The sequence below is a fragment of the Pinus tabuliformis genome, chromosome 8 (assembly GCF_031772625.1).
Source record: "Pinus tabuliformis cultivar Carrire ecotype Pingquan chromosome 8, CPIR1, whole genome shotgun sequence".
NCBI lineage: Eukaryota > Viridiplantae > Streptophyta > Pinopsida > Pinales > Pinaceae > Pinus > Pinus tabuliformis.
Window position 1 is genome coordinate 2,064,310,773 of NC_142294.1, and position 144,179 is coordinate 2,064,454,951.

The 144,179-nt window shown below is 39.1% G+C and overlaps 1 protein-coding gene across 1 annotated transcript; it reads left to right on the plus strand.

Moving 5' to 3' along the window:
* The first annotated feature begins 4,771 nt into the window (after positions 1-4,771).
* Positions 4,772-6,803, plus strand: LOC149244756 (bifunctional pinoresinol-lariciresinol reductase 2-like). The gene is made up of 5 exons (XM_089368066.1): positions 4,772-5,146; positions 5,228-5,374; positions 5,771-6,011; positions 6,130-6,333; positions 6,420-6,803. Exons 1-5 carry the CDS (start codon positions 4,967-4,969, stop codon positions 6,581-6,583), a joined length of 936 nt encoding a protein of 311 aa, XP_089224192.1. The 5' UTR covers positions 4,772-4,966; the 3' UTR covers positions 6,584-6,803.
* Positions 6,804-144,179: the final 137,376 nt, after the last annotated feature.

The window sequence follows — 144,179 nt, forward strand, 5'->3', positions numbered from 1 at the left end:
ATTTCCATAGTTAATTTGTGTTAAGTGGATATTTTGGTCATTGGAGCAACCATTAGTGCATATGATTGGTACAAAGAACAACCATGAGAGAGAGTTCATCTTGGCATTGGTGCACAAGTTTGTGGAAAGCGCATATTAAGAAGATGTGCAACCATATCACCAATTTCTATATGGAATTGCAACCATAGCCCTTTGTTAGTGGTGTCAAAGGGTGAGAGATTAAGCATTGACCACATTGGCCACTAGTGCAGAGATCATGTGAATAACTTAGATGAGATTGGGCATTATCCACATTGGCCACTGGTACAATGCGTGGATACTGGTGCCAAGCTTGGAGAGATTGGAATAATGGAAATTATAAAAGTTGAAATTAGTGAAAAATTTAGAATTTAATGCAGAGCTTGAAAATTAGTTCAAAATTGCAATTGAAAAAATTGAAGAGGTTGATAGAGCAATGTCCAGGTACGCTAGGCATTACCAGTGCCCCAACTGCTAAAGGTTGTCATCAATGCCAAAGTGGGGGGATTCTTGGAAATATTGGCACTAATGTCAACGCAAAAAGGATGAAAGCATGCATATGGGTTTGAATGAGAAAAAAGGGGTAGTACCCATGTAGTCCCCATGGAAGCCCACTATTGTTATTATTGTGCCCTTACATTATTATTGTTATGTCGGCTCTGATTATATTATGACCCCTTAGACTCCTATATATAGAAATGAGGTCTTATCATTTGTATCATCCAAGAATTGTTCATTTGTGTAATGTAAAGGAGGTTGCCCCCTCGAAGAGGCTGATTTCTAAGGCGTTCATCTATCTTTTCTATCTTTTTATGAGCTAGTTTCATAACATTTGGTATCAGAGCTTTGAATTCTAGAGTTTCGCTGCTCCAAACAGGTCATCGTGGCATTTGCGCTATAAATTTTTTTTCTGCGATGTTTTAGACACTAATAAAAAAACCCATTTGGGTTGAAATTAGTTTGAAGCTTGGGTTCACATTTCAAAGCTTTTGGTGCTATATTTGCGGAGATATGATCTGAGGAAGTTGGCCTTTTTGCAGACTCCCGAATTACATTCCAAATAGGTGACCTAGGGAAAATAGTCATAACTTTTGTTTTGAGCATCAGATTGAAATTTCGTAAGAAGTTACAAAACGAGGACAGACTGTAGTTTCTTGTATACATTTTTCAGATCCAAAGGTTGAAACAGTGACACGTGGCACGTCGCACAAGTTCGCTCTACTGAACTAGTCTATAATCAGGTCACCGTGGGAGATTTGGCATAACTCTTCCTTGGAGAATCCAATTTGGATCAGACTGGTGGCATTGGAAAGAGGACACAGAGAGCTACTACAAGTCGCAATTTCAGAACTAGAAGAATTAGAATTACAGAGTTATAGTCATTTCAAGATCGAGCTCCTAAAATCAAGAAAAGGCGATATGAGGAAGTTTGATGGCAAGGATCCGGTAAATTGGATACTTTAGATGGAGCAATATTTTGATCTACATGGTGTACCACTGTTACAAAAGGTATGTATTGCATCTTCATATTTAGAACCGGATCAATTTTTATGGTATAAAGGGCTTTGTTCTCGTAAACAACTTGTTACGTGGTCAATTCTCACGGAGGAAATGATAGAACATTATGAGGATACAAAGAGAAACACCTTCTTTAGAGCAACACTACAACAATTGGAAAGAGTAAAAGGGCTTTGAAAATTATGGCAACAAGGAAGTCTACCCCTCACAACTATAATAATGGAAGTGTTGTTTCTCCTAGCCTTCCACAACCTACAAGGGTTACACCACAACAATTGGAAGAGAAAAGAGAAAAAGGGCTTTGTTACAATTGTGATAGCAAATGCACTAAAGGTCATAAGTGTGCTGAGAAGAAATTATTTTACATAGATTATGAAGAGGAGGAAGAAAAGGATCAAGAAACATCAAAAGAAGAGTATATACACCAGGAACCAACCCCAGAGAAAGAAGAAATGAATCCGACCATATCTTGTAAAGCATTGGCAAGAATTACCACTCCTCAAACTCTCAAGATAGAAGGACATATCAAGAAGAAAAAGATTCAAGAAGTGAAAGATCACATCGAAAAAGAAGAAATGAATCCAACCATATCTTGTAATGCATTGGCCGGAATTACCACTCCTCAAATTATCAAGATAGAAGGACATATCAAGAAGAAAAATGTTCAAGAAGTGAAAGATCACATCGAGCATTAAGAAATGAATCCGACCATATCTTGTAAAGCATTGGAAGAAATTACCACTCCTCAAACTCTAAAGATAGAAGGACATATCAAGAAGAAAAAGGTTCAAGCAGTGAAAGATCACATCGAGCATCAACGACGAGTTCTCCAACTTTTAAAAGATAACACCACTTTGGTGCAAAATTGAATGCAACAATAGGTAGATCAACATCGTAGTGAAAAATGTTTTGATGTAGGTGATTGGTTATTTTTACTGTTGCATCTCAGGCAAGCTATTTATGAGAAGGAAATGTTGGCAATACTACATGCACTTAAAAAATGGCGACCTTACTGAATGGGAAGACACTTCAAGGTAAAAATGGATCATGATAGTCTTAAATACTTTTTAGAACAACTATTATCTTTAGAAGAATAGAGAAAATGTGTCACAAATATGTTGGGTTATGAATTTGACATCATCTATAGAAAATGGAAGAAAAATTTTGTTGCAGATGCACTCTCAAGAAAGGACGAGGATGTGGAAGCATTGTTTTGTGCTATTTCTATTATCTAACCAGACTAGATAAACAAAGCAAGGGATGAATGGAAGAAGGACGAAGAAGTATGGCCACTTATTCAAAAGTTGCAAAAGATCCCAATTCAAACAATATTGCCAGAAATTGAAGAGGAAGGAAAAATCATATTGGAACCTGGAGCAGTCACAGAAACAAGAACCCGACAGCTATGAAATTGATCAATTTCAAAACATCTCATCAAGTGGAAGAACTTCCCTGTTGAAGATTTCACATGGAAGGACAAGAATTTTATACAAAAGCATCAAGAACTACTCAAGCGTTGAGGACAACACTTTTTGAAGGAGAGGGGCATGTTAGGCCCCTGTACTACTAGTGTAACCCCTTATTGTTATTAGTACAACCCCCTTATGATATTGTTGTATCCATGTAGTCCCCATAGAAGCCCACTATTGTTATTATTGTGCCCTTACATTATTATTGTTATGTCGGCTCTGATTATATTATGAGCCCTTAGACTCCAATATATAGAAAGGAGGTCTTATCATTTTTATCATCCAAGAATTGTTCATTTGTGTAATGTAAAGGAGGTTGCCCCCTCAAAGAGGCTGATTTCTAAGGCGTTCATCTATCTTTTCTATCTTTTTGTGAGCTGGTTTCATAACACCATCGGATCTCGAGAAAATCAACTTTTTTCAAAGCCAATAAGACTCATCGATATCCCAAGATGACGTACTAGGATAGGTAGTCTGAATGACATGGATGGCAGGTGGTAGGACTGATGACGTGGAAGCATGAGTAGATGACACGTGGCACTCATTTTTTGGTGGCCAATTAGATAGGTGGAAGGTCACCTGTGGAAGGTATCCAAACATGTCGTAGTAGCTTGGAACACCATGTGGTAGTGTGTTGATTTGGAAGATGACATGGTAGTGATGGGGCAAAGATGACTTGGCAAGAGGACCAAAGAACAGATCTTGATTTGTCCACAAAGTATTGATGGGACAGTCTCTAAAGTCTCGTGATTTGAGACGGGGTAACATTTTGGTGAAGGTTTTCATTGTATTTTGGTTTTTCCAAAATATTCGATGAAGAAGGGAATTGCGCCAAAATTAGTACACCAACTTGAGTGTGGCCCTCACTGGGCTATCTGGCCTTGTGAGAGTAGATAAAGTCATCCAATCATTCAATGATCTAGAAGAGAACCAAAGCATGGTCATGAGAAAATGACCAAGATCTGAATTCAAACAAAGGCAGTGAAGTCAAGGTTTTGGCGGCGAGGCTCCTTGTGGAGGAAACAAATTCATCTAAGGATATGACCACCCAACTGTGAAGCAAGTGTGATCGTCGGAAAATGAACTGGATATTAGATTCAAGTTAGGCAAAGAAGATCGTTCAAGGTTCCATTTGGGTCGAGGTTTCGTGTAGAGAAAACAATATTCATGCATTCAATGATTCGTCCATGTACATAGTTTGGTCGTTTAAAAAATATTTGAATTGTTGATACATTAGAAAGGTGACTTAAGATTGTGGTCCTTGCCCCAAGTCACGAAAGATTAGGTGCTCAACACTTGGAGCTAGGGGCCAATAAGAGGGAAATCTAGGCATCGAATTATTTTCTTAGTTTGAAAAGTATTCACCATTACAAAGTTTCAGATACTAGATTCATTGCAATAAGTGAATTAAATCCATGGTAAAAACGCTGGAGCAACGCTCAAAATCCGCACGATTGTGTTTGAATCATCTTTACCGCCAAGTCTTTATCTTTTGCCTTCCTGCCTGTCTTCTCTGTCATTGTCTTTATCCTTCACTTCCGACTTTACCTTCTTTCTGTCACTGCCCTCCTTTCTTAACTTCTGTCTTTACCTTCTGAAGTAGTTGGCTGTCAAGTTTGTCATTGTCTTCCTCAAATTCTTCCAAATAACGCCAGGAAAGCCGTTGTCTATATATTAGAAGTTTTTGGAGTTTACGACTGCAACTTGGCTAAAAAATAAAAAATTCAATTCTATGAAAAACTTTTGGAATGCTTAGATTCGAGTGTTTACTAACTCATACTTGTGCTTCCAACCAAATTCTAAGCGACTTCTGGGCCCAAAAAAAAACAACCCTTCAAAACATCTAACCGATGGAATACTGCCCAACAAAGAGGCAGACTTCCATTTGTATCCCTTTTTACCTCCCTGGCAACACAGAGTAGTAGTTCCAGAGACAGAATAGTCGTTCCAGAGATTAGGAGATGGCTAGGAGCAGAGTTCTAATAGTGGGTGGCACTGGATACATAGGTAGAAGGTTTGTAAAAGCCAGCTTAGCGTTAGGCCACCCAACTTTCGTTCTGTGCAGACCAGAGGTGGGGTTTGACATTGAGAAGGTGAATATGTTGCTCTCCTTCAAAGAGGCAGGTGCCAAGCTTTTGGAGGTATAAGCTCTGCAATCTATATAATGGTTACATACACTCAGGAGGAAAAAAAATTGCAGTCTGATGTAGGTTTCTGTGCAGGGTTCATTTGAGGATCCCCAAAGCCTTGTGGCCGCATTGAAGCAGGTTGATGTTGTGATAAGTGCAATGGCTGGAAACCACTTCAACCAGCAAATACTTCAACAGCTTAAACTTGTGGAAGCCATTAAAGAGGCTGGGAACATTAAGGTCAGTAGATATCTGGTATTGTCGGATAATTTCTGTAACTGTGTTTGAGTTTGCAAATTATACGAGTTCAGATGAAGAAAACATGTTTTTGGTAGTTTTAATTATATCAATAAAAAAAAATGCTCTCTTAAATTGTCTATCTTAGGTACAAATTTCATATAATTTTCAAAATATTTTGCACACTACAAGTATCCCTTCTTATCCTTAAACTTCTATTAATTCTTTTCTAGCCTTGTTATCCCTTCTTATCCCTAAGCTTCTATTAATTCTTTTCCAGCACCCGAATAAAATGTTAAAGAGATTTAAACTAGAAATTAATCATCATCAACAGTTGGGGCTTCTCCAGGTGCAATTGCATTGTGAAAATTTTCTGCCTTTCATAAAAACATATTGCAGAGGTTTTTCCCTTCTGAATTTGGAATGGACCCAGACCGCATGGACAACGCTGTGGAGCCGGGTAACGTTGTGTTTATTGATAAGAGGAAGGTTCGGCGGGCCATTGAAGCAGCAGGGATTCCTTACACATATGTCTCTTCAAACATATTTGCTGGGTATGTAGCAGAAGGTTTGGCTCAGCTTGGCCGCCTTATGCCTCCTCATGACAGTGTAGTTATGTATGGAGATGGTAACATTAAAGGTCTGTAATTACAACATCTCAGGTGTTTCCATCTAAGTATTACTTCAAGATTTTCAAACTTTGTTGTGGTTTATGCAACATCTGGTTATTTATGTCAGAATATTGTTTTCTTCTTCAGCTGTTTGGGTGGAGGAAGATGATACTGGAATGTACACACTGAAAATGATAGATGACCCACGCACTGTGAACAAGACTGTATATATCAGGCCACCCCAAAATATACTTTCTCAGAAGGAGCTTGTGGAAAAGTGGGAACAACTCTCAGGGAATACTTTGAAGAAAACATACATCTCTGCAGAGGATTTTCTTGCAGGCATGGAAGGTATAAACACATTTATCTATATATTATTGGTCTTAACATGTTCAGATTATTCATTAACTGATATGATAAGAGGGATTTGTAAGCAGATAAACCCCGCGAACATCAGATTGGAATGTCCCACTTCTATCACATGTTTTACAGAGGAGATCTCTATAACTTTGAGATTGGGCCAGAGGCTAGAGAAGCAACAGAGCTGTACCCAGAAGTGAAATACACCACCATGGATTCGTATTTGAAGCGGTACCTATAAAAGCTTGATGAAGGTTTATTAAGGAAACAGGATCACAAATCAGACTTCTATCAAATTGGAATAATGGATATAAATTCTTCTTTATTTACATATTTGATAGCAAATGTTACTTCCTTTCCGTGAAATTCAAGGAACTTCGGCTGGAATTTGCTGCAGGAATACTATGGCCGAAATTTAGGATTCCGGGTTTTAAGATGTGTGTAATATTCAATACTGAATATATATTTATATATGCATTTTTTAATCTATATTTGTATTTAGGAATATATTTAAGCGTGTTTACATGGAAAAGTATTGATTTAACATGAACACGAAGGAAATGATATTACAAGATTCATTTTTTTAAGATAAACTTTATCTATTTATTTTATTTATTTTATTTTATTTTATTTTTGCTACGGTGAACGGGTAATTTGTTGGAGTAATTTAGGCTAGGCCTAAGATCAAATTTTTAAAACCAGGTGGAGGGGATAAATCTCATTGTGCCAACCACTAAATCCTCCCACTAGGAGATCTTTCTCCTTTAATACATTAATAATAATAATAATTTTGATTTTTTTGGTGTTTTCATAGTGAGGAGCAAATGGATTCCACAAGGAGCGCTAGGGTTTCGATTCTCGTAATATTTTTTCCATGTGCTGCCATCGATTTGGATTGCATGTTATGTTGGATGGCTTGGAATTGAAGGTGTGGAGCTATGTTTTTCTCAAGGCAATAGTCGAAGGTTCGTTGTGATGTGGCCGGATGCGGAGGGAAGGTGGAATAAATGGAGTTTGATCACAAATCTGTCATCCGCCTAGTGTAGAACGACTATGGATCCCATGTTTTTGGATGGCTTTGTTTGGAGGTGACCATTGCTTGGTGATGGGTTACCATTGTTATGGATCTATGATTATGGAACACTCTCTAAATCTGCAACAACGGTAGGGGATTTCCAAGACTGGGAAAGCGGTGGTGGACTTGGTCTGCATACCCAAATACACATGTTTGCTCATTTTGTCGTTAAGGGGATCCACTCCTTGTAGAATTTCCCACCGTACATCAACAAATTATGCAATATACTAAAGCAAAATACAAGATCTACTTCTACAACAAACTCGCAGAAGCTTAATCGAATTTGAGCAAGATCAAATAGAACACATATAGCTGAGAATGAAAAAGCAATCACACATGAACACAAAAGAATACTCTGTGGAAAGCCTCAGATAAAAACCCCAATCTTTGTATTATCATACAAGTGGAAATATGTTCAGATTACACAGAATCAGCTCACAAGCTATCCTGCTCTCAGTACAATCGAACAATACAACTCACAAACTGAATAGACACAAGATATGCCTTCCCTCAGCCCTCCAAGCCTCCTATTTCCTTGCGCAGTTTTCCTTGGGGTCCAATGTTGCCACCTGTGTGAATTGGCCTCATCACACACTCACCAAACCCAAAAGTAGTTGCGCAATCTCCAAGGAATGAATTCCTTTTGCATGCAAGAGATATCCTCCATGGAATATTCTTGCAACTGATAGTACATTGTCCCATCATCTGATCTCAACTAGGTCTCTGTCTGAACTGACATGCATGAGTTATTTATGAGAGAATATTCAGTTATCTGAAGTGCAGCAGTTACATGCATGCATGCATTAACTAACTGAACTCACAATTAGTTCAATAAACTATTTGAACTAATCTAACTGGACTTAACTCAGTTAACTAAGCTGACTAATTACAACTCAAATTACAACTCATCCTTATCTCTTTAACTAAGGGATAAATTCCTTAATCAATGGAGAAACTGTTGCATGTCTTCACATAGACTTCATGTTTGATTTTCTACAATTAATTAACTCAAAATGAATTAATTAATTATTTTACAAACAGCTGCTAAGATCAAATTCAAATTTTACTTCTCAATTTTAGTTCAAGGACTAACTAAAATAGGAAGGTATCCCGAAATGCTATTTATAGCAATGTTAATTTTAGCACTTCTATTTTTAGCATTTCTTGTTTCTATTTTCAACACTCCCTCTCAATAAGAAAGGGATTATCAGTAACCCCAATCCTGTCTCTGTGGAACTTGAAATACAACAACATGATCCCCTTGACCACACAGTCTCGAAGATGGTGATACCGGATATCAATGTTCTTGGACCTGTCATGAAAAACTGGATTCTCAGAGAGTTTGATACAACTCTGATTATCGAAGTAGATCACAGTTGGATCCATCCTCTGACCAAACAATCCCACTAGAATCTTCCGCATCCAAATGGCCCTGCATGCTGCCTAACTGACAGCCATGTATTCAGCCTCTGCTGAGCTAAGTGCAACTGACCTCTGTTTCCTGTTGTACTAGGAAACTGTCGCTGAACTAAGGTTGAAGATTCCTCCAGAAGTGCTCTTCCGATCTGATGGAATCCCTGCTCAATCTGCCTCTGTGAAGCCCTGAAGCTTCACTCCCTCTGTCCGTTTGTGCCAAAATCCATACTGAGATGTGCCTCTAAGGTATCTCATCACATGCTTCGCTACCTTCCAAAACATCTTGGTAGGCTGAACCATAGCTTGACTCAGCTGGTTCACCGCAAAGCATAAGTCTGGTTATGTGTTTACTAGATACATAAGTGAATCCACAAGCTGCCCATAAACAGTAGCAACTACTACCTCACTTGAAGTAGCATCCTCCTTCCTCCAGTTCCTAGCTAGAGGAGTCTGCATGGGCTTGCACTTCTCCATGTGGTAGCGTCTGAGTATCTCATCGGCATACTTCCCTTTAGACACAAACACTCCCCCATCTTTCTGCCACGCCTCCATGCCTAGAAAGTAGTGCATAAGACCCATGTCTTTCATCTCGAACTCTCTTGCAAGGTCCTCCTTGCAAGACTTGATCAACTAATCATCACCTGTCAAAATCAGATCATCCACATAAAGAACAATGATCAATGGCTTACCTTCTACCATGATGTGGTAAAGGTTTGCATCTGCTTCACTCTTGGTGAAGCCCAACCCAGTGAAATAACTTTCGATCTTAAGGTACTAAGCATGGGGTGCTTGCTTCAGCCCATACAAAGTCCTCTTGAGTCAGTACACATGTGACTCACAATCGAAGATTTCAAAACCTTCTGACTGCTCAATGTAAACCTCTTCCTCAATCTTCCCATTGAGGAACACGATCTTCACATCCATCTGTTATGGGGGAAATTAGTGTCCATTCAGAGCTACTAGTCCCACTAACACGGGTAGCTATCTTAAAAACAAACATATTAAAGTTACTTGTGTTTTCCTTTATGAAATATGGATGAGAGAGAAGCAGAGGGCACCAACCTTAGTCTTTCGCTAGTCTCCTTGCTTGTTTCCTCTCTCCTTTGATGGAGCTTTCGCCATTCCTTTCTCACTTGTTCCACTTCAAAGAACACCTGTAGAGCAAAGGCAACAAAATACCAGCAAAGCATAGAGATCTATAACCATAAATAATGTAGGATCAGATGTACATTAACCATATAAATGCATACATAAACAAGATTCAGAGATATAAAAGCATATGGAGGAAAACTCAAATAGCTTTATTGATAGAAGTAGTAGAAGAGAGAATTACAACTAGGCTGTTTGATCCAGCATCATCCTCCCAGCATGATCCTTCAAAGAGAAACCAACAGCACTTCCTTGCAAATTACAAAATTCCAGCCTCTGGATCTCTTGGATGAGGGATCCATATATAGATGTTTTTAGGAGAGTGAGTCAGCTTCTGGGATTTTTATTAGTGTCATTTCACTGATAGTTCTTGTTCCACTTGGAGATTTCAGATCTCTTACTCATCCCTAGGCGAATTCAGAGAGGCAAGTGTCATATGAGCAGTTTCTAGAAGATTCTCTGGGTTTCCACCTAGCACACTGCTTCTGCCATTTGTCTGCTCTCGCTCATCGCACCCTATAGAAGGGCTTTCCAGTATGCATCGCACCCCCCATGTGTAATAGGTGAGATGCATCGCACCCTATGCATGGAGCAGTCTGTATGGTCCTGTTTTGACCAGTTCTGAGTAGCTTTTCATGGATAACTTCTAGGAGATGATGTAATCAGCTGACCTTGTTCCTTCATGGTACAAAACAACACTTTTAGGGGTTTAGAAGCCCTTGGTTTATGGACATATGTGATTGGGGTTGTAATGCCCAGATATGTCTGTAACAGTTGCCCCCTAAAGCATGAGGTCGTAAATCCTTTTGATGTCGGGTGAAATGCTTTATAATGAGGATCCCAGGTTTTTCGAACTGGAAGGTGACCTGTAATAAGATACAATACAATACATTATCTTCACAATATTTTCATGATCTAGCTGAGGCGGGCATTCCCATGCCCATCTTTATAAATTCATATTCATGTACATAAGATAGACAATCATCTATGTGGCAGACTGATGATTCTGGTAGAGCCATCATCCTTTAGTTTGGTTGATTATCTGTGCAACAATGATGTACATTTGATGTCTTTATTTTCCTGAATATATCGCAGCTCGAATGGATGAAACTAGATCCGGGGTCTTCAAACTCATTCAATCTTTGCCCGATGTATAAGTCGATACATGTGAAAATATGTTCTGATATCGAATATGGAAAGACATCGCCTGATTACCAGCCAATGATGTAAGCTGTTAACAGGCACGAGAGGAATCACCGATAATGATGATGGCGCTCAGGGTATTGCAGTACAATTCACATGGTGCGAATACATGAGTTGATGTTGAACACCATGTAAAATATTTTGGTCGAAGGTCATTGATGTAAACCTGTCACCGAAAGTGAGAAACTTGCCATTGAGGCATGCAAGCTTCAAAGTACTGAAAGGGTTGTTCCTAAGTCAACTTTTTGGATAATGAGCTGATGTCGACAAGAAGTGACCCGTCATAGGAGGGCCTTAATGAATCCCACATCTATGACACGGAACGGAGCAAATGATTTTGTGGAGGTAAAAATGATCTGATGATACAAGGTTCAGGGTGGCGGTCATGAAAAATGGAGAGTGAAGGTATTGCAGTGGATGAGACGTTAGCTAGGTTGGTGAATTCTCTGAGCAACTTCTCTTGAACATATCGACGACACTGAGATGGATTGGTAGCATTAACCCCAAGGTGGATGGTATGGTGGACCAATGGTGATGTGATCGGTCAACGAAATAACCCACCTGACTCAATCATGGTGATGGACTGAAAGTGTCATGTTCAAGAGTGACCTGCTATCAATGAAGCTATTCAAGTTTTCTTCCCTTTTTCCCCAGTCATTGCTGACCAGTACCTCTTTATTTTTGTCAAGCTTGAGGAGGATAACATATGCTTGTTCTATAATTTGCCCTTCGGGCAAACCCGTCACTATGTTTTAACGAGCCTAACGATAGTGAAACTCGCTCTTGTCTACATGGACAAGTTTGTCGCTATTGTTTTAACGAGTTTAACGACAAAGATAACTCAGTCCTTTTCAATTTTAGAGAGTCTAAAAAGGGATGTAAAGGAAACTCTAGTGGTCCTTTTTCGTAATGTAATCCCTTAAGTCCGAAAAAGTGTAAAATAATACAAAAGGGATGACTTTTCGATAGTTTTAACGAGCCGAACAAGACAAGCGCTCGATATTTTTGTGTAATAATCCCTCAGGTCCAAAAAGATTAAAATCTAGAGGAGGGATGGCACTTCCGGTCGCTTTAACGAGCTGGAGAGGCCAATTTCTCGGCAATCTTTTCATATTTTACGAGTCAGATGAAAAGAGCTTAAAGGAGACTCATTTTTTGAGGAACAAATGATGTTTTGGATAGCAGCTAGTTCCAGGTAAGGTTTGGAACATATTAATCATGGCAGTGGAAAGAGGGTGGCTAATATAATCACTTGTCGCAACTGTTCCTCAAAAGGGTAAACAATCAAATGGAGGCGTATGATCGGCTAAAAAAGAGTGGATGTGATGGTAAGAACACGACCAAGGTTCAAAAGCTGATAGTCATGCGATCAAAATGGTTATTTACTGGAGGTGGGGTTCATTTTTTAATGAGCTTGAACTCTATGGAAACATTTGCTCGTTGCTAGGCAGGGAAAATTTTAAGAACCCCCCCTAAATTTATAAATATAATAAATAGGCGAATCTCCATGGTATATAGGAAAAATGGAAGGCGATTTTATCAATAATATAATATGTATATATAATTTTTTGGCGAATCTCTCACCAGGCATGGCGAATATTTTACTCAATTATAAAATCTTGTAAGATCTTGGCGAGTCTTTCACTAAATAATAAAACTTTGTAAAGTCCTAGTGAATCTTAGCATAGGCTACATGATGGTTTAATTCCCCCATTTAAATAGGCTACATTCCAGGTGAATACCATGGGTCAATACCATCTCCCATTTTGGTGAATACCATGGGTCAATACCATGTGCCATTTTTATTTTTATTAATTCTAATATTAGGGTTAATAATGGTTTTTTGCATGGTATTAATAACAATCTAGTCCATGGTATTTGTCCCATAGTATTTTGGCCATAGGTTTCACCTAAATATAACCCATTTTTTGAGTGTTCCTAAATATAAGGTGACTTATGGAGTAAATATAAAAAATGTTTTATTTGTTTACCATACCTCTCGTTTATTTATATTTTTATTAATTTACCATACCTCTTTTACAAATATGGTATTTGGCTCATAAGATTCATTTAAATAAAACCTCTTTCTTGAGCCTTCATAAATAGAGCGAGGGTTATGGACTAAATATAAAAAGAGGTTTTATTTATTTACGATACGTCTAGTTTATTTATATTTTTATTTATTTACCATACCTTTTGAGTAAGTATAAAAAGACGTTTCATTTATTTACCATACCTCCACTTTACTTATATTTTTATTTGTTTACACCCTTACATGTATATAAGGTGACTTATGGAGTAAATATAAAAAATGTTTTATTTATTTACCATACCTCTCATTTATTTATATTTTTATTAATTTAACATACCTCTTTTATAAATATGGTATTTGGCCCATAGGATTCACTTAAATAAAACCTATTCTTGAAAATGGGCGAATGGATTCACTTAAATAAAACCTATTCTTGAAAATGGGCGAATGGAAGGTTGTAAGTCCTAATTTCAAGGGCTAAATTTACCTTTTTTACCCTCTCCCTTAAAATAAGGTGGCCTATTTGAGGTGATTTGTAAAAATGTACTATGATACAAAATATTCGCCCACTAAAAATTTAAAACCCCTTAATTTCGCCAAAGGGCGAACATTCGCCCCTAAAATTATCCTTGTTGCTAGGTTTATTTTTTGACGAGCTTGAACTTCGCGTAAAACTGCTCATGGCGAGGTTTATTTTTTAATGAGCTTGAACTTTGCATAAAACTGCTCGTGGTGAGGTTTATTTTTTAACGAGCTTGAACTTTGCGTAAAACTGCTCGTGATAACAGTTAGAGACGTTGATTTCACCATTAACACTATGTTCTTTTGATGGTCGTGCTGCCTATTCGATTACTCCATCAAATTGATTAGAAATGTGAATACATGCTTGAAAAATGAGTTAAACAACCATATTTTACTCGAACTACGTGAATAGTAACATAAAAATAGTTTTTACCTCTCATTTTTACCATTTCATTCAAATTTGGGATTTTTGGAGCTCTGGAGGAGTTTTCCCCTTTGATTTTCACCAGCTGATTCCAGGAGATTCTGTGGACTATTTTCAGTGCCGTCTGGACTAGGTAGGAGCTAACCCTAAGCTCTTCAATTGCATTCTTTCCTTTTCTGATTTTGAGCATGCTTTCTTGTTCTTCTGGGCCTCTGGGGTTTGAACAATTCGTTCTCTCCCCATCACACCCAATGTATATCGAAAGGTGTGATGCATACTGGGCTGGCCATTGGCCAGTTAGGATGCATCTTACCTAGTACATAGCTGGGGTGCAATGGGCGCAAAAGGGCAAGTTTATGTATTGTTTTTCATAGAAATTTTTGCTTGTTTTTGCCTGAATCAGGATCCTAATTCTTCTCTTGTTTGTTTTTCAGAGATTCATTGGATCAAGATGGTCGTTACATGGCATGAACACGAGCATGAAGAAGAGGACATGGTTGCTTTACATGATCCGGGTACGGTGACTGCTTTGCGGAACTGTGGTTTTCTCAAATTCTTCCGCATATCTAGCATGAGGCAACAAATCAATTTGTTGCAATATTTTCTCGATGCATGGGATCCTACCAACCAAGTGTTCCAGATTCAAGGTAAATCCATCCCTTTGATAGTTGAGGATATCTACTTCTTGACCAGTTTATCGAGGTGTGGTGCCCGTTTCTCACAATAAGGATCCGCTGGTGGAGGTGAATTTGTGAGGGATTATATTCACCGATTCTGTAGAGATGGATCTCAGCCGAGCAGGGATGGCAAGATCAGTATTCGTGATGTCACTGACCGGTCCTTGAGGACTATCTTATTCACCTTTGCTAGATTGGCTGGTAGCGTGGCTCTTCATTTGGCCAACAGGTCTTATATGCAGTATGCTCTGGAATGCCTTGAACCAAAGGTATTCAACTGGTGTGATGCAGTACTTCCGGTTATAAAAGAACAGCTCACCAAGGTGAAGAATGGAAGATCTAAGAACTTTGGTTATGGTTCTATTCTCACTGCCTTTGCCTTGGAGAAGATCCCACTGATGCAGCCACAATACATTTCACTCGGACCATCAGTACCAACGGAACCACGGATGCAGAGATGGGTCGATCTTATGGCTAGACATGCTGGTCAGTCACAAATTTCATTCTCTGATGCCTTATTTGAGTGGTTCGACCATCAGGAGATGGTCTTTGCTGAGTATCCATATGCTGGGATGGATTTCTGGGGTGACCCAGATTTGGTGCTGCCGACTGGCGAGCAGTGGGGTGTTATAGGTAAAAGATCTGACCATATCTTTGTTTATTGTTTTTATAATGTTCTTATGTCTTTTAAATGCTATCAAGACTAATAAAAATCATACATTCATGCAGACATTGGACCAGTGCGACCAGTAGTACACCCAATGGTAGCAGCTATCGTTCTAGCAGGAGAGGCTGTAGGGAGGTCTATCCTTCGAGACCTGGACGTAGCTGAGACCCTTGCAGTATTACAGGATCGTGTCGAGGGTCTCATCCTTGGTATCCAGGATGTGAGGACCGACTGGTTACCTCTGAGATTACAGCGGCATAATATTGGCATGCCGAGTCGATGGACTAGGCTATTACGTATGATCACACAGGTGGTGACTTTTTATCACCAGCACCATTAGTTTAGGGTGTTTTTCTGCATTTTTGAGTTTTTGGGTCATGTGACCGATTTTGTCTTGGACATAGAACATTTTGACAAACTATAAACAATTATATATATTTTTTATTTTTGGAGCTTTATTTTGGTTAAGTTATATGATCATGATGCAAATGTTGATTGAAATGCTTTCTTTTATAAATGCTGCAAATGTCTATCTAACACATAATTTGCTAGTGAATCAGTTAATGTGTTTAAGTTTTTGGAAATGTGTTGATATTGAATAGAATCAAACTGCCTTTCCAAAATCCTGACCCTTAGGAACATACGATAGATAGCTGGATTCCAAATAGAATATATGCCAGTAAACTGTAGGATGACAAGTTTTGAGTCTAGCCTGACAAAAAGTCGGCGTATGCCACGTGCGATGGCATCAGAGGGAACTTCTACCAACGTGCTATACTCAGCGATGTTGTTCATTAATCGACCAATACATACTCCTCTGAAACTCACTAACTCACCGCTTAGATAAAAAATGGCCCAGGGCGCAGAAGATAGGTTCCGCGTACTACGACTAGCTCCGTCAGCATATCCAAAGAATGATTCCAATAGGTTCGACATCTGCAACAAATGCAAGAATGGATTGCCTAACCAAAAATATCACTCTTGACGAAAACAAAAATGTAACAAAATCATATAAAGATGTTACTACACCTAGTCAAGCATAGTAACACTTAAGGTATAACCCCTTTCGGGGTTGTGCCAGTGGAATTCCATCATAATCTACTAGCTCATAGGCTCCTTTTGCTAACACTCATTTAACAATGTAGGGACCCATCCACAAAGATTGGAACTTACCTGCTCCCAATTTATCGGATTCCTAATCGTAAAGCAAGACCAGGTCACCTTCTGAGAAGACACGGGGTTTGACATTTTTGTCAAATTGCGCCTTAACTCGTTTCTTCCAAGAAATGAGCTTCTTCCTCTGAAGTTCTGGGGAGAAGGTCGATTGCAAGCTTGAGAGATGAAATCTCACATTGAATTGGTAAGATGACTTCCAGGCCATACACCAGCTGAAAGGGTGTAAACCCAGTCGCATTTCTTACCGACATTCTGTATGCCCACAAGGCTGAGTACAGGATTAGGTGCCAACTCCGTTTGTGGACTCTGATCATCCTTTGTAGCATGTGCTTTAGGAATTTGTTGATGGCCTCAACATGTCTGTTAGCTTGCGAATAATACGGAGTAGAACTGTCATGGGGCAATCCTATTTTGGTAGCCAATTCGACCATCATGTGATTGCGAAAATGCGATCCATGATTTGTGACTATAGCATGTGGAACATCGAACCTAGAGACTACATGATTAAAAAATAAAAGAGCAATTGTTTCGCTGCTGTTGTTTAATGTAGGCATCGCCTCAGCCCATTTCGTAAAATAGTCAACTGCGACTATGATATACCCATGCCCCCTAGCCGAGGTGGGGTTACATGTCATGAAATCTATGCCCCATTTGGTGAATGGCCCAACAACAACTACTGGTTGCAAAGGTGTGGGTGGTATTCTGGTTTTGCGGTCGAAGATTTGACAAGCATGGCAACTTCTGACTGCGGTTATGCAATCTTTGAACATTGTTGGCCAGAAGTAACCTGCTTGTAAAATCTTTTGTGCCATAGCGTAACCAGATTGATGCCCCCACACGCACCTAAATGACAATCATTCAGGACTTTTTCGGCCTCCTCATGGGTGAGGCACCTCTGTAGAACTGTATCGATACCGCGACGGTAAAGCGTATCATCGACGATCATGTAGTCTTTTGCTTGGTATCGAGTACGTCGTTGTTCAGAGTGAGAGGTATTATGCTTGTATGTTTGGATTTGGAGATAGATGATTATATCTCCATACCATGGATTTCTTGATGATGTCAGAAATGAAGATTCATCCACGATTGTTGCTTTGGATGTTGAATCGTTGGACGATGATGGGAAATCACATAATAACTCCGTGAAAACTAGAGATTTCTTTGATTTGGATTTTACGAATTCCAGATCAAACTCTTGCAAAATAGCTATCCATTTTGAATATTTGCCCCCAAGTAACTGACGCGACAGAATGTAAGTCATTGGGTTGCAATCTGATAAAATGATAGTTTTGCGAAAGAGGATATAGTGTCGAAATATCTGTACTGCTTGAACAGCTGCGAGAGCCAGCTTTTCAACATAGGAGTATTTTCTTTCTGTATCATTTAAGTTTCAGCTTAAAAAATAGATAGGATGTTCGATTCCATTTTATTCTTGAACTAAAACCATTGTGATGGTTGTATCTGCTGCAGCTAGATACATGTTAAAGTCTTTTTGATAATTAGGAGTGTACATTAATGATGCTTTTATTAGGGTTTCCTTTAGAGCATCAAAGGAAGCTTGCGCTACCTGATCCCAGTTGAAGGGTACTTCTTTTTTCAAAAGACACGTATAATCTTTAGCAAGTTCAGCATAATTTGGAATGAATCTCCTCAGAAAGTTCACTTTCCCTTGGAGTTTCTGAATCTGAAGCAAATTTGAAGGTGGAGGCATATCGATGATTGCCTGAACCTTACATGGGTCGAGTCGAATTCCATCCTTAGAAACTATGAAGCCAAGTAAACGAACAGAACCGACACAAAACACACACTTGTGTGGATTGAGTCATATCTTGTAGTTTCGGAAACGTAGAAATATAGCTCTCAAATGCCGCGGATGATCAGTTTGCTTTCGAAAATGAGCCGAAAGATCGTCGGGATATGGTTGAACGATGTTCTTGATGTCATGGAAGGCACAATTCATAGCCCTTTGAAAGTTGCCCCTGCGTTCTTTAAACAGAAAGGTAATTTGCGGTACGCAAATGTGCCCCATGGACATATAAATACAGTCTTCAAGTGGTCCTGTGGGCGGATATTTATTTGATTATACCTAGAAAATCCATCCATAAATGAAAAGATTTCGCATTTGGCGCATTCATCAATTATCTGGTCGATGAAGGGTGTAGGGTAGTTGTCCTTTGGACAAGCTTGATTTACATCCCTGTAATCAATGCACACTCTAATCGTTCCCTGCTTTTTCATCATAGGAACAATATTCGATACCCAATCAGTTAGAGGAACTGGGTAAATGAAACCAGCATGTAAAAGTTTTTCAACTTCTGCCTTAATGGCAGCGACTTTCTTCGGGTGCACCTGCTAAAGCCGTTGTCGTACTAGTTTGACATCTGGATACATCTTGATTTCGTGTTCAACTATGCTCGAGTCAATGCCTGACATTTCTTCGTATGACCATGCAAAGACATCTTTGAATTCGTGAAAGAGAGCGCAATATATTTCTAGTTCTGAAGAAGAACAAGATTTGCCGACATGAATATTCTCTACAACATTAGGTTTGATCGAGATATTTATGGCGGTAGTTTCTTCAATATTGGACAGATTTAGCTCTGAATCCACCGTATTTACAGCATTTGATAGAAAATCAAAAACTGAAGGATGATCAAGGTTGCTAGAATAATCTTCGTTGTAATCTGGAAGATGGGAACGATGGTGGTAATATTCCCATGGTGTCTCTCCTATCATCATTGACTGAATAATTCCTTCGTCTGTAGAATGTACATGCGACCAAGGATCTGAAGAGGTGCCATATTCTTTTGACCTATCTACCCAAACACTCGATGAGCGTTGTTTTGGGTTTGCCGCCCAGGTTGAGAAAATTGATTGCTACAAAATCCCTATTGGGCTTGGAGGCAAAACTTGTTGATGATCCATTGTAACAAAATGTTCAAAAATCTTCTGAATGGAAGATAGCATATTGCAGGTTCCTACTGTTGCCACTTCCGCCAAATTACTCGGAGGCAGTAGGGAAAAAGTACCCATCAAGGTAGGGTCTTTCAGTAGGCCTACTCCGACATTTTGAAGCAAATGAGAGCTTCCATGGATCATTGGAATGCTTCTTGTAACTTGTGAACTGTTGGGGAGAAAGGTTTGTTGATCAACGATTGTAATTCCTCCTTGGAAAGGAAATGCAATCTTCCTAAAGTAAGTTGATACAACAGCAGCCATGGCATAAATCCAGGGCCTTCCCAGTAAGATATTGTAATCGAGGTTTCAACTTCGACGTCAATTTCTACTGTTTTGGCTCTAGTTCAACTTGTAAGTTACTTAAAATCGTGTACAGGGTGTATGTTTGTCCATCGAATGCTTTTAATGTTGTTGATGATCTTGAGAAGGTTGGTGATCCTAAAGTTTTCCAGCAACTCATTGACATAATGTAGGTAGATGCCCCCTCATCAATAATTGTTCGATGAACAGTTTTGTTGAGGGCTTTCACTTGGATGAGGAAAGCGAGTTGAGCTGGTAACTGAGGTTCAAATCATTTATGATTAAAGGCCACAAGATTGGAATCCGTTGGGTCAATCCCACCTATTGCTGATAATAGAGCCTGATTTTGGGAGGGGCAATTTTGTAGTACTTCAAGTGTCGACATAGTAGACGGTGATTGGGCCAGATCCTCTACTATATTATAATTTTGTGCTGCTCAGGCACGAGGATTAAATGTCGATTTGTGTACTACTCCCTTTGGTGGATTTATTATTAGCTCAGGAATGATGGGTGGTACAACTTCGGTTGAAGTTGTTGTCGAACTACTAGGTTGATCTACAGCCTTGTTGTTCGACAGTTGTGGGTTCCCGTAATATTTATTCCTTGTCAATATCAAAGCATCGTTTTGTTGTTTCAAAATGGACAAAATAAGCACTTAGGATGGGGAAGAGTTGTCACTAGCAACCAGATTGATTTCTGGGTTTGGAAATGGGTCAGTCAATACTGCTGAAGTTCTTGAATTCTTAAAGATTTTCTTAACTTCAGCTTTATATGGACAATCTCTCGTCCAATGGTCCTCATCGCATATGAGGCATGACTGATTAGGTTTCTTTTGCCGAGAAGGGTTTGCAGAAGATTTTTCAGGAGACGAATCGTCCTGTTTCTTCTTTTTGCTTTTCCCTTTTTTCCTTGCTCCCTGGTTGCTTCAGTTCTTTTCCTTTGTCGGTCGACATGGCATTAACCTTCGAGGCAAGAAGTTCTTCATTTGCATGTTGACTAGAAACTGTACGTGCTTTCTTAGATGTAGCCTTTGCAGTTTTTGTGCTGGTTTTACCTATCATGCTATTGCCAGCATGAGAGTCTTTGTTTGATTTAGGAGGAGGAGGAACAGAAAACTTTGGTCTAGGAGCATCAAGGATTTTGTCGTAGAGCGTGCCAAACTGAGTATAAATCAAGTCTAGATATTGCGCACGAGCAATGAATTGCTTTTTAGTGAAAACTCCTCCCTTAACCACTTCTTCTGTAATAGAAGGTAACAAAGACTTAATAAACCATTCAGCTAGTAGTTGATCAGGAACATATGTTTTTACCATTCGGCAACGACGTCGCCACTCATGAATATGATCAGATATGTGAATCGCTATCATCTTCTTAAAATTGGTAAGAAGCTCTGTTCCTGTTTCGTACCTTATGGGTAATTGAAAATGGGTTAAAAAGGTTGTGGCAAGGGCACTGAAGTTATCGAATGAAGCTCTAGGAAATTCAATGTACCATTTTGCTGCCGGACCAGTTAACGTTCGCTGAAAAAGGCGAAGCCTAATCGAATCATCATTGAGAGTGTTGGACGAACACCACAAATGAAAGGTCATCACATGATTCGACAGATCTTCACCTGGATTTCCATTGAATTTAGGGATATCTGACGGAAGTTTATGAGGAATCGCCAGCCACCAAGGGGTGTAAGCAATTGGATCATTTGTTAGCCGGTTCAAATCTAGTAATTCCAACGTCGCGACAAAAGGCAACATTTGATTCAGGTTTGGCGAAGCATACCCAGGATAAGATGGGATCACCTGAGTAGTGGGTCTTTGCATACCAGCATAATGTATTTGATGCTGATAACTTTGATCAGGTGTTGATGGGCATAACCACTATGATATGATTGATGGTGACTGTTTTGAATATACCGCTGCCCATTACCTGCAAAGCTTTGTTGCTCAAGTCCTCGGTAAGCTTGCTCGAATTGTGGTTGTTGATATTGCACTATACATGGTTGTGAAACCATTTGCTGTTGTCCAATACTGGATGTTTGACCAAGATGAGGGGTGATAGTACCCATTTGAGCCTGAGTCACTTCAGTTAAGGAGCCACTAATTGGTGATTGTGGTTGAGTCGTTTAGACAAGAGGTTGTTGCATTATGACCTGAGAGACTTGATGTTGACATACAACAGGCAGTGCTTGTACTTGCGACATGGTTACAATAGCTGTTGTAGTGGAAATATTCGACATAGGTAGATTTGGTTGCATTGAATATACAACTCTTGGATGTTGAGGCAGTATTGGCACCCAACCACTGGATGTAATTCCAGCTTGACCCAAATTTTGTTGTGAACTCTCATATGGTTGTTCTCCTGAAGGGAACAATGAAAAAGCATACTGCACCCCATATGGCGGCAATGCAGTGTTTGAAGGAAAAATTGGTCCTTGTAGACTGGACTGCCCAAATTGATACCATTGTGGAGGATCAATTTGTTGAGACTCAACATAAGAAATTCTAGATATTACTCCGGACGAACAAACGGGAATAGACCACACTATTGAAACAGTCCCTGGGTGGACTCCATCTAGCGGTTGAGAGATATTTGGGACAGATGGTACACCAGCGAACATTGTCGGAGTAGTGGCAGGAAGTTCTGCTACTGTTGTATCAGATGACACAGTCCTAGATGTCAATGGTTGTTCAGACATATTGAGTCTATCCAAAAGACTCCCTAGTGATTCTACAGGAACTTGTGATGAAGGTTGACTATCTTCTGAATTAGAAGGATATAGGTGGATCCCAGTTCCAAAATGTAGTGGGGTATTGGATGGAAGATCCTCCACAATCTCTTCTATCACAATCAGTCCAAGTGGAAGAGGCAGACCGTCAGGTCCATAAAATATTTTTGGTGCCGAAGAAGGTGCACACTACGCAGTGACAGATTTTGGAGGGTTAACCCTTTCTGAATTAGTCCTATATGGAACTGGTTCAGGAATATATGCATTTACCGTTATAGTAGGATCAGTTCTAGTGTCCTCTTGTAACTGTGGAACTTCTTCTGTAGAGGCAGGGATACCAGAAATAGTTGGAGTAACTGGAGTTTTTGAGGATGTTGAAACACAAGTTTCAAACAAACCAGGAGACTTTGATCCAGTTAAACAAGATTGCTTGGCCCGGAATGGTTTCGTTTCCGGAGTCAAAGATGGTTGACTCGTTAGTCTCCGCGAATGACAGGGTTTTGATTGACTTTCTTCCACGATTGCGGATTACTTGATCAACTCAAAATAAAAAAGGGCAAAATGTTATTCCGAATTAAATGAATTTTATGACGCTTTGACACAACTTGCTTTTTCAATTTTTAAGAGTCGAGAAAAAGCTAAATATGACTCTAGTCACCTTCGATTTTTAATGAGCCTGAAGTGACAAGTGCTCAGATGGACCTTTTCTTTTAAGGATTTTGAAAAGGAATGAAAGTGACTACTCTAGAAATCTAGACAGAGGGATTACCAAACCAATCGCAAAACTGTAGAATACTTTTTACGGTACGGTAGTCAATCTTCTCGAATGCTGTGTTCAGTGCATTGCGATTGATAGGGTGGTAGACACGGCTTCCTAAGAATAAAGGGTGTAGCCTATTGTGGTCTCCCAATATATACTCGACAGTACGTGGGAGCACAAGTCTGTACTGGCACTTGTTTTCTCAAAGAGGAGGAATCACCCAACCTATGATGAAAGCGATAGTTACCAGGCTTTACGACGCCGGAATACATCTCTAGCCTAGACTTCTAAATGTTGTGCGTTAGGTTCCAAAGTGTTTTTATGTTCATTGAGGTTTATTTTACAATTGATCTTTCTTAAGAAGTTTGCCTTTAAGGTTCACCACATGATGTAGATATACAATTCCTAAATATGCAATCTACGATGATAAACAGTCGTTTATTTTCTTTTTGCAATGAACATCCTAGCTACTAAGGAAGATAAATGAAATTATTTCAACATAGAGCAGAGAGTACACACTAGACGCACTTTTCCTAAATCAACTTTAGCATGCAGTCTTAATGCAAATGCACATGTATGTATTTGTTTTTCAGTTTCCTTAATGTGAGAATGACAAAAAGGAAACAAAGTATAGATCTGAACTATCTTCTTTGAAAGCGATAGTACTAACAATTTTCTTTTCAAAAAACGAAAGTAAAGCCAAGATGACACTTTGCGATTTTGAATTCAAAGTTTCTTTCGACACTTGAAATACTAATGATTCAAATAAAATACAATGGTAAAAGTGTAATCAACTATCAAAAAGAGGAAGGCTCTTTTCTTTTACTGAAAACGACACTTGCGACACTTTCAAATAAGAAGACGACAGTTCGATTAAGCTATTGTTTGCACGAGAGAATTGTAAATGACCAAAAATACGTAAAAACATTCACAATTCTTTGTAGATGGAGGCTGAATAATGAAAAAGAAGATGGTTTCAATAGAGATATACTGATCACAGATAGCAAAACTACTGAATAAAGCTAAAGACAATGAAGAAAAAACCAAAATTTGGAGGCAGAAACAGTCTCATCTAATCATCGCACCTGTAACACAGGGAAACAGGGATGCATCTCACCTACAACACACGGGAGGTGCGATGCATCCAGACTGCCAAGAAGAGATAGTGCGATGGTCCAGGGACAAGACTGAGCTTGGTTTTTGCTCACAGTTTGCAGCTAAGTTCAAGGATTTAGGCTAAGCTAATGATTGTCAGTAAACACAAAGTATAGGGGCTGATCTAATGAGGTTATTTGAGCTACCACCAGGGCACTTAGGATGTTTGCAAGCTAGATGTTCAGTTCATAAACCAACCCGGAGATTGACTAAAGCAGCGTTGATCTACTTTGCAGTTGCATAGCAAAATCAGTTCGAAGGCTAGCTGGCTTGACTTCAGGCTCTGTCTGTGGTTTATAAAGCAAACAACAGTAACAAAACAAACAAACTATTCGCTCCCCAGTGGAGTCGCCATTTTGTTATCGGGAAAACTAGTTTCCATTCAAAGCTACTAGTCCCACTAAGATAGGTAGCTATCTTAGAAACAAACAGGTTAAAGTTACTTGTGTTTTCCTTTATGAGAGATGGATGAGAGAGAAGCAGAGAGCACCAACCTTAGTCTTTCGCTAGTCTCCTTGCTTGTTTCCTCTCTCCTTTGATGGAACTTTCGCCACTCCTTTCTCACTTGTTCCACTTCAAAGAACACCTGTAGAGCCAAGGCAACAAAATACCATCAAAGCATAGAGATCTATAACCATAAATAATGTAGGATCAAATGTACATTAACCATATAAATGCATACATAAACAAGATTCAGAGATATACAAGCATATGGAGGAAAAATCAAATAGCTTTATTGAGAGAAGTAGTAGAAGAGAGGATTACAACCAAGCTATCTGATCCAGCATCATCCTCCTAGCATGAAAGCCCTCTTCGCCTCATACAAAGCAAGATCACCCAACAATTTCTTCAAAAAGAAACCAACAACACTTCCTTGCAAATTAAAAAATTCCAGCCTTTGGATCTCTTGGATGAGGGATCCATATATAGATGTTTTCAGGAGAGTGAGTCAGCTTCTAGGATTTTGATTAGTGTCATTTCACTGATAGTTCTTGGTTCCACTTGGAGATTTCAGATCTCTTACTCATCCCTGGGCGAATTCAGAGAGGAAAGTGTCATATGAGCAGTTTCTAGAAGATTCTCTAGGTTTCCACCTAGCACACTACTTCTGCCATTTGTCTGCTCTCGCTCATCGCACCCTACAGAAGGGCTTTCCAATATGCATCGCACCCCCCGTATGTAATAGGTGAGATGCATCGCACCTTATGCATGGAGCAATCTATATGGTCCTGTTTTGACCAGTTTCGAGTAGTTTTTCATGGAGAACTTCTGGGAGATGATGTAATCAGCTGACCTTGCTCCTTTAGGGTATGAAACAACACTTTTAGGGGTTTAGAAGCCCTTGGTTTATGGACATATGTGATTGGGGTTGCAGTGCCCAGATATGTCTATAACACCATTTGATGGATCTTCCAACCCATCTGAGCTGATAGTGCCAACACCGATATGATAGATGAGTACCTTGCTACAAGAGCAAAAGTCTCATCATAGTCGATCCCCTTGACCTGTGAGAAACCATGGGAAACAAACCTTGCCTTATGTTTCTCAACACTACCATCAGCTACCTGCTTTACCTTGTAAAGCCATCTGGAACTCACCACTGGCTTTTCTTGAGGTCTTAGTAAAACATCCCACACACTGTTATGAATGATAGAGTCATACTCCTCTACCATTGCATCAACCCAGACTAGTTGCTGCACTTCCTCCTTGAATGAAGAAGGTTCGGACTCTACACACTCCCCAACCAGGGCCACATAACCAGTGTACCGCTCGAGTGACCTCCTCTATCTACACTGAGAATATGGCTATCCCACATTCTCTTGCGCATCCATCATCAACTTGTCAGCTTCCCTTGAGCGTTTCCACCCATCTCTGGAAGACTTAGCATGAGTGGATGTCTCCACTCCCGGATCCTCTGCATGCGGCTGCTCCACATCAATTTGAGGTTCCTCCTCCTTAGGAACTGAAAGTTCCTCCTCTGCATGCAACTTGAGCTCCCTCTCAAGTGATACTCGCATGGATTTCTGCTCATCGAACTTCAGATCTTTGCGTACCACTGTCCTCTGACTAGTAGGTAGGTACACCCGATAGTTGTGGGGTGTATCAGTGTACCCCACAAGTATCCCCAATTCAGCTATTGAATCTAGCTTCCTCCTGGGCATCTTTGGTCACATGGCATTAAACCGATGATCCAAAGATCCTGAAGTGACTCACATCTGGTCGCTTCCTGGAAAAGGCCTCCATAGGTGTCTTCATCCCCAGTATACGGTGCGGGCTTTTGTTCTGCAAGTATACTGTTGTATTGCATGCCTCAGCCCACAAATGAAGTGGTAGGCTTTGGTCATGCAACATTTCTCGAGTTGCTCCCACGATCGATCTGTTCTTCCTTTCGACCACCCCATTTTGCTGTGGGTTATGGGGTTCCATCAACTCCCATTTAATTCCTTCTGCAACGCAGAAGTCCTTAAATTGTTTGGAGACATACTCTCCACCATTGTCACTACACAAGGCTTTTATTTTCTTTCCAGATTCTTTCTCTGCCAAGGCTTTAAACTCACAAAACCTCAAGAAGGTCTAATCCTTCTTTTGCGTGAAGTAGATCCAGCATCTACGAGAAAAATCATCAATAAAAATAACATAATACCTTTGTTTAGCGGCGGAGGCTATAGAGAATGGTCCACAAACATCTGTGTGAACTAGCTCCAGGATTTCTCCAACTCTACTATCTTGATCCTGAAAGGAATATTTCACATAATTACCCAAGGTACAACCTTTGCATGTATCCGTCTGCTCCAGTTTTCTCTTGGGAAGTCAGGTAGAAATCTGCTGCATGATCTTCAGGGCTCCATGGTGCAAATGGCCCAATCTTCTATGCCATAGCTTGCCAACATCTTGGCTCTGCACCATCTCATCTTTGGAACTCAATCCAACACATTCATCTACCTCCAGCTTGTAGAGATTCTTTACTCGAATCCTGATCCTCTTGGTCTGTCCCGTACCGATATGCCTCAGGAATAACTTTCCTTTACTAAAGGCTACATCATAGCCTTTATCTTCTAGCATAGCGACAGACACAAGATTCTTCCCTAGACTCGGTACATACTTTACATTAGTCAGGGTGAGAGGAGCTCCATGCTCCCTCCGAAACACAACGATACCTTCACCTGAAACACGGTACTTTCCATCATCGCCCATCTCGATCCGCATCTAGAGATCCTTCTCCTCTAGGTTACTAAAAAGATTCTTGTCACTACACATGTGGAAAGAGGCTCCGCTATCCAGGTACCAAGCACATCCCACCGTGGATGAAACCATGCATGTGATGAGAGAGAAATCCAACTCGAATTGTGAGGCCAGTGCATCACCGTTTGACCCCTTCGAGGATCCCTTCTTAGATTTCTTCTGTGGACAATTTGGAGCATAATGGTCCACTTCATGACAATGAAAGCATCGCAATTTCGATTTGTAAAACTTCTTCCCACCATGGGAAGAAATGGATTTGGGATGGGACGCCTTCCCTTTCGCTTTCCTCGCCTTACTCGCTAAGGCTAGATTTTCTTCATCATCTTGTTTTGATGAAGATCCATCTCTGGTGCTTATTCTTATCTCCTCCTGCATAAGATCTGACCAAAGTCATTCCCAATTTGGTAGTTTCTCTCTTCCATTAACTGAGTCTTGGTAAGTATGCCAGCTTTTAGGAAGACTGAGGAGTGCAAGACTCACCATGTCATCATCGGCTGTCGTGATCCATACATTTCCAAGCTCATCCCTACAGGTGGTGAGCTTGTTCAGATATGTAGAGGTTGTGTCGCCCTTTTCACACTTGATTTTTTGAAGCTTGTCTTTCAATGCCAGCTTCCTCTGATTGCTGCTATTCTGATATAGATGTTTCAATGTTTTCCACATTGAAAATGGTGTCTCCTTCCCATTGAGGCTCGAGACAATGTGGTCTTGAACTCCTTCCATGAGGATTCTCCTTGCTCTAGCCACACATTTCTTCGATTCTTCCAATTCTGTAGCATTAGCTACTGCCGGCTTGGGGACTTCTTGATCAATGAAGTCCTTTAGATCATTGTCCTCTAATAATGCTTCCATGCAATCCTTCCAGGATATATAATTAAAACTGCCATCAAGGGCATACTAGAGTCTTAAACCGCTGAATGCCATTGGTGAAATTGAGATGTGATAAAAACTCGATTTCTATAATTAGGAACTTGAAACTTGAAACTTCTCCCTTCTTTGTATATTGTTCTTCACTTTGATCACCTTTGCTCCGATACCATGTAGAATTTCCCACTGTAGATCAACATATTATGCAATATACTAAAGCAAAATACAAGATCTACTTCTACAACAAACTTGTGGAAGCTTAATCGAATTTGAGCAAGATCAAATAGAACACATATAACTGAGAATGAGAAAGCAAGCACACATGAACACAGAAGAATACTCTGGGGAAAGCCTCAACTAAAAACCCTGATCTCTGTATTATCATACAAGTGGAAATATGTTCAGATTACACAAAGAATTAGCTCACAAGCTATCCTGCTTTCAGTGCAATCGAACAGTACAACTCACAGCCTGAATGGACACAAGACATGCCTTCCCTCAGCCCTCCAAGCCTCCTATTTGCTTGTGCATTTTTCCTTGGGGTCCAATGCTGCCACCTGTGTGAATTGGCCTCATCACACACTCACCAAACCAAAAGTAACTGCGCAATATCCAAGGAATGAATTCCTTCTGCATGCAATAGATACCCTCCATGGAATATTCCTGCAACTGATAGTACATTGTCCCATCATCTGATCTCAACTGGGTCTTTGTCTGAACTAACATGCGTGAGTTATTTATGAGAGAATATTCAATTATCTGAAGTGCAGCAATTACATGCATGCATGCATTAACTAACTGAACTCACAATTATTTCAACAAACTATTTGAACTAATCTAACTGGACTTAACTCAGTTAACTGAGACAACTAATTACAACTCATCCTTATCTCTTTAACTAAGGGATAAATGCCTCAATCAATGGAGAAACTGTTGCATGTCTTCACATAGACTTCATGTTTGATTTTCTACAACTAATTAACTCAAGATGAATTAATTAATTAATTTAGAAACAACTACTAAGATCAAATTCGAATTTTACTTCTCAATTTTAGTTCAGGGACTAACTAAAATAGGAAGGTATCCCGAAATGCTATTTATAGCAGTGCTAATTTTAGCATTTCTTGTTGCTATTTTCAACACTCCTCTAGTGGAAAACTCGCAGCCCCTTTCTTCCAAATCTAATCAAGACAAAGGTAGCAAAGGAAAAACTACATATTTTTCCAAGAAATCTCAATGGGAATACCTCTATCTTTTGGATTCGGGGCTCAGATATAGCGGAAACATGAAGTAAAGTATCTAAAAAAATTAGATATCCTTGTGATATTTCAATGTTTGTTATATGAAGGGAAAATTTTATAGGATTCCTAACAGATGAAAGAATACGACATTGAAAGGAACTCCACCACAGTATTAAATATGAGGCTACAAGGCAGAGCTTCAGGCTCTCGAAGCCCTAGTGGATCAATTTCATTCAAGGATGAGGTAAAAGGGAAGGCTCCCATTCCTACACACAAAATCCAAAATATGCTAGAACCCTACATTATTGAACAAATGGAATAATCTCTAGCCATGGAAGTTAAAAACACAAAGGTAAACTTGTTTTTTATATCTTCAATCGATGGCTATAATATGCAGGTTTAATGGTTGATGGTCAAGATCTGAAGATTTAAACCAGTGAGTTTTTTCTTCCTAGACACCCAACTGTAACATTAACTTACATTCAAAAGTCTTCTTCATAGTTTAATTTGAAATAGAGAGATATCTAGAGAAAGTCCTAAATGAAAGGCCATATTTCTAGGGCAAGGTAGGGATCTTTATTACCCCAGGGTTTCTAGGTTTCAATGCCACAAGCATGGTGGTCACAACAATGTCGGTTTGGGTGAGATTACCAAACCTCCCTCTTCCCTTCTGGCACCATCAATTTCAAGAATATATTGGAAATATTATGGGAAAATTCAAAAGGATGGATCTTGATAGAACAATAAAATTTATCTTCACTTTTGCCAAAATCTGTGTAGAGATAGACTTGTAAAGGTCTACCTAGTTGCATCCATTTGAAACAAAAAAATTTCAATGGACTCACGTATTAAATTATGAGAACAAGACATTTAGATATCGAATGTGCTTTCAAATAGGACACCTATAGAACACTTTTATGTGAGAAACAAATATCCGAAAAAAAGAAAAGAAAAAAGAGGTAGGCCCAATTGCCAAAGGGATGGAAAGTATTTGATCCTCTTCTTTATGAAGAATAATAAGAAGAGAATGTGGAGGAGAATCCAACTAAGGAACCACAAGCTCAACATGGTAATCAAGTAGACAAAGGGGGTGAAGACTACTCAGGAACCACAACCCACATTTAGAAAGATGTTGAATTGATAGAGATCAAAGTAAATGAGAAACATAAAGAGGAAACACTCAAAAAAATGGGTAAGGGGGTCTAAAGAGAACTCGTGTATCTAAGAGCTATGACTCAGAAAACGAAGTCCCTTTGCAAGCAACTAGAAATGAATTGGCCATGGTAATAGTTGAATCCGACCAAGGGGTCTACCAACATGTTAAGAAAAAGAGGGAAGTTAAGTGATTTTTATCACTTAACCCAACCAAACTTTATATATTTTTTACTATTTTCTTTTTACTGCTCATCAACCGCTAGGCTAACATGACTAGATGCTTAATAGCATCTGCATAAGCTTATTTTTTTCCTTGTTTTACATGTTGAATAATAATTCTTTCTTCGAAAATTTTTTAAGTCATGGCTAGAAACCAAAATGATGTATGAGACCTCTTTATTTGTGGGACAAAGGACCCACCTCTATGCAATGATTTCACATATAAAATATACGAAGGCGTATATACTCTACCCCTCTAGATAATTAATAATAAAAAATTTATTTAAAATAAATATTGAAATATTTTTTTTCAATTTAAGATTTATGCCTTTCAAGATTAGTCAACTCCATGTTGAATATAGAAAGAATCAAATGTCTTCCTCCTTTAACACAATAATTAAATAAATATATATATATATATATATATATATATATATATATATGATTTTACTGAAAATGAAAATTGAAATGTTTTATTTATGGTTGGTATTGATTTTTTTTTGTTATTAATATTTTTTAAATTCCATGTTTCAAATCCATATTTTTTATAATCCTTTCTTCCACTTCATTTCAGTAGGTGGAGCCTTATCTCAACCCTCGTCAGTTGTTTTCCTAAATGCACCCTTCACCACCCTTAAATGTGTTACTTAAGCAGTTTATCGTTTCCATGCCAATTGTCTCCTTGTATACCACCACTCCCTTGCTAGTATATAGCATGTCACTCAATATACAACTTGCCTCAAGCTTGAGAGCAATGAAGCCTAGATTTTTTAGAGAAATTCCTTCCTAATACGATTAACTCAACTTAGATTGTCATGAGTTGGATTGGGGCCAATAATTGTGGAACTTTCCTAACTTTTTGTGGCCCTAAGTGTACAGATACATCCTCCTAGATCTAGAAAATACCTTTATAATGAGATCCTCTTAGGGGTAGAAGGAGGAAAACATAGTGAAAGAACTTTATGCTGTAGAAATACCACTAGACTAGTCCCACATTTACTTCATGAATGAGGGAAGTTTATGAGTTAATCAAAGGAGTCTAAGGAGCAAAGGATCATAGGAGGATTCAAAACTTGATCTGGACTTATGTAGGAATGCAACAAAATACAGATATACACATAAAAAAAGAAATGCAGTAGAAACAAAACGTCATTTCATTAATATCAAAGAAATAAAATATGCTTACATACATAAATGGAAATAAACTAGCTCGGGCGATGGTAGATTATCTCTAAGAAGAGATGTGGCAGCTACATGCCTCTAAACTGTGTTACAATAAGGCTAAAGGGGAATTTTATTATTGAACAACAAGGGAAAACTCTAAACAACCAAAACCCTAACCCCAGGAGATGGAACACCAAAAATTTGTGGGCCCCGATGGGATTAGTTGGCTAACCAACTTCCTGACATCGTAACTTGGCCATATTATCTCCGTTTTGCATGTAAGATACCTTGTTGAAAATACATCTTTGAGTAATATGGCTACAGGCTTGATGTAGACCTCAAAAAAATGTTGTTTAGGGCATCAAAACTACATCAGAAGTTTAGGACCCAAAAAACTGCTAAAAATAGTAAATGTCGCTATAAACAAGGAAACTAATGAAAACAACTAGAGTTCTAGGTGGAATAGGCGGGTGGCCACCAATATCCACCTAGATCAGTCCTCCCTCCTTAGGAAGCAATGATCCCCATTGCATGTAGGGCCTTCATGAGGTGAGGAAATTTTTGTTGAACCTGGTCCTTGGTGAACCACTTGCCCTCATGAAGGAGTTGTCTCGCTTTGACAACTTGATATAGATAGATTGTTTATTGTTGAGTGTTCTTGACTTGCATGTCCATGATTTGATCAGTTGTGTCATGTTCCATGCAATCTGGGTTTAACTTTGTTTGTGTGAGTTGTTCTGCAATGTCAGATGTGTCTAGCAATGGTGGAAAGTATGGCCAAAGGTGGTCCACATTGAATATTGGGTGCAAGCCAAGGAACGGTGGAATGTTGATCTCGAAGGCATTGTCCCCTACAACCTTAGTGATAGTGTATGGCTCATATTAGAGCAGGCAAAGCTTGCAGTGGGGCCTAGCAAGGTTTTCCTTCTGCAAATGTAGCCAAACTTTGTCACCCACTTGGAACTTGTGTGGCACCCGATGCTGATCATGTCGCTGCTTGTACTTAACATTGGCTTTGTCCAATATATCATGGACCTGCAGGAAAATGTGCTGAATGCACTCAATGAAGTTGTTAGCCTTGTCATCTTCGGACTGAACATGAGTAAGATTTGCCTGTGTAGCTGAAAATGCTATGGCCACATTAATGGGACATATTGGTTGGAACCCCAATCCCACCTGAAAGGGGTTGTGGCCAGTTGAGCTATGGAGAGCTATTTTGTAGTTGTGTTGTACATAAGGGAGAATTTCATCCCATGTGTGTGGATTCTTCAAGTTGTACATGCACATAATGTGTACGATCATCCTGTTGATGACATCTGTTTGGTCATCAGTTTGGGGGTGGAAAGTCATGGACTTAGTGAGCTTGGTATCCAACATCGACCAGAGAATTGACCAAAATGTACATAGGAATCTGTTATCCTGATCTGAGATAATAGACTATGGGATTCCAAAGTGTGCCCACATTCATTCAAAGAAGATCTTAGCAATGGCTTCTATTGTGATACTCTTCTTAGAGGCCGCTAAAATGGCTATCTTAGAGAATCTTGCAACGATCATGAAAACACAGTCGTTTCCATGCTTAGTAGAAGGAAGGCCCAACATACAATCCATGGAGATGGATTACGAAGGTCAAATAGGAGTAGACAAAGGAGGATATAGGCCTTGCTTCTTGGTGGTTAGTTTGGAAATGGCACATGCAGTGCAAGATATGATGTACTTCCCAGCATCTCGTTGAAGCTTTGACCAATAAAAATACTTCTGCAACACTGCCACTATTTTCTCTACCCCAAAATTTCCAATGAACTGGTTGTAGTGCGCCTCCCAAATCATCTTGGCATGCTTGATTAAAGGAACACAAAGGTATCCTAGGTGGCATAATAGTGCATCCTAGAGGTGAAAATTTGGAACTTGCTTTCCTTCTAGGAGCATCTCATATGTGTTGCCTAATTTAGGATCACTCTTGTAAAGATTTGGCCACCTCGCAGTCTCGTGCCCACAAGAGTCGAGCACAGTGGTTAGCGCCATGACCAACGGTTGGTTGAGGCAGCCTACAACATTGTTGGCACTTCCCTTCTCGTACTTAATGTTCAAATGGAATTGTTGCATGTATGTGGACCATTTATGATGGAAATCATTATGTAACTTCCCATGTGTTTGTATGAGCTGCAGGGGTCAGTGGTCTGTGTGGATGACAATTTCCTTCCCCATAATGTAGTGTTTCCATTATCGACAATGGAATAAATCTCTTTTTCATAGGTGGGATACTTTCAGACTGTGCCTGAAAGTGTCTCATTTTGATGTGCCATTGGATGCCCCTGCTGAGTAAGAATTGCACCAATAGCATAGTCATAGGCATTTGTCTGGATCTCAAATGGTTGTTGCAGGTATGGTAATGTGAGCACTAGTGTAGAGTAGAGGTGAAGCTTCAACTTGGCAATGCCTTCCATTGGGATTCATAGCAAGATAACTTTTCTTTCTCTCCTCCCTTGGTGACTTGAATCAAAGGCCAAGTGATATGGGAGAACCCCAACATGAACCTGCAATAGAAGTTGGCAAGACCCAGAAAGCTATGGAGTTCCATTAGAGTGGTTGGGGCTAGCCAATCACTTGTATCTTGGTTGGGTCCGCATGCACACCCCGCTCATCAATGATGGACCCCAAATATTGAACTTGGGTCATACCAAAAGTGAATTTCTCCAAATTGGACACAACTTGTGTTGCCTAGGGTTTGGAGGACCTGTCAAATATGGTGGAGGTGCTCTTCCTAACTCCAGCTAAAGATTAGAATTTCATCCAAATACACCACCATGAGGGAGTTGGTGAAGTGTCGTAATATGACTTCCATCATCCTCATGAAGGTTGCGGCATCATTCATCAATCCAAAAGGCATGACCAACCATTCGAAAATACCCTCCTTGGATTTGAAGGTGGAATTCTACACATCGGAGGGTTCGATCGATACCTAGTGATATCCGGAGTTCAAGTCAATATTGGTGAAATATTTGTCCCCCTTGAGTTGGCACAGAAGGCCATCCGTCTATGGGATTGGATACATTTTCTAGACAGGGATCTTGTTCAATGCTCGATAGTCAATACAAAGTCTCTAGGTCTCATCCTTCTTCTGTACCAACATGATTGGGTTCCCATAGGGTGAGGAACTTCGCCTGATGTGAAATTTTTGCAATAGCTCTTAAATCTACCTCTTCATTTCATCGTTATTAGAACATAGTGTTGATATATCAATCCATTGGGTAGCGGCACACTCGGGGTATGATCAATGGAGTGCTTGACCTGACAGTGTAGAGGTACCCTGTGGGTGAGGTGAATATGTCCTTGTAATCCTCCACAACCTTTTCCATCTATTGCTGCCATGTGGAGGATCCCTTTCTGGAGGCCATGGCCACAGTCTTCTTCTTTCCCTAAGGGTGAATCATAAGGAAAACAAATTTCCTAGTTTGGAAAATGATCTTTCTTTATTGCTTAGCAGTGATCAAAGAAATGGTGGTAGGCGGTGCTATCTTTGGTATCCTGTACAACTTATTACCCAAAGTAATAATAACATTGTAAGGCCTAGACTTATACACAACATGTCACTTCCAAAACTACGGCTGGCCTAATAATACATCTTAAACTTCAAGAGGAGCAATATCACACAGTACCTCATCTGTGAATAGCTTGATGTTGTAGGGAACGTGACATTGTTGGCTGACATGAATATCTCACCCTTAGTGAAGCCACCTGATGGTGTACGACTTCGGGTGTGGTGTTGTTGGTAGGCCAAACCGCTTCACAACCTCTACTTAAATAAGGTTCTTTTGTCTCTCGTTGTCAATGAACTATAGAAAAGAATTCTTCACCCACATCTATGAGTGGAAGAGCTTCTCCCCCTCTTATGGATCTTCGAGCTCATCCTTCTGAATCTTGGTGGTGGCAATGGTGGCACTAGGCTCCGCATCAATAATCTGCTTCCCTTTTTCATTCCCCTTGTCAGTTTCTGACTTAGAGTCAGAACATGCATCTGATTCAGAAGCCTTCAACTCAACCACCAGTGACTTCTTGGCTCAACACTCACTTGTGTTGTGAGTGGGGCTCTTATGGAATTCACACCATTTCCCTGTGTCCCTTTTCTTCGTGGTGTTTTTCTTTGCTTGTGTCTTCATCGGGTTGTCTTGGGTCACCCCACCTTGGCTTGTTGTTTGTTCTGCAGTTTGGGGGTGCCTTTCCCTTGCTTTAGAGTCACAGTTCCAAAGTCTCACTTATTCTCTTTAAATGTCTGCTTGATCTTGATAGTGTATCGATAGGTGGCGCCAAGAGAGGAGATGTCCAGGAACTCCATCTCATCTTGGATGTACTTGTGTAGACAACCGTAATACTTGAGTACAAAATTCCACTTAGAATCCTTGATACCCATATTTGTATGAAGGGTGTGGAAAACATTTGTGAACTCTGACACATCTTGGTCCCTTCCCAGCTGAAGTGTGGTCCAATATATATATTTATCTTTGTAGCTCCCGACAGGGTAATATTTTTCCTTTATGGCATCTAAGAAATAATTCCAAGTGGGCGCGGCTGAAAATATTGAGGATTCCCTCTCATCATTTTGTTCACAGTGGGTTACCCACTAATATTTGACATGTAGGGTGGCTTTGAGGAGTGCAAAAGTAATATTTTCCCGATTGGAAAAGTCATGAACTGAAAAATATCCTTCCAATAGATTTAACCATCTATCTACGGTGTGTGCATCTATCTAGACTTCAAATATGGGAATGTCAAAATTAACTTTTACCTTAAAAGGAGTGGCTCCTCTAGAGTGGTTGCTGAATGAAGATGCGTCATCCATGGGTAGTTTTCAAAGGATCTCAACAGTCATCCATGGGTAGTTTTCAAAGTATCTCAACAAATTTATCCATCACCACATTAATATTTTGCTTGAGGGCTTCCTTGAGCAATATTTTGAAAGGATATTTTTTCCCCTCGTCTTTCTTTTCTTCCTCCATGGGAGGCCAGCGGGGTTTGTGAGGATGGTCTTGTAAAGGTTCAACCAGTTTGAGCCCTACCTTCTTATACCCTGAACTCATTGGGGACATGCAAACAAATAAAGACCAGACCGCTCTGATACCATTTATCTGAACTTATGTAGGAATGCAAAAAAATACATATATCCACATAAACACAGAGATGCAATGGAAACAAAACTTCATTTCATTACTATCAAAGAACTAAAATATGCTTACATACAAAAATGGAAATAATCTAGCTTGGGTGATGGTAGCTTATCTTTGAGGCTTAAGGGAATTTTTATTATTGAACAACAAGGGAAAACCATAAACAACCAAAACGCTAACCCCAAGAGATGGAACACCAAGAATTTGTGGGCCTCGTTGGGGTTAATTTGGCAGCTAACTTGTCGGGGTCATAACTTGGTCATGTTATCTTTGTTTGGCGCATATGATACCTCATTGGAAAGATCTCTACAAGTACTACATGATTTTCCACAGGACCCTACCTATGGTTGTTGGGTGTGGAGCATGATTATCTTCTTTATTCATAGGTATTGTCGCATTGGATCCCAATTCTTAATGGAGCGGTAACACCACCAGGGGGTCCAGGGGGGTGCAACGACCATTTTTATGATCCCCCCTGCCCTCGAAGCTAAAAATGGATGTAAAATTTCCTGGTAAAGTATTGTAATTTCGTAGTCAATTTTATCCATTCATTAGGTAGATGATCTCATGGTAGAAGTTATGTTTAATTTAGGTTTTTTTTCCCTAGAAGGCAACCCTTCACTATATATGAGGGAATTGTATTGTGGTTATGAATATGTCTATTTTGAGTGAGAAAGAGAGAGGATATTGTGTGAGAGCAAAGAGGAAATTATAATGGATTTGTTGTAGGTTTTATCTCTTCATTTTTCTCGATAATATAAATGAAGGACTAGCTATTTCTCTGTGGATGTAGCCCAAATTGGGTGAACCATGTATATCTGTGTCTCTCTTGTTTTATGTGTTTTCTGTCTTTGTGTTTCTGTAATATTTTATGTGTTTCATTGCTATGTAATATATAATTTTCTAACAATTGGTATAAGAGTTAAAGGCCTATTTGGATGATAAACTCGTAGGAGAGAAGGGCTCCTGGTTCGAGTGGGAAAAATGGTGAAATATGGTAGGTTTAGGGTCGAAAAATTTAATGGCCAAAACTACCAACCGTGAAGTTGTAGATGGAAGATTATATGTATCAGAAATATTTTTACCTATCACTGAGTGATCTGAAATTATCATAAACTAAATATTGATGTAGAATTGATTAGCCATTAATGAGTTGAATGTTAACTGAAAGCACGGAAATTGAGGAAAATTGTTGGAGCAAAACACTTTATGACAGTTGATAAACCATAAGTAAGATGCAAAATAGAAGTGAAAGAAAAAAATACACAGATATACCAGAGAACAAGATTGATTACAGAGTTCATCCCTGATCGACTACGTCTCCAGGTCCGCTTTCAAGATCGGTGACCGTTTTATTAGGAATGAGAAGAAAGGAGTCAATTACACAGTGATTTATTTAGAATGAAATTGCACACAGGAAATTATGACCTCTGTCATCCGATAGCTCTTTGAACAAGCTTTCCAATGCCGCTTATGGTTTTCAATTCTGACTCTCGATGCTCCCAAAACCTTGAAAACAAAATTAGCCTCTAACCTCCAGAACCTGCATACAAAAGTTGAAATCCACTCTATTTTCCTCCATGGGAAAAACTGCCTCTTATAAGCCTGCAAGTACATTGAAACCTCCTATTGTCCACCTTTATAATGAATGAGCTGACTTGAAGGTACAATTTAGGTTTTTAGGATAAGTTTTAGGTGTGTCACATAGTGACATTATAAGTTTGTTTTAACAAATATGAATAAAAACATGAAAATAACCATATTATAAAAATAATCCACTGGTGGCCATCTTAAATGTGCGTGTTGGCTAACTATTTGCATATGAACAGGTCCTATCTCCTGACGGTCGACTATTGGACTGACAAAAAATGGCTTATCCACTCGGCGGTTACGGCTACCCTCATGGTGACGGTTGCATGTGTCCAGCCTGTTGCGGTTCTGAAGTCCTGGCGGTTACCTCCTAACCCTGTTGTTAAACTCCGATGGTCTACATAACGTGTTCACACGTTGTGTTTTGAAAACCCACCCAGTTAAGGCCCGCGATTGGGACCTCTGAACACCGTGACATCCTCCAGCAGTTAGCTTGCAACGCTCACATGATGAACAGTCCCACTGTGGTTTAAGAACATGGTTAGGGACTATTTATGTGTTTTGTAATTTTTTTTTTAAACACATATTCAAAGGCCGAGGGTTAGAGTTAGGGTTTTAGACTAGGTTTTGAATGCATGGTCTAATGCAATAGGTTTATAAAAAGGTGTTTAGAGCTTAGGTAATGGTGTTTAGCATAGGTTTAGGTTTTTATACATTTGAATGCATGTTTTAGACTTTAGGATTAATGCATTAGGGTTTTAGGTCTAGAACTTTAAAAACCCTTTTACAATCTTTCATCACAATGTGACATAAAACTCCACATAACGACAAAACCCACACACATCGTCGACTCCAATTATCTTTGCAACAACAACATTGACGATGAAAATATGCCACAGATGACACCCTGACGACATACTAATCCTCTATGATGGATGATAAAACCATGTCGACACCATTCTTGTTTGTCAAACAACAAAACACATGTCGTCGACCAAACCCTGGGGAACTGCCAATGAACTCAAGTCGACAACCAAGTTCAACCCATATCAACTGAATGCCATGAACATCATGAACATTACCTTATCATAACCAACACTGTCAAAACTAAATGACACCCATAAACTGAGGCGACACTTTGAACATCTGTGCAATTGGATCGACGAATCCTCCTGGATCATTCATCTCCACTTGAAAGCTTTTGGACCACAAAAGTTTGACTAAAAAAATAGTCGATGAGGGTAGAACTCCCTCTCTTTCCACCTTGACCCGACGATGTACCAATGCATTCAATTAATCACTTGCAAGTGATGACCCTGATGATGCTGACCATGATACCTTTCGAGTTGCTGATCTGTTTCTTCCATCCATAGTATGAACAACTTGCCATGATGGGCAGACAACTTTTTATCAACATGGAAATTGAATTCTTTCCATGAAGAATCATGAGTTAGTGATTCAAACACATCTTTGAAAACAATATTTGTAGAACTTTGTTCAATACATCTTATGGGTATTAACAATCTACTTTCTGGAATAACTGAAATATTCAAAGACTCTTTTTATTTTGACTTCATATCAATTACTTGACTTGATTTACTTTCCTGTTCACTGATTACTAAGTGCACTTGCTGCACATAACTCATCCAGCTGTGATGTAAATACTGCTGCAACTTAGTTTGACTTTGAAAGTATCTAAGTAATTGTTGATTTACTTGAATCACTACTTCTTTGTCTATTAACTGATATCTCCACTAACTTACGCATTCACTTAATGCATTAGTTTTCAAACTATGATAAGGAAACTTTAGATCTGATTTTCAAAATTATTTGTCATGAAAACTTATAAACTTCCTCAAAGAGGCTTCATCACTTTTTAAATCATGATATGATGATGTAATACCAAAGAAATGTAACACTGACTTTCCCCAATACTGACCTGCACCCTTGAAACTAAAAATAAACATACCATCTGAAACCAGTCTCTGATTAGACTCACATGTACCATTCCCTACAATACACTGCTAATGATGATAGTTTCTAGAATTCAGTTGAATGAATGAATTGAGATTCATTCTGTCTTTAAGAAGATGTTCATAGGGCATTAAATGTATCTCATGTTTCTTATCTTGTTTATGAATAAGATTTCTTGGAAAAGAATTAACCACCTTGACCAATTGATCTATAAACTGAATCTCGCATCTCAAAAAATCATCCTTATGTTGTTCTTTAATAAACATGAGTACATATTTACTTGAACTTATTAACTGCTTAACTTGATTTGTAACAATTAAATCCAAGTTTGATTTGACTTTATGTGCCCTAACAATAAATTCAACCCCTTCTTTCTTTAGGTGATATTTATGTTCTCTTCTGTAAAACACTGCATCTCTATCATAAAGATAAGGACTTCCTAAGACAACTCCACATATGTCTACTGGGATCACATCTAACTCCACTTCATCAATGTACTTAGATGTAATTGAAAATTTTAACTAACACTATTTTGTGACATGTATCTGAGTTGATTTATTAATCCAACCTAATGGGTATGGTCTTGGATGATTTTGTGTCTCCAATCCCAATTGATTAACTATATGTTCAGATATTAAATTTGCTTGTGATCCACTGTCAAACATTGTGTCAATATTTATATGCTTAGAAGTTATCCTTATGTGGAAGAGTTCAACTCTTTTATCCTCATGTGAAGGATTTATGTTTGAAGAAGATACATTAGTTTTCGAACTTGAACCAATATCAAAAGTTTTACCTGTCGTAACCATGGCGGTTATCCTCCTTTCATCACCTGAATCTGAACCTAGAACCTGTTGGACTGCTGCAATGGCCATCTTTTCATCCTTTTCTTTAAGGAACTTTTTGGGCTTAAGTTCTGGATGAAGTTTCCAACACTTCGATTCATCATGACTGGTTCTCTGCCAATGAGAACAAGTAGGTTTTTCCTTTTGAATGATCGCTGATTTCTGTCTCTTTGAAATGTTCTTCCCCTTACTGTCACTGGAATCTTTGGTTTCCAACTCTTTGGATGACTAAGATGAAAATTTGAATGGTTTGCCACCTGATTCAATATGTATGGTCTAAACACACATCTCATCAAAATCATCAGGATTAAACATCAATAAAGTATGCTGCAAATATGAATGTAAACTGTCGATGTATTTTAACAAAATTTCATGTGTATCCAATGAAATACCAAGTGCCAATGCTTTCTTTCTGAACTCCTGAGTAAACTCCTAAACACTCTGCCCTTTACCTTGCCTCAGATGCTGCCAATCAATAACAACTTGTTGCATGTATCCTAAAGGATAAAACTGTTTCCTAAGAGCTTTTAAAAAGTTAGACCATGGTGAGATGACCTTTCCTTTACAATTTACGTCTATCTGAGTTTTACTTTCCCACTAGATTAAAGCTATTCCCCCTATTCTAAGTGTAGATAATTGAATTTTAGTTTTATCTCTAGAAATGTTCTGAATGTGACAATACACTTCTATCTGCTTTATCCAATTATCTAACTTTTTAGGATTCATTTCACCATCATAAATAGGCAACTCAAATTTAACATCAAGTTTCAAAAGAGATGTTTAATTAGGTTTCTTTTCTGTTTCACATTCTGCACTGGAAGAATAAGAAGAAGAAGACAATGATGGAGATGATGGAGGTGAAGGAGGTTTATCAGCCTTCCCTTTACCTTTTTCCTTCTTCGATGCCTTTGAAGAAGAAGCTGCATATCTCACCTTCTTGTCTTCGTACAATTCTCCCAACATCTGCTACATAGGTAAGAATTCCTATTGAAGTTGTTACTCACTCATCTTAGTCTCAATGTTCTCACCTGCATTAGGTCCTGACATGGTCGATTTCTAAATGACTCATCACTTTCCGATATCTGGATCGAACTGCTCAAGGATTCCTTCTCCTCGTTGCAACTTAGACCTAATTAATATTCAATGCCACATTCTACAAATGAAACCTTCTCTGATACCAAATTATATGATCTGAAATGATCATAAACTAAATACTGATGTAGAATTGATTAGCCATTAATGAGTTGAATGTTAACTGAAAGCATAGAAATCGAGGAAAACTGCTAGAGCAGAACACTTTACGACAGTTGATAAACCATAAGTAAGATGCAAAATAGAAGTGAAAATAGCAAATACACAGATATACCAGACAACAAGATTTATTATGGAGTTCTTCCATGATGGACTACGTCTCTAGGACTGCTTTCAAGATGGGCGGCTGTCTTATTAGGAATGAGAAGAAAGGAGTCGATTACACAGTGATTTAGTTAGACTGAACTTGCACACATGCAATTCTGACCTCTGTCATCACATATCTCTCTGAACTAGCTTTATGTTGAGCCATGGAAAAGGTATGAATTTGCCATGTATTTCTTTATCTTTTTCTTTAATCATAACTCCTTTATATTCTAAGATGGTAATATATCAAAGAATTGTAGTAGAATTAAGGAGATTTGTGATTGTTACAAATTAATGAATTATTGTCTTTTCTTCTATACAGAAAATAGAAGAAATGGAAAGCCACCATTCAGGAGGAAAAGACAAAGCAAAAGTAACTGTTGTCCCTTCGCCAAGAAGCCATATCCAGACAAGAAGATCGAGATTGGAGTGCACAGTCAAGGAAAAGAAAGGGAAAGCATGGCATCAGTGCAAGAAGACAAAAAGATAACTGGAGATAAAAGATAGAGCGAATCCCTCAAGATCCTTTGATCCTGAGGGATTGCTACTTCAAAGCTCATCTATATTCTTGTTTTGTCTGCCTGGCTATTATAAAAGGATAGTGCTTGTAGAAATCAGGGGGCATGTATTATCATTTTGCAGAACTTACTGTTGTATTGCTACTTTGATCATCGACTCTCATTAATCAAAACAGAGTACGATTGCCTGTAAAAATTTTCACATGATTAATATATAAGTCGGTTGTTGTTCCATTCCTTCCTACTGAATTAGTTCGCAGTGCTTCACTAGCGGCTAAGGGCCCAGACCTGGTGGATCCACTTGCTATTTGTACCATTACTTTACAATTCCAGTCGTGTGATGGTTTGATTTACTTTTCATTTCCTTGAATCGCATTGCTCTACAGTTTCCTGTTTTTACAGTTTACTGTTCTAACATTTTATGGAATCGTTTTATTTCATAAGTTGTGATTGAATCGCATTTTTGTTCATTTTGATCATAAAAATATTATTATCCTTTACAACTTATATTGTTATTCATTTCAGTTAGAAAGCCTCGCTGTTCATTACAAATTTTTGTTCATTTCCATTAAAATAACTTTGTTGTTCATTTGGATTAAGATAGCTTTGTTGTTCATTTTGACTAAGATAGCTTTGCTGTTCATTTTGATTAAGATAGCTTTGTTGTCCATTTCTATTCAAATAGCTTTGTTGTTCATTTCTTTCCTACAAGTATTTGGTTATGCTTTTAAGTGTTATTGCCGTGAGCGTATTTTCCATTTTCTCTAGCAGCATTATTGAGTTAATTTAGTTCTCATTTCCAATCAGTGTGGAGTGTAAGATCAACAACTATAAAGGACATTGGCTATTATTGTCTAAGTTCTCAGATTGAGGATCTTGTTTATGGTTAATTTCATTTACATCAGTTGATAGAGGAAAGAGTTACTACTACTGCATCCTTGACTGATGATTGTTGTAGTTTTCTGAGTGAATGATTTAGTTTTAGAGCATTAAGTTTCTTGTAATTGCACTTAGATTTGTTTCAAGCATCTATTTACTTTTGTATTTGAAACACTGTACTGCAAAACATTACTCTTGGAATAAATTGCCCGCCTCAGACTGAGTACACTCTTGAAATAAAAAATCGTACCTAGATTGATAATTAATGTAGGATAAATAGGAGTTAAAAAGACACCTCTTTATCGCTCAACATTTTGGCGCCGTTGCCAGGGAGAGTGTAGCCATTTATTTTCTTTCAGAGAGTAGTGTGATGAGTGTCTGCTAGGAGAGAATTGGGTATTAAAAATGGAAGGTAAGAACCTGCGTACGGAGCATGTAACAACCCTGCTCCCCCGCCCACTTTCTGGCAGATTTGTTAATTTTTTTTTGGGTAGAAATAAACATTTGTGTTGTGTGCATGACTAAGCAGAAAAAACCTGAAAAGAATCCAAAACCATTACCCAAGCCTGACAAAGCTAAGGGGCCAGTGACCCTTGGTCGATCTACCTTTATAGACGATATCATTAAGAAAGCTGAATCTCAACATCAGTAGGTCCTAGGAAAATTGCTTCTAGACAACCTACTAGCTCCCTTCGGGCCACAGAATCACCATCTGTAGCCTTTGCTGAGGTGCATAGCCAAACAGAAGAGATTGAGCAAGATTTTCAAGAAATTGAGAATTCTCGCCCAATTTCTTTACAAGAAGGGAACTCTAGTAACCTCTGCGAAGGAGGAGGAGAAACAGGAGAAATAGAAGAACCAAGATCCCCTCTTGGAGTAGTTCAAACACTAAGCAGCCCAGATAAGGGAAGTGCTATCAAGATCATCCAAAACAAAGCTAAAGAACCAAAATCCCCCTAGATAATAGTTCAGCAAGGAACACTCATTATCCCAGACCAAGGAAGTTATGTTAAGGTCATCCCTACTATTATCGGGAAAACTAGTGTCTATACAGAGCTGCTAGTCCCACTAAGGCTAGTAGCTACCTTAGAAACAAACACACTAAAAACTACTTTCATTTTCCTTTATGAGAAATAGATAAGAGAAGAATAAGGAGACCAACCTTTGTCTTGCGCTTGGTTCCATGCTCGATTCCTCTCTCTTCTGGTAGGTCTTTGCCACTCGCCTCCTTGTCTACCCAGCTTCAAAGAGTACCTGTAGAATCAAAGCAGCATAACACTATCCAAGAACATAGATCTATTATCATAAACAATATAGGATCAGATGTACATTGACCACACAAATGCATAAATCATCAATCATACAGGAATGTGGAGGAAAACTTGAATAGCTTTATTGATAATCAAGAAAGCGCAAAGAGGATTACAACCAATTGTTCCGACCCAACATCATCCTCTCAGCAAGAAAGCCCTTCTTCACCTCATGAAAAGCTTAGATCACCCAACAGTATGATATCGCACCAAGAAACCAACAGCACTTCCTTACAAGACACAAAATTCCAGCCTCTAGATCTCTGGGATGAGGGATCCATATATAGATGTCTGCAAGGGAGGTGAGTCAGCTTTTGAGATTTGATTAGTGTCTTCTCTCTGATAGTTCTTGATTCCACTTGGAGATTGATGATCTCTTACTCATCCCTGGTCGAATTTAGAGAGGCAAGTGTCACAAGAGAGGTTTCTGGAAGATTCCATGCTCCTCCACCTTGCGGATTGACCCTGCCATTTGTCCCTTCTCGCCCATCGCACCCCATAGAAGGGTTTTTTGACATGCATCACACCTACTGTGTGTATTCAGGTGGGATGCAACGCACTTTGCCTATGGAGCAGGTGAAATGGTCCAGTTTTGACCAGTTCTGAGTAGTTTTTCATGGAGAACTTCTGGGAGATGCTGTAATCAATTGACCTTGTTCTTTTAGGGGTTGGAACAACACCTTTAGGGACTTAGGAGCCCTTGGTTTATGAACATTTATGCTTGGGGTTGCAGTGCCCAAAAATGTCTATAACTGTTGCCCCCTAAAGCATGAGGTCATTAATCTTTTGATGTCGGGTGAAATGCTTTATCATGAGGATCCGAAGTTTTTTTCGAGCTGGAAGGTGACCTGTAATAAGATACAATACAATACATTATCTTCATATTATTTTCATGATCTAGCTGAGGTGGGCATTCCCATGCTCAGCTTTATAAATTCATTTTCATGTACATAGGACAGACAATCGTCTGAGTGTAGATTGATGATTCTGGTAGAGCCATCATCCCTTAGATTGGATGATTATCTGTGCAGCAATGATGTAAATTTGATGTCTTTATTTTCCTGAATATATATCGCAGCCCGGATGGATGAAACTAGATCTGGGGTCTTCAATATCGTTCGATCTTCACTCAAAGTACAAGTCGATCCATGTGAGAGATGTTCTGGAGTCGAACATGGAAAGACATCGCTTGATTACCAGCCAATGATGTAAGCTATTAATAGGCACGAGAGGAATCATCGATAATGATAATGATCCTCAAGGTACTGTAGTACAATTCACATGGTGTGAATAAGGGACTTGGCGTCGAACACCACGCAAAATCTTTCGGTCGAAGGCCATTGATGTAAACCTGTCACCGGAAGTGAGAAACTTGCCATTGAGGCATGCAAGCTTCAAAGTACTGAAATGGTTGTTCCTAGATCGACTTCTTGGATAATGAGCTGATGTCGACAAGAAGCGATCTGTCATAGGAGGGCCTTAGTGAATCCCACATCAATGACACGGAACGGAGCAAATTATTTTAATGGAGGTGAAAACGATCTGGTGATATATGGTTCAGGGTGGCAGTCGTGAAAGAATGGAGTGATAATTTATTATAGTGGGTGAGACAAAGGTGAATTCTCTGAGCAACTTCTCTTGAACATATCGATGACACTGACATGATGGATTGGTAGCATTAACCCCAAATGTGGATGGTGTGATGGAACCATGGTGATGTGACCAGTGAATGGAACAACCCAACGCGACTCGGATGCGGAGTGAAAGTGTCATGTTCAAGAGTGACTTGCTACCAACAAAGTTTCTTCAAGTTTTCTTCTCAATTTTTCCCCAGTCATTGCTGACCAGTAACTCTTTATTTTTGTCAAGCTTGAGGAGGATAACATATGCTTGTTCTATAATTTTCCCTTGAGGAAAACGCATCGCTATGTTTTAACGAGCCTAGCAATAGTGAAACTCGTTCTTGTCTGTTATGGACAAGTTTGTCGCTATTAGGTTTTAACGAGTTTAACGACAAAGATAACTTGGTCCTTTTCAATTTTAGAGAGTCTAAAAAGGGACGTAAAGGAGACTCCAAAAATCATTTTTCGTCATCTAATCCCTTAAGTCCGAAAAAGTATAAAATAATACAAAAGGGATGAATTTTCAGTACTTTTAACGAGCCGAACAAAACAAGCGCTCGATCTTTTTGTGTAATAATCCCTCAGGTCCAAAAAGATTAAAATCTAAAGGAGGGATAGCACCTCCAGTCACTTTAACGAGCTGGGGAGGCCAATGACTCGGCAATCTTTTCATATTTTATGAGTTAGTTGAAAAGAGCTTAAAGGAGACTCATTTTTTGAGGAACGAGTGATAGATTCGGGTAGCAGCTGATTCCAGGTAAGGTTTGGAATTTTCCAATTATGGCAGTGTCACAATGATGGCTAACAAGATCACTCTTCGCAGTTGTTCCTCAAAAGGGGTAAACAATCAAGTGGAGGTGAATAATCGGCCAATACAGAGTGGAGGTGATGATGAGAACACAACCAAGGCTTCAAAGGCTGAAGTAATACATTCACGATGGTTATTTACCGGAAATTGGTTCATTTTTTATTTTAAAATGAGCTTAAACTCTGGAGGAACATTTTCTCATTGCTTATGTTTATTTTTTAATGGGCTTGAATTCCGCGTTAAAACTACTCGATTAATCCAGTCACATAATAAGGATGTCTCATCTAAGATGCCATTTTTAAGAAGCTTGCACCTTACAAAGCTTTGGTTCTTATCCTTTCTTTATGCAAGTTAGGAAACGACCAATCCTATGAGTTTAAAGGGTTAGAGGACCTACAAATTTAAAAAATAAATGGTCACTCTTTGCTTGCATGCCAAAAGGTTTGCATGCCCCCAGGTATAGTGAAATAGAGTTTCGAGGTTACCCCTCAATTTGTAGACAAAACATTTGTTTTATTGGGAAAGGCCTACCTTTTTTAGGTTACCAAAGATTGTTCTATTTGTACCACAAACAAAACACTTCTTCGGCGATGTCTACTGAAATAGAAAAAGGTGAGTGGCGCAGACGCCTCCACTCACATAACTTTGACGAGGGAATCTTATTCCAGCCTAATCCCATTTTCCTAAACTGATGGGTGTGTTAGACTAGTCATATATCCTCCGCGGAAACCTACACTATACCCAAGGTTTTCCTGCTAAAGCAAACCAGGGTGCATGCCCCCTGGGTTTCAGTCATGCCCTCCAAATCACTCGCGCTCATCAAGAGGACGGACTGGGGAGTGATGAGACATTCCTTGCGTGAAAAGACCATTCAGGGATGGTATATGACTATTTGCTATGTGTGAACCGGGTAATGAAAGCTGGTCTACGAGCTTGACCACTCTTCCTTCGTGCGAAAACACATTACTCTAAAGAGTGAGGAGACAATGGCTCCCATGCAATAAATATAGTCTCGTCTAAGGAGTAGATTATAATCCAGGGGTCCCTGGACTACCATTATGTTCATGTGAACAGTTTTCCTTCTCAATGTTATCGGCACATCAGGAAGTATCCCTAATGGTCGACTGGTTCCTTTATCAAAGCCTGTTAGATTTCTCATCTCAGGCAAAAGCGATGGTGAACCAAGCACTTTCCATGCAGTTGAGGAAAGGATACTCACAGAAGCCCCTTCATCTATGATGATACTGGCCATAACCATTCTATATACTTGAGCAATGATTCGAAATGGTACACTGGCCGGTAAACGAGGTCTGCCTAGTAGATTCTAGTCAAAGGAAACAACCAGGTTGCTTGGAGGTGGGACCGAATAGACGGCCAGGTATGACTCTGACGAGCTTCCTTCCTGTGGTAAAGGAACGGGTAGACTACCCCCATGTTCATCGGAGTCCATGCTTATGAAGAGAATTTGAACAGTGACGTTCTTGTTCTCTTCGGTGATTGTATCATCTGAAGATGGACCTTCTGAAGGCAAGACCAGGTCAACTGCCGCCTCAACCTTTTGACTTTCATTTGGTATGGATTCAGATGGTTTATCTTCAATGATAGACGCTTCAGCCGAACACAAGGGCGTGTCAGCTGGATTTTCAACTAGTGACGGACTCAGCAAGAGTTTCTTGTATCTAGGAGGAAGCCGTAATGGTGAAACCGGACGGTCGTCCAAAACTCTTTTAGCTTCGTCTAAGAAGGGACAACGGTGGACAGTGTGATCGCCTTCACACAATTTACAAGGAAATTTATATTTTCCTTTTTGTCCAGGGGCTTCACTTTCACTAGTTGACGGTGTATGCTCAACATGATCGTCAGAGGTTGATGACACCGGATTGTGCAAATGAGGAGACCAGTCCCTTAAGACCCGAGGGATGCAAGGAAAATCTTGATGATAGTGGTCTCCTTTGCAAATGAAACATGGCGATTTAGGCCTGGTCGGTGCAGTGTGTGGATTTTCGCTAGACGATGCTTGGTTGCCCATTTTCGCCTTTGGCTCCTTCTTCTTCTTCTCTTTCTTCTTCTCAGTTACTTGATTTTGGGCTTTACCAGCTACATCAAGTGAAGAGGAAGGAGGAGAGGAAGAATTGGATGAAGTAGAGGGTTGGGGGGTAACTCTAATATCGTTTAGTTGTTGACTTGATTGTTCAGGAATTACGGTGTTCTGAACGACAGAAGTTGAGAAGAGCCATACGGGCAAGCCAATTTTCAATCCTGGAAGAGACAATGTGGCCATATGGGGTGCACCAACATCTCCCAAGAGGAGAAGGGACTAGGATTTCCTCCAAGGGGAACTCCTTGGTTGGTGGACACCATTTTTCTCAACTTAAGATCAACGTAGGAAAGGTGATGATTATTCTGTTTAAAATAAATTTTAGACGCTTTGACACAACTTGTTTTTTCAATTTTAAAGAGTCGAGAAAAAACAAAAGATGACTCTAGTCACCTTCAATTTTTAATGAGCCTAAAGTGACAACTGCTCAGATGGACCTTTTTTGTTAAGGAGTCTGAAAAGGAACGAAAGGGAGTGCTCTGGAAATCTAGACAGAGGGATTACCAAACCAATCGCAAAACTGCAGAATACTTTTTACGGTACGGCAGTCAATCTTCCCGAATGTTGTGTTCAGTGCATTGCAATCGATAGGGCGGCAGGCACGACTTCTTATGGATAAAGGATAAAGCCTATTGTGGTCTCCCAAAATATACTCGACGGTACATGGGAGCACAAGTCCGTACTGGCACTTATCGTCTCAAAGTGAAGGAGTCACCCAACCAACAGTGAAAACAACAGTTACCAGGCTTTACAACGCCGGAATACGTCTCTAGCCTAGACTTCTAGACGTTGTGCGTTAGGTTCCAAAATGTTTTTAGATTCATTAAATTTATTTTATGGTTGATCTTGCTTAAGAAATTTTCCTTTCAGGTTCACCACGTGATGTAGATGTACAATTCCTAAAATGCAATCTAAGATGATAAACAGTCGTTTAATCTTCTTTTTGCAATGAAAATCCTAACTACTAAGGAAAGAGAGATGGCGTTCTTTCAACAAAGAGCATAGAGCACACACTATATGCACTGTCCTAAATCAAACCAACAAATAGTCTAAATGCAAATGCACATGCATGTATTTGTTTTCAGCCTTCTTAATGTATGAATGATAAAAAGAAAGCTAAGCGCAAATATGAATTATTTTCCAAAGCGACAATTACTAACAAGTTTCTTTTCAAAACAAAATGAGGACAATTACGACACTTTGTTATTTGGAATTGAAAACTTGCTTTCAACACTTGAAAAACTACTAACTCAGATCAAATACAAGAGTAACAGTGTAATCGACTATCAAGAAGAATCAGATTCTCTTCTATGGCTGAAAACGACACTTGCGACACTTTCAAATCAAGAAATGACAGTACAATTACACTACTTCTTTGTAAAGGAGAACTGAAAATGACTTAAAAATACATAAAAACATTTACAGTTCTTTGCACAATGGAGGCATAATAACAGCAAGGGAAGGGGTTTCAAACAGAGGTGTACTGACTACAAGCAGCAAAACTCCTGAATAGAGCTGAAAAGAGTGAACACAGAAACCAAAATTTAGGAACAAGGCCTTGTCTGATCAGCGCACTTGTAACACAATGAAACTGAAATGCAACGCACCTACTACACTCAGGAAGTGCGATGCATTTGAAGTTCACAGAACAGACAGTGCGCTGGACCAGGGACAAGACTTTGATTGGGTTCCAGGTCACAGTTTGCAGTTCAGTTCAGGGATTTAGGCCGAGCAAGTGGTAATCAGTAAATCAATCATAGGGGTAGATCTAAGGAGGTTACTAGAGCCACCACGAGGGCAATTAGAGAGCTTGTAAATCAATCGTTTAATTCATAAACAAAACCTGGAGATAGACTGAAGCAGCGTTGATCTACTTTTCACTTGCATAGAAAATGCAGTTCGAAGGCTAGCTAGCTTGACTTCAGGCTCCGTCTGTAAGTTTATAAAGTAAAAAAATGTAGATGAACAAAAAATCTATTCGCTCCCTAGCGGAGTCGCCTTTTTGTTATCGGGAAAACTAGTGTCTATACAGAGCTGCTAGTCCCACTAAGGCTCGTAGCTACCTTAGAAACAAACACACTAAAAACTACTTGCCTCCTTGCTCGATTCCTCTCTCTTTTGGTAGGTCTTTGCCACTCGCTTCCTTGTCTACCCAGCTTCAAAGAGTACCTGTAGAATCAAAGCAGTATAACACTATCCAAGAACATAGATCTATTATCATAAACAATATAGGATCAGATATACATTGACCACACAAATGCATAAATCATCAATCATACAAGAATGTGGAGGAAAACTTGAATAGCTTTATTGATAATCAAGAAAGCGCAAAGAGGATTACAACCAATTGTTCTGACCTAGCATCATCCTCTCAGCAAGAAAGCCCTTCTTCACCTCATGAAAAGCTTAGATCACCCAACACTATGATATTGCACCAAGAAACCAACAACACTTCCTTACAACATACAAAATTCCAGCCTCTGGATCTCTGGGATGAGGGATCCATATATAGATGTCTGCAAGGGAGGTGAGTCAGCTTTTGAGATTTGATTAGTGTCTTCTCTCTGATAGTTCTTGATTCCACTTGGAGATTGATGATCTCTTACTCATCCCTGGTCGAATTCAGAGAGGCAAGTGTCACAGGAGAGGTTTCTGGAAGATTCCATGCTGCTCCACCTTGCGGATTGACTCTGCCATTTTTCCCTTCTCACCCATCGCACCCCATAGAAGGGCTTTTTGACATGCATCACACCTACTGTGTGTATTCAGGTGGGATGCAACGCACTTTGCCTATGGAGCAGGTGAAATGGTCCAGTTTTGACCAGTTCTGAGTAGTTTTTCATGGAGAACTTCTAGGAGATGCTGTAATCAGTTGACCTTGTTATTTTAGGGGTTGGAACAACACCTTTAGGGACTTAGGAGCCCTTGGTTTATGGACATTTATGCTTGGGGTTGCAGTGCCCAAAAATGTCTATAACACCTACTCCTTCTAGTTAGCCTAGGAATAACTGCCTAGAAATCCCAGAAGGATATTGGCACATATTTGATCAAATGGCCGAGAACCAGCAAACACCCCAAAATTCCACACTGCAATATCCCATTGTGGACACTGTAGTTAATGCACCTATGAAGGCCATTCCTCTCCAGCATATTCCTACATTCCATGGCTTAACATCAGAAGATCCAGATGCATTTCTGTTTGAATTCGATGTATTATGCCGAGGGTATGACTATACCACTGATCCCCAAAAGCTAAAACTATTTCCCTCCACATTAAAAGGAGTAGCTTTACGATGGTTTATGGGGTTAGGTGGGGGTGTTATAAATGACTGGGATCAGATGAAAGGTGCTTTTCTAAAGAAATATCAGGATTATTGTAGGTCGAGAGAATTAAAGGATGAAATATTTCAAATGATAGCAAGACCTAATGAAACACTAGAAGAATATGTAGAACGCTTTCAATACAACCTCCAGAGATCACCTTATGCATCTTTACCCTTACCTGATAATGTGTTAAAAACTACATTAATTAAAGGAATGAAGGAACAATGGGTTGAAACATTAAACATTATGGGCAAAGGTGACATATATCAAGAAAATTTTGCTGACATTATTGATTTATGTATTAAGAGTTCGAGAGGCAGCAAAAGGCTAAAACCACCAGAGCGGGACATGATCACAAGGGATAACAAGATCTTCGATGGAGGGGTAACCTGTGTAGAAATCGGCAATCTATTAGAAGATTTCAAAACCAGTATTCTAGGGACTCCAACAACGCAGCTCAATATTATGCAATCTAAACAAAAGAAAGCATAAGAAGAGCAAAATTTGGCAATATTCTACCCAAGATGCAGAAAGAAGCACAACCATAAAGAGCTCCCACTGGATACAGTCCAAGTCTACACCATCTACACGAAAGATCACTCCACAGAAAGCTGCCCCTCGCTCCTAGGATTAAAAGCAATCTACAAGGAAGCGGAAGAAGAAACAGAACCAGTGTACCTACTCAATCAGCGCTGCCAATGGTAGCCACAACAAACAGGTATGCCTGTTGATCCATCCTCTTCTTTTCAATCTCCTCAATATAATGCTTAGCAATATAATGGAATGTGGAAAAATCAGCCACCTTTCCCCAACTGGTCACAGCAGCCATCTTCCACATCACCATGGCCAAATCAAACAAATCAAACCAATTAGCTGAACTTTCCTTACTGTCCACCATTTTGGCAAAACAATGCATATCCAACACAATGGTATCCCTCCACCTCGCAAAGTCAAACCTGGAAGTCGAACTGGAAAAGACCTATGAATCAACCAGCTGGAATGATTCCTCTCCCTCAATCTACACTACCAGCACCATATACATTGCAACAAAACCCCCAGACCAATTTAAGACAACAATTCACAACCGAACCCAACCCAAACCCAAATAATAGACCAATTCAATCTGTTCAAATAACTGAAGCACCAGAACTAGAAACCAAGTTAAGGGAGTGCAACGACCTTCAATTAAGATCTGGTTGCATAATAGAATCAGAGGGAGACAAAATTTATCAAGTTGAAAATTCGTTACCTTTAGAAAAAACATTACAAGAAGAGAATTTGGTTAGACAACAAACTCATGAACAAGCAACCACCTATTCTCCACCATTCCCAGAATGATTAATCATACCTCGCCCAATAGAACATCCTAATTTTGATCTTCTGGGAGAACTAAAAGATTTGTGTATAAAAAATCCACTCCTCCAAGCTATCCAAGATATCCCAATTTACGTAAAAACCATCAAAGAATTATGTATAAAAAAGCCAAAGAGGAAAATAACAACTAACCCAATTGTCCAAGTAGTCGGCACTGTTATCGGGAAAACTAGTGTCTATACAGAGCTGCTAGTCCCACTAAGGCTGGTAGCTACCTTAGAAACAAACACACTAAAAACTACTTTCGTTTTCCTTTATGAGAAATAGATAAGAGAAGAATAAGGAGACCAACCTCTGTCTTGTGCTTGGTTCCTTGCTCGATTCCTCTCTCTTCTAGTAGGTCTTCGCCACTCGCTTACTTGTCTATCTAGCTTCAAGGAGTACCTGTAGAATCAAAGCAGCATAACACTATCCAAGAACATAGATCTATTATCATAAACAATATAGGATCAGATGTACATTGACCACACAAATGCATAAATCATTAATCATACAAGAATGTGGAGGAAAACTTGAATAGCTTTATTGATAATCAAGAAAGAGCAAAGAGTATTACAACCAATTTTTTTGACCCAGCATCATCCTCTCAGCAAGAAAGCCCTTATTCACCTCATGAAAAGCTTAGATCACCCAACACTATGATATTGCACCAAGAAACCAACAACACTTCCTTACAACATACAAAATTCCAGCCTCTGGATCTCTGGGATGAGGGATCCATATATAGATGTCTGCAAGGGAGGTGAGTCAGATTTTGAGATTTGATTAGTGTCGTCTCTTTGATATTTCTTGATTCCACTTGCAGATTGATGATCTCTTACTCATCCCTGGTCGAATTCAGAGAGGCAAGTGTCACAGGAGAGGTTTCTGGAAGATTCCATGCTCCTCCACCTTGCGGATTGACCCTGCCATTTGTCCCTTCTCACCCATCGCACCCCATAGAAGGGTTTTTTGACATGCATTGCACCTATTGTGTGTATTCAGGTGGGATGCAACGCACTTTGCCTATGGAGCAGGTGAAATGGTCCAGTTTTGACCAGTTCTGAGTAGTTTTTCATGGAGAACTTCTGGGAGATGCTGTAATCAGTTGACCTTGTTCTTTTAGGGGTTGGAACAACACCTTTAGGGACTTAGGAGCCCTTGGTTTATGGAAATTTATGCTTGGGGTTGCAGTGCCCAAAAATTTGTATAACAGTTGCCCCCTAAAGCATGAGGTCGTTAATATTTTGGTGTCGGGTGAAATGCTTTATCATGAGGATCCGAAGTTTTTTCGAGCTGGAAGGCGACCTGTAATAAGATACAATACAATACATTATCTTCATATTATTTTCATGATCTAGCTGAGGTGGGCATTCCCATGCTCAGCTTTATAAATTCATTTTCATGTACATAGGACAGACAATCGTCTGAGTGTAGACTAATGATTCTGGTAGAGCCATCATCCCTTAGATTGGATGATTATCTGTGCAGCAATGATGTACATTTGATGTCTTTATTTTCCTGAATATATATCGCAGCTTGGATGGATGAAACTAGATCCGGGGTCTTCAATCTCATTCAATCTTCACTCAAAAGTACAAGTCAATCCATGTGAGAGATGTTCTGGAGTCGAACATGGAAAGATATCGCCTTATTACTAGCCAATGATGTAAGCTGTTAACAGGCGCGAGAGGAATCACCGATAATGATAATGATCCTCAAGGTACTGCAGTACAATTCACGTGGTGTGAATAAGGGACTTGGTGTCGAACACCACGCAAAATATTTCGGTCGAAGGCCATTGATGTAAACCTGTTGCCGGAAGTGAGAAACTTGCCATTGAGGCATGCAAGCTTCAAAGTACTGAAAGGGTTGTTCCTAGATCGACTTCTTGGATAATGAGCTGATGTCAACAAGAAGCGATCTATCATAGGAGGGCCTTAGTGAATCCCATATCAATGACACGGAACGGAGCAAATGATTTTAATGGAGGTGAAAACGATCTGGTGATATACGGTTCAGGGTGGAGGTCATGAAAGAATGGAGCGAAAATGTACTATAGTGGGTGAGACACAGGTGAAATCTCTGAGCGACTTCTCTTGAACATATCGGCGACACTGACATGATGGATTGGTAACATTAACCCCAAATGTGGATGGTGTGATGGAACCATGGTGATGTGACCAGTGAATGGAACAACCCAACCCGACTCGGATGCAGAGTGAAAGTGTCATGTTCAAGAGCGACTTGCTACCAACAAAGTTTCTTCAAGTTTTCTTCCCAATTTTTCCCCAGTCATTGCTGACCAGTACCTCTTTATTTTTGTTAATCTTGAGGAGGATAACATATGCTTGTTCTATAATTTTCCCTTTGGGCAAACGCATCGCTATGTTTTAACGAGCCTAGTGATAGTGAAACTCGTTCTTGTCTGTTATGGACAAGTTTGTCGCTATTAGGTTTTAATGAGTTTAACAACAGAGATAACTCGGTCCTTTTCAATTTTAGAGAGTCTGAAAAGGGACATAAAGGAGACTCCAAAAATCCTTTTTCGTCATCTAATCCCTTAAGTCTGAAAATGTATAAAATAATACAAAAGGGATGAATTTTCGGTAATTTTAACGAGCCGAACAAAACAAGCGCTCGATCTTTTTGTGTAATAATCCCTCAGGTCCAAAAAGATTAAAATCTAAAGGAGCGATAGCACTTTTGTTCACTTTAACGAGCTGGAGAGGCCAATGGCTCGGCAATATTTTCATATTTTACGAGTCAGTTGAAAAGAGCTTAAAGGAGACTCGTTTTTTGAGGAATGAGTGATAGATTCGAGTAGCAGTTGATTCCAGGTAAGGTTTGGAATTTTCCAATCACGGCAGTGTCACAAGGATGGCTAATAAGATCACTCTTCGCAGTTGTTGCTCAAAAGGGGTAAATAATCAAGTGGAGGTGAATGATCGGCCAATACAGAGTGGAGGTGATGATGAGAACACGACCAAGGCTTTAAAGGCTGAAGTAATACATTCACGATGGTTATTTACTAGAAATTGGTTCATTTTTTATTTTAAAATGATCTTAAACTCTAGAGGAACATTTGCTCATTGCTTATGTTTATTTTTTAATGAGCTTGAAGTCCGCATTAAAAATGCTCGAGGCGGGTTTATTTTTTAACGAGCTTGAACCCTGCAGTAACACTGCTCATGATAAGTTTGCATGCCCCTAGCATAATAACGCAAATTGAGGTGCATGCCCCCCAAGCTTCATTGCATTCAACTCGGTGTTTGGAATGAAGGTTTACCTTTTAGATTTGGAAAGGGATTTGTTTCATTTTTTAATGAGGTTGACACAGTAAAAGAACTATCGTCATGACTCCTTGTTTCATTTTTTAACGAGGTCGACACGAGATAAGAACCATCCTTGGAAATCCACAATATTTACAATATTTGATAGCAAATCAAATACTAAAGGATGATTAAGGTTTCTGGAATAATCTTCGTGGTAATCCGGAAGATGGGAGCGATGGTGGTAATATTCTCATGGTGCCTCTCCTATCATCATTGATTGAATGATTCCTTCGTCTGTAGAATGTATATGCGACCAAGGATCTGAAGTGGTGCCATATTCCTTATACCTATCTATCCAAACACTCGACGAGCGTTGATTTGGGTTCGTCCCCCAGGCCAAGAAAGTTGATTGCTACAATATTTCTAAAATGGTGATGATCCATGCTGACAAAATGTTTAGGAATTTTCCGAATCCATTAGATATAGAAGATTTCATATTGCAGGTTTCCACTGTGGCCACTTCCGCCAGATTACTCAGAGGCGGTAGGGAAAAAGTACCCATTAAGGCAGGCTCTTTTAGAAGGCCTACTCCGATATTTTGAAGCGAATGATTGCTTCCATGGATCATTGGAATGCTTCCCATAACTTGTGAACTATTGGGGAGAAATGTTTGTTGGTCGATGATTGTAATTCCTCCTTGAAAGGGAAATGCAATCTTTCTGAAGTATGTCGACACAACTGCAGCCATAGCATAAATCCAGGGCCTTCCCAGTAGGATGTTGTAATCGAGGTTTCCATCGATAACCTCAACCTCAATTTCTACTATTTTTCCCCCCAGTTCAACTCGAAAGTTACACAAAATCCTGTATGGAGTGTATGATCGTCCATCAAATTATTTTAACATCGTTGACGATCGTGACAAGGGTGGTGAGCCTAATTTTTTCCAGCAACTTATCGACATAATACATGTAGATGCCCCCTCATCAATAATTGTTCGATGAATAGTTTTGTTGAGGGCTTTCACTTGAATAAGGAAAGCTAGTTGAGCTGGTAACTGAGGGTCATATCCTTTGTGATTAAAGGATACAAGATTGGAATCCATTGGCTCAATCCCACCTATTACTGATAATAGAGTCTGCTTTTGGGAGGGGCAATTTTGCGGTACTTCAAGTGTCGACATAGCAGATGGCGATTGGGCAGGATCCTCCACTATATTATAATGTTGTGCTGCTCTGGCACAAGGATTAAATGTCGATTTGTGTACTACTCCCTTTGGCAGCTTTATCGTTAGCTCAGGAATGATGGGTGGCACAACTTCGATCGAAGTTGTTGTCGAACTACTAGGTTGATCATTATCCTTGTTGTTCGACATTTGTGGATTCCTGTAATATTTATTCCTTGTTGATATCAAAGCATCATTTTGCTGCTTCAGAACAGACAACATTAGCACTTGGGACGGGGAAGCATTCTTACTAGCAACCAGATTTGTTCCTGGATTCAGAAACGGATCTGTCAATACCACCGAGGTTTTTGAATTCTTGAAGTATTTCTTAAGCTCGGATCTATGTGGACAATCACTCATCCAATGATCCTCATCACATATAAAGCATGGATGACTCGGTTTCCTATTTCTGGAGGGGTTTGCAGAAGATTTTTCAGGAGACGACTCTTCCTATTTTTTCTTCTTCCCTTTGTTTTCTTCTTGCCTCCTGGTTGCTTGGTTTCTTTGCCTTTATCAGTGGAGACTTGCATTTACTTCCGAGGCAAGAAGTTCTTCTTTTGCATTTTGACTGGAAATCTTACGGGCCTTTTTAGATGTAGCCTTTGTCAATCTCGTGTCTGTCATACCAATCCTGCCATCGCCGGCATGAGATTCATTATTCGATTTAGGAGGAGGAGGGACAGAAAATTCCGGTCTGGGAGCGTCAGGGATTTTATGGTAGAGCATGCTAGACTGAGTATAAATCAAGTCTAAATATTGCGCACGAGCAATAACTTGCTCTTTAGTGACGACCCCTCCTTTTGCCACATCTTCTGTAATGGAAGGTAATAATGACTTAATAAACCATTCAGCTAAAAGCTGATCAGGAACATACGTTTTTACCATTCTACGACAATGTCGCCACTCATGAATATGATCGGATATGTGAGTGGCCGTTGTTTGCTTGAAATTGGTATGAATTTCTGTTCCCATTTCGTACCTTATCGGTAACTGAAAATGGGTTAAAAAGGTTGTGGCTAGGGTACTGAAGTTGTCAAATGAAGCTTTGGGTAACTCGATATACCATTTTGCTGTCAGACCAGTTAACGTCCTCGGGAAAAGGCGAAACCTAATCGAATCATCGTTTAAGGTGTTTGATGAACACCACAGATGAAAAGTCATCACATGATTCGATGGGTCTTCCCCTAGATTTCCCGCTGCTACCTCGATTTGCGTACCATAAGGTGGACTAGTACCATATGGTATAGAGTTATCGGATATGTGAGTGGCCATTGTTTGCTTGAAATTGGTATGAAGTTCTGTTCCCGTTTTGTACCTTATCAGTAACTGAAAATGGGTTAAAAAGGTTGTGGCTAGGGTACTGAAGTTGTCAAACGAAGCTCTGGTAACTCGATATACCATTTTGCTACCAGACTAGTTAACGTCCTCTGGAAAAGGCGAAGCCTAATCGAATCATCGTTTAAGTGTTTGATGAACACCACATATGAAAAGTCATCACATGATTCGATGGGTCTTCACCTGGATTTCCCACTGCTACCTCGATTTGCGTACCATAAGGTGGACTAGTACCATAAGATGACTAGTACCAGCCTTAGTGGGACTAGCAGCTCTGTCTAGTCGAGGTATAAGCTTACTTGTCTACCCAGCTTCAAGGAGTACATGTAGAATCGAAGCAACATAACACTACCCAAGAACATAGATCTATTATCATAAACAATATAGGATCAGATGTACATTGACCACACAAATGCGTAAATCATCAATCATACAAGAATGTGGAGGAAAACTTGAATAGCTTTATTGATAATCAAGAAAGATCAAAGATGATTACAACCAATTGTTCTGACCCAGCATCATCCTCTCAGCAAGAAAGCCCTTCTTCACCTCATGAAAAGATTAGATCACCCAACACTATGATATTGCACCAAGAAACCAATAGCACTTCCTTACAAGATACAAAATTCCAGCCTCTGGATCTCTGGGATGAGGGATCCATATATAGATGTTTGCAAGGGAGGTGAGTCAGCTTTTGAGATTTGATTAGTGTCTTCTCTCTGATAGTTCTTGATTCCACTTGGAGATTGATGATCTCTTACTCATCCCTGGTCGAATTCAGAGAGGCAAGTGTCGCAGGAGAGGTTTCTGGAAGATTCCATGCTCCTCCACCTTGCGGATTGACTCTACCATTTGTCCCTTCTCGCCCATCGCACCCCATAGAAGGGTTTTTTGACATGCATTGCACCTACTGTGTGTATTCAGGTGGGATGCAATGCACTTTGCCTATGGAGCAGGTGAAATGGTCCAGTTTTGACCAGTTCTGAGTAGTTTTTCATGGAGAACTTCTGGGAGATGCTGTAATCAGTTGACCTTGTTCTTTTAGGGGTTGGAACAACACCTTTAGGGACTTAGGAGCCCTTGGTTTATGAACATTTATGCTTGGGGTTGCAGTGCCCAAAAATTTCTATAACAGGCACCCTATTTGACTTACTGTCAGGAAGAGAAGAGCCTGTAAAATATGACGACCCAGGGAATCCTATAGTTATAGTGAAAATCAATGAATGCTCCTTCCCAAATGCCTTAGTTGATTTAGGAGCTAGAATTAATATTTTAACAACCACCACTTGTCAAAAGCTTGGAATTACATCATTAGACTCAACCACACCCTTATTGGAGTTGGCTGACCGATCGGTAGTCAGGCCAGAAGGCACACTACATGATGTAATGGTATCTATAGACTCCTAGGAATACCCTGCCGACTTTCTGATTATTAATCCCAAAAACCGACTGGATGGACACCCTTTAATCTTAGGTAGACCTTGGCTAGCAACTGCTGACGCTTACATTGGCTGTCGACAAGGCAGCATGACTATAGCAAGAGGGAGTAATGTCAAGAATTTAGCCTTATACCCTCCAACCTAGCCAAGCCTCACAATAATTAAAACAAAGAAACAATCTGTATCATACCTGACAGAAAACATTAGATCACCATTAACCATTGAAGATGACCTCGAATTTAAAGACCAAACAGAGGATGACATTATTAACAACTTCATTAACCAACTAGAAACTAGATCCCATTTACAATGTCACATGATTGAGGAAACATTTGATAATGATGTAGAAGAAGATCCCCTAAAAGACACTCATGATTAATCAATACCTACTACCTCTATTTACAACAACAAAACTATAGAAATTGAACCAGGAAAAACTTTGAACATTAACAAAAATCTGACTGTTGAACAAGAAGAAAAGTTGGTCCAACTACTGAGAAAATATAAGGAAGCTTTTGCATGGGATTATCCAAACATGAAAGGAATTGATCCCCAGCTATGTACACACCACATTTATACAGAAAAGGATGCTAGACCCATTCGCCAACCCCAACGGAGATTAAACCCTCATCTTAAGGATATTGTGAAAGCTGAATTACAAAAACTTTTAGATGTAAACTTTATTTATCCAATATCTGATAGCAAGTGGGTCTCTCCACTAGTAGTGGTGCCAAAGAAGAATGGAAAGTGGAGGATATGTGTAGATTACAGAGAATTGAACAAAGCAACCCAGAAAGACCACTTTCCCCTTCCATTCATTGACCAAGTATTAGACACATTAGCAGGAAAGAAATTCTTTTCTTTCCTAGATGGCTTCAGTGGATACAATCAGATTCAGATTGCCCCTGAAGATCAGGATAAAACTACTTTTACCTGTCCTTGGGGAACATTTGCTTACAGAGTCTTACCCTTTGGCCTATGCAATGCCCCTGCCACATTTCAGAGGGCCATCCTTAGCATCTTTTTAGATTTAATAAATGAAGGGCTCGAAGTATATATGGATGATTTCACACCTTATGGAGATGATTTTGAGCCAGCATTAGAAACATTGGAAAAGGTGCTGCAAAGATGTATTGCCACCAGGCTCTGCTTGAGCCATGAAAAGTGTCATATGATGATGACCGAAGGATTAATCCTAGGACATTATATCTCAACAACTAGAATACAGGTAGATCCGGCTAAAATTCAGATAATTTTGTTAATACCTACTCCTACCACACAAACAGAGGTACGTAGTTTTCTAGGATTTTCTGGTTATTATAGAAGATTCATAGAGCATTTTTCTCAAATAGCTGCACCTCTATACACACTAACTGGGAATGTTGATTTTATTTGGATAGATAAGTGTGACCATGCTTTTGAGGATCTGAAAAAGCTTGTATCGACAGCCCCCGTGCTAAGGGGCCCAAATTGGGATTTTCCATTCCAAATTTCATCTGATGCTTCAGACACAACTATCAGAGCAGTCCTTGGGTAGGAAGAAGATAAAAAACCATATGCAATTTATTATATTAGCAAGAATCTATCTCCTACTGAATTAAACTATACTGTGACTGAAAAATAATTTTTAGCTGTAATACATGCTGTAAATAAGTTTAGACATTATATAACTGGGTATCTGGTAGTTTTATATACAGATCACTCTGCCATAAAATATTTAGCAAATAAACCTATTACAAATGGTAGAGTAACAAGATGGTTGATTTTATTGCAGGAATTTGACATCACAATAAAGGATCGACCTGGAAAAGAGAATCCTGTAGCTGATTTTCTCTCATGAATGCCAAAGCTAGCGGATGTAGCAGCAGTCGAAGATCAATTCCCAGATGAACATTTTTTTTTTGTTACTGTCAAGACACCATGGTATGTTGATGTTGCAAATTATTTAGCGGTAGGTAAATTACCCAAGCATCTAACACCCAATGAACGGAAACAGATAGTGCAGCGCAGTACCCGATTCTCTTGGATTGGGGGCTACCTATTTCATACAGGGGCAGATATGCACATCAGACGATGCGTCTGAGAAGACGAAATATTTGACATTCTAAAAGCATGCCACGACGGGCCGTGTGGCAGACATTTCGCAGACTGCAGGACTGGTCACAAAGTTTTACAAACAGGCTATTACTGGCCTACAATTTTTAAAGATGCTAAAAAGTTTGTTCAAGCTTGTGATAGTTGCCAAAGGGCAGGACACCCTGGACAGTCTGATGAAATGCCTTTGAATCCATAGTTAGTAATCGATCCATTTGAGCGCTGGGCACTCAATTTTATTGGTCCTATTAACCCATCATCAAATCAGAAAACATACATACTAGTTGCAACAGAGTATGTTACCAAATGGGTTGAAGCAGAGGCACTTCCAAGAGCTACAGAGGACTCTATAATACATTTCCTTTTCCAAATATTTGTGTGATATGGCCTCCCAAGGGACATAATTATAGATGGAGGACCACAATTTGTAGGTAATAAAATCACTGCAACATTAAAAAATTACCACATTTGGCACAAAATTACAACCCCATACCACCCACAGGCAAATGGCCAAGTAGAGAGCATGAATAAGGTGATAGAGGCAATACTTACAAAGACAGTTGCATCACATAGACATGACTGGGCTTCAAGATTACCAGAAGCCTTGTGGGCATATCGAACAACGTGGAGAAATACCACCGAGTATTCACCATATCAATTAGTATTTGGAAAAGAACCCATCTTTCCGATAGAATTTGAAATTCAAACATTAAGAATAGCACAGGAGGTGGGCTTGAATTTCAATGAGGCCCAGATTAACAGATTACAACAAATCAACAAGTTAGATGAAATTAGGCTCTCAGCTATTCAACATACTGCATTAACTCAACAGAAGAGATCAAAATGGCATGGCACCCTTATTAAAAAGAAAATCATCCACGAAGGAGATTGGGCACTCCTATATGATTCTAGGTTTCAGGATTTCCCCAAAAAACTCTAGACACGATGGCTTGGACCTTATGAGATACATAAAGTACATGACAATGGCACCATTACATTGACTACCATTGATGGATCTGGACATTCTTTTAAAGCAAACGGTCATCGAGTGTGACTTTACCATAAACCGCTTACTCGGGGATCCTTTTACCAGCGTGTTATAGACATTTTTGGGCACTACAGCCCCAAGCATGAAATGTCCATAAACCAAGGGCTCCTAAGTCCCTAAAAGTGTTGTTCTAATCCCTAAAGGAACAAAGTCAACTGATTACAGCTTCTTCCATAAGTTCTCCATGAAAAACTGCTCAGAATTGGTCAAAATAGGATCATTTCAGCTGCTCCATAGGCTAAGTGCGTTGCATCTCACCTAAATACACTATGTGGGTGTGTTGCATTTCAAAAAGACCTTCTATGGGGTGCGATGGGCGAGAAATGACAAATGGCAGTATCATTCCGTGAGGTGGAGAGGCATGGAATCTTCCAGAAACTTCTCTTGTGACACTTGCCTCTCTGAATTCGACCAAGGATGAGTAAGAGATCATCAATCTCCAAGTGGAAGCAAGAACTATCAGAGGGAAGACACTAATCAAATCACAAGCTGACTCATCTCCCTTACAGATATCTATATATGGATCCCTAATCCCAGAGATCCAGAGGCTGGAATTTTGCATATCGTAAGGAATCGTTGTTGGTTTCTTGAGACAAACATCAGATTGTTGGGTGATCTAAGCTTTGTATGAGGTGAAGAGGGGCTTCCTTGCTGAGAGGATGATGCTGGGTCAGAACAACTGGTTGTAACTCCCCTTGGCTCTTTCTTTTTTATCAATAAAAGCTATTCAAGTTTTCCTCCATACTCTTGTGTCATTTATATTTGCTGCATTTGTATGGTCAATTTACATCTGATCCTAGATTGTTTATGATTATAGATCCATGTTCTTGTATAGTGCTATGCTACTGTGATCTTACAGGTACTCTGTGAAGCTGGGCGTGCAAGGGAACAAGTAGCGAAAGACTATTAGGGAAGAGAGGAATCGAACCAGGAGATTGGCGCAAGACAGAGGTTGGTCTTCTTTGTTCTTCTCTATCTATACTTCATAAAGGAAAAATGAAAGTAGCTTTACTTTGTTTGTTTCTAAGGCAGCTATCACACCTTAGTGGGATAAGCAGTTCTGAGTAGACACTCTTCCCTGTAACAAAATGGCGACTCCACTGGGGACGAGTTAGTTTGTTTGTTTATCTTTCTTGTTGTCTATTTCATAAACTTACAGATGGAGCCTGAAGTCGAGCCAGGTAGCTTTCGAACTGCATTTTCTATGTAAATGCAAAGTAGATAAATGCCGCTTCAGTCAATCTCCGGGATCTGTTTATGATTTAAACAACTGATTCACAAACTCTTTGATTTCCCTTGTGATAGCTCTTAGATCCTCCTTAGATATACCCCTGATTGTTGCATTACTGATTACCTTTTTCTCGGCCAAAACCCATGAACTGAACTGCAAACTGTGACCCGGAACCCAAGCAAAGTCTCGTCTCTGGCCCAGCGCAGGTATTGTTCTGAGAATCTGAAATTCAGCGCACTTCCCGAGTGTAGTAGGTGCGCTGCATTTCAAATTCCTTGTGTTACAAGTGCGCTAATCAGACTAGGAATTGTGCAATTTTGGTTTCTGTATTCATTCTTTCCAGTTCTATTCATGAATTTTGCTGCCTGTGATCAGTATATCTCTGTTTGAAACCCCTTTTCCTTGCTGTTATTCCGCCTCCTTTGTACAAAAGAACTGTAAATGTTTTTGTGTGTTTGTTGAGTCATTTTCAGTTCTCCTTTGCAAAAGTAACATAATCGTATTGTCGTCCTTTGATTTGAAAGCGTCGCAAGTGTCGTTTTCAGGCATAGGAAAGAGTTTGATTGCTGTAGATAGTTGATTATCTTGTTACTATTGTTTTTGGTCTGAATTTGTAATTTTTCTAGTGTCGAAAAAAAGTATTCATTTCAAAATCGTAAGGTGTTGTGATTGCCTCTATTTTTGATTTCAAAAAGAAACTTGTTGATAATTGTCGCTTGAAAAGAAATTCAGATTTGTGCATCAACTTTCTTTTTAACATCCATATACTAAGAAAGTCGAAAACAAATACATGCATGTGCATTTGCATTTAGACAGTCTGATTGGTTTGATTTATGAAAGTGCATTTAGAGTGTGCTCTTTGCTCTTTGTGAAAGAATTATGTCTTTCTTTCCTTAATAGCTAGGATTTTCATTGCACAAAGAAGATAAAAAGATTGTTTATCATCTTAGATTGCATTTTAGGAATTATACTACATCTCGCGGTGAACCTGAAAGGCAAACTTCATAAACAAGATCAACTATAAAATAAATTCAATGAATCTAACAACGCTTTGGAACCTAACGCACAAGATTTAGAAGTCTAGGCTAGAGACGTATTCCAGCGTCGTAAAGCCTGGTAACTATTGTTCTCACTAATGGTTGGGTGATTCCTCCACTTTGAGATGATAAGTGCCAGTACGGACTTGTGCTCCCACGTACCATCGAGTATATTTTGGGAGACCACAATAGGCTTAATCCTTTGTCCATAGGAAGCCGTGTCTGCTGCCCTATTGATCGTAATGCACTGAACACAGCATTCGGGAAGATTGACTGCCGTACCATAAAAAGTATTCTGCAGTTTTGCGATTGGTTTGGTAATCCCTCTACCTAGATTTCCAGAGCAGTCCCTTTCGTTCCTTTTCAGACTCTTTAACGGAAAAGGTCCATCTGAGCACTTGTCACTTCAGGCTCATTAAAAATCGAAGGCGACTAGAGTCATATTTTGTTTTTTCTCGACTCTTTAAAATTGAAAAAACAAGTTGTGTCAAAGCGTCTAAAATTTATTTTAAACGGAATATTCATCACCCTTTCCTACGTTGATCTTGGGTTGAGAAAATGGAATCCACCAACCAAGGAATTCCCCTTGGGGAAATCCTAGTCCCTTCTCCTCCTGGGGAGATGTTGGTGCACCCCATATGGCCACATTGTCGCTTCCAGGACTGACAATCGGCTTGCCTGTATGGATCTTCTCAACCTCTGTCGTTCAGAACACCGCAATTCCTAAACAATCGAGTTAGCAACTAGACGATTCCAGAGTTACCCACCAACCTTCTACTTCCTCCAATTCTTCCTCTCCTCCCTCTTCGCTTGATGGGGCTGGTAAAGCCAAAAGCCAAGTACCCGAGAAGAAGAAGGAAAAGAAGAAGAAAGAGAAGAAGAAGAAGGAGCCAAAAGCGAAAGGGGGCAACCAAGCTTCGTCTAGCAAAAATCCACACACTGCACCGACCAGGCCTAAATCGCCATGTGTCATTTGCAAAGGAGACCACTATCACAGAGATTGTCCTTGCATCCCTCGGATCTTAAGGGACTGGTCTCCTCGTTTGCACAACCCGGTGTCGTCAACCTCTGATGATCATGTTGAAAACACACCGTCGACTAGTGAAAGTGAAGCCCCAGGACAAAAAGGAAAATATAGATTTCCTTGTAAATTGTGCGAAGGCGATCATGCCGTCCAACGTTGTCCCCTCTTAGACAAAGCTAAAAGAGTTTTGGATGATCGTCCAATTTCACCGTTACGACTTCCTCCTGGATATAAAAAACTCTCGCCGAGTCCGTCACTAGTTGAAAATCTGGCTGGCCCGCTCAGGTGGTTGGCTGAAGCATCTATCATTGAAGACAAACCATCTGAACCCATACCAGACGAAAGTCAAAAGGTCGAGACGGCAGTTGACCCGGTCTTGCCTTCAGAGGTTCCATCTTCAGATGATACAGTCACTGAAGAGAACAAGGATGACACCATCCAAATTCTTTTCATAAGCACAGACTCCGATGAACATGGGGGCAATTTACCCGTTCCTTTACCGCAGGAAGGAAGTTCGTCAGAGTCGTACCCAGCCGTCTATTCGGTCCCACCTCCAAGCAACCTAGTTGTCTCCTTTGACTGGAATCAATTAGGCAGACCCCGTTTACCAGCTAGTGTACCATTCTGCATCATTGTTTAAATATATAGAATGGTTGTGGCCGGTACCATCATAGATGAAGGGGCTTCTGTGAGTATCCTTTCCTCGACTACTTGGAAAGCGCTTGGTTCGCCATCGCTTTTGCCTGAGATAAGAAATCTAACAGGCTTTGACAAAGGAACCAGTTGATCGTTAGGGATCCTTCCCAATGTACCCATAACATTGAGAGGGAAAACCATTCAAATGAACGTAATGGTAGTTCAAGGACCCCTGGATTATAATCTATTCCTTGGACGAGACTATATTTATTGCATGGGAGTGATTGTCTCCTCACTCTTTAGAGTAATGTGTTTTCCACACGAAGGAAGAGTGGTCAAGCTTGTGGACTAGCTTTCATTTCCCGGATCACACAGAGCAAATAGTCATATACCATCCCTGAATGGTCTTTTCACACAAGGAATGTCTCATCAATCTCCAGTCCGTCTGCCTAATGAGCGCGAGTGATTCGGGGACATGACTAAAACCCAGGGGGCATGCATCCTGGTCTGCTTCGACAGGAAAAATTCGGGTATAGGGTAGGTTTCCACGAGAGAATATGACTAGTCTGTACTCCCATCCGTGATTGGAAGAGGGGGTTATTCTGGAATAAGATTCTCTTGTCAAAGTTATGTGGGTTGGCAGGCATTGCCACTCACCTTTGTTTATTTCGATAAACATTGCCAAAGAAGTGTTTTTTTTACACCGTAAATAGAACAATCTTTGGTAACCTGTAAGAGGTAGACCTCTCTCGGTAAAACAAATGTTTTAACGGAAGGAAGAAGGGGTAACCTTGAAATTCTGTTTTATACCTGGGGGCATGCAAACCTTTTGGCGTGCAAGCGAAGAGCGACTATTTATTTTTTAAATTTGTAGGTCCTCTAACCCTTTAAACTCGTAGGATTGGTCGTTTCCTAACTTGCATAAAGGAAGGATGTGGGGCAAAACTCTAAAAATTGCCGTTTTTATATATGAGACATTCTTATTATACGACTGGATTAATCGAGCAGTTTTAGCGCGGACTTCATGCTCGTTAAAAAATAAACATAAGCAATGAGCACATGTTCCTCCAGAGTTTAAGCTCATTAAAAAATGAACCAATTTTCGGTAAATAACCATCGTGAATGTAATACTTCAACCTTTAAAGCCTTGGTCGTGTTTGCACCGTCACCTCTGCTTTTACATTGGCTGATCATTCACCTCCATTTGACTGTTTACCCATTTTGAGGAACAACTGCGAAGAGTCATCATGTTAGCCATCCTTGTAACACTGCCGTGATTGGAAAATTCCAAACCTTACCTGGAATTAGCTGCTACCCATTTTACCACTCGTTCCTCAAAAGACGAGTCTCCTTTAAGCTCTTTTCAATTGACTCGTAAAATATGAAAAGATTGCCGAGCCATTGGCCTCTCCAGCTCGTTAAAGGGACTGGAAGTGCTATCCCTCCTCTAAATTTTAATCTTTTTGGACATGAGGGATTATTACACAAAAAGATCAAGCGCTTGTTTTGTTCGTCTCGTTAAAAGGATCGAAAATTCATCCCTTCTGTATTGTTTTATACTTTTTCGGACTTAAGGGATTAGATGACGAAAAATGAATTTTGGAGTTTCCTTTACGTTCCTTTTCAGACTCTCTAAAATTGAAAAGGACCGAGTTATCTTTGTCATTAAACTCGTTAAAATTTTAATAGCGACAAACTTGTCTATAGACGAGAACGAGTTTCACTATCGCTAGGCTCGTTAAAACATAGCGATGGGTTTTCCCGAAGGGAAAATTATAGAACAAGCATAGGTTATCCTCCTCAAGCTTGACAAAAATAAAGAGGTATTGGTCAGCAATGACTGGGGAAAAATTGGGAAGAAAACTTGAAGAAACTTTGTTGGTAGCAAGTCGCTCTTGAACACGACACTTTCACTCCGCATCTAAGTCGGGTTGGGTTGTTTCATTCACCGGTCACATCACCATGGTCCCATCATACCATCCACATTTGGGGTTAATGCTACCAATCCATCACGTCAGTGTCGTCGATATGTTCAAGAGAAGTCATTCAGAGAATTCACCTGTGTCTCACCCACTACAATACATTTACACTTCATTCTTTCATGACTGCCACCCTGAACCTTCTATCACCAGATCGTTTTCACCTCCATTAAAATCATTTGCTCTGTTCCGTGTCATTGATGTGGGATTCATTAAGGCCCTCCTGTGATAGATCGCTTCTTGTCGACATCAGATCATTATCCAAGAAGTCAATCTAGGAACACCCCATTCAGTACTTTGAAGCTTGCATGCCTCAATGGCAAGTTTCTCACTTCCGGCGACAGGTTTACATCAATGGCCTTCGACCAAAAGATTTTGCGTGGTGTTCGACACCAAGTCCTTTATTCACACCATGTGAATTGTACTACAGTACCTTGAGGGTCATTATCATTATCGGTGATTCCTCTCGTGCCTGTTAACAGCTTACATCATTGGATGGTAATCAAGCGATGTCTTTCCATGTTCGACTCCAGAACATCTCTCACATGGATCGACTTGTACTTCGAGTGAAGATCGAACGAGATTGAAGACCCCGGATCTAGTTTCATCCATCCGGGATGCGATATATATTCAGGGAAATAAAGACATTAAAAGTACATTGTTGCTGCACAGATAATCATCCAATCAAAGGGATGATGGCTCTACCAGAATCATCAGTCTACACTCAGACGATTGTCTGTCCTATGTACATGAAAATGAATTTATAAAGCTGAGCATGGGAATGCCCGCCTCAGCTAGATCATGAAAATATTATGAAGATAATATATTGTATTGTATCTTATTACAGGTCTCCTCCCAGCTTGAAAGAACTTCAGATCCTGATGATAAATCATTTCACCCGACATCAAAGAGATTAACGACCTCATGCTTTAGGGGGCAACTGTTATAGACATTTTTGGGCACTACAACCCCAAGCATGAAATGTCCATAAACCAAGGGCTCCTAAGTCCCTAAAAGTGTTGTTCTAACCCCTAAAGGAACAAGGTCAACTGATTACAGCTTCTCCCAGAAGTTCTCCATGAAAAATTGCTCAGAATTGGTCAAAACAGGATCATTTCAGCTGCTCCATAGGCTAAGTGCGTTGCATCTCACCTAAATATACTATGTGGGTGCGTTGCATTTCAAAAAGACCTTCTATGGGGTGCGATGGGCGAGAAATGACAAATGGCAGTATCATTCTGCGAGGTGGAGATGCATGGAATCTTCCATAAACTTCTCCTGTGACACTTGCCTCTCTGAATTCGACCAAGGATGAGTAAGAGATCATCAATCTCCAAGTGGAAGCAAGAACTATCAAAGCGAAGACACTAATCAAATCACAAGCTGACTCATCTCCCTTACAGATATCTATATATGGATCCCTCATCCCAGAGATCCAGAGGCTGGAATTTTGCATATCGTAAGGAATTGTTGTTGGTTTCTTGAGACAAACATCAGATTGTTGGGTGATCTAAGCTTTGTATGAGGTGAAGAGGGGCTTCCTTGCTGAGAGGATGATGCTGGGTCAGAACAACTGGTTGTAACTCCCCTTGGCTCTTTCTTGTTTATCAATAAAAGCTATTCAAGTTTTCCTCCATACTCTTGTGTCATTTATATTTGCTGCATTTGTATGGTCAATTTACATCTGATCCTAGATTGTTTATGATTATAGATCCATGTTCTTGTATAGTGCTATGCTACTGTGATCTTACAGGTACTCTGTGAAGTTGGGCTTGCAAGGGAATAAGTAGCGAAAGACTATCAGGGAAGAGAGGAATCGAACCAGGAGATTAGCGCAAGACAGGGGTTGGTCTTCTTTGTTCTTCTCTATCTATACTTCATAAAGGAAAAACAAAAGTAGCTTTACTTTGTTTGTTTCTAAGGCAGCTATCACACCTTAGTGGGATAAGCAGTTCTGAGTTGACACTTTTCCCTGTAACACAGCGATTATGGGAAGATTCCACTATGCAGATTCTTGCTGAGGAAGATCACTCCTCCTTAGCATTAATTCACTAAACAATTCCTTTGTTTTTGAGTTTTGTACATAAGCTTTTCTCCTTAATTTCGCTTGTATAAACTATTTTTTTGGTACAAACTTTCACTGCTATTCCATTTAAGGAACAACTATTGTTCCTCTCAAAGGAACAATAACCGTTCCATTTAAGAAACAACAAAAGGTTTTTATTTTTCGTGTTGTTCCTCTTAAGGAACAACAATTTTGTGTGCTTTTATTTTCCATGCTGTCCCTTTTAAGGTACAACTATTGTTCCTCTTAAGGAACAACAGCCGTCCCTCTTAAGGAACAACGATTTTGCGTGCCTTCATTTTTAGTGTTGTTCCTCTTAAGGAATAACTACTATTCCTCTTAAGAAACAGCAGTTGTTCCTCTTAAGGAACAACAATCTTGTGTTCTTATATTTGTTTGCTGTTCCTCTTAAGGAACAACTACTGTTCCTCTTAAGGAACAACTACTATTCCTCTTAAGGAACAGTAGTCATTCCTCTTAAGGAACAACATTTTCGCATGTTTATCTTTTTGTTGTTCCCCTTAAGGAACAATTGCTGTTCCTCTTAAGGAACAACAGCCATTCCTCTTAAGGAACAACATTTTCTGTGTATTGATATTTTTGTTGTTCCTCTGAAGGAACAACTACTATTCCTCTTAAGGAGCAACATCTCTGCGTTTTTATTTTTGTTGTTCCTCTTAAAGAATAGCTGTTGTTCCTCCTAAGGAACAACAACCTTTCCTCTTAAGGAACAGTTGTTGTTCCTCTTAAGGAACAACAGCCTTTCCTCTTAAGGAACAACACTTTTTCACGTTTACCTTTTGTTGTTCCTCTTAAGGAACAGAAGCCATCCCTCTTAAAGGAACAACACTCCTGCCGATTGTTTTTGTTGTTGCTCTTAAAGGAACAACACTTCCACTGATTGTTTTTGCTGTTCCTCTTAAGGAACAACTATCGTTCCTCTTAAGGAACAACCATTGTCCCTCTTAAAGGAATAGCACTCCCACCCATTGTTTTTGCTGTTCCTCTTAAGGAACAACAAACATCCTTCTTAAAGGAACAACACTCCCGCCAATTGTTTTTGTTGTTCCTCTTAAGGAACAGCTATTGTCCCTCTTAAGGAATAACAGCCGTTCCTCTTAAGGAACAACACTTCCGCCCGATTGCTTTTTGTTGTTCCTTTCAAAAGGAACAACCCTTCCGCCATTTTTTTACTTTCTGTCATTCCTTCTAAGGAACAACAGTTTCGATTTGGATTGTTTTTAGGTTGTTCCACCAAAGGATCAACATTTTATTTTTTGCTTGCTTTATTTGTTGTTCCGCTTAAGGAACAATTGTTGTTCCTTTTAAGGAACAACAGTTTCATGTGTATCTTTTTCTTTAGTTTGTTGTTCCTCTTAAAGGAATCACAATTTTGTGTGTAGATTTTTTTTGCTATTCCTCTTAAGGAACAACAGTTGTTCCATCTAAGGAACAACACTTCTTTTAGTGCATTTTTCGTTGTTTCTCTTAAGGAACAACACTTTTTTAAGATTTTCTTGTGAATAATGTTTCACTTTTCATGATATTTTCAAGGCAAAGATACAAATTTATGCAAGGATACAAAAACTAGAGGTTACTGAAATCAACAAATGAAAGAAAATTTGTAATCTTTAAATAAAATTTCTTTGTATTTGATAAGAAAGAAGGAAAGGACACAACTATCTATATTACTTTGTTGTCTTTATTTTCATTAAAACTAATTTGATTAATTATTTTTATCATGTTGGTTCTCCCCCAAATCTTCATAATTCTCTTTGATTATTATTATCAAATACGAATAAGGGCATATTCCTCTATTGAGATGTTCAGACTTCTTCCACCATCCCTACTCTTAAGGAGTGTTGAGCCATCCTCTATATATAAATAGGAAGTGCTATATAAAAGAAAAAGAAAAGAAAAAATATATCTATATGATTACTAACAATTCTATGATCTGTCAGATGAAGGATAAGGGGTCTCATCAAGAGCCAACCTACCATGATCATAAGGAAGCAGTGAAGTGGAATTCCCACTATGGCCACCACACCAGGGATATGATCCAAGGGGCACATCAGAAAAATAAAAAGTCCTTGGAACAGGAGGTCTCATCACAAGCCGACCTACCCACCTTTCACTCCTTCCTGGTGAATGGCATTGTGATTCATCTGGTTACCAAGCCAGCATAATGACCTCCATCCTGACAACACAAAGCACTTTCCTAGGCATACATAAAGGATTATGGTTCCAAGGGTAAAAAGCAACTTTGTCAAGGTTATAAACACCTGTGGGCAACAGAGCTCTGTTGATGGTATTGGAGTCATATTTTTCACACATCAATAGCAACTATAAACCCTTTTCTTATATCACTATCTTGATTTCAAATGAGATTATGCTTCTAAACCCTTTCGAACCTCTTACACATGAAATATTGTTTAAAAATCAATCATAATGGTTAAAGTGAATAATGACCGCATAAGCATTTTTACTTACCTCAGTTGTCCTCTTCCCTATTTTCACATCATTTCATAGCATTTCCATATCTATTCACGATTTTCATCATAAGCTTTGATTTCAACAATTCGCTACTTTTTGCGATCATATCATGGATATGTACGCCTTTCCTTTTTTTATATTGTATGATTGTCGTCCAGTACGCTGCTCCTCCATTTGCTAGTTGAGGACGATCTTCCAAAATACACTAGCATACGTGTCAATTCCCTATTTGGAGGTACTATGACTTCATCAGATCTCAGAAATAGCAAGTTTAACAGTATTGATATTTTCTGATATGCACAATTTGCTGTTCCATTGTCATTTCTATGTATTGCTGTGTAGAATTAACAGTGTGCAAAGCTTAAACGAAATGGGAGGTCGATCAATACGCAGCGAACCACAAGTACTAACAGTTTATGATGTTGCACGAGAAATTTTGGTGAGAGCAGGATGGATTGCCTACCTTACACGATTACAACAGCCCCATGAAACTGTGGCCATCGAATTTTTGCAGAATTTGCAGGAGGACCATTCCATAGTAAGAGGAAAGCGAATAACAGTAACGGATGCAGTAATTGCAGAAGTATCTGGACTACCAGCAGTTGGTCCCGTATGGACACATAAGAAAGTAAGACTTCAAGATGCCATGGCCATCTTTCGGGACGAGGGACAGAACCTAACTGTCAAAGGAAAAGGAGTCCAGCCCACAACTCTAGGAGAACCATGGACAAAACTAGCTAGAGTAGTGCAGAGCTACATCACCTGCGATGGGAGAAAGGATGTGGTAAGACCACACCACCTCAAATTACTAGCAGTACTAAAATAGAGATGTGTTGTAAATTTACCTGCATATTTAAATTTTTTACTGCATGACGCTGCTCGGAGCATAAGGAAATCCTGTCATATAGGAACGGTAGTAAGCCACCATTGTTTAATTTGATTAATAGTTAGTTATAGTCTTTCTCAGCAGCAGACTAGTTGGGAAGAATTGGTATTTTCAATAGATGGGGGAATGGCCCTACCTGCCCCGAAACGAAAAAGAACCACCAGCACAACATCTAGACCTCAAAAACGCAGACAGTCCTCCAGATTAAGAAGAGGCAGGGGAATGTTTGAGAGTCTCCAGGGTAGCAGTAGCCAACCCTTAGAATTACATAGTTCTGGAGATGAGCGACCCCCGCAACTCGAAGAAGGAGAAAACCAGGAAGAGGAAGAAACTGAGCACACCAGTGAAGAAGAAGGGGAGGAAGCAGAACTTCCCATAACCTCCAGTGCAAGTCCACCACAGAACCCATTGAAGGAGGATGAATTGGCCCAAATTTTGGCCAATATGGGTGAGTATATTCAACCCCAGAGCCCGCTCAACCTCAATATTGAGGCAGAGAAATCACAGGAACACTCTACCCACAACAAGGACACATCCGAGGAAATGCATGAGGAGGAAGAAGCAGAAGCAGAAGCCTCCCAGGAAGTGGCAGAGAAAACTAGGGTTACCTCCCCTGAGGAACCTAGTCAGGATAACACGAACACTGAAGATGTGTTCCAAACAGAGAATATGGAGGCAAGCCAGGGCAAGGGCACAGTCCCAGAAGAACAAAACCCAACTGAGCAGCCAAGTCTAGAAAAGGAAACAACTGTTCCTCCCAAGAAGAAAAAGAAGAAGATGAATAAAATTAAGAAGTTGTGGAAGGAACAGCAAAAGCTGCCAAATTTAGTAAAACAACTCAGACAGAAGATAAGGGTCCTGAAAAGGGGGGAAATCTCTAAAAGAACCCCGAAAACAGGGGATGCAACCATCCAAACTGAACCCCATAATACAAGGGCCACGGAGACTCAAACCGAGCCCATGTTCATTCAAGACAGCAAGGAATAGCACATAGCTATCACAGACGTAACCGCCCAAACAAAAAATCCACAAGTTTGCAATAGAGATGTTCAGATCGAGGCACTCTCCTCTAGTTGTACGGCCAACCCGGTATTTCATGATAAAGAGACACAGACTGTAGGGACTAGACATCATAATAAGAAAGCCTAGGTAGTTCTTCAACCCAAAAGTGTGTTGTTGGATAATGACCTTGGTGTAGTAAAACTCCAAGAGGATCTAGCACAGGCTCAACGGACTATATAAAAGCTTGAAGAAGATACTGTTCCTAAGAAGAAATACCAAGAGTTACAACAACAATTAAGGGACATCAATGCAGCAGAGGAAGAAGCCTTCAATAAATGTCAGAAGGCAGAAGAAAAAGTTGAAGAGGTAAGGAATAGACTAAAAACAGTTAGGAGTCAAATGGATATTCTCTATTCTCTATATATAGATGTCCTAGCATGTAGGGCCCCTGCCAAAAATTATGCTTTGTTTTTATTAGAAAGATATTTGCAGTTAAAAATTAAAGCTATTAAGGCAGGGAAACCTATAGAATTAAAAACTGTTGATGATTTTATAAATTGCTGTAAACACTATGGAGTAAAAGTTCAGCGATTTCTCTGTGAATTTTATTTGCATAATTTTATCTTGGAAGAGGAAATGGAGAAGAATCCCAATCCTTTTGTGGGAGATGTCCAATTTCAAGCATTCATTTCATTTTTTGTTAACCAGTTAAAGTGGCTCAAGGCCCATAACACTTTTCAGAGACAAGAAAATGGGTTAGACCTTTGGGTTAGGGGTGAACCGAAAAACCCATTACAACTGTGGACTAAGCATAAAAGCCTAATGAAAAAGGAGGGTGTGATCCAGACATTGGGACCCATCCACAAAGCAATTGTCCAGCAAGGGGTAGAATATTTCCTGTCTATCAAAGACCATGCCATAGCAGTAGCTAAACTCCGATGGAAGACTTCCAATCAGAATATTCAGGACAGAGAGCCATTCAATTACAAAAATTTTAAGTTAGCTGCCGACTGCCTGATCACATATAGTAACCTCATCTTGAGGGAGGGACCGTATTGGCTAGGTTGTAGATTTTGAAGCCCTATTATCTGGTATCCTGCAGCAGGATATAAGGCCATATATGAATTACCTGAAGGACAGACAAGATGTATTTTTGAAGTTTTAGCTGCAAATCATGGTTTTAGACCACTTCATGAAAATCCCTCTCCAACCTATTCTCTAACTGCTTTGCATGCAAATTACATGGTTTTCATGAGGGCATGAAAAAGGGTAAGTAGGGGGGTGTGTTGAGCCATGGAAAAGGTATGAATTTGCCATTTATTTCTTTATCTTTTTCTTTAATCATAACTCCTTTATATTCTAAGATGGTAATATATCAAAGAATTATAGTAGAATTAAGGAGATTTGTGATTGTTACAAATTAATGAATTATTGTCTTTTCTTCTATACAGAAAATAGAAGAAATGGAAAGCCACCATTCGGGAGGAAAAGACAAAGCAGAAGTAACTACTGTCCCTTTGCTAGGAAGCCATATCTAGACAAGAAGATCGAGATCGGAGTGCACAATCAAGGAAAAGAAAGGGAAAGCATGGCACTAGTGCAAGAAGACAAAAAGATTAGTGGAGATAAAAGATAGAGCGAATCCCTCAGGATCCTTTGATCCTAAGGGATTGCTACTTCAAAGCTCATCTATATTCTTGTTTTGTTTGCCTAGCTGTTATAAAAGGACAACGCTTGTAGAAATCAGGGGGCATGTTTTATCATTTTGCAGAACTTACTGCTGTATTGCTACTTTGATCATTGACTCTCGTTAATCAAAACAGAGTATGATTGCCTGTAAACATTTTCACATGATTAATATATAAGTCGGTTGCTGTTCCATTCCTTCCTACTGAATTAGTTTGGCGGTGCTTCACTAGCAGCTAAGGGCCCGGCCTTGGTGGATCCACTTGCTATTTGTACCATTACTTTACAATTCCAGTCGTGTGATGGTTTGATTTACTTTTCATTTCCTTGAATCGCATTGCTCTACAGTTTCTTGTTTTTATAGTTTACTATTCTAACATTTTATGGAATCATTTTATTGCATAAGCTGTGATTGAATCGTGTTGTTGTTCCTTTCCATCATAACAAGATTATTATCCTTTACAACTTATATTGTTATTCATTTCAGTTAGAAAGCCTCGCTATTCATTATAGATTGTTGTTCATTTCCATTAAAATAGCTTTGCTGTTCATTTGGATTAAGATAGCTTTGTTGTTCATTTCTTTCCGGAAAGTATTTGGTTATGCTTTTAAGTTTTATTACCATGAGCATATTTTCCATTTTCTCTAGTAGCATTATTGAGTTAATTCAGTTCTCATTTCCAATTAGTGTGGAGTGTAAGATCAACAACTGTAAAGGACATTGGCTATTATTGTCTAAGTTCTCAGATTGAGGATCTTGTTTATGGTTAATTTCATTTACATCAATTGACAGAGGAAAGAGTTACTACTACTGCATCCTTGACTAATGATTGCTGTAGTTTTCTAAGTGAATGATTTAGTTTCAGAGCATTAAGTTTCTTGTAATTGCACTTAGATTTGTTTCAAGCATCTGTTTACTTTTGTATTTGAAACACTGTACTGCAAAACATTACTCTTGGAATAAATTGCCCGCCTCAGACTAAGTACACTCTTGAAATAAAAAATCATACCTGGATTGATAATTAATGTAGGATAAATAGGAGTTAAAAAGACACCTCTTTATCGCTCAACACTCTCCAATACCGATTACAATTTTCAATTCCGACTCTTGATGCTCCTGAAACCCTGAAAACAAAATCAGCCTCTAACCTCCAAAACCTGCATACAAAAGTTGAAATCCACTCTCTTTTCCTCCATGGGGAAAACTGCCTCTTATAGGCCTGCAAGTGCATTGAAACCTCCTACTGTCCACCTTTAGAATGAATGATTTGACTTGAAGGTACAGTTTAGGTTTTTAGGATAAGTTTTAGGTGTGTCACATAGTGACATTACAAGTTTGTTTTAACAAATATGAATAAAAACCTAAAAATAACCATATTATAAAAATAATCCACTGGCGGTCATCTTAACGATGCATGCTGGCTAACTATTTTCATATGAATAGGTCCTATCTCTCGGCAGTTGATTGTTGGACTGACAACAAATGTCTTATCCACCCAGCAGTTATTGCTACCCTCACGGTGATGGTTGCATGTGTCTAGCCTGTTGCGGTTCTGAAGTCTTGGCGGTTACCTCCTAACCTGTTGTTAAACTCCGATGGTCTCCATAACATGTTCACATGTTGTGTTTTGAAAACCCGCACAGTTAAGGCCTGCGGTTGGGACCTCCAAACACCATGACATCCTCCGGTGGTTAGCTTGCAGTGTTCACATGACGAACAGTCCCGTTGCGGTTTAAGAACGTGGTTAGGGAGTGTTTATGTGTTTTGTATTTTTTTTTAACACATATTCAAAGGCCAAGGGTTAGAGTTAGGGTTTTAGACTAGGTTTTGAATGCATGGTCTAATGCAATAGGTTTATAAAAAGGGGTTTAGAGCTTAGGTAATGGTGTTTAGCATAGGTTTAGGTTTTTATATATTTGAATGCATGTTTTAGGCTTTAGGATTAATGCATTAGGGTTTTAGGTCTAGAATTTTAAAAACCCTTTTACAATCTTTCATCACAATGTGACATAAAACTACATGCGACGACAAAACCCACACACATTGTCAACTCCAGTTATCTTTCGAATGACAACCTTGACGATGAACCTATGCCATGGACGACACCCTGACAACATACCAAACCTCTATGATGGATGACACAACCATGTCGACACCATTCCTATTTGGCAAATGACAAAACACATGTCATCGACCAAACCCTGGAGAACTGTCAATGAACTCAAGTCGACAACCAGGTTCAGCCCATATCAACTGAATGCCATGAACATCATGAACATTACTTGATCATAACCAACACTGTCGAAACTGAACAACACCCATAAACTGAGGTGACACTTTGAATATCTGTGCAATTCGATCGACGAATCCTCATGGATCATTGAGCAAAAGGCAAAGAATTCATCGAGTATGTTAGACATAGAATGGGATATTCTTGAAAGAAAGGCACTTGGAACAATATGGTTGTGCCTAGAAACATCGATAGCCTTTAATATTTCAAAGGAAACGACAACAGAGGGTTTAATGTTGGCATTGGTCAAACTATATGAAAACCCTTGACCTCAAATAAGGTATTTCTTATGAAGCATTTATTTAATATGAAGATGTCAGAAGGTGGATCTGTCGTTGATAATTTAAATGAATTTAATACGATTACCAATTTGTTATGTTCTGTAGGGGTAAATTTTGATGATGAAGTTAGGGCTTTTTTATTTATGTGCTCATTTCTAGAAAGATGGAATGGTTTAGTTATGGCTATTAGTAACTTTGTCACTAGATCTAGTACTTTAAAGTTTGATGATGTTGTCGGTGCAATCCTTAGTGAGGAAATGCGACGGAAAAGCTCCAATGAGACATCAGGTAATGCTTTGACTCTAGAGACTAGGGGAAGAAAAACGGAAAGAGGAAAGAGCCCAGGATATCATAGTAAGTCAAGGAAAGGCAGATCCAAGTCTATATCGGGAGATAGTGTGCTGGAAATGTGGGAAGAAAGGACACCTAAAGAAATATTGTAAGTCTTGGAAGGGAAAAGGAGACACGTGGCAAGAAAAAAATCATGAAGCAAATGGGGGAGGTGATGTGTTGCAAGACACTTTGATTCTTTCATTAGAAAATATTATTGATGCCTAGGTGGTAGATTCATGGTCCGCATTCCATGCCACACATGGTAGGAAACATTTTCATGATTATGTTCAAGGAAATTTTGGATAGGTTCATTTGGGTGATGATAAACCCTGTAAAATGATTAGAATGGGTAAAGTTTTCTTAAAATAGAAGAATGGAAACCAATGGCTATTGAAGGAGGTAAGGCATGTTCTAGATCTAAAGAAAACACTAATTTCAACAGGGAAGTTGGGAGGTGAAGGTTGTGTAACTAATTTTACAGATAAAACTTGGAAGGTCACTAAAGGAGCCCTACTAATAGCAAAAGGAGAAAAGGTTGGTACATTGTATTTATGAAATCATATTTATAATTATGTTAATGATTTAACCTCTACAAGAGAAGATACAACATTTTGGCATCATAGGCTTGGGCACATTAGTGAGACAGGGATGTATATTCTTCACTCAAGAAATTTGTTGTCGGGATTCAAGCATGTTGATTTGGAATTCTGTAAAAATTGTGTTTATGGAAAACTGAAGAGAGTCAGATTTCTTAGAGTTGGGAAAGAAAAGAAGAACAAAAAGTTAGAGCTTGTGCATATAGATGCATGGGGGCATGCTCAAGTATCATCTCTCGGTGGATCTTGTTATTATGTTACTTTTATTGATGATGCAACTAGAAAAACATGGATTTATTGTATTTGAAATAAATCTGATGTATTTGATACTTTTGAGAAATGGAAAGCTTTAGTTGAAAATGAGACAAGAAAAAGGTTGAAGTGTCTTAGATCAGAAAATGAAGGTGAATATTGCAACAAAGAGTTTGATAAGTATTGTTCAGAGCATGGAATTCGTAGAGAGAAGACAGTTCTAGGAGCACCAAAAGAAAATGGTGTGTCAGAAAGGATGAATAGGACAATTATGGAGCATGCAAGGTGCATGAGATTGCATGCAGGATTGCCTTTAAAATTTTGCGTAGATGTTTTAGATACTATTGTTTATCTAATAAATAGAGGGCATTCAAGTTCCTTGGATGGAGGTATTCCAGAGGAAGCATGGATAGGTAAAAAGGTAACATACTCATTTTTAAATACTTTTGGTTGTGAAGCCTTTGTCCACATTAATAAAGAAAATAGAACAAAGCTTGGCGCAAAATCAAAGAAATGTACCTTTATTGGATATGTTGTTAATTATTTTGGTTGTCGCTTATATGATTATGAAAATCACAAAATCATTAGGAGCAAAGATGTCATATTCAATGAAAAGGTTTAGTATAAGGATCAGATGCAGGAAAATGAAAGCAGAGAATACATGGTGCTTGATGAGATCACATAAAAAGTAAAAGTGCCTGAAAATCATAATTATCAACAACCACAACAACAACAGGCACCTCAAACACTTGAAAGTGGTTTTATAAGATCTACCAGGATAAGTAGACCCCCTGAATATTACTCTCCTTTATGATATTATGTATTGTTGACTGATTCTATTAGGTCCCTATACTACTAGTGTAACCCCTTATTGTTGTTAGTGTAACCCTCTTATTAGATTGTTGTGCCCATGTAGTCCCCATATTGTTATTATTGTGCCCCATAGAAGCCAACTATTGTTATTGTTGTTCCCTTACATTATTATTTTTATGTTGGCTATGATTACATTATGACCACTTAGACTCCTATATATAGAAAGGAGGTTCTATCATTTGTATCATCCAAGAATTGTTCATTTTTTTAATGTAAAGGAGGCTTCCCCCTCTACAAGGCTGATTTTGAAGTCGTTGATCTTCTTTTCTATCCTTTTGTGAGCCGGTTGCATGGCATTTGGTATCAGAGCTTTGGATTCTAGGGTTTCGCTACCCCAAATAGGTCATCGTGGATTTTTCACTATAACGTTTTTTCTGTGATTTTTCAGAAGCTAACAAAAACACCCACTTGAGACACAATCTCACTGAACCTCAGGTCCGAAATTTAGATCTTGTCTAGCTATATTTTCGGATATCTCATCTGAGGAAGTTAGGGTTTTTGCAAGCTCCAGAATTCCATGTCAAACAGGTCATCGTGGAATTTTTGCTATAATGTTTTTTATACAAAGTTTTAGATTATGAAATTAAAACCTATTTGAGCTGAAGTCTTGGTGAAGCTCAGGCCTAAATTTCAGATATTGTTTCACAATATTTTCGGAGATATGGTCCAAGGAATTTAGGGTTTTTGCAGGCCCCCGAGTTACATCCCAAATAGGCGACATTGGGAAAATCATCATAAATTTCTCTCGGAGACTCAGATTGAAATTTTGTAAGAAGATATAGAAAGAAAACAAACTGTAGTTTTCTGTGTATCGATTTCAAGTCCTAAGGTTGAAACAAAGACACGTGGCACTTCGTACAAGTTTTCTCTATTGGACTAGTCTATAATCAGGTGATCATGGGAGATTTGAGATACCTCTTCCTTAGATAATCCAATCTTGATCAGATTTATGGGGTTATAAAGAGGACTTAGAGGAATACTACAAGAAGTAATTTCAGACCTTGGAGATTAGAAATTATAGAGATATAGTAGATTCAAGGTCAAGCACCTAAAATCAAGAAAAAATGATATGAGGAAGTTCGATGGCAAGGATCTGGTAAATTGGATACTACAGATGGAGCAATATTTTGATCTACATGAGGTGAAACCGTTACAAAAGGTATGTATTGCATCTTTATATTTAGAACCGAATCAATTTTTATGGTATAAAGGGCTTTGTTCTTGTAAACCACTTGTCATGTCATCAATTTTCACAGAGGAAATGATAGCATATTATGAGGATACAAAGAAAAACACCTTCTTTAGCCAATTGATAAATCTCAAACAAAAGGATTCAATGGCAGATCACATTGAGAACTTCCAAAAATTGAATATAAGGGTAAATGGTATTCCATAGAAGCAAAATATTGATTTCTTCACAGGAATTTTAAAAGATAACATTCAACACGAGGTTCATCTTTGGGAACCTAATTCAATGGAGAAGGCATTTAGGCTAGAAATAAAAAATGAAAGAAAAATTATGGCAACAATAAATCCTGCCACTTACAATTGTAAAGATGGAAGTGTTGTTGCTCTTATCCTTCCACAACCTACAAGTTTGACACCACAACAATTGGAAGAAAAAGGAGAAAAAGGCTTTGTTACAATTGTGATAGCAAATACATTAAAGGTCATAAGTGTGCTAAGAAGAAATTATTTTACATAGATTGTGAAGAGGAGGAAGAAAAGGATCAATAAATGTCAAAAGAAGTGGATATACACCGGGAACCAACCCTAGAGAAAGAAGAAATGAATCTGACCATATCTTATACTGCATTGGTAGGAATTACCACTCCTAAAACTCTCAAGATAGAAAGACATATCAAGAAGAAGAAGGTTCAAGCAGTGAAATATCAGGAAGAAAAGGATAAAGAAACATCAAAAGAAAAGGATACTCACCAGGAACCAACCCTGGAGAAAGGAGAAATGAATGTGACCATATCTTGTAATCCATTGGCAGGAATTACCACTCCTCAAACTCTCAAGATAGAAGGATATGCCAAGAAGAAAAAGGTTCAAGCAATGAAAGATCACATCGAGCATCAACAAAAAGTTCTCCAAATTTTAAAGGATAACCTCACGTTGGCACAGAATCAAATGAAACAACAGGAAGATCAATATTTTTGAAATTTATGGAAGAACCTGTTATTGTTTTGAAACCACGTTTCGGACAAAGTGAGTCCATCATCAGGGCTGTGAATTGCAAGTTTGAGAAGAGAGAGCATGGATGCTTGGAGCAGTTAATAGTTGATGTTTGATAGTTTAATGATAAGAATATTATTGTTGGCTTTTTATTTGTTTAATTGCTTAATTTTAATGATTAATTTAAGTCTGTTTGATTTTCTAAATTATTAATTAGAATTATATATAAAGGTCTAGTATATTATTAATGTTATATATATGTGTGTGTTGTTTAATGATGAGTTTAAAATTTCTATTTATTTAATTTTTAATTTTTAATTTTAATTTTAATTGTAATTCTTTTTTTTTAATTGTAGGTTTATATATGAATGTTATTTTTAGGTAAGTGTATTATAATGAGTGAACTAAAAGAAAAGAGGAAAAGGTCTTGACTAAGATTAGGATAGTATTAATATTTATATAATAAAGGCTTATTTCATAAATATTTAAATGTTTGATGTTTGATGTTTAGTTTAAAAACACTATGGGTTATTTATTAATGTTTAATGTAGGTTATTTTTAATGTATTATGTAGGTTTATTTATGTAGGGTATTTTTAGGTAAGAGTATTAAAAAGAGTGAACTAGAAAAGGGATTGGGTCTTGATTAAGATTAGGATAATATTAATATTTATATATGAATGTTTAAAAATACCTAATTATATTTTATTTAATTCTTAGTAAGGGTTTCCAAGAACTACTTAGTTTGAGACCATCATCTCTATTTATGTTGTTTGATGATTTCTATCTTTCAATGGCTTCTTTCACCATTATTTTTAGATAATGGTCTTCTTTGTGAATTAATTTAGCATGTTCCATACAAATGTAGAGTGAGGAGGAATATGCACGCTCTTCCAGGGCTTATTTTTCCGACCTATTCTTTGCAATGTCATTTATGTGTTCTTTTAGCCTTATGCCCACTGATCTCCCTGTTTCACCTATATATACCTTTCCACATGAACATGGAATAGAGTATACTCCTTTGTGATTTTTCGGGTCAATTGAATCTTTGGCAGAATCAAGCATGTTTTTTATGGTGTTAGGGGGAGTGAATGTGACCATGATGTTATGCTTGGTGAGAATTCCAGCAATTTTGTCGGTGGTTCCTTTTATATAGGGTAAGGAGATTTTAGGGTTTTCTAGAGGATTTCTTTTTTGAGTTTTGTTTGTGGAATTTTTAATAGTTTTTTGGATTATGTTTTCTTGATAACCATTATTTTTGAATACTTTGAAGAGGTGGTTAAGTTCTTCCTCTAAGTGTTCGGGGTCATAGATTCTAGATGCTCTAGTAACTAGGGTTTTAATGACACCTACTTTTTGTTTTGGATGGTGGTGGGAATTTGAGTGAAGATATTTGTCCGTGTGAGTTTGTTTTTTGAAAACTTGGTGGCTCAGTTTACCATTTTTCTTGGTGAGGAGGACATCTAAGAAAGGGAGTTGGTTGTCCTTTTCAATTTCGATTGTGAATTTAATGTGTTTAGAGAGGTTGTTGATGTGAGTTAAGAACTCATTAAGTTTATCCATACCATGGCTCCATTTAGCAAATATGTCATCTACATATCTTTTCCATTCTTCAGGGGTGAAAGGGAAAGAATTAAGGGCAATTTGTTCAAAGTGTTCCATATATAGGTTGGCAATTATTGGAGATAAAGGAGAGCCCATGGCAACTCCATGAGTTTGCTCATAGATTTTTCCTTTGAAGCTGAAATATGAAGACTTAAGGCAAATTCTGATGAGGTCCACCATTTCAGGGTCTGTGATTTTCTTTAATACTTCAATGGCCTCATCAATGGAATCATAGTGTAGAGGGATACTATGTCAAAGCTTACAAGGAGGTCATTGTCATTAATTTCAAGGTTTTTAATCCATTCTATGAAAGAAGAGGAATCTTTAATATAAGAGGGGGTGTTACTAGACAGAGGCCGAAGTTTGTTGGCAAGGTATTTGGCTAACCAATAGGTGGGTGATCCTATAGTGTTAACTATGGGTCTTAGTGGAATACCTGCTTTGTGGATTTTTGGAACCCCGTATATTCTAGGGATGATGGCGCTATTAGGGGTTAATCTATTCTTAGTAATTGTATCTAGTGAGGAATTTTTTATTTTGTTGATTACCTAGTGAAGGATTTTGCTGCTTGGATCCTTGTTCAATAATCTGTAGCAGCCACTATTGTTGAGGTGTTCATCCATCTTCTTATCATAATCCAATCTATCCATTATGACAGTAGTGTTTCCTTTGTCAACTTTTAAAATTATAATATTTTTGTTTTTCCTGATGTTGTTTAAAGCTATCAATTCATCTTTGGAAATGTTACACAGAGGAGGCTTGGCTCTTCTGAGGATTTTGGCAACATCCTGTCTTATTTCCTCTACAACATCCTGATCTACGTTCTTGATAACGACTTCAATGTTGCTTATGAAATCATTTATGGGAATTTTTGCTGGAGATATGGCATAATTTAAACCTTTTTCAAGCAACGATTTCAAGCTATCATCAAGAACCAGTTGTGATAAGTTGAATACCGTTGAGTTTCTAGTTTTTAGGATAGGGTTCCTACATCTGCTGCCAATGGAGAGGTCTTGTCGGAGGTAGTGATGGCAAAGGCATCCGACTGGACTATGGTTTTCAGGGGAACTGTGTTGAACAACAGTCCACATTTGCCTTGAGGAATGAACACTGCCCAGTTGTGAATTGGAGAGTGTGTTCGTTTAATTGAGGTTGCCGTGGGATGCGTGGGTGGGCACTTCACTGGCTACCACTCTAGAACGTATGCTCAGGATGTAGGTTTTATCACTAGTCTCACTAGCAGACTGCGATTTGGTGTTGTGTGTTGCTAAGACAAGTTCGTTGTGGGATGCATGGGTGGGCACTTCACTGGTTTCATTAAGGTTGCCATGGGATGCATGGGTGGGCACTTCACTGGATATCACACTAGAATGTATGCTCAGGCAGCGGTTTTTATCGCTGGTCTCATTGGCATACTACGAATTGGTGCTTCGAGTTGCTAAACAAGTTCACTGTGGGATGCATGGGTGGGTATAGGATTAGTTAATGCATTGGAAAGGTCGTGGGTTTTATCGCTAGTCACTCTTTAACAAGATAAATATTGTAGCAAAAGAAGTTTTGATGTAAGTGACTGGGTATTTCTACACTACAACCATACAAACAAATGTCCCTCAAGCAAGCTAAGAAGGATAACAAATTATCTCCCAAGCATTATGGTTTGTACAAGGTGTTACAAAATATTGGTACTATGGAATACCAATTGGAGCTTCTTGCATCTTCTGGAGTGCACCCATTTTTCCATGTTTCATGCTTAAAGAAGGTTATAAGTGATAAGATCCCAGTTCAAACAATATTGTCAGAAATTGACGAGGAAGGAAAAATCATATTGGAACTTGAAGTAGTCATAGAAACAAGAACCCAACAGCTATGAAATCAATCAATATCAGAGTGTCTCATCAAGTGGAAGAACTTACCCACTAAAGATTCCACATGGGAGGACAAGAATTTTATACATAAGCATTGTGGTGAAGTAAAATTATGAGTGCGGACATAAACAAATCCTCTAGCCCGATAATGGGTCTAGCCACAACCGATACATTCTATGGAAGATTTCCTTAGGTTAGAACCAATTAAGAGGGCCGACCTCTTAGTATGCTTATCCCATTTGATGATGAACTCGCTTTCTCACTCTAGCTATCTCTCGTTTCCTTATTCGAACACCTGAAACAAGTAAACAATAGCAAACAACAACCGTGATAATAGACAAATTGTAATTCAACCTACTTAACAAGTCAAGAAGCATTAAGCCATAAACATGTAAGATGACACATTATGTAGGAAATCAATTGATAGTTGCATATATATTGAATCAAGAAGAGATTACAACCATTGTCTTGATGTTGTTGTTCTCCTTCGACAAAACCAAGTTCCCACACACTTCCGTTAGCATTCCATGATGGCCTCAACAATGATAGTTTTAAGGCTCTTCCCTTTAGGCTTCACACTAAACCAAATTCACACTTCTCCCTCACACAACTAGAGAGCTACAACTATGAATAGCTTGTTGTTTACTCCAAACTTAATTAGCACTAGCACACCAACATTAACACTAACACTAACTTGTGCTTGGGAAAAATGGAGGTTTATATAGCATGAATGGATGAGAGATGGTTCCTGTTCTCATGGGAGAAGGTCTTATCTCTTGAGGTAGTTCCATCCTTATAGGGGAAAGGAGCCCAAATTGACATCCTCGACTCCATTAGGCCAAACCATTTACCAGATTTCTGTTACGAAGCTTCTAGAGATGGAAGCTTCAGCTCCTTATTTAAAAAAAAATCCATAAGAGGATTGGCGTGACTGGAACAAAGTTGAGTCACTCCGGTCAGTGCTAGGTGTTGGATACCTATACTAATAGGTTTCATATTTCATGATTGGCCAAGGAAAGTCCAAATATGCTCTGCTTTGGTATTACAAAGATCCCATATTTCCTAGAGAACAAGAGGTGTGTAATCTGTTTCAAATATTGAAGACCTTTATTTCAATTTTGTGGATGATTCAACAGTTTAAACTGGATCATGCCATGTTTCAATTTTGAGTTATAGAATAGAGAAAGAAGTCTGTCCAAACTGCTTAATCTTGGCAGGCAAGTAGTTTAGGTAGAGGAGTAAAGGTTCCCAACAGCTTAATCTGGGACCTTGGAAGAAATAAGGTTAGAAGTAGATAGAAAAGAAAAAAGAAAAAGCCAAAGAAAAGAAAAGGCAAGCAAGGGTTTGCAAGTCCAAATGCACCCTCTAAGGAGAAACAAAAAATGCTAGGAAAATAGCTGGGTAGGCAGTTGTGGTTGCAGAAAGGGTATTTTCACCATTGCACATATGTCAAGAGGTGTTTTGCCAAGGCAAAAATCTATCAATAGACAAAGTGGTTAATTCCATCAAATTACAGCAAGGAGCATAACTAACCTCCCTCTTCCTCTCTATTCCATTACTAACACTCCCTTTCTTTAGCTGAGATTTATGAAGAGAGATCATGGTTTTATGATGGTTCTTGTTCTTTCAGAAGCCACATGTCCTGTCTAAGATCTTTTCATTTTGATCTACTCTCAAAACTAAATCAACTTTACATAAACTCAGTAAAATCCCCTTCATTTGCTCCTCTCATTCATATTAACCTCTAATTCTACTATATAGCTCCCTTATCTTACCCTTCCCCTAATAATACTAACACTATGGTGTATAAAGCCCCAAAATCTTATAAATACCCCTTCCTTTGGCATTATAGCCATATGTTCTTCAGAAGGGACCAAAATGACCTCTGGTCACTTTGGTGAACCTGTCCCACCCCACTCCCCCTTGCTACAAACCAACTCGCTCCTCAAACTACCCTTTGCATTGAATAAACCCTTATAAAACCTCTTATGCCTTTAAATCCTTTGCAAAAGTTACCAAAGTCAAAAACCCGCCTCTGGCGCATTTCCAAAGGTTAGCGCATTATTTGTTAAATGGAAAACATTCAAAAAACCAATGAAAAACCCATAAACCCAAAGTTTCCGCCGCGCATATAACCTAAGCAAGTTGCCGCTCCGCCCACCGTCGGATCAAGTCTCTGAGATCCGACGATCCACAGCGATATCGGAGCTGCCCCTGTAGCCGTCCTTTACCGCCCGAGAAGGTGACGTTGTGTCACGTCAGGGCTTCTCCACGCGTCAAACGTTAAGGACTCTCAGAGCCGGGTCTGACAGTTCTGAGACCGTACCTAAACCGCCCCGAGAGACCGTAGCGGCTAGCCCTAACCGTAACCGCTACGGTCCTAACCGCCAACTGTTTTCCGCCAACGCATCGCCACGTCACGTTTGCTTGTACTCGCCCCTGCTATTCGTCCACCTGGCCGCTGACATGGCTGCCACCTCATCGCCCCCTTGGACCAATAGTTTACCGCCACGTCACCCGATGACGTCAGCTGACGTCACCTCACCTTGACCCGCCAATGACGTCATGCTGACGTCATCACTAAAAAGCACCAAAATGGTAAAAAAGTCCATATTAACCCAAAAAAGCCGTGTTTTTCTCACTTTTCACTCCTGTCGCCACTGTTCTCTCTGCATGACCGTTTACGTTCGAATTTCCGCCAACCTGCTGAGTTAACCCGGGCGACCTCCTCAGCAGCAACCGTGCACGCCTGCGCAACCTCTGTTCGTCAATTAACAGGTATTTACCATTGTTCTTCCCTCCATACGACTGTTATTGAAATTTAAGTTGCTCAGAAGGCTAAGGACACCTTACAAACTATATTTGCACCGCCCATTTCCCTCTGCACGTCCACAATTGTAACTGTGAAGTCTAAAAACACCAGCCAAGCCATAATACCTGTAATTTCACCCAAAAACAGCGTTCACTGCGTATTCCCGGCAAATTCCTTGTTGACCTCAATTCACCCGCTGAAAGAGGGCATAGTGACACCCACAGTAGCCTTGGCTCCTAGTATAAGCAGTATTTCAATTGCTGCTGTATAAACTCCTCCTCTGATACTTAAATTTCACGACTATTCTTACAAAAAGCACTTCTGTTCTGTGCTGGTGCTTTTACAAGCCACTTTATTACAATTGTTGAACTTCAAAGAATCATGGAGACTCCTATTGCTCTAAATATCAAGCCCCTCAATGCTCCTCACCAGGAATTAGCATGGAAAGCTCTGGGAGACATGGATTACCAAATGCTGGACTGGTTCCCTATGGGAACCAAATACAATATCCAGATGATGAATGAGTTAAAAGCCCAGCACCTGAGTGGGGCAGACATCTTGGGAATTTGGGACTCAAATTTGCCCATCTACAACCTTCCCCAAGTAAATCCTATGCCAGAACTGATCTACAGCTGCCAGGAATGCTATGACCCAAACCAAAGAGCTGTCATCAGCCCCACAGGCTCAATCCTGTTCCAGATTACCCCAGAGAGTATAAATGGAATGCTGCACTTCCAAACTACCAAGCAATTGACCCCCATCTTTATGCAGAATTTGATAAACAAAGGGACCAAGCTGTCAAATGACCAAATCATTAAAATCAATTAGTTGTTTGTAAGACCAGGCTCTGAATCAGTCAGAACCCCTCCTATTGGGTATCACTACTTGAATGATTTGGGCAGGATGTTAGTGGATTTAATCAGTTATGTCCTAGGATTCAGGGGAATGGAGGATGTGGATGATAGCCTAATGGCAATGCTGTCTATATTCTCTCCTGGTAAGCCCCCAGCTGTACATTATGACTATGCAACCTACATTGCAGATAAAATCCATGAGCAGTTTATGAACTTGAAGAGGGAAAGACTATTCAGGTATACTTCATATATATACCATCTATTCTTGTTCTATCAGCCAGCCACCTTCTCTTTTCCTTTGAAGCAACTCAATGCCCAGGGAAATCCAAGATCAGTTGTGTTCTGGACTTCTGTTTTTCATCATACCTCTGTATCACCTTACACATACACTGAGTTTATTGACTTATTCATTTATCCAGTCATGACAGTATTGCATGGTACTCCTCCTCCTAGACTAACTGATGACATGAGAAGAATTCTCCATTTGAATAAGTCCTACAGCATTGGTAATTGGTACTTCTACCAAAACCACACAGTCATCAGGATATATGGCTGTGAGTTGACCCCTTTTAGGTTGCCAAGGTATGTCCCCATGAGGCTTTTTGCCTTGGAATATTTCAGACAGTTTGGGAACTCAGACTACCTGCATTTTCAGAGCAAGAACAAGAAGTCACAGCTAAAGGTGAGGAGCCAGCTGGGTTCTTTCCTATATAACAGAAAAGAGGAAGGGTGGAAGGAGGCAGACAGTATCCTGGAGGGCCTCAGACTGCAAACCAGCTTTGAATGGATACCCTATGACCCCAATCATTCTATCTCCCTCAGGAGGATTAGATACAAATTGGGTAGCTATGCACACAAGAGACAACCCGAGATTGAACAGTATGCCAATGCATCAAATTGGGAAGAGGGTACCCTAGAGGAGGAAATTACTAATGAAGAGTTACTTGAGAGAGAGGCTAGAAATATGCAAAAGGAAGCTGACTTGGAAACTTGTGGACAGGTGCCCCTCTCCTACAAAAAGCAACTTGGAGCAGCTGCTACATCATCAAGAGCACAACAGCAAACTGCCGAGAAAGCACCACAGATAGCAAGCAAGGATAAAGGGAAGCAGGTGGAACAGCCACCTCCATTGACAGAAGAACAAGTGGATACATTGCTACAGCAGCAAGAAGAGATGGAGCAAGCAGAATGAGGCAGCAAAGGAAAGAGAGGTGAAAGCTCTAAAAAAGAGAATAGCTGAACTAGAAAAAGAGCTTGCACTAGAAAAAGTAACAGCAGAATTGAAAGCAGTCCTCTGGGGCAACATTGGTCGATCCATCACCAATCAGTGGCAGTATATTGAGACTATGGATGAGCAAATAGCACTCATCACGAAGGCAAACAGGGAGGTACAGAGAGCAAGAGCAAGCCTTGGCCACATGCCAGATGCTGCCAGCAGAATGATCAATATTTTGAATAACAAAACTAGCTCTCAACTAGCCACCATGGGAATTACTAACAGGACTGAAACAATTTCAGTAGTTAAAAGAGTCTTGACACTAAGAAGCCTAATTGGAACGCTGGAGAGGAGAACACAGGATATGCAGACCGAGATCAACAAATTCCTGGACAGATTTGTAGCATTACAAAACAGAGGCCTCCCCAGCATATTAAGCAGTGTAGGAAGGCTGCTTACTCTGGAAAATTACATCAAAAGGGTTGATACGCAGGCTGCAGCACAAATAGCAAAACAACCCAGTACCTCAGCTGAAACAGGGCCAGCAACAGGGCAGAATTTGTATGATAGGGTGGATAACCTGTTCTTTATTATGAATGAAATTGATCACCTGTTTGATACCCCACCAAATTTCTTTAAGTATACAGAGGCAGATGAAACTTTGGGGGCAATCATAAGACACCAATTGCCCACACAGGAAGAGTGGAGGAATTTGACACAGATAATTTTATCAGGCCAGAACCTGTAGCGCTAATTTTTTCCAGTATATGAGCAGTCATGCACAGGCAGAATTTTGATAGATAAAATCTACAAGGAAGAGACAGATGCTGAGCCAACTCAGCAGAGCTATTTACTCACCACAGCAGCAGTCACAATCACAGGTGACAAACCCAGAATACAGCGTACAAGCCATAAAGTCGGGTTCCCCAGCATTTAATCAAAGTATCTCAACCGACTCAGCAGATCCCAAAGGCCAAAATATCTTCTGACAGAACATTAAGACGCCTTTATCTTGTATTCAATGCGGTAATAAATTTCTGATAATAATATCTCAAAAGTTGGTGAGAATATTAAAGTCTGAGATAACTTAGAACTCAGATATTTTGTAAACAATCGCAAGTATATATTCACCCCTCGCAGAAGCTGAAGGGGTTGTTGTTATTTTCCTTTTGGAAGTCTCACTTGCTGTAAGATTCTCAGAGAAGTAATACAAAGGGAGAATGGAATTTCCAAAGCTTGGTGTATTTGATGCGTTGTGATGAATGGTGAATGTTGCAGGATTCCAGAGTGTTTCATAAAACAATAAGTCTTTCTTAAATCTCTGTGTTACATGTTTTCCGAGTCTTTTGTTCTCTTTCATTGTTTAAATGTTTTACACTTAATAGCAAAGTAGAAGAATAGTTACAGGATTTAATCACTGATTACCCTGAACTCAATCTGAGCTATTATCCATGTTTTCTTCAGATACAGTGAATGAAGTGTAATTCTTAATTGCTGCACTTTAAAACTATATCTTTTACAGTGATAGACATCCCCAGGATTCAAGTTTTGCTCCTGAGGCATCTATCTGTTTCTCATACCTAGTTTGGTGGAAATACTCGAATACTTTAGTGAAAATTCTTAATTTCTTTCACTGGTTTTTTCACCTGTTTGTGTTATAAATCAAAATTTGTTCTATGAAGTATCCAAATGGCCCTGTAAGTTGCACCAGTTCACCTCAAGGTTTCTAGACACCTATACAGCCATAGACTCCATTGCCCAATGATATTTGACTCTTTGAATACTACATCATAAGACCTAAAAGAAACTCTTCAACCAAAACATAAACAAAACCTGTGCATAATAGCTAGCCTAAAACCCTATCATAAACAGTTACAAATCATAAAGAGAGAGCCCTCTCTGATCACAGTTTGGCTAGAAACAGTGATCCAAAGATTGGTTAGTGGTTACCCCGGCCGTATTCCCTTGGGAGTCATAGGGAACAACCTGGGTGTTAACATAATTGGCGACTCCACTGGGGAATTCCTAAAATTTTTCAATTACTATCTATCTCCCAAAGCTGCCATCAAGCCTGAAATTAGCCAAGAGGCCTTAGAACTGTTTCTCTAACACAGGGACAGCTTGAAGGAAGAGCTAGTTAGGGAATCTTAATCCTAGCTTTGGAAAATATATAGCCATTCCAAAATTTTCATCCAGTCCTTGAATATATAAACCTTGTATACAAGTTCTAAAGGAATAATTAGAAGCTGGCTCCCAAAAGAAACCCAAGGCACACTAGGGCAAACCCTGACCCTAATCAACCCATCATTGTTGATAATCCAAATATCATTCCAAAGAACATAAGGAGACAGCAAAAGCAGGAGAAGCCTGCTGATTCAGATATAAGTTCAGACCAACCTATCCTCATTCCAACTCCTTGCAAAGTCCTTTTCCGTTCCACACCTAATTCCTCTAGTTCATCATCAACCCCTCAAAGTCCTCCTCTTCCATCTTCACCATTTGCACATACTCTTTTAACCAGCCCCCCGCTTGTTACCCATCCTATTAACCCTGTTACACCTGTAATCCCAGCTGTCCCATTTGTTCCTATTAACCCCATAAACCCCATAAACATGGCTAACAGATATGCACCTCTGCAGATACCAGCCAATGCTCCAGCTCTACCCCAAGACTACCAAACCAAAATCTCATTTTTTGACTCCCATGGCCCTTTGACAGCTGTCCAGCATGCTAAGAAGATGCAAGACCACTTTGAGACCTATGAAATAGATGATGACAGTGTCAGGATGAGAATTTTTGTTCAAAGCTTAACTGGGGATGTCAAAACTTGGTTTAGATCCCTGAATGCAAATTCCATTGCAACCCCTGAGGTCCTGTACCAAGAGTTTACCAACAGATGGGAGAAAAAGAAAGATCCACTCCACATACTCGGTGAATATAACACTATTAAAAGAGGTCCCCAAGAAACAGTTTTGGAATATTGTGCTAGGTTTAACAATGTATATAATGCTATCCCCCAGAACTTAAGGCCCCCTCCTGATTTGGCCCTGTATAACTTCCCTGACGGTTTTGACTCTGATATGGCCTATCAGCTGAAAGAAAGAGATCCTCCAACCCTTGCAGAAGCTCAAAGAGTTGCAGTCACTGTAGAGGCTAACCTAATTGCCAAGAGAAACAGGGCAAAGCTGGAAAAGAAGGCTGGCTTCAGAGAAGAGCCCTCAGGTTTTGATCAGAAGCTGGATGCAATACTAAACAGCATGAAGAGATTGGGTGAAAGAGTGGAATCGGTTGAAAGAAAATCATCATGGGAAGCATCACAAAGCAACCCTCCTAGAAACCCAAATTTTAGGAGAAATCAGAACCCAAACATAGGAAAAACAAGTGCTGACCAGGATATTAGACCCCCTTTTCAAGAAAACTATGCAGAAACTTCCACAGACCATCAGCTCAATGAAGATCCTGAAATTAACTTAATGGGTCTGGATGGTAAAACCCATGTTTTCTTAACACAAGAAGACCATGAGGAGGATGAAAGCAAAACATTCCAAACTAAATCAGGAGAATCCTTTGACTTTAAACAAGGGTATGACACTGCTGTCTATGAAGTCCATAAACAATATAAACTAAGGAGTAGGACTGTAAATGTAAATCAGCCTGAAAAGGCAAAGGATGAACAACAGTCTAAAGAAACCATGGTCACAGAACCTAATCACAACACAAACGTGCCTACAAAAGAAGTAGTGGTTGAGGAGGTTACTGAACTACTGTCCCCACTACAACAGCCCACGACAACCTCGTCCTCCCACCCAAATCCGAACATTACCCCTCAAGACATGAGTATGAGGGGCAGGTTTCGAAATCAAGATGAAATCCAACAAGAAGATTTAGGGAACAAAGAAAAGACTGCTATCCGTGACTCTAAAACCCAAATTGACAAACCCTTTGACCTAGGTACAGAGATTGGCAAGTTAAAGATAGCAATCCCCCTCTCAGAGCTAGCCAAGCATGACATATACAAGCAACAGATAAAGAACTCCCTTCAACTCACTAATAGCAAAGATGATGTAAATGTGCTAGATGACACTCCAGAATTACTGTTTGGCCCAGAGGTAGATGGAAAAATAGTAGTCACAGGGGTTTTACCTTTTTATATCAGCTTGCATGTTCATGATAAAATACTGCACAATGCAATGTTTGATTCAGGTGCCTCTCACAACCTTATGCCAAAAGCAGTCATGGAAAGATTGAACTTGGATATAACAAGACCATACAAAGACCTGTTTTCTTTTGATTCCAGCCAAGTCAAATGTTTAGGCCTAATAAAAGATTTGTGTGTGTCTCTGGTTCAATATCCCAACAAGACTATTCTAATGGATGTTGTAGTTGCTGATATCCCACCCAAATATGGGATGCTGTTATCAAGATCATGGGGAGCCAAGCTCCAAGGCTCCCTGCAATTAGACATGTCATATGCAACTATTTCTGTCTTTGGGCAACCAAAAAGACTTTATAGGGAAACACTCATGAAGTATATGGTCAGCAGTGAAGAAAAGCCTCAAAATTTTCCAATATATGCTGTCCATTCGGACATAGACTCCTTCATCCTTTTCAATGATAGCGCAGACCTTTCAAACAATGAGATTAGGACCGAAACACTCATACAAGAACAAAACATTGATCAGACAAGTAGCACCTGCCAAACATCAATCAGCCCAACAATACACATTAACCCTCCTCTAGTCGTTAAAGATTGTCAAACAAATGATAAAGCTGTCCTAGAAAACAAATGGGGGAAGAAACCCCAACTCCTGCTCACATTGCCATCTCATGAACAGAACTTTAAATCTTCTGTTCAGCAAGATATCCTGTGGGTCCTAGAATTTGATGGGTCAGTCAACAAGTTAGGGGCAGGAGCTGGAGTGTGGATATATAACAAAGAGAAAGGCTATGCAGAAGGCAGGGCTTACAGATTGAATTTTAGGTGCACTAACAACATGGCAGAATATGAAGCTCTCTTGCTGGGCCTAAAGCTAGCAAAATCACTACAAGCTCCTAAACTCTCCATTATGGGAGACTCTGATCTAGTAATTCAACAAGTGAAAGGACATTTTGTCACCAATGACAAAAGATTGAGGTCCTACAGGTCTGCTGTAATTGAAATATTAGAAACCTTCTCTGAGTTTGTTATCACAAAAATTTCAAGGGGCCACAATCTCCATGCACACAGCTTGGCAATGTTTGCCAGCACCTTCAAATTCCCATTAGAACCCAATAATTGTTTCACAGCCGAGGTCAAATACAGACCCTCTATTCCAAACAATGTTAAAGAATGGCAAGTATTTGAGGATGACATGCAAATAAACAATTTCTTGACCTTGCAACAAGAGTTCATAGGATTAAATATTGATCTTGATGGAGCAAGTCAATCACAAATACTTGAGGAAGCAAGTCCATCACAAATACAGTTTCAACAGTCTGCTCACCCAATGTCACCTAGAACAGCAAAACAATTACTGAGTCCAACCATTTTCGACAATGAAAACATTCAGCAAATTCACCAAATTGACTGTGAAGAGGTGAGCAACGCTGAAGATGAAATCATACAACTCAAAGACAATTTCCTTCCAGCAGGCCTTACCCCACTAGAGGACATTTTTGACTCAAATGATGTCCCCAGGAAACCAAAGATGCAGCCATTAGATGCAGCAATTGAAGAATGCAACATTGGTACCACTGACAAGCCTAAAATAATAAAACTATCTGCTGCTTTGCCCCCTGATCAAAAACCCAAATATATTGACCTCTTTAAAGAGTTTCAAGATGTTTTTGCTTGGGGTTATGATGATCTAAAGTCCTATGATACCTCTGTTATCCAGCATACCATTCCCCTCAAGCCTAATCAAAAACCATTCAAACAGAAATTGAGAAGAATCAATCCTGTGCTCCTTCCTTCCATTGAAAAAGAATTACATAAAATGTTCAAAGCTGGTATCATAGCACCAATCAGGTTCTCTGAGTGGATTTCAAATTTGGTCCCTACAAGAAAGAAAACTGGTGAGATTAGACTTTGTGTAGACTTAAGGAATTTGAATCAAGTATCACTCAAAGATAACTACCCTTTACCCAAAATGGATCATATTCTTCAAAGAGTAGTAGGGGCTTCAAGGATATCATTGCTTGATGGATTCTCAGGCTTTAACCAAATCCTAGTACACCCTGATGATCAAGACAAAACTGCATTTACAACCCCATGGGGAACTTTCAAGTATGTGAAAATGCCCTTTGGATTGAAAAATGCAGGGGCAACGTTTCAAAGAGCAATGGACATTGCTTTTGCAAAAGAAATTCATGACTTCTTGGTCATTTACCTAGATGATCTTACACCCTTTTCAAAATCAGACCAAGAACACTTGAAACATTTGAGACAGATTTTCATAGCATGCAGGAAATATGGCATTTCCTTAAACCCCAAGAAGTCATTATTTGGCTTGGAAGAAGGGAAACTCTTAGGACACATTATTTCAAAAGATGGCATAAGAATTGATCCAGATAGGATACAAGCTATCCTACAAATGCCTCATCCAAGGAATGTCAAGGAATTGCAAGGATTCTTAGGGAAAATCAATTTTTTAAGAAGGTTTATCCCGAATTTAGCAGAATTAATCAGATTACTAAACAATATGCTAAAGAAAGATTCAAAGGTCAAATGGACTGTTGAAGCAAAACAAGCCTTTGAAAGCATAAAATTGGCCTTGACTCAAACCCCAGTGTTAACCAATCCACAGTTTGACAGAGACTTTATCATTTTCTCCTTTGCCTCCCAACATACTATTGCTGCTGTTTTATTACAGAAAGATGACCACGGGAGTGAGAAACCTATTGCTTTTTTCAGCAGAGCTCTCAGAGATGCCCCTCTAAAGTACCAAATTATGGAGAAACAAGCCTATGCTTTGATCAAAGCTATTAAAGACTTTAGGATTTACATCCTTTACTCCCATGTTGTGGCTTATGTACCAAGTCCTATTGTCAAAGACATTCTCATCCAAGAAAACTTAGAGGGCAGAAGAGGAAAATGGATTGCCAATATACTAGAATTTGACATTGAAATAAAACCTACAAAGCTGATAAAAGGGCAAGGTTTGGCCAAATTAATGACAGAAGCAAATTTCCAAGCCTTAGATATCAATCAACTGGACAGTGAAACAGAGCTGACGACTCCAAAGATCAATGTAGCCTTTGAACAATCTCCCTGGTACTCTGATATCTGCTATGTGTTACAAAACCTGTGTGCTCCCCCAGGACTGTCCAGAACTAAGTGTAGGTTCCTAAAAATGAAAACATCTAGATTTTGTGTGATGGATGGAAATTTACTTTGGAAAAACCATGAAGGTATCTTGCTGCACTGTCTAATAGAGAATGAAACTAACAAAATCATGCAAGATTTCCATGCTGGAGATTGCGGTGGACATTTGTACTGGAAGTCCACTGTGGACAAGATATTGAGGGCTGGGTACTACTGGCCCATTATGTTCTCTGAGGTTAAGAAATTTACAGCCTCATGCCACAAATGCCAACTATTTGAAGGCAAAAGACAGTTGCTGCCACTTCCTTTGAAGCCCATTGCAACAGAGAGACCTTTTCAACAATGGGGCTTGGATTTCATTGGGGAAATTCATCCCTCATCTTCAGGGCAACACAGATGGATTTTAACAGCAACAGACTACTTCACCAAGTGGATTGAAGCTGCCCCATGCAGACAAGCAAATGATTCAGTAATTATTCAGTTTTTGGAAAACAATATACTGGCTAGATTTGGCTGTCCGGACAAGATAATAACAGACAACGCTGCTGCCTTCAGATCCAAGAAAATGGTGAACTTCTGCCATAAATTTCACATTATTTTGGGCCATTCTACGGCTTACTATCCTCAAGGAAATGGCCTTGCTGAATCATCAAACAAAAGTTTGATAAATATCATAAAGAAAGTGCTGGAAGAGAACAAAAAGAACTGGCATAAGAAACTAGTAAATGCTTTATGGGCAGACAGACTAACAACTAAAAGATCAATTGGGACCAGCCCATATGAGTTAGTCTATGGATTAGAGGCCAGATTTCCGTCATCACTAGGAGTGCCGGTTATGAAACTTCTGCAAGAAAGCCAAGCAGAGCCAAATGACATGCAAAGAAGGATTAACCAGATAATTTGTTTACAACAGACCAGAGAACAAGTTTTCAGCAGAGTACAGATACTACAAGAGAAACTGAAAAAGGCCTTTGATAGAAGAACCAAAGCAGAAGATTTCAATATAGGGGACAAAGTTTTAAAGTGGGATGCAAGAAGAGAAGAGAAAGGGAAACATGGAAAGTTTGACTCTTTATGGAAAGGACCATTTGCTGTCCAAGCAGTGCAAGGTAATAACACCTACTTCCTCAAAAGTTTGACTGAAACTGACTTGGATGAAGGTCCTGTCAATGGCAGGATGCTGAAGCACTACTTTGACTGTTCACTATGAGTGGAATCCAAGGATTCATTGTATATATGCAGATGTACATATTGTTTTCTGTTTTAGATTGTAAAAAGCAGTTTTCCCAAGTGATTCACCAAACAGCCAGAGGCAAGTAGAATCAGAGGTCTTCCAAGAAAAAAGCACACAATTTTGACACATTTTTGCAGCAAATTTCAAAGACTGGGATGGGCAGTCAAAGAACAAGGCAATCTGACCTGTTGTTCTTGGTCTTTCAGAAGAAAAACCATCCCCATGTGGAGCCACTGTTGGATACCTATACTAATAGGTTTCATATTTCATGATTGGCCAAGGAAAGTCCAAATATGCTCTGCTTTGGTATTACAAAGATCCCATATTTCCTAGAGAACAAGAGGTGTGTAATCTGTTTCAAATATTGAAGACCTTTATTTCAATTTTGTGGATGATTCAACAGTTTAAATTGGATCATGCCATGTTTCAATTTTGAGTTATAGAATAGAGAAAGAAGTCTGTCCAAACTGCTTAATCTTGGCAGGCAAGTAGTTTAGGTAGAGGAGTAAAGGTTCCTAACAGCTTAATCTGGGACCTTGGAAGAAATAAGGTTAGAAGTAGATAGAAAAGAAAAAAGAAAAAGCCAAAGAAAAGAAAAGGCAAGCAAGGGTTTGCAAGTCCAAATGCACCCTCTAAGGAGAAACAAAAAATGCTAGGAAAATAGCTGGGTAGGCAGTTGTGGTTGCAGAAAGGGTATTTTCACCATTGCACATATGTCAAGAGGTGTTTTGCCAAGGCAAAAATCTATCAATAGACAAAGTGGTTAATTCCATCAAATTACAGCAAGGAGCATAACTAACCTCCCTCTTCCCCTCTATTCCATTACTAACACTCCCTTTCTTTAGCTGAGATTTATGAAGAGAGATCATGGTTTTATGATGGTTCTTGTTCTTTCAGAAGCCACATGTCCTGTCTAAGATCTTTTCATTTTGATCTACTCTCAAAACTAAATCAACTTTACATAAACTCAGTAAAATCCCCTTCATTTGCTCCTCTCATTCATATTAACCTCTAATTCTACTATATAGCTCCCTTATCTTACCCTTCCCCTAATAATACTAACACTATGGTGTATAAAGCCCCAAAATCTTATAAATACCCCTTCCTTTGGCATTATAGCCATATGTTCTTCAGAAGGGACCAAAATGACCTCTGGTCACTTTGGTGAACCTGTCCCACCCCACTCCCCCTTGCTACAAACCAACTCGCTCCTCAAACTACCCTTTGCATTGAATAAACCCTTATAAAACCTCTTATGCCTTTAAATCCTTTGCAAAAGTTACCAAAGTCAAAAACCCGCCTCTGGCGCATTTCCAAAGGTTAGCGCATTATTTGTTAAATGGAAAACATTCAAAAAACCAATGAAAAACCCATAAACCCAAAGTTTCCGCCGCGCATATAACCTAAGCAAGTTGCCGCTCCGCCCACCATCGGATCAAGTCTCTGAGATCCGACGATCCACAGCGATATCGGAGCTGCCCCTGTAGCCGTCCTTTACCGCCCGAGAAGGTGACGTTGCGTCACGTCAGGGCTTCTCCACGCGTCAAACGTTAAGGACTCTCGGAGCCGGGTCTGACAGTTCTGAGACCGTACCTAAACCGCCCCGAGAGACCGTAGCGGCTAGCCCTAACCGTAACCGCTACGGTCCTAACCGCCAACTGTTTTCCGCCAACGCATCGCCACGTCACGTTCGCTTGTACTCGCCCCTGCTATTCGTCCACCTGGCCGCTGACATGGCTGCCACCTCATCGCCCCCTTGGACCAATAGTCTACCGCCACGTCACCCGATGACGTCAGCTGACGTCACCTCACCTTGACCCGCCAATGACGTCATGCTGACGTCATCACTAAAAAGCGCCAAAATGGTAAAAAAGTCCATATTAACCCAAAAAAGCCGTGTTTTTCTCACTTTTCACTCCTGTCGCCACTGTTCTCTCTGCATGACCGTTTACGTTCGAATTTCCGCCAACCTGCTGAGTTAACACGGGCGACCTCCTCAGCAGCAACCGTGCACGCCTGCGCAACCTCTGTTCGTCAATTAACAGGTATTTACCGTTGTTCTGCCCTCCATACGACTGTTATTGAAATTTAAGTTGCTCAGAAGGCTAAGGACACCTTACAAACTATATTTGCACCGCCCATTTCCCTCTGCACGTCCACATTTGTAACTGTGAAGTCTAAAAACACCAGCCAAGCCATAATACCTGTAATTTCACTCAAAAACAGCGTTCACTGCGTATTCCCGGCAAATTCCTTGTTGACCTCAATTCACCCGCTGAAAGAGGGCATAGTGACACCCACAGTAGCCTTGGCTCCTAGTATAAGCAGTATTTCAATTGCTGCTGTATAAACTCCTCCTCTGATACTTAAATTTCACGACTATTCTTACAAAAAGCACTTCTGTTCTGTGCTGGTGCTTTTACAAGCCACTTTATTACAATTGTTGAACTTCAAAGAATCATGGAGACTCCTATTGCTCTAAATATCAAGCCCCTCAATGCTCCTCACCAGGAATTAGCATGGAAAGCTCTGGGAGACATGGATTACCAAATGCTGGACTGGTTCCATATGGGAACCAAATACAATATCCAGATGATGAATGAGTTAAAAGCCCAGCACCTGAGTGGGGCAGACATCTTGGGAATTTGGGACTCAAATTTGCCCATCTACAACCTTCCCCAAGTAAATCCTATGCCAGAACTGATCTATAGCTGCCAGGAATGCTATGACCCAAACCAAAGAGCTGTCATCAGCCCCACAGGCTCAATCCTGTTCCAGATTACCCCAGAGAGTATAAATGGAATGCTGCACTTCCAAACTGCCAAGCAATTGACCCCCATCTTTATGCAGAATTTGATAAACAAAGGGACCAAGCTGTCAAATGACCAAATCATTAAAATCAATCAGTTGTTTGTAAGACCAGGCTCTGAATCAGTCAGAACCCCTCCTATTGGGTATCACTACTTGAATGATTTGGGCAGGATGTTAGTGGATTTAATCAGTTATGTCCTAGGATTCAGGGGAATGGAGGATGTGGATGATAGCCTAATGGCAATGCTGTCTATATTCTCTCCTGGTAAGCCCCCAGCTGTACATTATGACTATGCAACCTACATTGCAGATAAAATCCATGAGCAGTTTATGAACTTGAAGAGGGAAAGACTATTCAGGTATACTTCATATATATACCATCTATTCTTGTTCTATCAGCCAGCCACCTTCTCTTTTCCTTTGAAGCAACTCAATGCCCAGGGAAATCCAAGATCAGTTGTGTTCTGGACTTCTGTTTTTCATCATACCTCTGTATCACCTTACACATACACTGAGTTTATTGACTTATTCATTTATCCAGTCATGACAGTATTGCATGGTACTCCTCCTCCTAGACTAACTGATGACATGAGAAGAATTCTCCATTTGAATAAGTCCTACAGCATTGGTAATTGGTACTTCTACCAAAACCACACAGTCATCAGGATATATGGCTGTGAGTTGACCCCTTTTAGGTTGCCAAGGTATGTCCCCATGAGGCTTTTTGCCTTGGAATATTTCAGACAGTTTGGGAACTCAGACTACCTGCATTTTCAGAGCAAGAACAAGAAGTCACAGCTAAAGGTGAGGAGCCAGCTGGGTTCTTTCCTATATAACAGAAAAGAGGAAGGGTGGAAGGATGCAGACAGTATCCTGGAGGGCCTCAGACTGCAAACCAGCTTTGAATGGATACCCTATGACCCCAATCATTCTATCTCCCTCAGGAGGATTAGATACAAATTGGGTAGCTATGCACACAAGAGACAACCCGAGATTGAACAGTATGCCAATGCATCAAATTGGGAAGAGGGTACCCTAGAGGAGGAAATTACTAATGAAGAGTTACTTGAGAGAGAGGCTAGAAATATGCAAAAGGAAGCTGACTTGGAAACTTGTGGACAGGTGCCCCTCTCCTACAAAAAGCAACTTGGAGCAGCTGCTACATCATCAAGAGCACAGCAGCAAACTGCCGAGAAAGCACCACAGACAGCAAGCAAGGATAAAGGGAAGCAGGTGGAACAGCCACCTCCATTGACAGAAGAACAAGTGGATACATTGCTACAGCAGCAAGAAGAGATGGAGCAAGCAGAATGAGGCAGCAAAGGAAAGAGAGGTGAAAGCTCTAAAAAAGAGAATAGCTGAACTAGAAAAAGAGCTTGCACTAGAAAAAGTAACAGCAGAATTGAAAGCAGTTCTCTGGGGCAACATTGGTCGATCCATCACCAATCAATGGCAGTATATTGAGACTATGGATGAGCAAATAGCACTCATCACGAAGGCAAACAGGGAGGTACAGAGAGCAAGAGCAAGCCTTGGCCACATGCCAGATGCTGCCAGCAGAATGATCAATATTTTGAATAACAAAACTAGCTCTCAACTAGCCACCATGGGAATTACTAACAGGACTGAAACAATTTCAGTAGTTAAAAGAGTCTTGACACTAAGAAGCCTAATTGGAACGCTGGAGAGGAGAACACAGGATATGCAGACCGAGATCAACAAATTCCTGGACAGATTTGTAGCATTACAAAACAGAGGCCTCCCCAGCATATTAAGCAGTGTAGGAAGGCTGCTTACTCTGGAAAATTACATCAAAAGGGTTGATACGCAGGCTGCAGCACAAATAGCAAAACAACCCAGTACCTCAGCTGAAACAGGGCCAGCAACAGGGCAGAATTTGTATGATAGGGTGGATAACCTGTTCTTTATTATGAATGAAATTGATCACCTGTTTGATACCCCACCAAATTTCTTTAAGTATACAGAGGCAGATGAAACTTTGGGGGCAATCATAAGACACCAATTGCCCACACAGGAAGAGTGGAGGAATTTGACACAGATAATTTTATCAGGCCAGAACCTGTAGCGCTAATTTTTTCCAGTATATGAGCAGTCATGCACAGGCAGAATTTTGATAGATAAAATCTACAAGGAAGAGACAGATGCTGAGCCAACTCAGCAGAGCTATTTACTCACCACAGCAGCAGTCACAATCACAGGTGACAAACCCAGAATACAGCGTACAAGCCATAAAGTCGGGTTCCCCAGCATTTAATCAAAGTATCTCAACCGACTCAGCAGATCCCAAAGGCCAAAATATCTTCTGACAGAACATTAAGACGCCTTTATCTTGTATTCAATACGGTAATAAATTTCTGATAATAATATCTCAAAAGTTGGTGAGAATATTAAAGTCTAAGATAACTTAGAACTCAGATATTTTGTAAACAATCGCAAGTATATATTCACCCCTCGCAGAAGCTGAAGGGGTTGTTGTTATTTTCCTTTTAGAAGTCTCACTTGCTGTAAGATTCTCAGAGAAGTAATACAAAGGGAGAATGGAATTTCCAAAGCTTGGTGTATTTGACGCGTTGTGATGAATGGTGAATGTTGCAGGATTCCAGAGTGTTTCATAAAACAATAAGTCTTTCTTAAATCTCTGTGTTACATGTTTTTCGAGTCTTTTGTTCTCTTTCATTGTTTAAATGTTTTACACTTAATAGCAAAGTAGAAGAATAGTTACAGGATTTAATCACTGATTACCCTGAACTCAATCTGAGCTATTATCCATGTTTTCTTCAGATACAGTGAATGAAGTGTAATTCTTAATTGCTGCACTTTAAAACTATATCTTTTACAGTGATAGACATCCCCAGGATTCAAGTTTTGCTCCTGAGGCATCTATCTGTTTCTCATACCTAGTTTGGTGGAAATACTCGAATACTTTAGTGAAAATTCTTAATTGCTTTCACTGGTTTTTTCACCTGTTTGTGTTATAAATCAAAATTTGTTCTATGAAGTATCCAAATGGCCCTGTAAGTTGCACCAGTTCACCTCAAGGTTTCTAGACACCTATACAGCCATAGACTCCATTGCCCAATGATATTTGACTCTTTGAATACTACATCATAAGACCTAAAAGAAGCTCTTCAACCAAAACATAAACAAAACCTGTGCATAATAGCTAGCCTAAAACCCTATCATAAACAGTTACAAATCATAAAGAGAGAGCCCTCTCTGATCACAGTTTGGCTAGAAACAGTGATCCAAAGATTGGTTAGTGGTTACCCCGGCCGTATTCCCTTGGGAGTCATAGGGAACAACCTGGGTGTTAACACTAGGGATAGTGTTAATCCCTGCATATCAGTGTGAGGAGAAAAAGGGTCATCAGTGCTAGTCTTGTAAACTGGGAAAAACAGAATATTTTGGGGAAATGGTGCAAAAGGGAATTGTTTTGCTCATAAAGAGGGACATAATGGGAGTTTCTTCATGAAGGGAAAGCATGTAGGGTTCACTGTAGAGGTCCTCCAAGATCAAGGAATTGGGAGTACAGGGACAATGACAAAATTTTATGTAATAGATGCCCACTAAAGCATGAAGGCCAAACTAGAGTGAGAGATGAAATTCTTTATGAATTAGTTCAGGGAACCAGAATCTGTCATCGAAAAACCTAAAAGCAAGTACAGATACATATACATAACTGAAAAAATCTATCAATGATACATGAATCGTGGCATGGATGCAACCATCCAGAGAATGATTATGTAAACGTATCCAAGTATGGGCGCAACCATCCTATGAAGAGGATCATAATGAAACCAAGGTATGGTCGCAACCATCCATTAATGAGAAGGATCACATATGATAACCCATGGTATGGTCGCAACCATCCATCTGAAAGAGACATGTATATCAACATAACCATGTCACATCACTTCATAACCTCGACTTTTGTGATCTGAGCCCAGGGTCTTGCGCTCCAACACAACTCGATCAAAGTACAAATTCCAACATGTGAATAGATGTGTTGACATCGAACATGCTAGAAAATCACTTGATTACCAGTCAATGATGTAAACTGTTAACAAGCGCGAGAGAAACCACCAATAATGACAATGGTCCTCAAGGTACTATTAGCATAATCCACGGAATGTGAGTAGAAAAAACGAAGTCGAACACCTGTGAAATCACTCGATCAAAAGCCAATGATGTGAACTTGTCATCAAGTGTGAAGAACTTGTCATTAGGACATGCAAGATCTAAGCTACGAGAAGGGAGTCTCTCAGTCAACTTCCCAGATAATGAGCTGAATCCAATAGGTAGTAACTGTGTCGAAGGAGGACCATAATGTATCCCACATCATCGACACAAGAAAAATGGATGCAAAATGATTTTGGATGATACAGAGAATTAGAAGTAAGTGTAACTGCAGAAGGACAACTCTTGAACATATCGGTGACATGACTAGAAGTTTGGCAGCTTTTGGATCCATAGGATCGGTGGTCATGATGATATGGCAGAGATCAAATGGAAGGCAAAAATAAGCGGCCCAACCCAGGGAGGTCAACGATATAAAGGAGGATATCTCATTTCGACACGAAGCAGAAAGTGTCATGTTCAAGAGTGAGATGCCGACACAACTAATCGAATTTCCAAATTCCCCCCCACCATTTCTGGCAAGTACCCCAATTATTTTTTAATCACAAGCTTGAAGGGGATAGCATATGCTTACACTGTAAATTCATCCTTTGGACGAATCCGACCTAGTAATTTTATCGAACCCTAGAAAGGAGAATCTCATGTTCATCATGGTGATGAATCCGATGTCGTTTAATACTTTAACGAGTCCAACAAAGGTGTAACTCGGTATATTTTTCATGTTTATAGAGTTTGAAAAAGACACAGAAAAGAAAAATCCACATGGTCCCTTTTTGTATAGTTGTGTCTCTTGAGCCCGAGAAGGTAGAAAACAATACTTGAGAGAACCACTTGACCATTTCAGTCAAGGAGTACCTTTTTCGTAAATAGTGCATCCCAGCCCAAAAAAGGGGTAAACTTATACTGGGCACATGACATTTCACATCCGTTAACGAGTTCGAAATGATAAGGGCTCGACTATGTTTTTGTTTTTAAAGAGTCGGAAAAGAGCTTGAAAGCATACCCCTCATTTTATTCTCTTTTATGAGTCAAAAGGGAAAATTACTTGGAAATCTTTTCATATGAGTTTTATGAGTCGAGAAAAGAGATGAAATGCAACTCAGCATCATCGTCGAACATCCATCACCTATCACTGCGCAAAAAGGTAAAGTGAATTATCTAATTCTTGAGGAAAATAGGTAAAAACATTTACAAAACCTAATATTTCATGAAAAACTGAATAAAAGGGAGGAAAATTAAATATTTTTTACCATTTATTATTTTACCTTGCTGTGAAAAACTTTTCACCCACTTTTTCCCTAATTGTTCCTGAGAAGATTGCGAGAGATCTGGGAGGTCATTCATCGAGATGCTAGTTGCAGGTAAGATCCAAAGCCTTAAGATCCACTTTCATACCATTTATTCCTATTTTCATCCATTTTTTGGATTTTGAGGGAGGTTTTGTCAAAAGTTTTTCACCCTCAGTTGGCATGACTTCTGGGCACAAAATCACGTCGGGCGAGGGTGATTAAAAAGGCCTTTTGTGCTGTCGGCGCAACTATTTTTAAAACAGGCATGTTGGCAACTTGAATAGGGAAAAGATCAATTTCCCTTTAAAACCACCGTAGGAATCCAAATTTTATGGGCCAAAAATGATTATTGACTTAAATATATGGTTTTTGCAGGAAAGAATCGTTGAAAATGGTAGACTGGAAAGAACATGAGCACAAAGATGTGGACACTTAGGCACTGAATGATCCAAATTTCCTGAACACTTTGAGGAACTATGGGCTCCTCAAGTTCTTTCTCACACCAAGGATGTGGGCCCAACCTGAGCTGCTTCGGTACCTGATTAGTCTCTAGGACATAAATTGGGAAATATTCATCATTGGTGACTAGGAGCTGGAGTTAGAAACTTCATACATATATTTCATCACAGGACTGTCCCAGAGAGGGGAACTAGTCAACCTATATGGCTCACAACTAATTGGGGCAAGCATATCGATGTTGTTTGTCAAACATTACACTGAAGCCCTCAAATCCAACAGCAGCAAGACTGAGATTTCCACCGTGTGAGATCTGACACTGAGAGTGCTACTATTGACTATCAACAGAGAGGCGAGGTCCCAAGTAGTGCGTGAGACTAACAAGTTGAAATTCCTATATGCCATTGACTCCACAACAACGATGATCTTCAATTGGGTGGAAGCCATGAAGATCAACATAAAACGCTAGCTGACAAAAGCTAAGGCGGGGAATCTGAAGCAATATTGGTTTGGATCCATACTGGTGACCTTTTCCTTGGAACTATTGTCATTGTTCCAGTACCCGTTGACTGAGGTAGATCCTCCGATGCCACGTGATCTGCAAATGGCTCATTGGAGTCGTTGATTCCTAGGATCACTAGGGTCTAGCATATGTCTTACAGGCCTGCCTTATTTTCATGGCTACGATGACAGCTGATCATCATGGAGGATTGGCCATACAGTGGCACCAACTTCCATGGAGATCTGGACATGCCGCTGCCAGATGGAGAGGATTTTGATGACGAAGGTAAAAAATCAATTTTTTAATTTTGTGATTTTTTAGTTGTTTTTGATATATATGTGTTTATAACATTTTGTTTTGTTAATGCAGATGTTGGACCAGAGTGTCCTGCTGGGATGTCCCCAATAATGAGGCATGTCGCCTGCAAGTTTGATGTCATCACTCCTTATCAGGAGGGGAGTGACAACGAGGAGGAGATCGTGAGGAACCTTGAGGGGTTGACTCGTGGTATTCCAGAGTATGCTCGGGTGGGAGACATTCCTTGCTAGTACTAGAGACACATGGTGGGAGTATTAGATCAGATCCGCTGATTGCTGACTCGTATTGCATGAGTCATGTCATGCTACCACGATCACCATGCTGATTAGTTCCTAGGTCCAACATTTTACATTTTTGAGGCCTCCGTGCTGTTGATCCCCAAAACTGCCTCTTTTTCAAGCAATTTCTTCATCCTTCTTTCTTTGTTTTCCCATGCCAATGCATCCTAAACCATCAAAATCCATTGCATGTTGCTTCTAGGAGTACATTTTAGTGATTTTCAAATTATATTATTATGTGTGTTATTTGGATAGGGTTTTTTTTTCAGCAACGAAATGTAGCCACTTTTCGTAGCTAACTGGCAATTCTACAACCATCTCCATACTTTTTTAGGTTATAGGTGTCAAGAAGAGGAACAAGCCACATGGGTAGCTAAGGAAATGTCAGTACATGGATAGAGTCCTATTCGTTTGATCAAATTCGAGGAGAAAGACCCTGGTCAAAGGGGAGTCAACGGAGAAGTCCTTCAGCAGTTAGAACTCTATTTTGGCACACAAATGAGTCTGAGGCATGTTCCTAAAGCTAAGGATTAATTTTTCCACCTTCATAACCATAATCCTGTTAGAAAATTATATATTGCGGAGCAATGGAACACATAAAATATTGCAGAAATATAAACACAGAAAACGCATAAAACAAGAGAGACACAGATATATGTGGTTCACCCAGTTTGGGCTATGTCCACGGAGAAACAACCAGTCCTTCCTTTCATATTATCCAGCAAATTCAAGAGATACAACCTACAACAGATCTGATGTAACACCCTCTTCACTCTCAATCTCCTCTCTCTTTCTCACTCAGAATACAGATCGACATAGATGTAATACAATTCCCTCATATATAGTGAGGGGTTCCCTTCTAGGGCAAAAAACCCTAATTAAACATAACTTATATCGTCAAATCTCCACCTAATGAACGGCCCAGATTGACTAGAAATTACTATACTTTTACAAGGCAATTTTACATCTCTTCCTAGCTTTGGGGGTGCTGCCCCTAAAACCCCTCGCTAGGGGGGGCTCCCCAAAGGGGCTATCCACCCCCCTGGACCCCCCCTGCAGCGAATATTTTTCGGGCGGCGTTGCCGTCCCATTTCGAACTGGGGTCCAATGTGGCGATACCTTTGAATACATAAGATAATTAGGCTCCACACCCAACAAATCCAACATCCATATTCAAAGATTTACTGTTTATGCCAATTAGAGACTAAATTCCCGGATGCACGACCTGTTCACGTGTCTGTTGTAGAAGATTTTCCTCTTAGAAATAGTTATGAATTTTTCCTATAAATTTCAGCGTTTGGAATGCAGAACTAGTTAATGTTTTTACTGCTGAAGTAGTGTGATTTCCGTTTGTAATCAAGAGACATACAGTCCTCTGTTTTTATATACAAAAACTTTGTTTTCTTATATGGCTACCTGAGCATGTGAAGTAAATTTGCGTTGCTAGTCCAAGGCCGTGCAGAGGGCCCCTGTGTGGTTGAGGTTCCTTTTTGTTTCTGTGTATTTACATTTGTTGTTTTTCTTTCGTTCAGCTATATATTTCTTGTGTTTTCATTTATGTCCATAATCGTTCTAACATTGTATATATTGCAGCTTTTGTCACTTGTTTTTACTAACCCTGATAAGTGCATTTCAGTATCACAGTAGTTCTTTAATTTCTTTTATGCTCGAGCTTCTTAGTTGTAGTTTTGAAATTGTATTAAGTAGCATCATTAGACTCACTTCTTCTACTGTTCTTTAGTTTTCAAGTTCAAGTTGTTTTATGCATTTTAGGATAGTCACTCATTACATAAGTGCATGTTTCCGTAACCTTTCATTGATGGTTTACCCTCAAACTAATTGGTGAAATATGGAATTTATGAATGAGATTTTCTTGTTGTTCAGTACCTTTTCCTTCTTAGTATAGTCACTCATATTATAAGCTAATATTTCCAGAGCCTTTCGTTGATGATTGATCTTCAAACTAATTGGTGAAGTGTTATGTTTATAAATGAGATTACTTGTTGTTCATTAGTTTAGAGTTAGATAGTTTGATGCCATTTTCTCATGATACAAGCTAATATTTCCAGAGCCTTTCGTTGATGATTAATCTTCAAACTAATTGGCGAAGTGTTATGTTTATAAATGAGATTACTTGTTGTTCATTAGTTTAGAGTTAGATAGTTTGATGTCATTTTCTCATGATATAAGCTAATATTTCTAGAGCCTTTCGTTGATGATTGATCTTCAAACTAATTGGCAAAGTGTTATGTTTATAAATGAGATTACTTGTTGTTCATTAGTTTAGAGTTAGATAGTTTGATGTCATTTTCTCATGATATAAGTTAATATTTCCATAGCCTTTCGTTGATGATTGGTCTTCAAACTAATTGGTGAAGTGTTATGTTTATAAATGAGATTACTTGTTGTTCATTAGTTTAGAGTCACAAATAATATGGTTGTAGTTTCAGTTTTTTTTTTCCTTTAGTTTAATTGTAGTAGTTCATTAGACTTTAATTTTGTAAGTAGAATAGATAGCAGAAGTAGTTTTTCTTCCAGTATTTCATTTTCAATTTGATATAGATAGCTGCACTTCCATTTTCTCATTCAAGTTTTGATTTTGTAGATAGCATTTTTAAGAGTCTTTTAAGATCATATTTTGGAAACCATTACAATAGTAAGAAGATAAGATTTGTCTTCACTTTCTTGTTTTGAAAACTCCACTTCCAAACTTGGCCTAAAAAGCACTTTTAGACTCTCACTTTAGCAGTAGATTAAGATTTCAATTACATTGTAGAACTCTAGGAGTCAAAAGAACAAAACCCCAAAACAACATAAACTTGAAAATAGTGAGGTAAGAAAGGGTTATTTAGCACATATAGTGCACTACACTTCATTAGTTTATGACACCCGGATTGATAATTTATGTAGAAATTTAGGACACTAAATTGACCAAACACGTGCCACAGATATATGAGGCCTGCGAGCTGTCGATGTTATTTTGAACAAAGATTTTATTTTTTTAGGGTTTTGATGTATCAAACATTATCACCATATATATGTTGTATTTTCTTGCTTACTACGGTACCAATGATTTGTTTTGGTTTTTCACATGTTTCGAAAATGTCTATCCAACACATAACTCGCTAATGTATATGTCAATGTATTCATGCGTCTAGGAATATGATGATATGTAATGTAATCAAAATTTCTTTCCAGTAGATGAATATGGAGATACATTCTCAATATATGAGGGTTTCTGACGGAATATTTCCCGTTGAGTTGAAGGACAACAAGTTGTGAATCCAAGTTGACAACCAACTCTCGAATGTCAAGAGCAATGGCTTTTGACAACAGTTCGATGACTGCACTGTATTCAACAATGTTTTTAGTTGTGCGACCTAAAAAAATACCTTGAAGATCAATCAACTCACCGTGAGGGTCATAAATATCCCATGTCGCGGATGATAGGTTCTGGGTACTACAGCAAGCACCATCAGCGAAACTGATGTGAGGAGTCATAAACATCTATAAAGAAGTGAAAACATAGTAAACAGGAAAGTTGTTTGAACACCAACACTCCAAACCACACTGCACAAAAATGAATGACACACTAATGTACACAAGTAACCATGCAAGATGACCTAAGCATAGTATTTCTTGAGAGAGTCCATGCTCGGACTCAGGTAATCAATCAACATAGATGAACACCGGAGTTTCACCATTGACATGATGAGTAAGCATCAACTCAGCCAAATAATAGAGTAGAACTCATATAAGGATTTTCCCCCATGCCCCCTAGGCGAGGGAGGGTTACAAGATAGATGACAGCCCCATGGCAATAATGGGCAATCGGTAAAAACGTGGGGAGGGAGAAAAAACCTGAATACATGAAGGGATAAAGGTGCCCTCAGTTGAAAGATCTTGACCACGTTAGGATAAACTAACATGTCAATAGGCAGTTGAGAAGAGAATGGCTCAAGACACATAGACATGACCATCGGGTGAGGCAAGAATGAGGATCGATGATGAGTATCGTTCCACCCGAGGTTCCTCGAGAGACATTACTTCCATGCTACTTTCATCAGTAAGAAAAGTGGCGGATAAGGGATCAGGAGATTCTGAAGCACCAAGCCATGGGGATTGAGAATACGTATCAAGAGAAGTCCTCGAAACAGGAGAATCAGAGGATACAGAACTTGAGGCCAAATCAATATCCATGTAATTGATTTTGGTAGGACTAAGTGGCATAACCTCACCCTAGGTATCAACAAGATCTATTGAAGGTATGACCCAAGGATCAGATTTGACCGAGATCATGTTGACAGAGGCAACATGAGGAGGTGGGAGAAGAAAAATTCCCATCAAGGTAGAATCTTTAAAAAGACCTTCCCCCACACTCTCATAGGGAGCAACAATGTGCTTGACATATAGAACATTTCCATTCGAGGAGGAAGAGGCAAAGATGACAACTGGTTGACAGTGACAATCTTCCCCTCATGAGGAAAACGAATCGCGCGGAACAAGGAGGAGGCTACAACATGCATGGCATGGGTCCAGCTCCATCTGAGTAGAAGATTATAATTGAGATTAGCGTCAACAATCTCTACCTCGACTTGTATGGTCTTGCCCTCCAAATTAATGGCAAGGTTAGGTAAGACACTGAAGGGTCACGAATCACGCCTGTTGAAAGCTTCCAAAGTGTTCAGGGATTGGTTCAAAGTAGGAGAACCAATGGCCTTCCAGCAGGAAATTGACATAATGAAGGTAGGAGCACCTTCATCAATGACATTCCTGTGGATGGTATTCTCATTTAAGATTACCTAAATGAGAAAGGCAATCTGATGAGGCAGGCATGGAACGTGGTTCTCTAGATCAAAACATATTAAATTGGAATCAGTAGGATCAATACCCCCAATAGTGGACAATAAGGATTTTCGTTGAGACTGACAACTTTGGAGCATCTCGAGAGGTGACATAGTTGATGGCGCCTGAGCCAAATCTTCAACAATATTATAGTGCTGAGAAGCTCGAGCGTTGGGATTGTACAATTATTTCCTTAGCAAACCTCGAGAGGGTGGTCGTATAGCGGAATCAAGGTTAGGGCGCTCGATATGAAGAGGGCCAGAACTTGGGGCAGAAGAAGAAGGGGTGGCCTCTTTCTCTTTCCTAGATGTTGGAGCAGGAGTTTGGTAATATTTTGATCTAGTAGCCACATTAATAGGTGTGCTCATCATGAACACTTGAGATCCTGAGGAAGCAGATGATTAAGGTTGGTCTACCATTTGAGTCTGCTGAGATGTAAATGGCTCTTTCAGGACAGTGGGGGTCCCTTTGAGCAAACGAATAACTTCAGATCATTGGGGAAGATCCTTGGTATAGTGATCCTCCTTGCAAATGAGGCATAGATACTTGGGCTTCCGTTGTGAAGAATCACTAACAGATGACTTAGAAGGACCTTGTTTTGGGGCATCAGTTTTACCCTTGCCTTTGCCTTTCTTCTTACCTTTTGAGGGTTTGTTTGTTGTGGTAGACTGGACAACGTGGAACTCTAAGGTTTTATCAGGGCCAGATGGATTTTGGGAGGAACTATTGGAAGCAGTGTTTGAGACCGACTTCTGTTCGGAAGAAGATTTAGCAAGGGTCTAGGACACTGAACCAATTACTCCATCAGCCGGAGGTGTTGCATGTGACTTTGAGGCCATGAGATTGGATGATGGTCGCAGAGCATCAGGTAATAACTCATATAAAGTGTGAGACTGGGAATAAACAAGATTTAAGTATCAGGCATGAGCAATGGCTTGTTCTTCAGTAACGCATCCACCCATAGCTATATCGAGAGAAAATGGAGCTACGAATGACTTAGTGAACCACTCGGTGAGAAAATGATCAGCAATCTTGAATTTGACAAGGCGACATCTACGTCTCCATTCATGAATTTGATAAGAGATGTGTGTTGTAGTATCTTGCTTAAGCGAAATGAGTAAATAGGTGCCAATTTCATAGCAAACTGACAACTAGAAATGCGTGAGGAAATCCAAGGCTAAAGAGTTAAAGTCATGGTAAGTACTTCGAGGAAGCTCGATGTACCACTTGGTTGTAGTGCCTATGAGGGTTTGTTGGAAAAGACAGAGATGAATAGAATTGTCAACGTAAGAATTCGAAGAGCACCAAAGGTGATATGTCATCACATGGGCTTGAGGATCTTCTTTTGCTTTCTCATTGAACTTACGACAATCACTTAGGATCTTGGATGGAACCGGAGGCCATTATGGAGAATGAAGAATTGGATCATTCTTAAGGCGAGACACATGTGGAAACTCTAGTGTGGCCAAGAACAATAATTGAGTATTAAAATGCATTAGAGGTCGATAAGTGGTTCAACTGGAGGAGTCCATCCCTGCTGGTAAGGATTTTGGCCATATGGCATTTGATTCTGCCCCCATTGAGGGTTACCTTAGCCATAGGGAGGATTTGACCTTGAACACCTTGGAACTATCCGGTCATAGGTTGCTGATAAGAAACATATGGGTTAAGAGGTTGTTGAGCCTATTGACCTTGGACATATGGATATTGTACATGTTGTCCCTGAGCATATAGGTTAAGAACTTGTTGCTCCTGAACAAGAGGATTTTGGACTTGTTGTCCTTGGACATAAGGATTGTACGCTTGTTTCCCTTGGACATAGGGATTATATACCTGCTGCCCTTGAGCAAAAGGATTATCTACCTGCTGACCAAGGACATTAGGATTTTTTGCCTGCTACTGTAAGACTTGCCCCTGGCTTTGTCCTTGCAAGTGTTGACCCTGTTGATCTGTATATAAGGTTTGTTGTTGCACGAGTTGATTCTGCTACTGCAAGGGTTGACCTTGCGGCTACAAAAGCTGCCCCTGGGGCTGTAGAGGTTGGCCCTATGAAGACATAGGCTGGGAGGTTTGTGGAGCATATTGTGTCTGTTGCTGCATGGTTTGCTACAACTGTTGCGAGGGTTTCCCCTGCAGTTGTTGCATTTGACCTTGTTGTGGTATCATCTGCCCTTGCTATTGTGTAGACGACCCTTGCTGCAAAAAAGGTTGCCCTTATTGTTGCAGAGGTTGTCCTTGTTGTTGCAAGGGTACTTGAACAGTTCCCGGAAAATTTCTCAACTGAATCTAGCCATAGCCACCCTAAAAAGTGGATGAGTCAGGTTGAACATATTGCCCAGGCTGAAGGACGTAAGGCAGATTGACCATTCCTTGAGAACCATATGGAACGTAAGGAGTTTCGTACTGAACCTAAGCCTTATAAGGCTACTGATACTAGAAATTTCTTGACCCAGACGGACCAACAGGATTTTGAACCTGTTGGTATTGGACGTTGCTTGATCCAACAAGACCAGTAGGGTTTTGAATAATGCCAGAAGAAGGTTGGTTCATGCCAACCATGTGAGCCTGTGAGCTACTCACATTAGTGGTGCCTGACACCATAGAAACACTCAGATTCTGCCCCCAGGTGGTGGCACAGTCTGGCCACTTACTGGAGGGATTAAAGAATTGACTGTAACATTCTTCGAGGCTGCCGGTTGAACCGAATGGGTGACTAGGAGGAACGATACAAGAGGGTTCAAAATGGTGGGTTGTACCGAGATTGAGGTAATGGCTTATTGGGAGGTCAATTTCACAATGAATGGACCTGTAGTAGGAATAACACTAGACACCCAAACCGAGTTATGGTAAAGTGATGAGGCACTAGGTGTAGCTGAAACCAATTGTGCCAAGGACACATAATTAGGCGCAATTCTAATACACACTGATGGGAATGCTCCCTGTATAGGGGAAAGCTTTAGGAGGAAATAAATGTTCTTCCTCCTCATCAATGTGTGGAGTAGAAACTTCTGACTCATCCAGAGAGGTGATTGGAGCATCGCCTTCGGGTTCTGTTGTAACATGCATTGTTTATTGTTTATAACATTCATTCTTCATTCAAGAATCTTTTGAAAATACTTAAAAAAAAGAGAGACAAAGCAAAAGGAATGGTATATCAGAAGTCAATGGTAATATGGGTGCATGTGTGTGTATATATATATATATATATATCACAAAAAATTGGAAATAAAAATACAAAGGAAATGAAGGAAAAGGTCGAATTTCAAAGAAAACAAGTGTTAAAACATTAACACCGAACCCAAAATATTACATGTTGTGTTTAAAAGTTCGGCGGGTCCACAATATGGATGGTTGGCACCATGGATAAGCGTCGATTGCGATTAGCGATTGGGTTCCAGACCCGAAAATTTATATGCCATATTTTATAACATCGACGGGTCTGAAATAATATAAAATGCTTATATTATATACATATGCCCCCACTAATTGCGACTTGTGATAGTGGACCCGAAATACATATAGGTTATGTTTTATAAACTAGTGGGTCCACGTTATCACATAAATCCTTAATATATATATGCAGGTGGCTATGCCGATTGCGATAAGGGTAATCAAACTTGAAAGGTATATACACCATGGTTTAAGGCTCCGTCGGGTCCACCACGCCACAGAGCCTTGAATGTTAAGAACCGACGATTATGACTTGATATAGCGGACCCAAAATATTATATATCATGTTGTAAAGTTATGGCAGGTCCACTATATCGAAAAGTTTTCATATGCGTTATAATCATGCATTTTTAATAAATTTCTATTATAAAGGGATTATAAAATAAATAAGCGTTGATTGTGATTTATAAGGGGAAGTCAACATAACGCTAAATAAGCAGATGCAATAAGTTTATTAAAATAGGTTAATCCCTTTTTAGTTCCGCTTTTTCTGTTTTTCAATGGTTTTGTTGTGTAAACAGGAAAATCAATGTTAAAGCTAGATTTAAAGAAGAAGGAAGTTGGTCGAATTTCTAGCTGTTCTGGCTAGTCGAAATGCACCTGATACATGTGTAAGCTAGGTTATGCATAAATTAAACACAGTTTTGTTACGATTAAAGCAGATTAATTACCATTGAGGCACCTTCAGAGGAATTCAACAACGGATTAAACAGAGCGAGTCAGTAGTTGTCATCTCCTTCTAAATTCAGTTTTGTTCTTGCTATTCCATGTTCTTTGAGGTGTTTTACCCTCTGTAAATTATGTAGTAATTTTATTTCATATAATTAGAAAATAGTTAGATAGATTTCAGAAATCAATAACTGTTCCACAAATGTATAAAGGTGGAAAATTTTACTAAGTAAGGGTTGGAACTTGGGAGAATCGGGCCCCTGTATTCCTGATAACATCATTGATTAATGAAAGAAGCAGAAGTTTCCAGGAGTTGTTACATATAATTTTGTAAGTTCACTGTCATGTGTCATGCAATGTTTTCTTCTTTTAAGTGTAGTAATGAAGCTGCAGGGCAAAATCCCTTAAAGAGCGCTCGTATACTTAAAGTCCTCACTTCCTTTCCGAGTTATAGATAGTAGTTTATGTGAAAGACCAACATATTGTCTATGATTTATTTCTCATGATCATAATTCCTCTAAGTTATAGATAATAGTTCCTGTGAGAGATCAACATATTGTCTTTAACTTCCCCTTCAAACTTTCCTCATTCATCATTTAAATTTAGCAAAAAATGGAATTCTGAGATGTTATGGTCATACATGTATTAAGATTCTAAGGCCAAGTCTTCCAAGTCCTTCATTTTGGAATATAATAAACAATACGTGATAGTAAATAATATTTATTAATGTCTTAAGCACAATTTCCCTATAGCCAGGAAATTGGTTTCTTAAGGGACAACCTTAATTGGCGCCATTGCCGGGGAGAGAAGACAAAAAGATTTTTCCCTAGGTTTCAATATTTTCCTCTGGTTGTTCAGTGAGGAGGAAATATTTGGCTGTTTTGAATCAATACAATAACTCTGGCTTCAAGAAGGCCCCATACAATATCAGACACTTCACAAGAGAAGGTTCAAGCTTTTTCAGATCCTAAAAGGCTATTTTCAAGGAAGGTTAGGAAGTCTAAGAACTCAAATAGACAATTTCCTACATTGTCTGCATCAAGCAGTAACTTATCTGAACATTCATCTGATATGGAGTCATCTTTTTCATCATCTGCATTTCAGGAACCTAGTTGTCAAGACCAATCCTTTGAGTCTGTTACTTTTCATTTACCTACTGTAATTATTCAACCTCAACCAATAACCACATTATCTCCTTTGCATAGTCCATTTACCTCTCAATCAAGTTCCACATCTGTTGGTAATCAAATTTCAGTAAACATGGCAGCGCCTGCATTTTTAGTGAGTAGGTATGAACCTCTTCAACTACCACAAGCTTTCAATCAAATGCCACAGGATTACCTTAAAACTCTTCCACGTTTTTCAGGAAACGATGAGTAGACAACAGAGAATCATGTAGTAGTATTGTGTAACTTTGTAGAAAGCCTAAATGTTGAACATTTAGATGTTGTTTTAAGACTTTTTGTTCAGTCTCTAGATGGAGAAGCAAGGAAATGGTTCAAAGGTCTTCCCAATAATTCTATTCCTTCTTGGGAAGAGATGGAATGTGTGTTTATTTTGAGATGGGGAGAAAAAAGAGACCATGGATATTCATTAAAAGAATTTAATGCCATAAAGAAGAAGTCTGATGAAACTGTGGCTGAATTTGTCAAAAGATTTAACAAATTGTACAATAGTCTCCCAACAGAGATTAAGCCTCCTCCTGTTGGTGCCAAAATAACTTTTGCAGGGGCTTTTGAATCAAATTTTGGATTTACATTAAGGGAAAGAAGAGCTCCAACCCTTGATCAGAACCAAACAGATGCTTTAGAGATAGAATCGAATCTGGTGGATGCAGGAAAAGCACCAAAAACACAGCTTTCCCAAGATAAGGGAAAGGCAAAGATGGAATCCTCCCAAAGTCAATCATTGGAGGATATGTGTAATATAATTAAAACCATGTCAGATAAGTTAAATAGGTTAGATTTAGAGAATAAGAACTCTCAGAGACAAACGCCATATAATAAGAATTTTAATCCCCAATTCAAAAGACAACCTCTACAAATCTTGCAAAAGGAAAGAAAAGATCAAAATCAAATTCAAGCACCATTGTACATAGACGCAGATCCTGGTGAAGAACAGTCTGAAGATCAAATTCCTACGTTATATGTAGTTGATGAAGATGAAGCAGATGCTATTCATAATCAAAATGAAATTGATGTGTTATCACTCAGGTTGTTCCCTAAAGTTGTAAGAAAGGGAATACGACCGAGGTAGCCATAAACCAATCTTTTAGATACAATTTCTAGCCAATTTGCATCTAGAGAGGGCTCTCTCTTTATAATTTAGCTTTGTTTCGAATTGTGTTAGGCTAGTTATGAAGTGCAAGGTTTTGTTTGGAGTTTGGTTGGAGGAATGGAAATTCAATAGAACAGTGAGGTAAAACTGAGGAGTTTCAATCCATTGGGCATGATGGATTCAAAGGAGGATAGCTTCTTGGATTAGCTTTTCTAAACAGAGAAAGGTGTCACAGAGCAAGGTACTCAAACATGGAACAATTTTTAGGCTGAAATCAGATGGAATGGGGCCAATGGGTGAAGGGAAATTAAGAATCCTTCATCATGTTGACATAGGGAAAATGGAAGATGACTGTTAAGGAGAAATTAAGAATTCCTTAGCAAATATTCAAGATGAAAGAATCAGGGGAAACAGGATCAATTAAGAATTCACTGTTCATTCTAATTCTGAAGAAAACATTGATAATAACAAAGACTGAACACAGAGTGCAATCAAGCAAATTCTGAGTTATACTTTCTCTCTATTATTTAGATAATGAAACATAGATGATATAATAAACATATGAACTGTAAAACACAAGTTAGAAGGGACTTATTGATCCATAAGATGATTCAAGAATTCTATAGCATGGTCCTTAGCAGCAATTCCTCATTCAACAAGCTAGACAAAAATGGTTCCAACAACCTTTTATTCCAAAACCTTCATAATTACAGCAAAGTCTGAGAATGCTTCCCAATCAACCAACCAACCCAAAATAATTCGTTTGGGGTGGTTTTTATACAAAAATATCAAATATCTTACAAAATATCTGAAGAAGATAATATCTAGGGATCATTGATGCATTTTACAAAGATAGAGACAGACAGTCTCGAAAACAGGGGAGCAATAAATTGATGTAATAAATTTGATGTTGTGCTGGTTGTTCCGTCTTTATGAGATGCACTGGAGGTAGGTGCTGTGAGTCGGTTCATGGCTGTCTTCTACTAATACTCTATGCTAGTTATTATACCTTGGCTGGACTTTCTTTAACTCTGATGTGAAGCGCTTTGACCCACATGACTGTGATTTATTTCTGTTCTTCACATTATAGCAGATGGTCCAAAACTTTGAATTGACCAGAGATAAGTTTATAGGATCTGTAACATGCTTTTCCACCGCTCCCATCGTGGTAATTTATGTCTTTGAAGCTTTCTCAAAGTTTCGTCAGTTTCTGTGTACTTGAATAAATTAGGTGGGATGGTGAATAGATGCTTCACCTCATGCTCTATGTAGAACATTTTCCAGGCTGTCATAAAGGGCCTGGCCAGATGGAAGTGCCTTCTCTCATGAAGTACTTGATGATGTATTAACTTGATTAACAACATATGTATTTAATTTATATACATAGTCCTTGTGTTTCATTAGACGATCATTATTTCCCAAAGGACTTGGCAAACCTTTTTGATGCAGGACTGTAAATTTTTCTGTGAAAGAATCAATCTCTACCTGCATGTCCTGGCATCTTCTGTCCAAATTTTGCATTAGAGTTCTCATGGTTAGAACTCTCTTGATGTCTAGAATGGTGCCTGTTCTGTCCCTAATTTCCAGTGCTTCCAGCTCTTCACTGGTCTTGGTGTTCAAAAAATGTATTAGTCGGTTAGCTTGCTCAGGCATCTGTCTCAATAAGGATCTTGTTTTCTGAATTTCCACTTGGGCCACCCTTATTAAGTCAATCTGCTCATAAATAGTTTGGATAGACCTCCACACATCACTAAGGGATTGAGTGATGTTGGTCCACAAAATTCCCCTAATTTCTGCTAGAGGTTTATGCAGAGAGAGATCATTTTCTAATGCTCTTACTTTGTTCTCCAATGCTTTGATCTCCCTTGTTTTCTCTGCCACATTCATCTTGGATTTATCATAACTTTGTTCAACTTTTGCCAGTTTTTCTTTTACCTGCTTCAGCTCTAATACTTGGAGTTTCAATTCCTCCATGGCTTTTATCAGTTGTTCTGTACTCATAGTAGTATTGCTGCCCAGTGATGTTGCTGTTGCTATGGTACCTGTGATGATCTTTGTTGTTGATGTCGGGATAGTGGGAGGCAATGTTGTTATAAGTGTGGAGGGGACAGTAGTTACTATTGGAACTACTTCAGGTGGCTGGGAGGTCAAATCTTCCTGCTTTTCATGGAGAGATTTCTCCAATGCCTGCTCTGTCTCACTCAATCTCTCATTCAGTCTCATGAGCAGGTCCATCATGTCCTCTTCAGATTTCTGCTACACAACATCTGCAGTCTGTGGATGCATAGAAGGAGGCATTTTGAGCTGTTTTCTGAGGGCAGCAATGTCCTCTTCTTTCTTCTTCATTAGTGCCTTTATGCCTTTGGCATCTTTGGGATCATGTCCCAGTTCAATGATGATGTCCTCCAAAGATTTTATCCTGTTGTCCTTTGCTAGAGAAGAAGCTTTCTCTAAATCTAACTGAGTAGAGGTATTATTTAAGGAATTTTGCAATTTATGAGCTAACATAGCTTTGTCAGCTAGCGTGGAGTATACCATCTCTCCAGTCTGTTTGTGCAGCTCAATCTAGTCTATTGGATGAATGTCCTTGGCCAAGACCTCTAGATTTGTCCTGATATAATCAGCTACTAATTGTGGTTGTTGCACCTTGGGCTTGAAATAACTCATGATCATTTTTCCTTCTTTTATGTCATATGCTGACATTAACCTTTGCTGCTTTGTGGGGGCCATTTTAAGATATTGATTGTAAATTTGAAGCCTCAGTGGATCGTTCCTAGCCTTTATCTCTGTGAATGTTCTTTTGATATTAGAGGTCTGCTTACTTGGTGGCCTAGTGGATGAAACTTCCACACTATGCTACCCTTCTAGCTCTTGCCTGTGTGAGCTAGTTGATGTCTCTATCACTGGGGAGGTCTGTTGGCTGGTTACCCTCTCACCTCTTAGACTTTCAATTGTTTCTTCAATGATTTCCTCTTCAGATAGAGGATTCAGTCTTTGCCTTTTTGCACCTGGTTGTTCCGCAGGTCCACTGATGGGTGTGGCCTCTTCTCTGTCTATTTTCTTGCCTTTTTCCTCATTTAGAGGAGTTTATAATGCAGGAATCTCTACTGCTTTGGTCTGGACTGGAGGAATTTGCCCCTGCTGATCAGTCATGGCTTGCTACTCTGTGTCTGCCACTTCCTTGCCCTTAGTAGACCCTGTAACTGGTGCACTGGTTTCCTGTACAGGCTGCTGTGAAGTTCCAGCAGAAGATGTACCCACTCTGGTTTGTTGAGGTAGCTTGAAAGATACCTGTCCAAAAGAGTCTAGGTCAAGGGTCTTTTCAAGATATTTCATGGCTTTTTCCACTTTTTCTTGTTTAATAATCTCTTCTATTAATGTACCCTCTACCCACTCCTCCTGATTGGAAAATTGCTCTATTTCAGGGATCCTATAATGTTTATAGGCCAATAGCTTGTTTCTTACTTTTCTATCACTTATAAAGCTATTTGAGTCATATGGCAGCCACCAGAAACTTTTCTTCAATTTAAGGTCTTCCCCCAATATCTTATCAACATCTTCCCATGCTTCCATCTTATTAATGATAAAAGGGCCTAACTGGTTTCTTATTCTCAGCTGAGCCTTTTTCTTTACATTGCAAAAGTGGGTTAAATCTGCATTGATAAGCTGCCTGAAATACTCTAGTGCAAACAGTCTCATGGGCACATATTTGGGCAGCTTATAAGGGAACAGTTCACAACCATATATTCTGATTTCAATATGATTCTGGTAGAGGTACCAATCACCTATTCTGTAGTTTTTGGAGAGCTATAAAATCTTCTTTATATCCCCAGAGAGCCTAGGAGGAGGAGCTCCTATAAATAGAGTGGAGGTTGGATGTATAAACAAGTCAATGAATTCACAGTAGGTATAAGGGGATTCACAAACATTGTGGAAGACTGAAGTCCAGAAGATCACAGACCTCCTTTCTCCTTTAGAATCCAATTTCTTGATGGGAAATGAAAAACTGTCTGGCTGATAATATAGCAGAAGGTGATATATGAATGAAGTGTACTTGAAGACTCCTTCTCTTTCCAGATTTATGAACTGTTCATTGATTTTATTGGCAATGAAAGAGGCATAATCATATTTGATAGTAGGGGACTATCCTGGAGTAAACATTTACAACATAACTAAGATGGTCTCATCAACAAATTCATTGGTTTTGAATCCCAAGATAAAGGATATCATGTCAAGAATAAGCCTGCTAGTTTCAGTAAACCAGGTATGTAGATAGGGAGGTGGGCCTTGGGGCTGGCAATCTGGCTTCATGAATAATTTAACGATTTGGGTTATTTCTGCACTGGGCAATTGAGAGCCTTGCTCAAGCAAAAATCCCATGGAAAGAGGAGAAAGGGGCTGAGCTGGATGGAAGTGTAACATCTCATTGATAGATTCAACAGTTATGTAGAAAAGAACAGTCTGTGATGGAGTCATAACTGCTCTACTGATAGGGTCATAGTTTGCACAACAATGGTGGATAATATCTGGGAACGCATTGATTGAGGGAAGGTAATACCTGGGGAGATTCGATTCACATATTCCAAGGATATCATAGTTACTCAGATGACTATTCCTAATTCAGCAAAATGCCTGGAGATGGTTCATATCACCAGATAACTCTTTTATTTGAAAATCCCTGTTAGCCAAGGGTAACCAATCCTGGTCATTATGAGGTGCATTGAGGGGCGTGATATTGAGGGCCACAGGGGCTTCCATATTTGTTTGCTTTGTTTTCAAACTGGAGGTCGAGTCTCTATAGAAAAAAGGTCTTAAACAGTAGTTCTGGGTGTCTTTTTCTGAGAGTTATGGACTGCTTTTACTTGAATTTGGCCTTGTTGGGTAAAATTCACAGAGGAAAAATGAAACTACAGGCTCAGGAGGCAAATTGGGGTAAATACCTATTTTTTTAGAGGCGAACAGTGCAATTGCAAGTTGACCAACGAGCTGCAGAGCAGGATGTTGGACCTTGTTTGGCCGGGTGGCGAACTATATGCTTGAGCAGTTTCTTGGATGTAGTTTGCATGAAACAGTTTCATGAAGAAAAATGAATGAAAATGGGTGAAAATGACTTTTTCTCGACTTTTTAACAAAATTTGGCTTTCGTGGGGCTTTTTGGCGCTTTTTGGTCGGATGACATCATTCGAATATGACGTCTTTTCATGACGCAGGGGTACGGAATGGTGACTCGGCAGTGACATGGTGGTGACGTCAGCGGGAGGGCGGTAAGAAGTATTGGCCTGCACCGCTTATGGGCCAGAGTGGATTTGGTGGGGAGGGCCACGAGCAGTGTGAGTATGTGCCACGCGTCCAAGGTATGGGCAGCAATACCAGAGTTCCCCACGCTTTAAACATCAGATGGAAGGGGGGGCGCGATATGATTGTGAGCCGTCCAATGAGTGGGCGCCAATCGGACGGTTGGCGCTCATTTGAGGTGACTCAGGGTTACGGAGCGGGGCCCATACAACATATTTAAAGTTTTATATCGCATCGGGGTCACTTACCATTGGTTTGCGAGGTTGCGGGGTCTTGATTGGGTTTGTTAATTAACGTGAGGTTAATTAACTCCTTATGAGCGCGGGGAGGGTTCTTAATGTATTTCAGATAAACCATTAATTCCCGATGAACAACGTTATGATTTATAATAAAATCGGGGCGGGATATTAATGTTTGGGGGTTATATATATCTATATATACATAATACAGGGATCGGGAAGAATTACAAGGGATTTAATATAATAATGGTTAATTTGTTAATATGAAGCTTTTTTGAAAGTAAATGCACGCTAAGCATAATGTTGCAAAATTTAGGCAAAAGGGAATGAAAAGGGTTTTACACCAGAAATGTGGCTTTGCGCCTAAGCAAAATGTGATTTTACTTAAGCCTTTTATGTAATGAGATGAAGTGATTTAAGAGGGATATTAAGTAGATTTCAACACCCTGGGGAAAATCAGTAAATGATCTAGAGAAAGGATGAAGGGAAGTTAGTCATGCCTCACTTGATTTGTAACAAAATAGTTGCCATGGTACTTATGATAACAATAAGATGAACATCTTTGAGAGACAAAATTAATCATAAGCATGCTTCTCCAACACCAAAACTATCTACCGAGCCTGCAGTACCTAACATTTTTTCTTCTTTTTCCATGGGTGCACTTGGACTAGCAAACCCTTACAACTTTTCTTTTCTTTTCATGGGAATCCTATCTAAGTCTGCCCTTATTTCTTCCAAGGGCTCAGATTAAAATTTTGAGCTCCTTTGCTTCTCTACCTATCTAGTTATCTGCCAAGTTTAAACATTTTGGACAGATTTTATTCTCTATCATAAAACAAGAAATTGAAACATGAACTAGCCAAGATTAAGCTGTTTGGCCATTCATCAATTGTGGCAAGAGTTAACAAACTGCACACAATCAGTCTGTTGCAAAAATAGAATAGTAGTGGCATTTGGACTTGCACACTTTCCTGGTCCTTTTTCTTTGGGGTTCATTTCTTTCATTTTTCTTTTGACCACTTATCTTTTTACCCTTTGATTTTTCTTTTAGGGTATACCCTCTTTTCATTTTTTAATTTTTTGATCTTTTCAAAATATGGAAAACCTTTGTAGCAAGGAAAGGATGAACATATTAGGGACTTTTACCAGTCAATCATGAAATATGACACCTATTAAAATAAGAGCATAACATGATGAATATTGGAAACAATTTTCTGAATTTATTGAAGCTGAACTACATAAAAAATATGACTTGAGATCTAGGAAAAGATCGAGAAATCAAGAAAATGAAGGTGAGAAGCAAGTTTCAACTTCCTCATCAAAGGTGACTCCACAAGAATCTCAGCCTAAAAAACAAGTAAATAAAGGAAAGTAGTAGAAAAATACAAATGGCAAGACACAGATGCTTCGAGGCGAGTCTTCTCAAGATCAAACTGGAAAAATTCATTTGGAGAAGCTTGTTTCAATTCCTCAAACAATTCCAGTCAATAAGAAAGGTGAAGATGAGAATGAAAAGATTGCTAAACAGGGTCACTTGTTTAGTCTTACCAAGGAGTTGGAAAAGGTAAGAATACAGGTTCCCCTTATAGAATTGGCGAGAACACCTACTTATCAAAATGAGATTTCTGAGTTTATTAATTTAAAAGAAAGTGAGAGTGATACTATAAATCTGCAGGAAGATAAACCAATAGTGGTTTTTGGCCCGCATGTAGAGGAAGTAGATTCTTCAATACCTCCTTTTTATATTTCCCTATTGGTTCATGATTTCCTTCTACATAATTGCATGTTTGATTTGGGGGCTTCACATAATCTTATGCCTTTATCAATAATGAAGCAACTAAATTTACAAGTGACCAAACCTTATAGGGATTTGTATTCTTTTGACCCAAACAAGGTCAAATGTCTGGGAGTTATTAAGGATCTGGTGCTATCACTAGCCCAAATTCTAGCTAGAAGCTTGCTCATGGATGTTGTAGTAGTAGATATTCCTGCTAGATTTGGAATGCTTCTATCTAGGTATTGGGGGGCAAAATTGGAAGCTGTTTTGAAGTTATATTTTACATATGTTGTTATACCAGTTTTTGGTGGGGAGGAGAGAGATTGTACAGAGAAACTAGGTTTGTAAAAAATATTACAAAAAATGGAGCAAGCAACTCACCTATGTATAGTCAGGAGAAGGGTGATTTTGCTTGTTTCACATTGCATGATAATGCAGAGCTGGTTGAAGATAATCAGAAGCAGCTTGTTTTAGCCAATGTAATTACAAAGATGCAAACATAAGAAGTGTGGAAATGTTTCTTTGACAAAGCTTATTCAAAAGAAGGAACACGTGTTGGTTTTCTTCTAATTGCACTTGGAGGTAGTCTGTTTCCTTTTTCTTTCAAATTAGAGTTCAAGGAAACTAACAACGTGGCAGAATATGAGTCTTTGATTATTGCACTAAAAACAACCAAACAGATGGGAGTCAAATCAATTTCTGCTTTTGGAGAATCAGAGCTAATTATTAAGCAAATAAAATATCACTGCCAAACAAAGCATCCTAGACTCCGGGCATACAGAAATGAGGTATGGGATTTGATTGAAAATTTCTTTGAAGCTTTTAACATTCAATTCATTCCAAGGGATGAAAATAGATTGGAAGTTTCAATGGCTGTGGCTGCTAGCACTTTCAAGCCTCCTATTAATCCAAGATTAAGGTATGAGGTAGAAATAAGACACAGACCTTTTGTTCCTGATAATGTGAAGAACTGGTAAGTTTTTGAAGATGACCAGCAGATTAAGGAATTTTTTACTATGGTTGAAGTATTTCAGGGTACATAAATTGATTAGGACGAAGAAGAGATAGTAGAAATTGCAGGAGCCAGTGGTTTTAAGGATTCAATAGAAAATCAGAAGATCTTTCAATTGAAAGATAATTTTTTTCCAAAGGCACTTGTTCCTCTGGAAAGGCTATTTAATTCCAATGATGTGGTTTTGGACTCAAGGAAAATCTCACAGGATGAACATATTCAGGATCATAACATTGGAACTCAGGAAAATCCCAAGTTATTCAAATTACATGCTGGAGTTTCTCCTAATTTTCAAGAAATATATATTAAAATTTTCGAGAACTATGTTGATGTCTTTGCATGGTCCTATGTAGATCTTAAAACCTATGATGTAAATATTATTCAGCATAATATTCCTTTGAAGGAGGGGGTTAAACTCTACAAATAGAAGCTTAGTAGATAAATCCTTTGCTTCTACCATCAATTGAAAAGGCGGTCAAGAAGTTGCTTGATGCTAAAATCATAGTCCCACTCAGGTATTCTGATTGGGTGGCTAATATAGTACCTGTGAGAAAGAAAAATGGAGAAATAAGGTTGTGTGTTGACTTTAGAAATCTAAATAGAGCTTCTTTGAAAGATAATTATCCTTTGCCTAAAATGGACCATGTGCTGCAAAAGGTAACAGGATCTTTTAGAATGTCAATGCTAGATGGATTTTCTGGTTATAACCAGGTGGTTGTGGACAAGGAGGATCAAAAGAAAACAATGTTCACAACTCCCTGGGGAACATTTATGTATGCCAGAATGCCTTTCGGATTGATGAATGTTGGAGCTACATTTCAAAGGGCTATGGACATCACTTTTGTTGGAGATAAGTTTGTAGTAATATATTTGGATGATATTACTATTTTTTCTAAGTCTGATGAAGAACATTTAGATCATTTGAAAAGGAATTTTGATAAATGTAGAAGATTTGGACTTTCTTTAAATCCCAAGAAATCAATTTTTGCTCTAGAGGAAGGAAAATTGTTGGGACACATTATTTCCAGAGAAGGAGTGAAGATAGATCCAGCTAGAGTACAAGTTGTGCAGAAAATACCATTGCCCAGAAGTAAAAAGGATATTCAAAAGTTTCTGGGAAAGATAAACTTCCTGAGAAGATTTGTATCCAATTATGCTGAAATCTTGAAAGAAATCACTAACATGCTGAAGAAGGAGAATGAAGTACGCTGGACCAAGGAAGCTAAAGAGTCATTTTCCAGGATTAAAGAGGCATTGCAGGTAGCTCCTGTCTTAATCAACCCTAATTATCAAAAGCCTTTCCAAGTTTTTTTATTTGCCTCATCAAGTTCGATAACTGTTGTCTTACTGCAGAAGAATGATGAAGAGAGAGAGCAGCCAGTTAAATTGTTCAGTAAGATTCTTATGGATTATGAGCTGAAATATAATATTCTTGAGAAGCAGGTGTATGTGTTGGTAAAAACTTTTAGAACTTATGTGTTGCAGTCCCAAATCATTGCTTATGTGCCTAATGTTGTAGTGAAAGATATATTATTACAGGGAGATGTAGAAGGCAGGAGAGGAAAGTGGATTGCCAAGATCCAAGAATTTGATTTGGATATAAAATCCACAAAGTTGATAAAAGGACAAGGACTGGTGAAAATGTTAACAGAATCAAACTTTCAGGCATTGGGAATTAACTTGTTGGCACCTGTAGATGAAAAAGCAGCTGAAGAAAATGAAGGAGAGAAAGACCCAGGAATGAAGATCAAGTATAATTTTTTATGCTCAGAATGGTATAAACATATAATTCATTATTTGTGCTTTCTTTCTTATCCTCAATCCTTAGATAGAACAAAGTATAGGGCACTAAAGATCAAGGCACAACCATATGCGATTGTAGAAGGCAGATTGTACTAGAAGGATCCTGCTGGAATTCTATTACTATGTTTAACAAAAGATGAATTTACAGAAACAATCAAAGATTATCATGATGGATTTTGTGGAGGACATTATAGTTGGAAAGTAACTGCACACAAGATCCTTCAGGCTGGATTTTATTGGCCTACTGTCACACGGAATAAGTTGATCTTGCGGACAAGATAGACCTTCCTAGAATCTAAAGAAGACCTAATGACAAGCAAACCAATGAGACACTATCTTTCTCTAAATATGCTTTAATAAACAATGGCAAACAAGTGTTTTTAGGGCCTACCTTAGGTTCAACACAAGTTTGTGGATGCCCTCGCTCCTTCGATCCAAATGAGCTCCTTTTTCATGAATCTGCAAACACAAACAAGGCAAACAAATTAAATAGCACCTGAAAAGCCAATATCATAAAACATATTTAACATGAAAGTCAAGGAGTCCATGAAACAAATAACATGAGATACTTGTTGAGAAAAATGAGTTTGATTGTATTAATTCAAAAGAAGAAGAACTTTACAACTTGTGCCTTGACGCTGTACAAGCTCCTCCCAGGGTCCAGCAAGAAGTCTCCTCTACTTTGACAAGTTTCACTCACTCCCCAATGAAGCCAAAAAGGTATGTGATCTCTCCTCTTAAGCTCAACTAGGAAGTCTTGATTTCACCAGCATTTACCCTCAAAAATGTTCAGCTTCTAACCTCTCCAGCAACCAGCCCAATGCCTGAATTTATAGTGCAATGGAGGGAGGTTACTAGGTCCTCCTTCAAAGGGATAAAGCCCTCCTTCAAAGGGATAGCTCCTCTCATCAAGGGATTAGCTCCTTCTCTTTTGGGATGCATGAACCACCTCAGAGCGAACAATCCACGTCAAAATTCCTTCTAGAATCCTCTAGAATTAACCCAAAGTGAGTTTTTAAAGATAAAACTTGCGCCTTTTGACTTTCACAGGGGTCCGCACCCACACCTTTAGAGATAGAGCGGGCAGGTCCGCAGGTTTTGTAAACAGAAGGTGCGGGACCGTAGGTGACAGTGAGAGAAAGTGCGGAACCAGAGTTTCATTGATTTTCAATGTCTTTCTCTCATTTTCAAAGCTTGACTTGAAGAGCTGAGGTCTGAGACTTGCTTAGGAGGACAGTACAAGTGATGATAGACCCATACTGACTGCAAATAATCATGGTGACGATATTTTTGTGTAACACCTACCTTATTTGGTGATACCTATAAGTTTGTTAGAAGTTGTCAAAAATGTCAGCTTTTTGCTGAGAAGAAGAGATTAGCTCCTTTACCTTTAATTCCAGTCTTCATAGAGGAGCCATTTAGACAATGGGGATTGGACTTTGTTGGAGAAATCAATCCACCTTCAAGTTGACAACACAGACCGGTTCTCACAGCAACAAATTACTTCACCAAATGGGTAGAGGCAATTCCTACTAAGAGAGCAAACGATCAGATAGTGATGAAATTACTGGAAGAGAATATTTTCAGCAGATTTGGATGTCCTGTTAAAATTATAATAGACAACGCTCAAGTCTTCAATTCAAGTAAGTTCATCGCTTTTTGTCAAAAGTATAATGTTATTTTGTCCCATTCAATAGCTTACCATCCTCAAGGAAATGGATTAGATGAATCTACTAACAAGACTTTGATGAAGATTCTAAAGAAAACCATTGCAGAAAATCAAAGAGATTGGGACTCTAAGTTGAAGTTTGCTTTGTGGGCTGCTAGAGTAACTACAAGAAGATCCACAGGGAAATCACCTTTTGAATTAGTATATGGAACTCAAGCTTTGTTTCCAAGTCAACTTGTGAAACCAGTGATTGCGATGATTCAGGAGGCAAAAGAAGAGCCAAATGCTTTGGTAAGAAGAATGAACAAAGCGGTGGAGCTTAATGAAAATAGGGACAAGGTAAGGGACAATTTGATTATGTATCAATCCAAAATGAAAAATATTTTTGATAGAAAAGCCAGGGAAATTGACTTTAAAGTTGCAGACTTAGTATTGAGATGGGATACTAGAAGAGAGGATAAGGGTAAGCATGGGAAGTTTGATCCTCTCTGGTATGGTCCTTTTAGAATTTCTGAAGTGAGATCCAATAATACCTTCATCCTTGAAAATCTTGATGGTGAGACTCTACAACTGCCTATTAATGGGCAATATTTAAAGCACTACTTCCAGTTCTAAAGAGTAAGCATCATTTCATTGTGAATATGGGAGTGAAGTCATTGTAAAAATGCCATAGTATTTCAGTTTATGCAGAGCAATATATGACTCCATGCCTGAGGTGAAGGCACTAATCTGCGGTTCTTAGTGCTTTTGTGGCAAAAGAACTATCCCTAAGTGGAGCCAGATGTTATAACATGCATTGTGTATTGTTTATAACTTGTTTATAACATTCATTTTTCATTCAAGGATCTTTTGAAAATACTTTTTTAAAAAAGAGACAAAGCAAAAGGAATGGTATATCGTAAGTCAATGGTTATATGGGTATATATATATATATATATATATATATATATATATATAGATATATATATATCACAAAACAATCGAAAATAAAAATACAAAGGAAATGAAGGAAAAGGTTGAATTTCAAAGAAAACAAGTGTTAAAACATTAACACCGGACCCGAAATATTATATGCTGCGTTTAAAAGTTCGGCGGGTCCACAATATGGATGGTTGGCACCATGGATAAGCGCCGATTGCGATTAGCGATTGGGTTCCAGACCCGAAAATTTATATGCCATATTTTATAACATCGGCGGGTCCGAAATAATATAAAATGCTTATATTATATACATATGCCCCCGCCGATTGCGACTTGTGATAGCAGACCCGAAATGCATATAGGTTATGTTTTATAAACCGCCTTAAGATATATATGTAGGTGGCTATGCTGATTGCGATAAGGGTAACCCAGACCCGAAAGGTATATACACCATGGTTTAAAGCTCTGTCAAGTCCGCCATGTCTCAGAGCCTTGAACGTTAAGAACCGCCTATTGCAACTTGATATAGCAGACCCGAAATATTATATATCCTATTGTAAAGTTCTGGTGGGTCGCTATATTGAAAAGTTTTCATATGCGTTATAATCATGCATTTTTAATATATTTCTATTATAAAGGGATTATAAAAGAAATAAGCGTCGATTGTGATTTATAAGGGGAAGTCAACATAACGCTAAATAGGTGGATGCGATAAGTTTATTAAAACAGGTTAATCCCTTTTCAGTTCTGCTTTGCCTATTTTGCATTGGTTTTGTTGTGTAAATAGGAAAATCAGTGTTAAAGCCAAATTTAAAGAAGAAGGCAGTTGGTCGAATTTCTTGCTGTTTTGGCCAGTCGAAATGCACCTGATACATGCGTAAGACAAGTTATGCATAAATTAAACATAGTTTTGTTACGATTAAAGTAGATTAATTACCATTGAGGCACCTTCAAAGGAATTCAACAGCGGATTAAACAGAGCGAGTCAACAATTGTCATCTCCTTCTAAATTCAATTTTGTTCTTGCTATTCCATGTTCTTTGAGGTGTTTTACCCTCTGTAAATTCTGTAGTAATTTTATTTCATATAGTTAGAAAACAGTTAGATAGGTTTCAGAAATCAATAACTGTTCCACAAATGTATAAAGGTGGAAAATTTTACTAAGGGTTGGAACTTGGGAGAACCGGGCCCCTCTATTCTTGATAACATCATTGATTACTGAAAGAAGCAGAAGTTTCCAGGAGTTGTTACATATAATTTTGTAAGTTCACTATCATGTGTCATGCAATGTTTTCTTCTTTTTAAGTGTAGTAATGAAGCTGCAGGGTAAAATCCCTTAAAGAGCGCTCCTATACTTAAATTCCTCACTTCCTTTCCAAGTTATAGATAGTAGTTTCTATGAAAGACCAACATATTGTCTATGATTTATTTCTCATGATCATAATTCCTCTAAGTTACAGATAATAGTTCCTGTGAGAGATCAACATATTGTCTTTAACTTCCCCTTCAAACTTTCCTCATTCATCATTTATATTTAGCAAAAAATGGCATTTTGAGATGTTCTGGTCATACATGTATTAAGAATCTAAGGCCAAGTCTTCTAAGTCCTTCATTTGGGAATATAATTAACAATAAGTGACAACAAATAATCTTTATTAATGTCCTAAGCACAATTTCCCTACAGCCAGGAAATTGGTTTCTTAAGGAACAACAGGTTTCATAGCTGGGAATAAATGACGACGAACAACTAAAGAGGTACGAGGGGATAATTCCAAAGGAACACCCATCTAATCGTACAAACTTTACAAACACTGCAATGACTGTTGAAAAATGGAAATAAGAAATGATAAAAATAGTAGCTTGGGTACTAGTGTTGGATTGGGCAACAGGGAATGAAAAATGGAAGTGCTAAAAATAACATTCTATTTTTAGCAGTTCAAGATGGATTCCTATTTTAGTTAGTCCCTAGACTAAAAAGAGGAATCAAAATTCTAATTTGAACTTAACAGTTGTTTGAAAATAAATTAATTAATTCTCCATGAGTTAATTAGTTGTGAAAAATCAAACATGAAGTCTATGTGAGGACATGCAACAGTTTATCTATTAATTTAGGAATTTATCCATCAGTTAAAGAGATAAGGATGAGTTCTAATTTGAGTTTAATTAGTTGGCTCAGTTAACTGAGTCAAGTCCAGTTAGGTTGATTTAAACAGTTTGTTTAAATTAATGTGAGTTTAGTTAGTTAATGCATCCTTGCATATAACTGTTGCACTTCAGATAACTGAAGATTCTCTCATGAATAACTCATGCATGTCAGTTCAGACAGAGACAAAATTGAGATCAGAGAAGGGACAATGTACTATTAGTTGGTTGAATATTTTTCCTATAAAGGAAGCTCATCCATGATGAGGATTTATCTCCTTCAGGACTACGTAGTTGGATCAGAGGTTAGTGAGTGTGTGAAGAGGCCAATTCACACAACTGGCTGCACTGGATCCCAATCAAAATTGCGCAAAGAAATAGGAGGCTTGGAGGGTAGACCAGAGGTTAGATAGAGGCCTTTGACTATTTATGAACAACAAAGGTATTGCAGAGAGAGCAGGATAGCTTTTGAGTTGATTCTTTTTGTAATACTCGCTATATTTCCACTTGTATGATAATACAGAGTTGGGGTTTTAGGCTGAGGCTTTCCCCGGGTAAATTATTTTGTGTTATGTGTGATTGATTTCTCCATATCAGTTATATGTGTTCTTATTGATGCTACTCATGTATGATTAAGCTTCCGCTAAATTGGTTGTAGAAGTAGATCAAGTATTTTTCTTAGTATATTGCATTATCAAGTGATCTACAGGTGGGAATTTCTACAGTGATATCACAACATGATCAAACAAATGATTTATAGGATAGATAACCAGTCCAAGCTGACTGTTAGTAGTCGATGAAATCTTAGGAGTTTGAATGGGATTGTCTAGAGATTCCAGGAAACAATCAGCAGGCGACCCAATATCTGAAGTAGGCAGGGAATGAATGACAAAGGCTGAATGCTTAAAATGATACTGTGTTCAACACCTTCATCCTCGAGTGACTCTGGTAAATTAGGAAAAGGCTCCTCAGACAATATTTCATATGGAAGAGAGGAAGAGGTACTAGGTGAACGAGATGGTTTAGCCATGATGACCTTGTCTTAGTTAATAGGAAAAAGAGAGATAAACTTCAAGGCTTTAAGAGGTTCTTAAGGGAAAACTCACGATTTGGTCTAGAAAAGACTAACAAGATGTTATAATATCATGGGCAATCAATTTTTTTTAAGACACATAAATAGACTGGTGCTCTTTCATGTTTTAAGAGTTGAGAAAGAAATAAAGATGACTTTATCGCTTTCGATTGGAAACGAGCTTGAAAGGAAAAGCGCTCGAATGATCTTTTAAGTTTAATGAGTCAAAAATATCAAATGAATGCTCTGAATGATCTAGGTAAAAATGATTACCAAGAAACTGTGAACTCCAGAATACCTCCTGGCAAACTAAGAAGTACGAGCAGGAAATCTCCCCAAATGTTGTGTTTGGTGTATCATGCTTTCAAGGCAGCCAACTTGACTTCCTATGGATAAAGGATTGTAGCCTAGAGGGGTCTCTCATTATATACTCGATGGTACGAGGAGCACAAATCCATACTAGCGATATCTAGTGCTGAAGCTAATGATAGCTTATAGGTTTAAAGACATTGGAACATGTCTCTAGCCTAGACCTTCCAGATGTGATTGTTAGATTTCAAATGCACCTTAGGTTAATTGAGTTTATTTTAAAGTTTATCTTGAGTTATGTCTCAATTTTCAAGCCTTAGCGATGTGACTTGAAAAACCCTAAATGCAACTAAATGAGACAAGGCCCTTTCAATTCGATGAATTGTTTGCACTAGAGACGGTAGAAAACACATAATTGAATGCAAACAACCAAGCAACCAAAAGCAAAATGGTTTTTCACTACACTTTTTGAGAAAATAAACTAATTAAAAATACATTCCAATTCCTAACTTCCTGACAAGCACATTCCTAACAGTCCTTTCAAAAGAAAAGAGAGTTCTTTTTCTTTTCAAATGCCAATGAAATCCTAGTCTTCAATGATGCCAACTACTGTAGCATACTGATGCAACAAACTAGAATTTTATACTTTTCACGAAATGCGAAATGAATTTTCTCATAAAACACTTCAACGGAAACTTTTTCAAGACAATTAGCTCTTCAGGCAAATGAAAAACATGAAAAGAGAATATCTTTCAAACTAATGACATAAAGACTTTACCAAAAACAAGACAAGCAATGTGATCCATGCTGGAAAAGAAATGTTTAGACAAGAAAACGAAAAAATTTCAAACTTGTGTAATGGAGGTCAAAGCTGTAGAAGGACCGTAAATGAAATGCAAGGAGTAAATGCACCAACAACTCGACTCATTGAGTTCATAATCAGCTGAATAGATAAAAATCTAGATGCCCTAGTGCCACTAACCATCCAATGACCCAAGAAATCAAGCGGAAAGATGACAAATCAACAAGCAAACAAACCAAATGAAAATCAACTTTCTATTCAAGGAGAAGATGGTCTAAAAGCCCTACAGGGTCAAAATCATGAGAGAAAAACACAGTGGCCAATATTTGGGGTAGACCCTAATATTCACTTACAGGCATCGGTGTGACTGCCTAACTAACAACAAGTGCCAGAAGGGGGTCAACGCGATTGTTTCTCAGCATATCGCGTTGATCGGACCAACTATCAACGATTAAAGTGTGCTGAGCGAGGAAGCTAAGAAAATAATAAAAAAATTTACAAGTTGGGACGAGACTTGCTACTATGAAATTCAAACTCAGACTAGTAAGCAAAGGAAAACAAATAGAACCAAAGGGAAATGGTGAAACTAGAAAAGTTCACACAAAACCATGAAATTCCAAGCAAACTAAATAAGGATGGGATCCCCAGTGGAGTTGCCAATTTGTGGTGAAGTAAAGTTATGAGTGTGGACACAAACAATTCCTCTAGCCCAATAATGGGTTTAGCCACAACCGATACATTCTATGGAAGATTTCCTTAGGTTAGAACCAATTAATAGGGCCTACCTCTTAGTACGCTTATCCCATTTGATGATGACCTCACTTGCTTGCTCCAGCTATCTCTTGTTTCCTTCTTCGAACACCTGAAACAAGTAAACAACAACAAACAACAACCATGACAATAGACAATTTGTAATTCAACCTACTTAAAAAGTCAAGAAGCATTAAGCCATAAACATGTAACATGACACATTATGTAGGAAATCAATCGATAGTTGCATATATATTGAATCAAGAAGAGATTACAACCATTTTCTTGACGTTGTTGTTCTCCTCCGACAAAACCAAGTTCCCACACACTTCCGTTATCATTCCATGATGGCCTCAACAATGATAGTTTTAAGGTTCTTCCCTTTAGGCTTTACACTAAACCAAATTCACACTTCTCCCTCACACAACTGGAGAGCTAAAACTATAAATAGCTTGTTGTTTACTCCAAACTTAATTAGCACTAGCACACCAACATTAACACTAACACTAGCTTGTGCTTGGGAAAAATGGAGGTTTATATAGCATGAGTGGATGAGAGATGGTTCCTCTTCTCATGGGAGAAGGTCTTATCTCATGAGGTAGTTCCATCCTTATAAGGGAAAGGAGCCCAAACTGACATCCTCGACTCCATCTGGCCAAACCATTTACGAGACTTCTGTTACGAAGCTTCTAGAGCTAGAAGCTTTGGCTACTTATTTAAAAAAATTTCCATAAGAGGATCGACGCTACTGGAACAAAGCTCAGTCACTCCGGCCGATGTTAGGGATAGTGTTAATCCCTACATATCAGTGCAAGGAGAACAAGGGTCATCAATGTTGGTCTTGTAAACTGGGAAAAACATAAGATTTTGGGGAAATGGTGCAAAAGGGAATTGTTTTTCTCATGAAGAGGGACATAATGGGAGTCTCTTCATGAAGGGAAAGCATGTAGGGTTCACTGTAGAGGTCCTCCAAGATCAAGGAACAGGGAGTATAGGGATAGTGAAAAAATGTTGTGTAATAAGCATCCATAACTACTCAAGCATTGAGGACAACAATTTTTTAAGGAGAGGGGCATGTTAGGTCCCTATACTACTTGTGTAACCCCTTATTGTTATTAGTGCAACCCTCCTATTATATTGTTGTGCCCATGTAGTCCCCATATTGTTATTATTGTGCCCCATAGAAGCCCACTTCTGTTATTTTTGTTCCCTTACATTATTATTTTGATGTTGACTTTGATTACATTATGACGCCTTAGACTCCTATATATATAAAGGAGGTATTGTCGTTTGTATCATCCAAGAATTGTTCATTTGCATAATATAAAGGAGGTTGCCTCGTCGAAGAGGCTGATTTTGAAGTCGTTGATCTATCTTTTGTATATTTTTGTGAGCCGGTTGCATAATAGATTCTAGTGAACCAAAATGTTATGAAGAAGAAATGCAAGTAGAAACCAGGAAGAAGTGGGAGCTAGCCATGAAAGAAGAGATGGAATCCTTGGTACATAACCAAACTTGGGACTTAGTCAGGTTGCCTGCAGGTAAAACAACATTGCAAAATAAATGGGTTTATAGGTTGAAGGAAGAATATGGAGGTAGAAAAAGGTATAAATCTAGACTTGTGGTGAATGGGTTTGCATGGAAAAAATATATAGACTTTGATGAAATATTTTCTATTGTTTTTAAAATAATTTCAATCAGAACTATTTTAAGTCTAGTAGCAGTAGAAGATTTTCATCTTGAGCAGTTAGATGTAAAGATGACCTTTCTCCATGGGGATTTGGAGGAAGAGATCTATATGCAGTAACCATAAGGATATGAGATCAAAGGGAAGGAGAAA

Excerpts from the sequence above, each read along its gene's own strand:
- LOC149244756 (XM_089368066.1), top strand. The coding sequence starts at position 4,967 with ATGGCTAGGAGCAGAGTTCTAATAGTGGGTGGCACTGGATACATAGGT. Across the intron at positions 5,375-5,770 it reads AAGAGGCTGGGAACATTAAG|AGGTTTTTCCCTTCTGAATT; the intron begins GTCAGTAGATAT and ends AACATATTGCAG. Across the intron at positions 6,334-6,419 it reads TTTTCTTGCAGGCATGGAAG|ATAAACCCCGCGAACATCAG; the intron begins GTATAAACACAT and ends ATTTGTAAGCAG.